This window comes from Lepidochelys olivacea (assembly GCF_965140295.1).
Source record: "Lepidochelys olivacea isolate rLepOli2 genome assembly, chromosome: 1".
In the NCBI taxonomy this organism is placed as follows: Eukaryota; Metazoa; Chordata; order Testudines; family Cheloniidae; genus Lepidochelys; species Lepidochelys olivacea.
This window is the reverse complement of record NC_140411.1, coordinates 156,748,396-156,862,311: the sequence shown is the minus strand read 5'-3', so window position 1 is coordinate 156,862,311 and position 113,916 is coordinate 156,748,396. Positions and strand designations below refer to the sequence as shown.

Below are 113,916 nucleotides of genomic sequence, written 5' to 3'. Positions count from 1 at the left end.
TTGTGGATGGTGTTGTCAGTTGCCACAGGTGTGGTGTGCTCTTGCTCGATATTGATATCAGTTAGCTGCATGCGTATGGTCCCTCTGTGTGCTGCCCCGGCTCTGCAGATTGCTATCACAGCAGACTCTGACAGAGCCCCCAATGACCACAAACTCTAGTAAGGTACAAAGGCACGTTGGCCAGGTTTATTATCGAAGAGAAACACAATCTCTAACTCCCCGATTCATATAACTTATATACAGTTTGTTGCTTGTCCCTATGTGCTCCCTGACAATGGACACAGCTTAGTCAGTGGCAGGATTTTCCACTGCCCCCTAGGCCGGACAAAAGACACTGCCCCAGGGATGTATTCTTATACACAGGTAGAACCAAGTTACATAACACTCCTGACGTATTGAGGTGCAACCCCTTTATGTAACAATGCACCACCCTTCTACGCAGTAAGGTGCTGCCTCTCACCTTGTACATGGTGGGTCGAACAAAACAACTCTATCCATCATACTAGCCTTTTGTCCCTGTCCTTGTTATCTATGTGGACGGTAGAAGAATGTTCTTGTACCATTTGTGTACGGCTCTGATATCTAATCCACTTTAGGCATTTGTTTGTGCAATAGCATATGTTTATGGAACATCAGCCCTTTCCTTGCCAGCTTCCGTGAGCAGGGCCTGCCTCTGGCTCACAGCTTAACTTTGCTTTATGTTAGCAACGTCTTGACCATTACTTTAGCTCAGGCCTTAGGTCCCATAGCGGGGCTTTGATATCAAGGGTTTATGTTTCAGGGCCTCATCTTACTACAGATGGCTTTGCACAAATGGGCTTCCCTAACTGCAGAGGGGCGATAGATGGCACGCATATTCCAATTCTGGCACCAGACCACATAGCCACCAAGTACATTAATTGGAAGGGGTATTTCTCTATGGTTCTCCAGGTGCTTGTGGATCACTGTGGGTGTTTCACTGACATTAACGCAGACTGGCCAGGAAAGATGCATGACGCATGCATCTTTCGGAACACTGGCCTGTTCAAGAAGCTGCAAGCTGGGACTTTCTTCCTGGACCAGAAGATCACTATAGGGGAAGTTGAAATGCCCATTGTGATCGCGGGAGACCCTGCCTACCCCTTAATGTTGTGGCTTATGAAGCCACACACAAGGCACCTTGACAGCAGCAAAGAGCTGTTCAACAACAGGCTGAGCAAGTGCAGAATGGCTGTTGAGTGTGCTTTTGGCTGTTTAAAGGCCCACAGGTACTGCCTATATAGGAGGTGGGACCTGGCCCATGACAATACTCCTATACTTACAGCCACATGCTGTACGCTCCATGATATTTGTGAAGGGAAGGGTGAAAGCTTCACTCAGGGCTGGACCGCTGAGGCTCAGCACCTGGAGGTTGAATTTGAACAGTCGGAGACCAGGGCTATTCAAGGGGTGCAACGTGGGGCCATAAGGATCAGGGATGCCTTGAGGCAGCAATTTGAAGCTGAAAGCCACTAATATTTGTGGCTATGCTTGGGAGTGCAGTGCTTGTAATGCTGGGAGGTGATTGTGATTGGTGCAGACGATGCACTGTGAAGGTTTAAGAAAATTGCCTGTTGCTTTGCTGGGCTCTGTTTGCTTTCAGTTAATGGAATAGAGTGCTTTAGAACCAACACAATTCTTTTGTTAAAAAACAACAACCAGAGGAGCGAGACAAACAAAAAACACACCAGCACTGAGAGGGATGGGGGAAGGTTGGGTCCCATGAAGAGGGAAGGTCCCGGGATGATTAAAAATTTCTGTATGTCCAGGTATCATATCCAGCTTTCTCCTTTGGAGTACAGGGCAGCGGGTACTGTACTTCAGCAGGGCTAAACTGCAGAGGGACGGGTGTTGAGTGCAGTGGCTACTGGGAGTCTATGGTGGGGGAGGAGCGGAATGCAGCGGGTACAGACTGGAGCCAGGAGGTTGTTAAGAGTGTGTTGGCGGGGTCTGGGGGGCACATGGGAAAGAGGTTTGCAACAGCAGCTGCAGAGAAAGGCTTAACTTTCCTTGCTTGGTTTCAGTGCTAGTAGCTAGTAGTAGTACCTGGAATGTGACCTCTTGGAGCTCCATAAAGTTTAAAAGCTGCTCTGTGACTTCGTTCTGGCATGCCCCGTTCTCCTTTCGGTCCCTCTTCTCGCTGTCCCGCCACTCCTTCAATTCCTGTTTCTCGGCGGCGGCGTGCATCATGACCTCACACAGAAAGTCCTCGTTAGTTCTTCACGGCCATTTTCTAATTCTGTGCAGCCGTTCAGCCGGCGATAACGAAGAGGGAGGCTGGGCTCCCAAGGTCACATCTGTGAAGCCAAAATGCAACATTTTACAGAAGCAGTATTGTTTGCAACACACAGACCACTGATTCAGTGATTTAACACACAGCCACTCTTCACATACCTGTCACTAACTGGCTGACCCCAGGCAAGCACACATGAGCCACAAGACTCCCAAAATGGTGAGTAGCCGCAGGAGATGGGGAAATCAGTGTTCCAGGACCCGACTGTACGCTGGGCACATGGCTCTTGGGGAGAGCCAGTACTGTAGGAGGGGGCCTTATAATCATTCCTGTCCCCACATTTTCCACAGGCTGTGTTCATTATGGAAGATATCTCACTGCTGAGGGTGAGCAGAGAATCAAGGGAGGGTCTTCTCCAAGACCTCAGCTTCCACCTTGGCCCTTATGCGGCTCACCTGTGTGCAACAATGATTCCCCCCTCCCCCCGCAGTGATGGCAGAGTGGCATGGGAAAGTTACCCTTAATGAGGCAAGAATCTGCACCAGCGGATTGCCCAATATCTCCATGAGAGTTTCCTGGAGATCTCTGAGGCAGATTCCCATTAAATGAGGGAGTCAATCAACACCCTGTTCTGCTGCTCAGATAGGCATGTGGTGTAATGACCACATATCATACAGACACAAGCCTGCTTTCTGCAACCCTCCTGCCCTCAACAACTCGCTTCAGCGATTCCCAAAATCAAAGCCACTTACCAGGGGCCTCCTCTCCTGTTTGTGCTTTGCCAAGCTCTGACCGCTGTTATTTTATTAATAAAGCTTTAAAATTTAGTCACTTGGTGTGTTCCTTCGTCTCCTCCCCTAACGATCCTGCTGCCTCAGCCTGATCACCTGACACCTCAGGCAGATTGGTAACAGCAATCTGTCACACTCTCCGAGCTTTTGAAAATCCCTCTCTTGGGGCCCAATCCTGAGATGGGTCTAGTCCAGGGGTGGGTCAGCCCTCAAGTTCCCACCGGGGAGCAGGGTTGGGAGCTTTCCGTGCTTCAGCTGGGGAGCGGGGTCAGAGGCTTGCCTTGCTTTGCTCTGCTCTGTGCATGCAGCAGCTCTGCATGGCTCCTGGAAGCAGGGGCAGCCCAGAGGCTCCGCACACTGCCCCTGCCCCAAGCACTTGCTCTGCAGCTCCCATTGGCCAGGAACCACCAGGAGATGCTTCAGGTAAACGCCACCTGGATCCTGCACCCCTGAGCCCCCCTGCGCCCCCCAACCCCAGCCCTGATTGCCCTCCACACCCTTTGATCCCAGCCTGGAGCACCCTCCTGTACCCCAAACCCCTCATCCCCAGCCCCACCCCAGAGTCTGCACCTCCAGCTGGAGCCCTCATCCCCCCCATGTGCCCCAATCCCCTGCCCCAGCTGGCCCTCCATACAATTTCCATACTGACATGTGGCCCTCAGGCCAAAAAGTGTGCCCACCCCGGTCTAGTCATATTAATAATGGTTATTCAAAGGGGTAGATGGCTGTAGTCCTCAGCATTTTAAGTTCAAAATTCAGTTAACATTAATTTAGGTAAGTTCAGACTTTAGTTCATTCAGCTTTTCTTCCTCTCTGTTTTTCTGCCCCCTCACTCCTACCACATCAGCCCTATTCAGGTTTTGAGAGAGAGTTGCTAATACTTCACACATCTGGGGGCCTTCACATATAAAACTGTGGCTGAAAATGCAGTTTGGGAAATGAGGGGGGTCCTGTAAGATGTTGCCGCAAACATATGAGGACTGAAATTTGACTCTAGTTTTGCATTAAATCTTTGAGCTCAAATATTAAATATCCATGAATAATGCCAGTGCTGGCTTCACACATTTAGGACTGGTCTACACTAAAGCTGTAACTCGACCGAAGTTACTCTTCTTCAGTTATGTAAGTGAAGTCGACGAAACGTAGGTTGACTTACTGTGGTGTCTACACCATGCTATGTCAATGGAAGATGCTCTCCTGCCAACTTACCTTATGCTTCTTGGGGAGCTGGAGTACAGACATTGATGGGAGAGCACTCTGCCATCGACTTAGCGGGTCTTCACCAGGCCCATTAAATCGACATTGCTGCATCGATCGCAGCAGTGCCGATTTAGCCATAAACGTAGACAAGCTGTTAGTTCCCTTTGAAGAAATACAGTGAGATTCTCCACAATGGGCAGGGGATATTAAATCCCAGTGAGCTGCCATCTAAGCACATCAGTATTGCAACCATGCTGTTTTTTTGTTTGAGTTTCCCTTGTTTCTTTCTCTCCTGTCCTGTGCTGGGGAGATTGCTGCCCAGCCTTCCGCTTATAAAATGTGCAGATGACATCAAGCTGGGAGGAGCTGCAAGCACTTCAGAGGACAGGATTAAAATTCAAAAGGATTTTGAGAAAGCAGAGAATTAGTCTGAAATTGACAAGATGAAATTCAATAAAGACAAGTGCAAAGTATGTCACTTAAGAAGGAAAAAAAATCAATGCATAGCTACAAAATGGGGAATAACTGGCTAGGCAGTAATTCTGCAGAAAAGGATATGGGGGTTGTAGTGGATCATAAATTGAATATGAGGCCAACAATGTAATGCAGTTGTAATATCATTTTGGGACGTATTAACAGGACTGTCATTTGTAAGGCAAGGGAGGTAATTGTCCCACTCCACTCAGCACTTGTGAGAACTCAGCTGGAGTACTTGGCTCAGTTTTGGGTGAGAAAAATGTGAACAAATTAGACAGTGTCCAAGGGAGAGAAACAAAAATGACAGAAAATTTAGAAAAAAGTGGGTATATTTTGGCTTGAGAAAAAGATGACTCAAAAAGGGGGCCCTAATAATAGTCTCCAAATACATTAAGGGCTGTTAAAAAGAGGACAGTGATCAATTGTTCTCCCTGACTGTTGAAGTTAGGACAAGAAGTTATTGGAGATTTAGATTAGATATCAGGAACAACTTTCTAGCTGTAAAGATAGGTAAGTACTGGAATAGGTCACCAAGGGATGTTATAGAATTCCCATCACTGGATATTTTTACGAGCAGATTAGACAAACACCTGTCAGGGATGGCATAGGTATGTTTGGTCCTGCCCCAGCACAGGGGGCCATAGGTACTGGAACTAGGGGTGCTGTGGGTGCGACAGCAACCCCTGGCTTGAAGTGGTTTCCATCGTATACAAGATTTACAGTTTGGCTCAATGGCTCCCAGCACCCCCCCTACACAAATTGTTCCAGTGGCCCTGCAGGCGGCTGGACTAAATGATCACTTGAGGTCCCTTCCAGCCCTATATTTTTATGATTCTGTGATTCATTATAACCCTGTCAGTTTTAAGATAGATACAAGAGAAAAAAAGACTTGTATATCCTCTTAATTTATTCTTGACAATACTTTCAAGCACTGAATAATAATGCTGTAATTCAGACTTTATATTCACAGGTATTACAGAGTTTTGGATCCTCTGGATAATCTGGCTTCTGCTGAAACATTTAGAAAACACTGTCTGTTTTTTCCCTCTTACGGTTAGGCTTGCATTTTAAATTTAGAGCAACAGAAAAATATCCTGTTTATTGTCAAATGCTGGTTTCCAGCCATGACTTGAGTAACAGCAGCTTGAAGGAAATGGTTTGCAACCTTTCAGCAAGAGGTTAAAAATTTACAGAGGGGTTTTAAACTTTATTATTACTACTATTGCTTACAGATAAAATAGCTGCATGAATGATAGCCTGACCTTGAGCAATTCAGAGTTTAAAAAAAGAAAGCAGTAAGGCAAACACAAAAATCCTTTTGATCTGAGATGCTTTCTGGGATGACGGAGTACAGAAATTCCACATCTGCTTATTTCTGTCTGCATGTAATATGCCCTTCTCCAGGGAATCGGCACATAATCGCAGCCACAGACAATGACATTCCTACTGTTTGTTCATCCATTTCTGATGAGAACTGAAGAGAACTGGAGTTAAGTATGTAGCCTGTAGGTGGTGCTCCTATATCAGTGTACTCTGGGAATAGCAGTGCTTCAGTCCTGCTGGACACAGCTCACTTTCTTATCCTCTGCACACAGAGACATCTGGGAATATAGAACCACTGTCCTTATTTTCACACTTTGCGTTAACTGGAGCACTCCTCATAAACTGAAATATTGTCTCTGTGGAAGACAATGTTAATGAGACTTTTGTTCTGAGTTGTAGCATTGACTGTGTGGGGCTTGTGGCATAAATTTGCTTGTGAATTCATCCTGATTAGGCTTTACTGCCCCTAGAGCAGGGGTCAGCAACCTATGGCATGCGTGCCAAAGACGGCACGGGAGCCGATTTTTAATGGCATGCTGCTGCCTGCCGGGTCCCAGCTGCCAGCCCCGCTCAGCCTGCTGCCGAACCCAGGCCTCTGCCCTGATCCCTGCACCCCTCCCACACACCCCAGCCCCCTGCCCTGATCCCTGCACCCCTCCCACACACCCCAGCCCCCTGCCCTGACTCCTGCACCCTCCTCACACTCCCCCAGCCCCCTGCCCTGACTCCTGCACCCTCCTCACACTCCCCCAGCCCCCTGCCCTGACTCCTGCACCCTCCTCACACTCCCCCAGCCCCCTGCCCTGACTCCTGCACCCTCCTCACACACCCCCAGCCCCCCCACACCCCTGCACCCCCCACACATACCCAGCCCCCCCATACCCCATGTCCTGACTTTTGCACCCCCCACATTCCCATCCCCACCCCTTGCACCAAATGGGAGCTGCCCAGGTAAGCACTCCACCCCCAAACCTCCTGCCCCAACCCTGAGCCCCCTCCCTCATTCTAGCTCCTGGCCAGACCTTACACCCCAACCCCCAGCCTGCTCCTTCACCCCCAGCCCTGTGTTCAGTGCATTCCCACCCTCAGCTCAGTGCAGAGAGAGAGAGAGAGAGAGGAAGAGAATGGGCTAGAACCAGGCAGAAGGTAGGTACCCACTCTATGTGGGCAGGGCTGGGATCCCAGACCGGCAGCGGGCTGAGTGGGGCCAACAGCTGGGATCCTGGCTGGCAGGAGCCGGCGGATGGAATCCCAGACCGGCAGCGGGCTGAGCCGCTCAGCTCACTGCTGGTCTGGGGTTCTGGCTGCCAGACTCTTGCCAGCCGGGGTCCCAGCCGCAGGCCCTGCTCAGCCCACTGCCGGCCTAGGTAACACTGGAATGCGTTACCTAGGAAGGTGGTAGAATCTCCTTCCTTAGAAGTTTTTAAGGTCAGGCTTGACAAAGCCCTGGCTGGGATGATTTAATTGGGGGTTGGTCCTGCTTTGAGCAGGGGGTTGGACTAGATGACCTTCTGGGGTCCCTTCCAACCCGATATTCTATGATTCTATGATTCTAACGGAACCCCAGGCTGGCAGCAGGCTGAACGGGCCGGCGACATAAGTTCAGCATTTTAATTTAATTTTAAATGAAGCTTCTTAAACATTTTGAAAACCTTGTTTACTTTACATATGACAATAGTTTAGTTATATAATATATAGACTTCTAGAGAGAGACCTTCTAAAACATGTTAAAATGTATTACTGGTACGCGAAACCTTAAATTAAAGTGAATAAATGGAGACTCGGCACACCACTTCTGAAAGGTTGCTGACCCCTGCCCTAGAGGGTGATACATACTTTGTAGCTTCTATAGGCAGAGCTCATAGGACATACCCAGAACTCCTTGTGTCCCTCCATTCCTCCCACACGCTCCCTGCGTGCTACCCTCCCATCCCCCTCTATTTCAGGGACTCCCGGCAAGCCCCTCACCTTCTCCCTCCTTTGCCAAGGGCTCTGTGTGCTCCCTATTTCCTCCTTCTACTTCATACCAGAGGTGCTCCATACCCACTACCACCCATAGCAGGCTGTCCCTTCTCCCTCTAGGCCAGGGGCTCTTTGTGCCCTCCCATTCTCACGTCACACACCCCACCAGAGTCTCCCACTCTTCCCCTCAGGGGCTATGTGTTTCCCCCTCTTTTTCCCTCTGTACCAGGGGTGCCTATTGCCTCCATGCCAGGGTCCCCCATTTTTCTCCTCATGCCAGGGGCTCTGTATGCCCCCCGTCCCACTTTACCCACCATTTTAAATTCTATTGGGAGGATAAACTCAACTGGGCAGGAAATGCTCTGCAGGGCACAGGGGTCAGAGGACAGGGGACTACAGTATACAAGTAGAAACTCACTGTTCAAACCCTGGCATGTTGTTATTACTAAATAAAACACCCAGTAAAAAAAATACCAGGCTAAGTCAGCACTGATCTCTTTGAGACTGGATTCCCAATAGGTTTGGACAAGAATGAAGAATGTTATTGGGCTTTTTTATTCCTAGATAGCACCTATAATGAGAAGTAGCCAAGAGTTGTACTACGGTATTCAAACCTATAGAATCCAACTGTCAATGAGCAAAATCAATAGTGTCCCACCCTCTTATGCCAACTGATTTAAAACAGCCAACAACAATTCAGCAGTGTCCAGGGAAAAGCTTGAGCATGGTCTGACACTTGTCATTCTCTGGCTCAGCTGAACAGTCAGGAGAGCAAGTTTCAAAAGCAGGAGCCTTACACTGAAAATATCATGCTGCCAGCCATGGACAGTTGAGACGCATGAAATGACAGCAGAGAAGCCTCAGCAGATGTCACACAGCATGGCAGGACGCATGTGAGGCTTTAGTGATTGTCACTAGCACCTTGACCTGTACCTGAACTGAGAAGCCAGTCATGCGAGACACCATAGCACCAAAGTTATTTTCTGGAATACCCCATGTAACGGAGGCACCAGGGCGATGCTCTGGAACTACTCCATATGAAGCCAGTCAGGACTCTGGGGGAGCCTCCTCTCTTTGAGCATACTGTCTCCAGGGTAAGAAGCTTACACAGCTTCAACCTTCCTGGGTCTGACCTCAGAGCATTCAGCATCCCCTTCCACACCGTGCGTTCCTGGGGAAGCCAGAGGGCCCTGCACCCCAACTCTGCAGTCAGCAGTGACTCTCAGCCAGCCGGTAAAACAGAAGGTTTATTAGTTGACAGGAACACAGCATAGAACAGAACTTGTTAGCACAGAAATCAGTGACTTTCAGCCAAGTCCATCTTGGGGGGAGGGGAGCCCAGAGCCAGAGCTCTGGTCGTCCCCCTGCAGCCCAAGCCAGAGGAGATTGACTCACTTCCAGCTGCCTGGCCCCTGCCCTACCCGTTGCTCCTCCTCCAGCCTTTGTCTCGCTTCCCGGGCCAAAAGTCACCTGGTCGTATCCCTCTCCTGGGTCTCAGGTTACGAGGGGGCAGCCATAGCATCCGTGCAGGCAGCTAGAGCAGCCCCAAAAAAGTCACACATCCTTATTCCCACCACCTAGACATTGGTGCAATACTCAGGGAAACTGAGGCACACACAGCATTCATGCAAAACCGTAAGACTCACATGCCACAAAACAAAGGAAAATACCCACTTTGTCACACTTCACTACAATCTGCTTCCATAGCGGTGAAACGTGTCAATGAAGTGATTGTCATAATGCTGTTGTTATAATTTAATATAATGAATATATAAATTATCATGTCTTTAAGCTATTGCACTTACTGTAACCTGATATGAAATCTTGTTCTGGGCCAAATGACACTGTGATTGTGACAGCTGTCAGTCAAGGAGACTTCTATTCACAACAGCCTTATTTACATGACTGGACAACTCTAGTGGGGAGCAGAGTTCAAATAAGCAATTGGCAGCAAATATTTATAAAGAACAAATCTCGCCGGACAGATTTGATTGTTTTTTACGATAGAATTAGAAAATGAGTGACAGAAGGCAATGGAACAGATGTAATAGACCCGGTTTGTAGTCAAGTATTTGACAGAGTGTCTCATGAAGTCTGACTTGGGAAAATAACTCAAAATGGCTTGGAAATGAACGCTGCCTTCTGAACTGATAATGGGTGGAAAGACCAAAGATAAAGAGTTACAATATAGAGCAATGCATTGACTTTTTTGCAGGGGGTGGGAATTTGTTCAGTGTAATATCTCCATGACTGACCTGGAAAAGGACTAAATGTTCACAAATGACTGTAAACAAGGTGTGTACCCCACTGAGGACAGAGAAATAATAAAAAGACACCAAAGGAGAGCAGAATAATAGCAGGGATTCTGAACCACCAGCTGTTTCCATAAGGGGGAAGAAGGGGACTGGAAAAGGGCTTACAGTATCAATACAGTGCTCAAGTGAAAGTCTTCACTTACAGATGTGGTAGCCTAAAGAAGGAATTACAACAGCATTATGTAGTTCCTAGACACTGTTTAGCTGTGAATATCCATGCATAAAGTAAACAGTTGCTTCTGAGGGAGAGAGCTGCCATTTTACAAAATACTGTCCTAGCCCTTTAAAATTCCTTCTGACGTGATGGAAGTGTGTTTTTTTTTTCCAAACAGGAACTCAGCATTGTTCCATGAAGTTCATACAACAGCCCAGGGCAGGAAATGCTTTGCAGGGCAGGAGGAATTTTAAAGAGCTAAGACAGGACTACATTATATAACTAGAAACATGCTATTCAGACCCTACACATTTATTATTACTAATTAAAAAATAAAATAAAAAAAATTAGAAGTCTAATTCAACATTGACCACTTTGGGAATGGAATGAGTTTCCTCTGTTGCGGAAACTCATATGAGCTTCCTGAAAATTAGCCATGACTCACAGAACGTTGGAATGGTACACCACCCACACCTGTAAAGTAAGGGGCATGCATAGGAATTGACATTCCACAGCTTTTGGAGGGGCATGTTTTGTGGCCCCGGGACGGAGCTGACTCTCCCCATAGCAGCCCTAGGCTGGAGGAGTTCTGTGCCCCTGCCGATTATTTGGGGGGACGTGCCCCTACTTGCCCCACCTTTCGCATGCCCCTGTGTAAAGTAAAAACTTTCTCTGCCACAAGACACCATAAGAATGGTTTGCTTATTCATATTATTCTTTCTTAGACAAACATCAGGGTTAATTGTGCTCATCTCAGTGCTGCATGGCTCCCAGACTATGAATTCTATTTTTTTCATATGTAAAATGTATCCTCTTAGGTTACCCAGGATGGATTTTCTTTATGATGCATTTTGCCTGTTCCTTTCCAGAACAGTCATGATGTAACACAGTTTCTACAACATATATATATATATATATATATATATATATATATATATGGTGAAAGCACACATATCTTTGTGCAATTTAGATGGGATGTTTTATTCACAGAACTATGCATATGGAGCCAAGGGTAGCATTTTCAAAGGTGCCTAAGGCATTGTCTACACTGGGTGTGGCGTGTAGGGTAGATGTAGCTACACACCACAGGCTGCCTCAATGCTGTGCGGTGTAGCTAAAAGCGTTAGCGAAAGGCTCTGAGAGCTCCCCTCTGCCAGAGCCTTTTCCCACTGCTGTAGTCTTTCCCTGTGGCGGGGAAAGGCTACAGCAGTAGGGAGCTAAGATGTCCTAATATTCTGGCATGTCTTTCCTCAACTCACCTAAGCAATGCCTCACCACCTACACGGCTATTTATACCCATGCTAAGAAGGGCGTGTGCAGTGCATGTACTCACACCCCGCCATCAGTGAATGTGCGGTATAGACACCAAAAGGGGGATTTGGGAGATTGTTGCTTTTGAAAATGACCTTAGGCTTCTAAATCTTAAGGGCTTGTCAACATGGTACCGTAGTGTTCTCTACAGGGGTGTTAACTGTATGTGTTGCACTCTAACTGCCCTGTGGAGACCCTGCTGGCATGACCCTAAAGGTACCCAGTTTGCGCTGATGTCGTCCCTTTTCAAGCAGGACTACATTAACATGCACCAGGTGCCTCTTGGTTTGTGCCAGCAGAGTCTAAACGGGGCAGTTAGAGTGCAACATGTTAGAGCACTCTACGCCCCTGTAGAGTTACCTGCAGTGCTGTGTAGACAAGCCCTAAGGTGCTTTGGAAATGGTACCAAAAGATTCTTTGCAAGTTTCTATATCAGACAGAACCCTCCTCCCAATGGCTTCTATTTTAAACCATCATGGTAGAACTTATTTCCTCAGAAAGTCTACATAGGCCTCCGAAGGAAGGACCTGGGTTTGTCCCCTGGCTCCCTAGCCCACTTTATCCATAGCTACTTGGTCCCTCTGGGCCCCACACTTCCCCCGTACGTAAGAGAGATCCAAGCCTTTAACTCTACCCTGACACTGTTCTTATCATCCCACTATTTTCCATATGCCCCAACACAGCTCTAGTTTTGTTGCTCTTCTCCCCTATTTGAGAAAGCTCTGGGCCCCCCGCATCCCTTCCAACCCCCCTCCCCCAGCTCCACTTTTTTTAAATCTCCCAAACACAAGTGAATTTATCTATACAATAACTCTGAGAAATAAGGAACTAGAGTTATCACCATTTTATAGAGAGGAGATTGAGACACAGAGGTGAAAGCCAAAGATAGCGACCACATCAAAAGTTCTAGTTAAAGTGACATACCCAAGATCACACAGGAGAGCTGCAGCAAAGCCAAGGATAGAACCCAGTTCTCCTTGCTCCTAGTCCTTTATATTAATCATGTGACTATTCTTTGTTTTCCCCTTATAGTGACTTCCTCATTCAACTATTTTCAGGGGGATCCTGGACCTTGCTTTTTCTCTGCCTGTAGGCAAAAAAGCATTGTAAGAATATTGATTTTTTAAAATTAGGACATACTTTGAAGAGTCATATCTCAAATAAACCTTGATCAAATAGAATAAAATATGCACCACAAATTCTACTCCAATCCCTGAACTGACACACCAATTTCCAAGCCTACCTGACCACACAGATTGATTTTAAAGAGGGTGCAAAATTCATATTTAAATAAAAACCATCCTGCAAACTTAACTGTGGTACATCTGTTGCTGGCCAATAATTAAAGACCATGCTTTTTCATGCCATTTTTTCTTATTATTTTCCTTTCCACATTTTCCCCTTAATTTGAGTAAAACTCAGTAATTATACAAATAAGGAGCAATATTAAATAAAGATGTCACAGGAATGTTAGCAAAAAGCTAAACTTCATTTTCTGGTACCACTCATCATACATGAGTCAGGACTACAACAGTTAATGCCCTTTCACATGAGAGGGGTCACTGACAGTATTTATCATTACAGTAAATAATGACAGATTCTGTTGTTACCATATTATTCCTATTTGCATTAAATCATATTTATTGCTTTCAGCTGCTCTCTCCCAATCTCTAAAAACATGTGTCAAGCATGAATAAAATAGTGAACACAGCACATTAACCTTGCCATTGGCTTGTGATCTGTTACTATACATTGAGTATAATGAGATATTACATTAGTGATTATTATTTGTATTGCAGTAGCACCTAGCACCCCCAGTCATGGACCAGGACCCCATTGTGCTAGGCGCTGTAGAGAAACAGGCTGAAAAGGCAGTGTCCGCCCCAAAGAGCTTACAATCATAATATAACATGACCCAGATCTTCTGAGGTATGTAGGTGCTTAAGTCCCATGAGAGTTAGCAGCTTCAATTCTTTCAGGGCCTGGGGTCATATGCATAACACCACATCATGATAGTTTCTTAATCTGTATCACAAGTAGTGCAGGCTGAGCAGTGAAAGGGTCAGATAAACATTCAGACAGAAGCATGCTTTGTTATAGGGTGTATAGACCATGGCTCAGCTTTGATGAGGAGAGGGTCAGAGAAACCAGTCCTTGAGCACAAGGGAGTTACAGGTGTCTTGCTTCACTGCAGGGATTGCAGAAAAACTACTACTGAATGGGGATGAGCCCAGGTGATGATGATTCCTGTATCAGGAAGCAGGAATCTGTATAAGAAGGGAGATCCAGTAATGAATCAGTTTCTGATTAAGCTGAGCTAAAAGGATGGTAGAGACTTGCTTTGTAGATACCTTGCACCTTTTGCTTGTTTGCTTTGCTAGTAAATGGACACTGAGAAGCTGTCTATTTGGAATTATATTTTGGCCACAGGAGGCCTGATTTGAGCCTGCAGCTTCTGGGCAGTGAGCATGAGCCCTCCGTTTCTGCTGTAGCTAGACAGCGGGTTGCCTAGCCTATAATATGCTTAATGCATACTCTTTCAGGATCTTTAATCATGTCTTCTTGCACCTGCTCTTACTTGATTTTCCTTCTATCTTCTGACAGATGCTTGATTCTGTTCCAACTGACCTACATTTCCTTCTTCAGGCCTTTGGCTGTGTCCTGCACATTTTTCAAAGGTCTACAACACTCCCATCACATGCTGAGCAGGCTTAGGAGTCTCTGAAGGCTTGACATAAGGGTTTCCAATTGCCCCAGAAGTTCTTGCTGCAATCAGTCACAATGATAGCACGTTTTTACAACAGGGCCTAAGTATAACATAGGCCATCTGTTTACTACGGTAACAATGCAGGAGGGAAAAAATAAGACTGGTAACTGTGTTCCTGAAGAAAGGTATCCATGCTAATAGCTGAATAATAGCTGAAAATACTTTGCACCCTCAGAAACAGAATAAATAATGTTTTGAGGTTGTAAGGCACAGGCCAGGCCTGTGACTCGTAACCACACAATTCAAAGAAGAGGGAATGCTGGTTCAGTGGAGGATAGATAAATGGAATTACATGCAAAGTCAGGTTGCTTGTTTTCTGGGGGTCTAGTGAAAAAGAGTCTTGGATAAATAAAGCAGTATTATGGAGCATTACCTCCTTCAAGACTGGCCCCTTAGTGGAATTTTGGTCGAAGTACATGTTTACAAAAATATTATAGCTATGAGATTGTGGTTGCATAATCCTCTGAGGAACACAAATACCATCCTAAGGGCTTGTCTACATGTACACAGGTGTAGCTTCACCGCTGTAGTGCTTTAGTGCAGACGCTACTACACCGATGGGAGAGCTTCTCCTGTGAGCATAGTTAATCCACCTCTGCAAGAGGCGGCAGCTATGTCAACGGGAGAAGTGTTTTTACAATTATTAATACGATATTGGGATCTGAACAAATCATGACAAAGGGTTAGGATGAGATCACAAAGTCACTTTCACTTACAACCTAATTTAGGATTTGAACCTGCCAACTTTGTTTTTTATGCAGTTTTTTTTAAAAAGATGCACCAGGCAATGAAATACATTTGCCTTATTTCTTTTAATTCCTATGTTGTACCTTTTAAATCCTATACTGAAGATTACTGTGTACTGAGACCTAACTGTTGGACACCTATATAAACACTGTAGCTTCCTGGGCCTGCAATTACAATCTGAGCTTCAGTTTTGATTACAGTCTTAGGTGTCTGATTTCACTCAGGTGAAAATTATTGTTGAATAATATTACCAGACAACACTACTACCACTAGAATTGTGCGGAAAAAATATCTCTCTTTGGGCAAAGCTGCTGAGATTTACCCTATTGTTTCTTTTTGAAGTACGGTGAACAATTCACTTAATCCAGCTGGTTGCATCAGTTTAATTATAAGTAATAATCAGTCTGTCAGCAATTATAACATGTGTGCATCTCACCAGGGGAATTTTACTTCAATGGAAGAAGGATTAGACATTGGCAGAGGAACAGAAGTCTTGATTACCTATAACTAAAGTCAAGAGAATATAATAGAAGACTGGCCCAGTCAGAATGAGGAAAAGGAGCAGGTGTTAATACAGATGAGATTAATCCACTTTTTACTATTCTGCCAGAAAACAAAATGAAAATACTATGTCTCACAATGAATGCAGATTAAAATAATTTGATAACACAATAAGATAACCAGATCAGGCAATCAAATAATAAAAGCTATCATAAAATATTTTGCAGTGTTTCTAAATCTTTTAAAATTCTAGTTAATGTTAATTTTTCAACTGTTAGGTAATTCTAAATTGAAAAATCCATTTTATAGCCCTAATGCTATTAATTAAAGCATAACTAAATAATACCATTAATTAGTAATAAATACTGTTAGTAATATTACACAATTTTATGTAGGTATATGCATAATTACATCTGTGACCCTTTGAAATAGACCCATTAACATGGTGTGAGGGCACGTGGGTAAAGATCTGTGGAAAGACAATGAAAGCAAGCTCCCATCCAGATGTGCTGATAAGATCTCATGGCAAGATATGCAAGCTAAGCTCCTCATTAAAATCAGCGGAAGCAGGGCCAGCTCTAGGTTTTTTGCCGCCCCAAGCAAAAAAATTTTTGGCTCCCACCTTCCCCCCTTTTTTTTTTGGCTTTTACACACGTTTTCACTTTGCAATGTTTTTTTTTTTTTTGACTGTTTAAAATAAAAAAAAAATGAAAACAGAGAATTTGTAGTTAGTGAAATAAAACAAATTTCCTACTAGTGTACTCATTTAATTTTAACAAAATCACAATTACAATTTGGGTTCAACTACACACTGTAATGAAAAACGTTAGTGTCTTCCAGTGCACCCAGTTTCTCATAAATTAAAAGAACTATAATTGAGTAATATTTGACATGTTTCAAATCCGATAAAATTTCATTACGCACTCCATTAGAAATTAATTGTATTATCATGTTTTGATAATGAGATTTTTACCCAAATAATGGGTGTAAATCTCTCCATCTTTCACACTTTATACATGCTTAGCCATAACACTATCAAATTTTGCCAATAACTCAACCAATTTCAAGAAATTTCCATTGTTATTCTCATATAAAATATCCGAGGATCCACAGAATGCGAGGCACTGTTCAGCTAGGAAATTAATGATTGCCAGTAAACGTTCCAACACAGCTTGACAATGTAGAATTTCTGAATTTAGTAGACATTGCTGTACTGCATTGATTGTTGTACTGGAACATAATCTGTATGACAGCTCAATCCAATTTGTCAACAAGCGTAAATGATTTTTTGACGTTTCGTGTTCTTTCAAATGCTGATGCAAATTTCGCCAGTCATTAAAACCTGCAGTTGCCAGAAGAATGTCCGAGTTACAGAACAGTTTGCAACAAAACCAAAAACTACATCTTTGGTCTGTGAATACACTAACTACGATCTATTAATTTGTTCCCCATTTTTCATTTTTTCTTCATACTGGATGGCATAAATCGACAATTCGACTCATTAAGTAGATATTCAAATGTAGGATCTAGTTTTGAAGGACCTTTTTTCACAATAATCATTAGCATTGCATCAGTAATGATTGTCGGCCATGTACTTGGATCCGATCCTATGTCAGTCTCTCCACCTTCCAATAATTGTTCTTCAGTTTTAGATTTGGATAACAGTTCTTCATTTCTGGACTCTTCAGCTGAAGAAGTAAATCTTTGGATGGATTGTGATTGTCCGTCTTTATCAGTTAGCGAAGATAATCTTTGGTCGGATTGTTGTTCATCTTTATCAGTTGATAAAGATAATCTTTGGTTCGATTGGTCTTCATCAGTTGATGAATAATCACTTTCAATGCATTGCTTAGAGCTTTCTCCTTGAGTGTCCACTTTTTAAAAATACTTATTTGAAGTATGAGATAGTTTTTCTAATTCTTTTTGCCGTTTCTCTCTTTGTTGCCGGTAGGCAGCACCGGAAAGTCATTTTCATTTTTGTCCCAGCATTTTAGCCCTATAACCACTGGCACTGACGTGACACAGAAATTGGCATGAATGGTGCCGATAGGGCGGCACAAGTAATCGTGATTCCTGATTTAATTAATCAATAACTGTTAACGTTTACACATTTATGCACATTCACATTATGAGTGACCGTGTCACAACATGACATGATATTTTTCACTTCATGCTCCTATCGCACTACTGGAGATTGTTTTGATCTTCATGTATTATTTTTTTTTGTACATTGGTGGATTTTTCCGAAAAAAAAAGGATGGCCGGAATGCCGCCCCTGGAAATGGGCCACCCCAAGCATGTGCTTGCTTTGCTGGTGCCTAGAGCCAGTCCTGAGTGGGAGTGATGCACCTAAATAGGGTTAAGGGTCTGAGGCACAAACCTTGTGCTGTCTCTGTACTGAGATAAAACTGAAAAATGCTGAGATAAAACATTCGTGGCCAGAAAATCCTCTCTCACCTGTAAACATGTCTGACCATATCACAGGGTGGCACTGGCCTGTTAAGAGGGCAGAGGCTAGTGAACTTGTGACTCATCATCTCACTTAGTCCAAGTGGTCTTAAAAGAGGGCACCCGAGCCCTAGAAGGGAGGGAGCTCTGGTGCCCAATCAGGAAAAGAGCAGGTGAGAGCTGCCTGAGTGAGACAAGATTTTGGCAGGTGAGTGCTGCCAGAGATCAGAGGACTGTGGGAGGTCCCTGCTGGAAGCTGTAGGCGGTTCCTGGGAGAAGGCTAAAGGCAAGAGCGCACCAAGAGAAGTTTGCTGCTCCCCAAGCTTAACCTTCCCCAGCAGAGAGCCAGGGCTGGAGAGGGTTGAAGGCTCAGAGCAGTAAAGGAAGATGTCTGCTGGCTCTCTGAGCAGGAGGCAGAGGGCTGGAGAGGCTAACAGAGAGATGGCTGCTCCCCTGGTGGTGATGCCCTCCCAGCAGAGGAACTGTAGGGATTCCTGCTAGAAAGAGGGGGTTACACTCCAGCTGTCCTGGCAATAGGGCAGGAGAGGAATGAAGAACTACCCAGGTGTGGAAGAAGTTGCTGGAGTGTGGCATATGCTATGTCAATCGGCTAGACGAGGGAGGGTTTTAAGGACATTATATGTGAGAAATGGGCTCTGACTGGGACTTCTGTTATGGATTATTTGAACTATATTATGGTAATAAATTGGCCCCCAAGGAGGGTTTAGAGAGTCAAGAACACATGTGTGGAATTAGGGGGATACTGAAGGAGGACCTGATCCATTACGGCTGTCTTATGACAGCCCATAATCAAAACAATCAGCCTAATAAAGAATGTTACTCTGAGCCCTAAAAATTATGGCATCACATAGAAGGATAATTGTACCATCTACCATGATACATTACACAAACACAAATATTAATCCTTACTCTCCAAACCCTACAAAAGGACATAATATGATCCCATGTGTCCTTTGGCACTCCAAACATTTACAAGACACTCAGGGACATTTTTCTACTCAAAATGATGTTAATGGGTGTTTAATAAGTACCTACAATGACCATGGTACAGGTGCTTGTTTAGGATGTACTTCATAATAGTGTCTCCCGACATAGCCAGGCAGATGGTGAAAGCGGCATGGCTGTACTGCAGTTGGGAGAGACCTCTCAGTCTGGTTAGATGTCAGAGTAGCAGTCGCGTTAGTCTGTATTCGCAAAAAGAAAAGGAGGACTTGTGGCACCTTAGAGACTAACCAATTTATCTAAGCATGAGCTTTCGTGAGCTACAGCTCACTTCATCGGATGCATCGGATGCTTATGCTCAAATAAATTTGGCAGTCTGGTTAGAAAGACTCATCTGGCAGGGCTTGAGCTAGCACATGAAAAATAGTGGTGTAGACGTTGCAGCTCTGGCAGAGACTCGGGCTAGCTGCCCCAGCTCAGATGCAGAGAGTCAGGTGAGCTTGAGAGCCCGAGCTGCCACTCTAACTGCAACATCCACACTGCTATTTTTAGTGCGCTAGCTTGAGATGAGCAAGTGAGAGTCTGTTTGACTGGACAGGGAGGCACCCTCACAGTTGCAGTGTAGACATTATTTTACAAAGATTATTACGTTGCTTCCCATAGGGCCTTACCACCCAACTTTCATTTCTAGAGGCAGAGATGATTCCAATGAACTGTGCACAGAGTTGCACACTTTTCCTTGTCAGGATCTTCCCGAATAGTATGCTATACTGGCCAGCAAATGGGGTAGCATAACCTGATTTATAACCTGTTTCTATGGTTATAAGTCAACCCTAGTTTGTTTGCAGCTCAGGAGATCCCTATATGGGCCACTGACCATTAATACTTATTAGAAGTGGGTATAGTCATGAACATGACTGAGAACACATTCATCATACAACATACAGCTACCACAACAACATGCTACATCCAGATCAATGTAATATTCTTCCACTAGCTCTCCTCAGACATCACAGATCCTCATCTCCCATATGTCTAGGTCTTCTCTTCCACCTCACTGTGTGGGGTTTTATTGATATTATCTCTTGTAACAGTAAGCCAGTAGTTACTTTTAGACATAGCAAGCCACGACATTATTAGAGATTACAACAATGACAGGAGACTGGAGTAGCAGGAGATGATACACCAGGACAGCAGGTCACTACATTGTATGATTTCGCCAATTTATCATATGAGATTTACTTTTCTTTACCTACAGTACATTACTTTTACTGGGCAATCAATCCCAGATATATTAGAGGCAAACAATAATTACTGTTCTAATGAGTTCAGGGTATTTGAAATCACTAGATAATATTCAAAAGGCCATTTCTTCCTGCCATGGTCTCTAATTTAAATAAGTTTACAGAGCTACTTTTGAGCACAAAACTTCACATATCATAAGGGAAAAATAAAAGCTTCCAAAACATGAAACGGCACAAACATAGTGTTTTTTTTAAATACTGTAAAAACTTAGATAAATGCTAAGGCTTGTATAGCTGTGAATTCAGAAGACTCGACTGCTCATGTGAAATGTATATAATGGAAATATAGCAAGAGTTACAACATTTCTTTGCTAGAAACCCAGATGGTTCAGATTAGTCACGCGCATGTTTATTCTACCTTGTAGTACTTAACTACCCATCCAGTTCTGGACTCCTGCAGTTTTTTGCCCAAAAGAAAATGTAAGTGTCTATTCCAGTAAATTCTTCCACTGCATTACACCTGTTGTGACCTAACAAATCAGCTTATCAAAACAGTGATTTCAAAACAACAGTTAAGAACACACAGTCTGAACCTGACAACCAAAATTACACTGCACAGTATGAGCAGAATTACTGGACTTATCAATGAGCGATGTGACAAAATCAGTCCACTGAATACTCCGCCTTCTAAGGGTAACTTCTGACACGTTGGTTGTATGACTCCCATTGAAGTCCATGAGAGATGTTTTATTCCAGAGAACCTCAGACATCTAGCTGAAATCTCACTGTAATGGGAGACTAAAGGGACAACAGCAAAACCACCACACTTAGACAGTGAGGGTCCATAGCGCCGAATGTCCTTGGCACGTTGTACAGCTGTACTCACGGTATCATTGTAAGGAGAGTGATCACTTTACATAAGCTATTACCAGCAGGAGAGTGGGGTGGGGGGAGAAAAACCTTTTGTAGTGATAATCACCCATTTTTTCATGGTTTGTGTGTATAAAAACATCTTCTGTACTTTCCACAGTATGCATCCGATGAAGTGAGCTGTAGCTCACGAAAGCTTATGCTCAAATAAATTGGTTAGTCTCTAAGGTGCCACAAGTACTCCTTTTCTTTTTGCAAATACAGACTAACATGGCTGTTACTCTGACACCTGTCACGGTATCAGAGGCTCCACAGGTTTATTACAGGTCAGGTGCAACTAGATTAATCATGCATGATTGTGTTGCTGTTGCCAGTCCGTAGCTGGGCAATGTCCCCTCCTGACAACAAGTCCAATCTTCAGGGCTCCACATGCAAGGACTTTGTCTCCAAGGTGGGCTATCTGACCAAAAAGTGCCAGCCCAAGGTGACCAGTGATTTGATTTCAATCTTCTCAAGGCCAGTTCTCAATAATACACAGAGGTGAAAGTAAGCCGGGCAAGAGCCCGTGAGCTGTACCTGGGTGGATCGGCTTCCCCAGGTGGCAATTTAAAGGGCCTGGGGCTCCCAGGAGCACCCCGAACCCTTTAAATTGCCGTCCGAAGCCTGGGGAAGCGGCGGCGGGGCTCAGGTGGTGATTTAAAGGGCCCGGGGCTCCTGCTGCAGCTACCGACCCGGGCTCTTTCAATAGCCGCCAGAGTGGCAGCAGGGCTCCGGGGACAATTTAAAGAGTCTGGGGCTCTGGAAGCTGCTACCATCCTGGGTCCTTTAAATCGTTCCCGAAGAGCTCCAGAGTACCGGTAAGTCCTTTAAGTAACTTTCACCCCTGATAATATATCTGTATTACTGATAAAATCAAACCAATTTATGCCCAGTAGTCACTATGACCAATGCATATGAAATGCCTCCAGTCTTCTGATGTCTTGTTCAAGCAACATTCATATTTCAGATCCATATAAGAGGATTCGAAGTACACAGGTTTGATAAATCCATACTTTTATATATCATTTCCTTTTTTTTTTCTCTCCGGACACTATGCAGATCCTTCATAGCTGATGTTGCTAAATGATTCTCCTTAGGATGTCTGTCTGGCTGTACCTATTGGATAGATGAAATCACCCACTACTCCCACCATTTGTCTGGCAGCATAGATGTCTTCTATCACAACTTTTGTGCCAACATTCTGGATCTTTGTTCTTGCCCAAGAAACCCTTAGCCCAAGGGCAGCTGCCATGTGCTTCTAGTGTGTCTTCAAGGTTGTTTGTCTCATCACTGAAGAGGACAACATCATCCACATAATGCAGGTCAAGTAAATGAAATTGAACTGATACTTACACCAGTATTTGTGGAAATATGTTCAAGAAGCCAATCCTTTCCAGGGCAGAATAAGACTGGGGGAAGGACGCAAACCTACTTTACTCTGGATCTAGTGTAAAACCTGCCAGACCTGTGTCCCCTCCCCACAATTGCACCCATGCCCCTGACATCTTGAATTAATCTTATGAGGGATGTCGGAAACAGAACATACTTTCACTTGAGTCTTATTGGTCAATGTCTGTATGCAATGGCAAGTGGTGCTTTAGCAATACCTAAGTTAAATATGTTGATTTTTATTGAAGATAGGGAGAAGATCTGATTTAAGATCTGATTTTAAATGTAAACTCTGCAACATAATTTTGCAGTAAGCAAGGAGACAGATGGCTGATCCTGCCTGCACTGTAGAAAAATGTTAAGAAAAAAACAACAAAAACACGTTGCAAGTTAGGGTTATATTGTTTCAAGAAAAGCAGGATTTAAAAATTAAGGACAGTAATGTGAAGGCAAAATTATATGTTTGGAAAGAGCAGATCTCATCATAAAGGTAAGACAAAGAAAAGGCCCTAATGGACTTTGAAATCCGGGTCCTGAATTTTTAAGCTACAGTACAGCCAGTAAATAAAAACATGCTTATTTGGTTTCAGCTTTATTTTTTTCAGATGAGGGTTCTCTTTATTACAGCTCAGTTTAAGGGAGGGTACAAAGAAAAGTCAACAAGAAGACTAATTTGTGAGTGTAGAGGGTAATTAAAGACTATAAAGAAAGACTAGCTCTTAAAAGGAAGGTAAACAGAGTATTCAATGGAAAGAAGTCGCCCCACCCCTCCCCGCTCTTTAGAGGTTGGAGCCCCGGCGGTGGCGGCGGCTCGCGGGCGAAGCGGTGCGGGGTCTGCGGGCGGGCGCGCGCTCACCTGCCCTTTGCAGCCTGACTCAGCTCCCCAGCCCCGTCGCGCCCCCGCGCTGCCATCGGCGGGCGGGGCCGGGAGCGCCGCGGTCAGACTCCGGCCGGCAGCGAGGCAGGCGCGAGCGGCAGCTGCTCCGGGAGCCGAGGCTGAGCCATGAGCGAGAAATGCGACGTGATCGTTGTTGGGGGCGGCATCTCAGGTCAGTGCGGCCCCCCGCTCCGGACACGCACCGCGGGGGGGTCCCAGCCTGCCCCCTTTGCGCGCCTGGGGTAGCTGGGGAGCAGGGCGGCTAAACCCGTCCCTGTCTGCCCTGGCCGCGGGGGAGGCAGGTGCCGTTTGCAGCAGCCTGTGGCTGGGAGTCTGCTCTCCCCGGGGCCAGCCCTGCAGGGAGAGCTGGGGCAGGGGGCAGGAAACTCTGCTTCCGTCGGTGTCTGGACACTGCCTCTTCCAGCCGCTCCTCTCGGTCGAGCTGACATTTGTCAGCTGGAGGAGCCGCTGCCTTCATCCCCACGGCTCTGGCCTAGCGCCGCTCCACAAGTGCGGGGGGTGGGGTGGGTTTTCAATGCTTGGTAGTAGGACCCCTTGTTTAATGGCCCAACACACCCCTTAGTACACACAAGCTCATTACCCAAACGAATGCTCTCCAACTTAGCTGGTTATATGCACATCATCTGAGCACCCAAACCAGCGACAAGCCCTTTCTTCATAGCTCAGCTCTTTCCATGGACTAAATAGTGCCCTTTGCACAGAAACAAACCCCACTGTGTAGGAATTGCATTTCTGACACTGGAAAGGCTTATTATTCAGGTAGGCTAGGAAAAAAAACAAGCAGGGAAATCTGTCACCAAATGTTTTCTTGTCACAGGTGCATGCTGCAGCAGTGCATTCTGTCAGCAAACCGAGAATACTTCTTACAGTTTATCACTGATTATTAGCTCACTAGAGCTGAGTTAATGGAAATAATACTTTTTGCAAGAACTAATACCGGTGTAACTAAGAGTATGCTCACTTTCTTCATGAAAGAAGTAGAAGATTCACTGCCCCTGAAATGTGGCTTGGGTTGAGGGTGAAGCATGGGTGAAGGGAGGGGATTGCTTCTAGGTTTGCTCTGTTTCAGAGTAACAGCTGTGTTAGTCTGTATTCGCAAAAAGAAAAGGAGTACTTGTGACACCTTAGAGACTAACCAATTTATTTGAGCATAAGGTTTGCTCTGTTACTGAATTTCAGTTAATACTGCATTAAAAAGGAAATGAAGCATCCATGAGTGAGATGATGATGATGTCTAATATAGGGGCTAATCTGGTATTTATGCAGCTTTTAGTCAAGCACACTCTCACTGCAGTTGATGTAAGAGTAAAGTCCTAGCAAGGCCAGAAGGATTGAGAGATCTGCTCTGCCACCGGTTTCATAATCAAATTGTTTCTTAACCCTATTATCAAGTTCTGGTTACATTTTGAATCAAAATAGCACTCTCCTGTGGTCGCACTCTGTAGAACTCAATAAATACTTGAGAGCTGCCCTGAAAACCACATAACACTTATTTCTACAAGCTGTCTAGGGATGGTGACCATCAACTATTCTACCCTCTACCTTCCCACCCCTTCCAGGACTGCATGCTAGTGCTTCCTCATGGATCTCTAATGTGCTACATACATTTTATTTCAGACATTACCTATGCATTTTTCTAAAAGCAGCTGATGGATGCCCCTATTATCAAGTTGATTGAAGAGGATTGGAGAGCTGTAGGCATGGATCTTATGGATTAATGAAAAATCCATGAAAAAAAACTGAAGTTGAAAGTAGAGATGGACAAACTAGCTCTTATGAAATACAGAGCTGGCTCAAAGCTTCTCGTGTTTTCTGAGTCAGACACTTCAGACGTTAATATGTGGCTCGTTGTATAGGCACCAGCTACAGGCGCCAACTTTCCAGTGTGCCGGGGGTTGCTCACTGCTCAACCCCTGGCTCTGCCACAGGCCCTGCCCCCAGTCCACCCCTTCCCGCCCCCTCCCCTGAGCCGGCCCTGCCCTCGCTTACCTTCCCCTGAGCCTCCTGCATGCCACGAAACAACTGATCAGGTGCGGGGAGGGAGGAGGAGGCACTGATCTGTGGGGCTGCTGGTGGGCGGGAGATGCGGGGCGGGGGGAGCTGATGGGGGGACTGCTGACATATTACTGTGGCTCTTTGGCAATGTACATTGGTAAATTCTGGCTCCTTCTCAGGTTCAGGTTGACCACCCCTGACATACGCTATTGCTGCCTTCTTTGTTTGTTTTACTACCCAATCATGCTTTTGTTGCACATGCAAAACTCCCATGTTGTCCATGGAAGTTTTACCTACACAAGGAACGCAGGATTTGTCTCTCATCCACTGATTTCAGTATTGTTGTGAGGGAGCGCAAGTCAGACAGTGCTAATTTTGAAACTTCTGGGATTTTACCTGTTTGGAGGAGGAAGAGGGGTGGGAGGAGTGAAAGGGAAAGTGAAAATGTGAATTGAAAGCGCTGAAAATGGGCTAAATTATTTTAAGATATTCTAAGCATTTGTCCAGAAAAGCCACTCATAGTCCCATTAAAATCAATCGGCTTCCTCGTGCTGAAAGTTAAGCCCATGCTTAAGTCCTCAAATCAACCAGGAACTTATTCCATAACTAGGAACAAATAAATAAATCCATGCACTTTTCACAAAACAAATGACAAAATCTAACTTTTTGCATGACATTTTTATTTCTACTATTTGCTTTTTATATTTTACCCACTTAGGATTTTTTTAACCATCATATTTAAGGGGTGTAATTTACAAATTGGGCTTCTTCCATATGCAGTGTCAGTTTCAGAGGCCTTCCTAAGTAGTGTTCAATTAACTTAAAAGTATCTATTTGTGCAGACTAGTTTTTTATGGCACTTGATACTAGATTCACTGACAAAATTATCCAAAACCAGTTCTGTGATGACTAAATTTTATTAATTATTAAAAGTTCCAAATACTTGATATGTCTGCAGTTTTGTTAGTTGATTTTTTTAAACTGTCAGCAAAAAAGAAACCACTAGTATTTTGTAAACTAAGAATGATTCTGAGAATTTGGCTAATTTTTAACTCATACATTATTTCACACTGAAAGGCTATTATAGTAAATGTTACTGTAGTTTCCGATCATGTCTTCTAAATGAAACAGATTTCAGTTGCATGTTTTTAGACAGCATCAGTACTATGGGTCCCTTCTGCTTAATGAGTGGAGTCAGAGAGTCCGGCACGACATAAATAGGTATTTTTTGTATAACCTTGTTTTTTCATTGTTGCCATGGGAACATTTGTGTGGAATTCCTGTACAGCTTCTGTAATAAATTCTGAAAAAATGGCCAAAACCCAGGCAGAGACGAGGTGGTTTATGCTGTTCAAGCAATGGCTTCATTCTTTGCTACCTGCAGATGGAAGTGAATAACGGGGGTTGCAAGGAATCACTTTGCTTTGTCATTGTAAGGATTAAGTCAGCACCTGTCCAAAACACTTTACCTTCTGTTGGCCTAGTAATGCTAGTCCTGTGCTCCAAGAGATGTTAGCAAAATAACACATCCACAAAGAAAGTGGAACCAAGCAAGATATTAAACACCTCCACTTGCTCATTTATCTTCAGTTATTTCCTACCAGCCATCCTCCACCTGGGAGTTGTCTGTCTAGTTTTTAAAATCCTTGGGGCAGTGACCTTGTATTTATACTTGTTTGGGAAGCACCGACCGTACGTTTGAATGATAAAATAATAGTTACGTCTCCATGCTCCTGGTGAGAACACCAAGTAGAGTGTAGGTGACAGTTGCTGTGTGGTTGTGTTGGTTCCACTGGGAAACGGAACAGATCAACTTTAATGCAACTCATATTACTGAGTCCAGATTTGTCCCCAGTCCAGACTGGATGGGTCATTCCTCCACAAAGCGTCATGCCTTCACGCTACAGGAATATCAGTCAAGTCTCTTGTGCTTCAGTTTTTTCATGTCTTCTGGCATAGGGCGACCAGATAGCAACTGTGAAAAATCGGGACGGGGGTGGGGAGTAATAGGAGTCTATATAAGAAAAAGACCCCAAAATTGGGATTATCCCTATAAAATCAGGACATCTGGTCACCCTATTCTGTGAGACAGGCATCGTTAGACCCCCTGAGGCAAAATGCTCAGGAAATGGTCAGTAAAAGTTTGAACTATCCTTGATTTAGCAGTTACAGAAACCAGCAAAAAAGAAGGCAAAATACAGGTGGAAATGCATCATTTGCAGTGCTAATCTAGCAATATGAGCAAACATACAAAACAGATTCCTTCCAACGATGTTTGTTATTTAGATGCATACAAATGCTTTAAAAGTATGCCTATCCATAGTGCTCTGGCCACCCTTGACAAGCAGCTCCATCCATTGTAGCCTCTTTACATCCAGATTTAGATAGGAGATTTTCAACCTTTAGGGATGGAAAGGATCTATTAGATCTTTGCCAGTTTCTTTGCCAGTTTCTTATCATTCAGAGCCATCACAGTCAGTGTCCTCTTAGTAAGGTGAGGAGACTCCAACCCAAGCTGCTACTCCCCCAGTTTAATCATTTTTAGGCTCTTTTAGTATAGAAGTTTGTTGAAAAACAAAGAATAAAATTTAACAGTTTGATTCAGCTCCTAACTCAGTAATGAAAATCTGCTCTTCTCCATATCCTTCAGGTATAAGTACAGTGCAGTGGGGAGCAACCCTCCCAGCCAGGGTAGACAGACTTGCACTAGCTCTGCCTGAGCTACTGCATTACAAAGAACAGCACGATGTGGTGGCACAGGTGGTGGCTTGGGCTAGCCACCCAAGTCCAAGCCTGCCTGACACCCTGGGTCTGAGTTTGGGTGGCTAGCCTGGGCCACCGCCTGTGCCACAATGTCCACGCTGCTATTTTTAGTGTGCTAGTTTGAGCGAAACTAGCCTGAGTCTGTCTTCCTGAGCTGGGAGGCTCGTTCCCAACTGTAGTGTGGACATACCCTTAGAGGCTAAAGAACCTATTGTTGTGGCTTGTTTGAAGATTTCAGGTCATCTCTTAATGCAATTATTAAGCCAACTAAGGAAGCAGAGGAACAGGAAGCATTAGCTCTCTTCCTGTGGGAAGAAGTAACAACCAAAATGCTATGGTTGTTCATCTTGTAGTTTTTAAGGGTCAGATTCTATTCTGAGGGTAGAACTTCTGCCGAAGTCACTGGAGTTTCTGTGCATGGAGTGACTGAAGAAATGGGCTCTATTCAGGAAGAAACTCTCCTGATTTAAAAATGTCCTTGTGAAAGCACCAGGCCGTACATTATATAATGCCATTTGATGCTAAACAAAAATTTAGCACGGGATGTGTAAGAAAGCTTAAAATCTCTTGGTGATAGATTTGTCTTTTACTTTAGAATCAGCTGTTTGCTCCTGAAGAGATTCCTAGACAGAAAGATGGAGACAACTATGAAAAAAGAGGGGGAGGGATAGCTCAGTGGTTTAAGCATTGGCCTGCTAAATCCAGGCTTGTGAGTTCAATCCTTGAGGGGGCCATTTGGGATCTGGGGCAAAAATTGGGGATTGGTCCTGCTTTGAGCAGGGGGTTGGACTAGATGACCTCCTGAGGTCCCTTCCAACCCTGATATTCTATGAAAAGCAATGGGGCTCCCACCATACCAGCTGAGAGCCTTAATTTATGTGATACCAGTGGCAATAGCTACTTTACATGGATTTTTTGGAATCCCTTCAGAGTGTAACAGTTTCTCTAAATTTCCCAGTTGTGTTTTCAGAACAGCCTGCCTTTGCCATCTCTTGCTGTTCAGATTGGCTTTAAGAATGAAATGTAGGTGATTTCTTGGCTTTAAAAGAGGCTGTGTTAAAAGAGACAATAAATCTTTAAGCTAACGTCATGGCAGAGGCATCTTTTCTTTCTCAGCATGAGAAACCTGACATGTCCACTTTGTTTAAACCAAAATCTACTGGAAGAAAAAAAAAATCCAACCGAAATTTTGGCTCTATAAAATAATTCTAGATATTTAGAGCATGATGATACCATGAGACTATCCTCCTCTTTCTCCTAAGATTTGTTTACTGTTTATATGATGCTTGAATGCACTGCATACTTGCTATAGCTCTCACTATATCTATGAGCCAATAAAAATATACTTTATGAAAGCAGGTCAGATGTAGTAGAGGTAATATATGATGATGTTCATCCCATTTCTCAGAAGACCTCAGTAGAGGACAACCTGTCACTGTTCAAGGATAAACTGGTGTATGTTGCAGTGGGACTATAGGTGATCAAAGCTTATTTACCTCTTTTGTCCTGGAAGTAATTTAGACTTTCCTGATATCCCAGTTAGCGGGGGGCGGGACGATGACAATTTTTGTCATAATTAAATATCTTTGAGAGCAGTATTAACGTAAGTATCTCCAAAGTTTTTTAAATTATACGATATTTATGCCAGATATTTCACTGTTTAAAAATATTAGGGTGGATGAAACAACCTTAAATGGGTGAAGCAGTCCCTGTGAGTGTAGTCCTTCAGAATGTCAATTAGTCCCTCAGAATGCCAATTATGTCTGCTCTAATACCCATTGATCCAGGGAGTTTCTAGCATCATTAGATTTAATGGTCCTCTACATTCACATTCCCGCTGCTCTCTTTCATCAAAGGTGTTTTTTTTTTGTCCCCAATTACCTTCATTTTCACTATAAAGTAAAATGAGACTAAATATCTGGAACCTGACATTTGGCCTCTCGATGGTTCCTTGTATATTCACAAATATGATGATAGTAACCAGCAATAAACCTTGTATGGCAAACAGGTCTATTATGGTTTCAGAGTAACAGCCGTGTTAGTCTGTCTTTGCAAAAAGAAAAGGAGTACTTGTGGCACCTTAGAGACTAACCAATTTATTTGAGCATGAGCTTTCGTGAGCTACAGCTCACTTCATTGGATGCATGAAGTGAACTGTATGTTGTATCAGGATGGTTTGGTAACCAATGCACATGTCAAACAGGCAAAATGTCTGGGCCTGTTTTAATCAATGGGCCTGACAGTGGATTTTGAAAAAGTCTTCCACTATAATTGCAAAAGATGTAATGTCTGGAGGCTCAGATAGATGCATCAGCAGGAAAAGCTTTTACATTATCATGATCATGAGAAAGCATTCACAATATACAACATTATTAGCAAACAATGTTCATTGACTCTGCACATAGAAATAACTTCATTTATGATATATTTGGCTTCTATGTACTATGGTGATTGTCACTTTAAAAAAAAAAAGATAGAAGACCTACTCTTTGTATGAAGAATTCACTGGTGACTCTTTTGGATACACATACTGGAAGAATCCACATCTTTTGTCTATAGTGACTGATGCCAGTGTTATGGACTGCAAAAGTGCATAAAGGTAGAGAGATTACACATGTGAATTTCCCAAGAAGGCTTCACATCATCAGCCTGCCTAGGCTAAAAGCTATTAATCAGTCTCACTTCACTTTCAAGGATCAGATAATAGAACATTTTATTAAGAATGGACAGCTCATCAGTGGTGTCTAACATTTTATGAAATAGTGGATGAAGCACTATGTGGAATAATCATTCACTGACAGTGGGATAGATTAGATGACATAATAATTTTTAAATCTCTGTGGTTTTATGCTACTGTGTGGCAGAAAGACCTTGCATTTATCAGGTTTAAAGCACCTGTCTGCATTTTTACGTATGCTTGACTAGCCAAGTCAACATTACTAATCTGATCCAGATTTGCTAACAGAGCAGGATGGATGGATTTAAATCAATCACCAATTTTAATTGTGATTTAAATAAGCAAGCAGGAAACATTGATATCAACAGTTGCTTTTAATGTTGTTTTGCATCTGCACTTTTTACTAATGTTCCTAAAGAAAGGTTCATTCTCTTTGGTTGGTATAATCATTAAAACATGTTTAATTGCAACTCAATTTAGCCTTTACACTATATTTGGCACTTCTTTTTACTTACCAAGAAGTTACATTATATCTATACACATTTATTTAAGGAATTATATTGTCTAATATACATTTTATTCAGAGTCAGAATTTTTACATTTCTTACTAAGTTAGAAAATGGTGACTGTTACATTTCTTATTCATTAGATTTTTTTTAATTACTTTGGATTTTTGTCAAGCTGCATTTGGATGGAAATTGGTATTCAACTAAAAATGGAGAAAAACAGCATTTTAAAATTGTTTTCTATTAGTTAAATAAAGCTAGCTTAAATGTGTTGGATCATTGAGAAAAATGTTTATCATAATAGATTTTGCATTTAAAATTAATTGATTTATTAAACAAAGGAAGTATTAATTGTAGTTGGTGAATCGATGGATTGTTTCTGGTCACCATGGGCCAGATTTTTCAGAGGTTTTTGGGTGCCTAAAGATGTAGATGCCTAGTGGGATTTTTAAAAACACCTAGGCAGGGTAGGTGCCTAATTCTCATTGATTTCAGTGGGAGTAACTGATTTTTATCCACATTGAACAGAGGTCATGTGGGTTCAGTAAGACCTCTGGTGGGCCATGTGGTCTTTATATCCAATTTCTCCCTTTCCTTCATCCCAATATCTACTCACCACTACAAAGTTAGTATCTCAGTGTACCTATGGTTTTTATACCATATACTCAACTTGTTACCCTTTGGACAACAGTCTCATTCAAATCCAGTCAAGAACTAACCAGTAATATTTATTCACGAGGTTATAAGGACACTGATCACTAGACAGAGTTTAGTTTTAATATTTTCTGAAAGGACATTTTCCTTACGCAGCAAGATAGCTTGCAACATGGTACTCTAATATAATATTAAAGACACAGGGTGAAATCCTTACCATATTGAAGTCAATGAGAGCTTTGCCATTAGCTTCAATGGAAGAGGATTTCACCCACGGTGTTGAACAGTGGTCTCCAAACTTTTTTGATCGCGCACCCCTATCAGTAAAAATTTTTTAAGCATGCACCCCCAATATATGTATTTATGTATAAATTATAAACATGTACTACTGTACTACTATATTATGTACATTATAAAGCATACACAAAAAATAGAAATTAAAAAATGATGAGATAAAGATGAAATAAACAATATTTTAAAAAAATATTAACAGTACAAAAAACCTTTTTGCTCTCACTAAATATTATTGTTAATAATAGTATTTTTAGTGAGAGCAGTGTGATTGACTATGGTTTATTATTTTTGAAAATCTTGGTTGAACACTCTGTGATACAGCCGGCGCTCAGGGTGGGGTGCGGGGTCTGGGAGGGTGCTCAGGGCTGGGGCAGGCAGGAGGTGCAGAGCACTTACCTGGGGCAGCTCCTGTTTGGTGCAGGGGGTGTGCAGGGGGCTCTGCTCAGCGCAGCACCACCCCGATGGCCACGATTCTGGGATCTGCCCCCCCCCCCCCCCGCAGGCAGGGCCACCCGGAATGCAGGGGCTTGAGGGACTTCAGGGCCCCGGCCTGCAGCTCTAAAGCCCTGCGAGCCCGGGCCGGAGGACTCAGGGGGAGCCGCGCAGCCAGCGGCCGGAGAGAAGCGGCTTTGAAGGGAAAGCGCCGCTTCTTTCCGGCCGCTGGCTGCGCGGCTGCCCCTGCTCCTCCGCGGGCTGGAGGACTCAGGGCCACCCCTCTTTCTCGTCCCCCCGCGTCCCTCCGGCGGTGCTCCTCCTGCCGCGCCGCCCAATCCATCGTCTTGTGCGCCCCCCACTTTGGAGACCACTGGTGTAGAAGCATAAACGTCTGCATCTTTCTAATGACCTACACTGTTTTAAATAACACTTTTAACTGGGTCTCTGCTCTGCAGTAGGCAACTATGTATTAAAAATGTGTATGTATACATACACTGAGCATGTGCTGCAAAACTGGGGAAAGCTAAAACCCACTTATTGGGAAAGTTATCAGTTAGCCTTCAGACTATAAAAGGGCAAAGGTAAGCAAGATGCTTTCCAAATTCTAGAGCTGAGTTTTCTTAGGGTATGTCTACACTACGGAATAAGGTCGAATTTATAGAAGTCGGTTTTTTAGAAATCGGTTTTATATATTCGAGTGTGTGTCCCCACAGAAAATGCTCTAAGTGCATTAACTCGGCAGAGTGCTTCCACAGTACCGAGGCTAGAGTCGACTTCCGGAGCGTTGCACTGTGGGTAGCTATCCCACAGTTCCCGCAGTCTCCGCTGCCCATTGGAATTCTGGGTTGAGATCCCAATGCCTGATGGGGCTAAAACATTGTCGCGGGTGGTTCTGGGTACATATCGTCAGGCCCCCGTTCCCTCCCTCCCTCCGTGAAAGCAAAAGCAGATTTCGCGCCTTTTTTCCTGAGTTACCTGTGCAGACGCCATACCACGGCAAGCATGGAGCCCGCTCAGGTAACTGTCACCCTATGTCTCCTGGGTGCTGGCAGACGCAGTACGGCATTGCTGCACAGTAGCAGCAACCCATTGCCTTCTGGCAGCAGATGGTGCAATACGACTGGTAGTCGTCCTCGTCGTGTCCGAGGTGCTCCTGGCCACGTCGGCTGGGAGCGCCTGGGCAGACATGGGCGCAGGGACTAAATTTGGAGTGACTTGATCAGGTCATTCTCTTTAGTCCTGCAGTCAGTCCTATTGAACCGTCTTATGGTGAGCGGGCAGGCGATACGGACTGCTAGTAGTCGTATTGTACCATCTTCTGCCAGGCAGGCAAGAGATGAGGATGGCTAGCAGTCGTACTGTACCATCTTCTGCCAGGCAGGCAAGAGATGAGGATGGCTAGCAGTCGTACTGTACCATCTGCTGCCAGCCAAAGATGTAAAAGATAGATGGAGTGGGTCAAAACAAGAAATAGACCAGATTTGTTTTGTACTCATTTGCCTCCTCCCCTGTCTAGGGGACTCATTCCTCTAGGTCACACTGCAGTCACTCACAGAGAAGGTGCAGTGAGGTAAATATAGCCATGTATCAATCAGAGGCCAGGCTAACCTCCTTGTTCCAATGAGAACGATAACTTAGGTGCACCATTTCTTATTGGAACCCTCCGTGAAGTCCTGCCTGAAATACTCCTTGATGTACAGGCACCCCCTTTGTTGATTTTAGCTCCCTGAAGCCAACCCTGTAAGCCGTGTCGTCAGTCGCCCCTCCCTCCGTCAGAGCAACGGCAGACAATCGTTCCGCGCCTTTTTTCTGTGCGGACGCCATACCAAGGCAAGCATGGAGGCCGCTCAGCTCACTTTGGCAATTAGGAGCACATTAACCACCACACGCATTATCCAGCAGTATATGCAGCACCAGAACCTGGCAAAGCGATACCGGGCGAGGAGGCGACGTCAGCGCGGTCCCGTGAGTGATCAGGACATGGACACAGATTTCTCTGAAAGCATGGGCCCTGCCAATGCATGCATCATGGTGCTAATGGGGCAGGTTCATGCTGTGGAACGCCGATTCTGGGCTCGGGAAACAAGCACAGACTGGTGGGACCGCATAGTGTTGCAGGTCTGGGACGTTCCGCAGCCACTGGGAATCTTTCGCATGCGTAAGGGCACTTTCATGGAACTTTGTGACTTGCTTTCCCCTGCCCTGAGGCGCATGAATACCAAGATGAGAGCAGCCCTCACAGTTGAGAAGCGAGTGACGATAGCCCTGTGGAAGCTTGCAATGCCAGACAGCTACCGGTCAGTTGGGAATCAATTTGGAGTGGGCAAATCTACTGTGGGGGCTGCTGTGATGCAAGTAGCCCACGCAATCAAAGATCTGCTGATATCAAGGGTAGTGACCCTGGGAAATGTGCAGGTCATAGTGGATGGCTTTGCTGCAATGGGATTCCCTAACTGTGGTGGGGCTATAGACGGAACCCATATCCCTATCTTGGCACCGGAGCACCAAGCCACCGAGTACATAAACCGCAAGGGGTACTTTTCGATAGTGCTGCAAGCTCTGGTGGATCACAAGGGACGTTTCACCAACATCAACGTGGGATGGCCGGGAAAGGTGCATGATGCTCGCATCTTCAGGAACTCTGCTCTGTTTCAAAAGCTGCAGGAAGGGACTTTATTCCCAGACCAGAAAATAACTGTTGGGGATGTTGAAATGCCTATATGTATCCTTGGGGACCCAGCCTACCCCTTAATGCCATGGCTCATGAAGCCGTACACAGGCAGCCTGGACAGTAGTCAGGAGCTGTTCAACTACAGGCTGAGCAAGTGCGGAATGGTGGTAGAATGTGCATTTGGACGTTTAAAGGCGCGCTGGCGCAGTTTACTGACTCGCTTAGACCTCAGCGAAACCAATATTCCCACTGTTATTACTGCTTGCTGTGTGCTCCACAATATCTGTGAGAGTAAGGGGGAGACGTTTATGGCGGGGTGGGAGGTTGAGGCAAATCGCCTGGCTGCTGGTTACGCGCAGCCAGACACCAGGACGGTTAGAAGAGCACAGGAGGGCGTGGTACGCATCAGAGAAGCTTTGAAAACCAGTTTCATGACTGGCCAGGCTATGGTGTGAAAGTTCTGTTTGTTTCTCCTTGATGAAACCCCCTGCCCCTTGGTTCACTCTACTTCCCTGTAAACTAACCACCCGCCCCTCCTCCCTTCAATCACCGCTTGCAGAGGCAATAAAGTCATTGTTGCTTCACATTCATGCATTCTTTATTCATTCATCACACAAATAGGGGGATGACTACCAAGGTAGCCCAGGAGGGGTGGTGGAGGAGGGAAGGAAAATGCCACACAGCACTTTAAGCACAGCACTTTAAAAGTTTACAACTTTAAAATTTATTGAATGACAGCCTTCTTTTTTTTGGGCAATCCTCTGTGGTGGAGTGGCTGGTTGGCCAGAGGCCCCCCCACCGCGTTCTTGGGCGTCTGGGTGTGGAGGCTATGGAACTTGGGGAGGAGGGCGGTTGGTTACAGAGGGGCTGCAGTGGCAGTCTGTGCTCCAGCTGCCTTTGCTGCAGCTCAACCATACACTGGAGCATACTGGCTTGGTCCTGCAGCAGCCTCAGCATTGAATCCTGCCTCCTCTCATCACGCTGCCGCCACATTTGAGCTTCAGCCCTGTCTTCAGCCCGCCACCTCTCCTCCCGGTCATTTTGTGCTTTCCTGCACTCTGACATTATTTGCCTCCACGCATTCGTCTGTGCTCTGTCAGTGTGGGAGGACAGCATGAGCTCGGAGAACATTTCATCGCGAGTGCGTTTTTTTTTCTTTCTAAGCTTCACTAGCCTCTGGGAAGGAGAAGATCCTGTGATCATTGAAACACATGCAGCTGGTGGAGAAAAAAAAAGGGACAGCGGTATTTAAAAAGACACATTTTATAAAACAGTGGCTACACTCTTTCAGGGTAAACCTTGCTGTTAACATTACATACATAGCACATGTGCTTTCGTTACAAGGTCGCATTTTGCCTCCTCCCACCGCGTGACTACCCCCTCAACCTTCCCCCCTCCCTGTGGCTAACAGCGGGGAACATTTCTGTTTAGCCACAGGCAAACAGCCCAGCAGGAATGGGCTCCTCTGAGTGTCCCCTGAAGAAAAGCACTGTATTTCAACCAGGTGACCATGAATTATATCTCACTCTCCTGAGGATAACACAGAGAGATAAAGAACGGATGTTGTTTGAATGCCAGCAAACATACACTGCAATGCTTTGTTCTACAATGATTCCCGAGTACGTGTTACTGGCCTGGAGTGGTAAAGTGTCCTACCATGAAGGACACAATAAGGCTGCCCTCCCCAGAAACCTTTTGCAAAGGCTTTAGGACTACATCTAGGAGAACCGCAAATGCCAGGGCAAAGTAATCCTTTCACATGCTTGCTTTTAAACCATGTATAGTATTTTAAAAGGTACACTCACCAGAGGTCCCTTCTCCGCCTGCTGGGTCCAGGAGGCAGCCTTGGGTGGGTTCGGGGGGTACTGGCTCCAGGTCTAGGGTGAGAAACAGTTCCTGGCTGTCGGGAAAACCGGTTTCTCCGCTCGCTTGCTGTGAGCTATCTACAACCTCCTCCTCATCATCATCATCTTCGTCCCCAAAACCTGCTTCCGTATTGCCTCCATCTCCATTGAAGGAGTCAAACAACACGGCTGGGGTAGTGGTGGCTGAACCCCCTAAAATGGCATGCAGCTCATCATAGAAGCTGCATGTTTGGGGCTCTGACCCAGAGCGGCTGTTCGCCTCTCTGGTTTTCTGGTAGGCTTGCCTCAGCTCCTTCAGTTTCACGTGGCACTGCTTCGGGTCCCTGTTATGGCCTCTGTCCTTCATGCCCTGGGAGATTTTGACAAAGGTTTTGGCATTTCGAAAACTGGAACGGAGTTCTGATAGCACGGATTCCTCTCCCCAAACAGCGATCAGATCCCGTACCTCCCGTTCGGTCCATGCTGGAGCTCTTTTGCGATTCTGGGACTCCATCATGGTCACCTGTGCTGATGAGCTCTGCATGGTCACCTGCAGCTTGCCACGCTGGCCAAACAGGAAATGAGATTCAAAAGTTCGCGGTTCTTTTCCTGTCTACCTGGCCAGTGCGTCTGAGTTGAGAGTGCTGTCCAGAGCGGTCATAATGGAGCACTCTGGGATAGCTCCCGGAGGCCAATACCATCGAATTGTGTCCACAGTACCCCAAATTCGAGCCGGCAACGTCGATTTAAGCGCTAATCCACTTGTCAGGGGTGGAGTAAGGAAATCGATTTTAAGAGCCCTTTAAGTCGAAATAAAGGGCTTCATTGTGTGGACGGGTGCAGGTTTACATCGATTTAACGCTGCTAAATTCGACCTAAAGTCCTAGTGTAGACCAGGGCTTAGAAAGTCAGGTTGGGCAGAGGAAAGGCTGTCTCAACTTTGTCTTAAAGTTCAGCTCGTTATTTATTTAAGACACAAATTGCAAACCTAATTTTATTTCAGTAGATTTTTCAGACTCTCTGATTCAGCTCTAATTCTGGGATTTGATATTGAAGGTCTCCATTTGATCAAATGGTCAGCAAGTTTGGATTCTCAGTAAAACTGCCTTTATTATGGCATGTCTGTGCACAAACATCTTGCATATTTGCAGCTAGTCATTCGAAATTCTAATTGTATCAGAGCTGACACTATTCTAAACGTTTTGGGGATTTTTTTGGGGGGGGTTTTTCAGAGATAGAGGTAAATAGTAACAAATCTGAATGCTATGTTTCCAGTGAGGTACATGTAAAGGCAGTTTACTTTGCCATCTTGGGCACAATTGAGTTGCAACATGGTCCTGTTTCCCTTTCAACTTTCTTTCTCCTCTCTGTTTTCTCTTTTTCTCTTCTCTTAGTTATTATCAAAACTGCAAAAGTCAAGAGGTCACCAACAGATCCAATTCTGTGCCTCTGGGAACACTGATCTCTCTTTAATTTCTGGTTACAGCAAAAGCAACAATAATGCTAGGGACATACTTTTCCCTGTGCAGCTATCAACCCCACTCTTAGCTCCCAGCCACTTAAGCACTGTGGTTCTTTATGATGTCTTCTCGTTGCGTACAGTTTTAAGGGATTGCCTTGTTGTTATGACAGCTGCAGACACCAAGTGCCATATTTTATGATTATTATTTATATCTGGATTGTAGTAAAGTCTAGAGTTCCTAGTCGAGGTAAGGGCTCCATTTTGCTAGGCACTGTACAAACACATAGTAAAAGGTTCTATTCTACCCTTGCTAGGATTGCCAAAACAGATCTTGTTAGTTTGATAGTCCCCAAGATACAGCTGGTAAGTGGATAGGATGCAGTCCAAAGAGTGGAATTGTGGCCAGAAGCTGAAATGGCTTGTTTGTTGTGCACATATAGAAAAGAAAACCTGAGCACTGCAGGTTCATACTGCAATGATGTCGCAGCAGAAATAAGCTGACAATACTTTTGGTACAATAAACCATTCAGGAGTTAGCTAAGGATGTGTTTGCATAATTTCAAGCATGAGGTAATGATGGACTTGTCACATCTTCAGGGTAACTGCACCTCTCCCTTGCTCCATGATACCCACTTAGGTCTCAGGCCTCCAGCCATCATCACCTCTCTATAGGCAGAGTCCTGTGACTCTTCTTCCAAGTGGGAGGTTTGCAGCCTCCCTTTTATTCACTCTGATTATCCCAACAGATCTGAACTAGCTCAGCACTTGCAGTATCATTCTCTCTCTCAAAGGTTAAGACAGTGGTTTACCAGAGACCAAATATCCTTACACAGGGCACAGTAGATTTATTTTGGGACAAAAGCATTATGCAGAAAAACATACGATAAAACAATAAAACGTCTAACTGCATGCTAAGCTTACCAAAGGTCCTCCCCTCTTCCGCATGGAAACACTAGCAAATTCAGTCCTTCACACCCCTCAGCAGGGTTTGCTTCCTCTCCCCTTTGGTCAAAGGGGAATGTCAGTTGGATGAAAATGAGGGCCTCTTGGTGAGTTTAAGCTGATACTTTATACCAAAAATCTTTCTGTGGTCCCTGTGTCTCTTGAACCAGTCTGAAGTAGCATATGCAGTTCATCCCAGGGGCTAGTATTTCTTTGGAGTTGGCTACCTGTCCTATGGTCTGCAGTAATTACCCCTCTCCTCCACTGATTTTAGTTCCTGGAAGGAGCTTGGTAACCTTCCCCAAGCAGACAGCATACAACACCTGGCAAACAGAGATACAGATAATATTTACAAAATTTTTATATTAGTCCCAAAGCTAAGCCTGTGTTCATCATATCTGGCTTAGGATTTGCGAGTGGTTTCATCATAAGGTCAAAGTTTCTTCTTATAAAACTGTCAGAGTTTAGTTAAGCTGGGTGGTATTGGTCAAATTCCCATTGTCTGTTGTAGTAAAGCTGATAGCTGTAATTTAATATCTCTATTACTTAAAGATAAGGTAGTGGTATTGTTCTTGTTGCCGGTTCTCTGTGTTATAAGAATACATTTGTCCTAGTATTTCATCATAGTTTTATAGTAGTTACTGTACTGAACTTTGATTTTAATGGCAAAATTCCATGTTGTGTACAAAACCATTACTCAGTAACGTTACAGAACTTAAAAGTGGGCTTGACAGATGTGAGACATTGGAAGCATGGAAATTTCAAAGACTATTATTTTGAGATGTGCCAGACACTAGGGGCACATGCAATATTCATGGACTCTTGTATCAGTAAGTATTATACATGTCTTTGTTTTCCCGGCTCATCAGGTGGGTTTCCCGTGGAATCTGGAATAAATAGGGGGTGACTAATGAAAAGTCCCATTGCTGATTATGCAGCTACCCAGCCTTTGAAGTTTTATCCCTGGGGAAAGGGGCATTGACTGGTTTTACCTGTTTTAAGAGCCTGGGGATCAAAGGCCCAAAAGTTTATAAAAGTCCAAGATGGGTCTTCATTTGATCCACAAATTGACACGAAACTTTAACAAAGAGGGTAAAACCCTGTTGGAGGGGGTTAAAGGATTTCAGAAACTTGCCAGGGTCTCCCTGTGGAAGATGGGTGACACCTGATAGGCTTAGCATTTGTGTAGACTGTTTATTTTATTATTGTAATGTTTTTGTCCAAAAAGCTAGCTGGTCGCTGGTAACCCTGTCATAGCCCCTGGGTGTTGGAGGTGGGGGCAGAACTGCAGGCACTGGACTCAGGTCCGATCTCAGTGGGATACGCACAGTGAATCGCACAGGGACTGCAACCCTAAAATTCTGGTATGGAGCGGGAGGGAGAGGAATGCAGGTACCTGCCCACAGAAAGGTGAAGTCTGGAGGCCTGAGGCCTAAAGGGGCACCTTTGAGCAGACCATGGAAGGGGCAGAGGTGTAGTTAACTCCAGAACTGTTGACAGTATGTGAAAAGTTTCCTTCAAATTTACGTTGCACAGAATGTATCCTGGTGCACTCACAAGCACACAGTTAAGTTATTTGTATTGTCAGTGAGGATGTGCAGTGTGTGCTGATAATGATCTAGCTGTGCTGCTAAACTGATAATACAGTGTATTGTGCTTCCTTTGGAGTAAAGTGGATTTTCATGTGGTGTAGACTTTTGTGCAAAACCAATAAAAAGCCAAATAGCCCTGAGGCCAGTGGGATTGTTGAGTAAGGACTGAAGGATTTAGACCTTTGTGATTTAAACTGTGAACATAAAGGATTCTTTTAAATAAATTGTCCAAATTTTTGTACTTCAGTGGTCACAGACCATGTTGCCCCAGATCTGAATCATTTGTGTGGAAATTCTGCATGTGGCTCAGTGGAATGTAGCAGATTTAGCTGGGCCACTTGTAAAGACATCCTAATGTCTAGAAGTTATGGTTGAGATTTTAAAAGAGCCTAAGGGAGTTAGGGCCCAAATCTTATTCACTGGAATTTTGGTGCCTTAATCTCTTAGCCCATGTCTCGATTAGGAGTGCTTTACTGGTATAAGAATGCTATTATACGATACCTGCAGAGCGCTCCTAGTGTGCATGCAGGTACACTGGCAAAGCTGTGCTTTGTAATGCTTTAGTAAAACTACCCCCCACAAGAGAGACAAAGTACACTGGTAAAAGAACAGCATTGCTAATTTAACTGTGTGTGCCCTAGGGGCCTCTGCTGGCACAACTATATCAGTTGGGGATCACATCTCTTCCCATCCCTGACTAAGGTAGCTATGCTTGCAGGTGGCTGCAGTGTAGACATAGGATGTGGTTCTTTTGACAAATTGAAAACATTTAGCAAGACAGCTCAGGTAGTCCCATATATCTTCACAAAGGCAGTACAAGCCTTTTTTGTGCTGTCCGTTCAGACAGCTTGCTTGATAATAACGTTAGTGTGTAGTCCCTGCAAAAATTGTGTTTGCTCAACAAAATTGTATCATGACTGTTTGGCACAGAATGCATTGAAGGGCAGGAAAAAAAAGACATGGCCTCAATAGTACTTGGTTGTCCAGAACCTGAAATCTAGCTGAGTAACCAGAAAAGGAACTTCTGAAGCCATGAAGGACCATTGTAAAGAAACAGACATGTTATCACTGGTGAAATAGAGGCAAAGAATGACAAACCACTTCATCATTATCCAGTTACTATTTGTAACTGTTGCATGTGGCTACCCACACCTTTGATGTTCTGACCTTCAACTTTGGCATGTATAAGGATGTTGCTTCTCAGGGTATGTCTACGCTGCAGGTAAAGGTGTGACTGTAGCATGGTGTTAGCTTTGATCTAGAAAGCACAGGTAACTGTAGCAGTGATGACATGGTGGTGCGAGTCAGCAACTTGAGTACATTCCCAAGGTACCCAATGGGCTTGTATTCAGGCAGCTAGCCTGTGTTGAAACCCATGCCGCCATGTCTTCACTATTGTTGTTACCCATGCTTGTAAGATTAAAGCTAGCATAAGTATGTCTACCCATGCGAGAATTGCATCTCCACTTGGACTGTAGATCATAGAAATCATAGAATCATAGAGTTGGAAGGGACCTCGAGAGTCCAGTCCCCTGCACTCAAGGCAGGACTAAGTATTATCTGGACCATCCCTGACAAATGTTTGTCCAACCTGCTCTTCAAAATTCCCAATGATGGAGATTCCACAACCTCCCTAGACAATTTGATCCAGTGCTTAACCACCCTCACAGTTAGGACGTTTTTCCTAATGTCCAACCTAAACTGCCGTTGCTGCAATTTAAGCCCATTGCTTCTTGTCCTATCCTCAGAGGTTAAGAAGAACAATTTTTCTCCCTCCTCCTTGTAACAACCTTTTATGTACTTGACATGTACCCATAGAGGCTGCAGTAGAGGCCAGCAGCAAAGGGCTTAAGAAACCTGCAGTGCATTTGACCCCCAGCTCTCTTCTTGAGAGAAGGGGAGTGATCTAGTAGTTTGAGCTCAGAAATGGGGGACAGCAATTCCTGATTTTCTAATCATAGCTGGACACTGCTTGCCTCTGTGGCTTTGGGCAACTTATTGATCCTGTCTACCTCAGCCACCTGATTTGAAAAACAGACATGAGATGGAGCTTGAGCCAGCACTCTGGTCACTTTTAGCACCAATTAGGTCCTGTCCAGTTCATTCCCCTCCCACCCCCCGCACCTCACAGAAAAGGCCTAAGCAATCAGGGGTGTGCCTGATTACTAGGACAGCCTTGGGTTAGGAAGTTAATGTGCTAATTATCCCATTAACAGGCAAGTGATTTTAAAAGAGCACTGGAAGGAAGGGCTCAGGGAGGGAAAGAAGGAGTGAGAAAGGCTAGGGTAAAGGAAGATCTTTGTACGGAGGGCTCTCTTTCCACTCTTCTTTCTGGCAAAAGGGGATGATGATTGTATGAGACTGTAATAGAATTGCTGCATGGGAGTGTAAGAGAGTCGTGGTTGGTAATAACACTAATACACACCAGTGGTTACAAACCGGAGGCATCAGAGCCATTTGTTCAGGATGTCAGGAGTGGAGGGCCAACACCCTGTCACAAGGTATAACTTTGGTGAATATTTTTGATGTCTGATTCTCCCCTGCCTTTTGCCACGTGTGATATTTAATACTTGGGCAAAGTGGCTGGAAAAATCAAACATTCTGATGAGGGAATACTTTGCACCCACTTTGCACAGTATAACAATGATTATGAATGATTGATTGCTATTTGATGATTCATGTTCTTATAATTGGGCAAAAAGTTCTGATAAGTTTTAACCAACTCGAACCCTTCTGCTCATAATACAAATAATGTATTTCTTCCTCTGCTAGACAAACTTCTTCCGTTATGTTGTTTAGCTCCTACCTTGTAATTCAGTTGGGAGAGAGAAAAAAGATGTCTTTGTAACCTCCTTGTCAGCCGGATGCTCTTTATATGCTGTTTAGACCATTGAGATCAAACATTGAATGCAGTCTGTTTAGTCCACCACACACTGTGACAGCTGATCAAACAGGTAGTTCATGCTGTACATTCTGACTACATAGCTTGCATATAAACCATATGTTATGTTTGGTTTGGGGTAGGTAGTTGGTTGGAACACATTAAATATTGAAGCAAGATACCTCTTTTGTACATTGGACTCATTTTGTAAAGCAGAATAAACTAACAATTTAACTGGTGACTTAATCAGTGGGGTATGGTACATATTGGATGTAAATGAAGCGGGAAAGGTGTATAAATAGTGTTGGTTTACACGTTTCTGTTAGTTGCTTCTCCTGCTACATCCTATCTACTCCCTTGCTTTTGCACACCAATACCAAATTGATGCAAACTATGCTGTAACAGGTTTGATTCCATCTTTTATCCGGGGGCTCCACCTGAGCTTTGCTGGCTGACAGGTCTGTTTTTGGAATGATCAGTTTTAAGACACAAAGCCCTATCTCAGCTAGGGAGCAACTCATCCCCACTTCTACATCAAAAACCTCTCCTCTTCTGAAGTAAACACTGTTTAATTGTGTAAATGCATTCCCCACCCAAAACACCTCTATGTTTTTCCCCATGATCCTGTGTGAGAGTGGGAAAAACTCACCAACAAAATTAATCAAACCGTAACTTTATCTACCTTTAAATCCCTCTTTAAAATTAATCTCATAGGTGATGCTTTCAGAAAACTACTCTCTGACAATGACATGGCAGGTGGCAAGCTACAACTAATGCTAGCACATGCCTGTGGAACTCCTTGGCAGAGGATGTTGTGAAGGCGAAGACCATAACAGGGTTCAAAAAAGAACTAGATAAATTAATGGAGGACAGGTGCATCAATGGCTATTAGCCAGGATGGGCAGGGATGGTGTCCGTAGCCTCTGTTTGCCAGAAGCTGGGAATGGGCGACAGGGGATGGATCACTTGATAATTACCTGTTCTGTTCATTCCCTTTAGGGCACCTGGCATTGGCCGGTGTCGGAAGACAGGATACTGGGCTAGATGGACCTTTGGTCTGACCCAGTATGGCTGTTCTTATGTAATGCTCATTGTGCTAAAATATGCTTGTTTTACTGACACCTCATCTGCCACTTCTCTTCCCTCCACCCTCTCATTTGTTTGTTTCATCCACCTGTTCTGTTCTGATGCATCCTAGATTGTGAGCTATTAGGAGGAGGGATTGTCTCTCTTTTTTAAATAGGTGCTTGTAGGGTTCCTAGCAAAACAGGGTCCTGGTTGGAGCCCTCAGGCAGTACTACTGCTAGTACAAATGCATCTTGTTTTCCCAATAGATCCTTGGGGCTCTGTTCATGAGATCTAAATAGAGAGCATTCAAACCCCATTGGTGTTGTGTTTTTTTTTTTTTTTTTTACCCCAGTAGAACCTACAACCGATTGTGTTTGAAAAAACTGAAAATAAAAATATTCTCCTGACGCCTTGAAGGCCCAGTTTTAGCCATTGAAAATTTGCACCTGAAAATAGAAAACACAGTGGAACCAATAGGAAGCCTTTACTTCACTATGGGGCACTCCCAGAGTAACTAGATGGTCCAGTTCTGCCCTCAGCTACCACCGCCTTGATTTTGAGGGGAATTGTACCCATGTAACTGGAATGAAACTGTACCCTAAGCCCTGATCTGGACATGTGTGCATGGTTGCATCATGTAGAGACTCACTGAAGTTAATGGAGCTCCTCACAGGTGTAGTGAACTGCTTGCACACCACAATTTGCAGGATTAGGGCCTAAGATACTATAGCTGTACTTAAAACTGTCCAGGTTCCATATAACCTAGCAGATATCGTGCTTGGAACAAATTCAACTGGAATAAGTTCAATGACAGCTCTTATCTTTTCTTTTCAATACTGCAGTCTGTGCAGTATATGAATTGCATAAAAAGTATTGCACTAGGAGAAAGGTCATTGATAACTATGGGCCAGATTCTATAACCCTGTCTCATGTTAAGCAATATTAACTCATAGAAGTACTCCCATTGAGGTCAATGGAAGGGTTATAGGATCAGGTCTGCTCTGGAGCAGACTCAGTATATGCACTAGTCTGAAATGTCAGGAAAAAACAAATTGCGCTTGCATATCCCAAGAAGAAATTCTTTATCCCTGTACAAATATTTTAAACAAACAAGCATATTGACAGTCTACGCACCTTAGAGTTTCTGAAATTGTCACTTCTTGGAAGCGTTCATGTTGTTACACAGTGATATTCATCTTAATGGCATTCAAAACTGCATCCAGTGCATGCACCATAGCGATCAAAAGTATTGCTCTACTTCTACAAAGCTATTTCCTGCAGAGAAGTTTGTCTGCCCTAACATTTTCTCGGGTGACTTTGACTGTAGTAACCGCCTGCTAAAGCCATTGCACTGCGCCTGCGGGAGGTTGCCGTGAACTGCGCCATCCCCAGTACTGACAGCCAGTTGCGACCTGATGTGGTAGTCCCCAACGAGGCCCAGAAAAAGATCACCTTGTCGATGTCACGGTCTCCTTTGAGAACAGGACCCTGGCCTTCCGTGAAGCCCAAGCTTGTAAGCTGGAAAAATATGCCCCCCCTGGCCGACACCCTGAGAGTGAAGGGCTACGAGGTGCAGATGGATGCCCTGATTGTCGGAGCCCTGGGCGCCTGGGACCCTTGCAACGAGTGTGTGCTGTGGACCTGAGGGATCGGTCGATGCTATGCACGGCTCATACGGCACCTCATGGTCTCGGACACCATCTGATGGTCCAGGGACATCTACATCGAACATATCACCGGCCACCGACAGTACCAGGAGGTGTCAGCGGAATGACATTGTGCATCAACTATGAGAAAGGGACCGAGAGACTTTTTCCATTGGACCATATGAACTGGAACCATAAACTCAGTGAACATTAAATCTCCCCAAATGAGCGTAAATCCATCCTCATCATCGTATCCACTCATTATACTCCACACCTGAACATAGCCATTATATGAACAACATACCCTCATATCTCAATGTCTGTTCTTTGACCCGTTAACCTTTTACCCCCAATCGGGGATATTGCAGATTATGTATTCCTTACACCACCTGATCCTAAACTGAACTTTGCACCCCTTGATAATCTATATGTTATTCCCTGATAACAGGAAACTTCTATGCTTAAACTCTGTACTGTTTTCTTTTTATTTTATCATCTTAATAAAATTATTAAATCTAACCGCTAACCTCTAAGGTATTTAATATAATGCAGATTTCCTGAAGAATTAAGGCTAACAAGCTAGCTAACATGGACCTCTTCTATTTAATTGAACCATCATATAAAATGCCATGGTGAAAGGACTATCCTCTTCCTGAAAGCTTATGTATTATGTATGTGTTAGTTCAATAAATGGCATCAGATAGTTCATGGCTTCTCAGCCTCATAAGTATCCAGGCCATGCTGTAGCACATCATAGAAGTTCTCAATAGCATCCTGGCTGAGAGCGTACCTCCATGATTGCACTTTTGAGCAATACTGTCACCTAGAAATGCAGGAGCAACTTGGATGTTGAAACGTCCCCAAGATGCAAGCCTCTCTCTTCAGGGGTAAAAGGTGGGACTATCTATTATGTCCTCATTTGCCTTAGCCACATCACTGTCGTGTGAACCGATTTTCAGCCAGTTAACTCTCCTCCATCACTGTTGCTTGTGTACAGATCACAGTGTGTCTACTGAAAACATAATGCACACTTGTCATCTTCTTTGAAAGAGCAAAAAACCTCAACCTTTCAGTAAAGTCAATAAAAATTAAAAAATGCCTGCATAACCCACCTCTCCCATCAAATTGAAACTGGGCCAAGGTTAGGGCTTTAAAAACGAATATATGATCTTGCCAGTGATGGTGTCACAAGCCATTATTTCCATGAAAACATTTCTGTTGACTAACAGCGAGCAAGCACAGAGGTAAAGGTGGTCAGTGCCAGGTTCAATCTCTCAGTTGCTGAGTGGTAATCAGGTTGTGTTCATTAGAGCAGTCAGCAACATAAAAACAATGTTATTAAATACCAGTTTCTAGCACAGTAATGCAATAAAGACCATCTGGGGCATTGCAAAGAAAAACAAAACATGGGAAATTGCTGCTTAGCTGTGAACAAAAGATGAGTGTCCTCTCCACTTCTCTGCCCTAAGGTCTGTTGCTTTCAGTCTTGTAGTCAGCTGCACCATATATCATGCTTCTGAGATTAAACTTGGAGGGTGTTTTAAAAAAAATGCTAAAAAGTAGGTCAGGGAGCCAAAAGTGTAACCAGACAGGCTTTGTATTTTAATTTTAGAGTAATGAGGTCTGAAAAAAAGCTAACATATTGTCCATTAACAGAGCTAGTTTTTGTAGCCTGTGAAATTGGCACAGGGGGTTGGTTCCCCTGATTCATGGAGCCATGACTGTTTTTCCCACCACCCCCACTTCGCCTCTTTGGGGTATGTTCTTCTTTCTTTCCCTCTGTGCTTTCCATAGAACCTTGTAATTGTCTCAACCAAAAATACATGGATTCTCCTTGGAAGTTCTTCTGAAGTGTTAAGATAGCTGTATTGCATTATGCTCTGCAACTTCAATTTTAATCAAATTAATGTATTCATATTGCATTTATTGACTCTGTTGTCTGCTGTTAGCTCCAGACTGAGAAGTAGAGCATCAGAGATTATAGATAGTGACTATTGTGGTGAAGAAGTGTAGTCCTCATTGCAGTTTATTTCCCCGCGTGCTCTCCTCCCTCTCCCCAGCAGTGTTGACAACCCCAAATATGAGATTTACCATAAAATTAGGATTTTTTTCTGAAAGCTTCAGCTCTTGAAGTCGGTTGATTTTGTGGGAATGTCAGCTTTCATTTGAAAAAAGAAAGTAAATTTCTAGCCCTCTTGACTATAGAAAATAACATGAAAATGTGACTGCTACAGCTCAGAAACCACAAGGCGAACAAAAAGAGCCCCAAATGTATTATTTTAAAATCTCATGCTTTTAAGTGAGTCTCGTGGTTTAGTGGGGCTTGACTTGTGATTTTTTTTTAATACTTGGGGTAGGCAATGCCTCTCTACTTTTCTTAGCCATCTCAGTTAATCTCCCTGGATTTAACCAGTAATTGTATGAAGGAGATGCATTCATTATGCCATTTCTCCGCTCTTCCTCCCCCAAGTTTTGTGAAGCTTTCAGTTACATTACTCAAATTCTCTCCTACTCTTGAAAGGATGTACAGGTCCAATAGACTGAGTTTGTCATGCCACTTTCTAAGTGTGTTTTGTGCTAAAGGCTCATACTAAGTTTGTTTCATGGCATGGAGCGCACCTGAAATTCTGAGCCTCAAAGTATTTGTTTTTTTCAGTACTGATTTAATTCTGGCTACTCTGTCAGCAGCCTCCAAAGTAAGTGAGAATCTGTTATCTCACATCCTAGCATATAGTAGATTAGAAATAGTTTGAGAATGAAGGAAGAATCCACAGGTAACATGGCAGATGTTTCTTGGTTTCAAGTAGACTGATGTTATTCCTCTCTCCTTCTCCAACAAGTGGTAATGGTTCTAACATAATCAAACTTGTTTTTCCTTGTGTAGTTGCCTGGCAAATGCATTGCATAACAAAATAAAGAGAAGTGAAATGATGCGGGTAAAATTGAACATAATAAAGCAGGCATTACCTGTAGTTTTCCATTTTAAAGTTTAAGAGAATTATGAAACAGAATTCTCACAGGTGTGTTGCCTGAGATTGTAGCAATAATCCTCTGATTATTGTAGTTCTTTATAATGACTGGATTAAGCAGCAGATATTCAATTCTTGTAATTATATTTGTTTTACTTGAAAATACTTCAGTGAAAGGCTTCTCTAGTCTTGGACCCTAAGATATGTCCAGATCAACTATTTTCCTCTCACAACAGAGAGAGGGGAGAGGGAAAGAGAAAGCCAGACCTCCTCACTTTTTATTGTACGATACGTTGAACTGTTTTTTACTTGTTTTAAGGTATACTGAGGTAGATCATGGAGATTAGTTATAGGCTCCTTGGGGTAGCTCAGGGAAGACATGTCATGTAGGGAGCTGTAATTTTCTTTAGCCAGCTTTGTTGTATTCTTGGGGGCAGCAGCTTTAGGAAGAAATCACTTGAGACACAGAGAGCTGTGAGCCATGAAAGCAGCCATTTATTTTCCACACACTGAACTAACCAACCAGCCAAAACTGGCTGGGCTATCCCCTAATAATCGAACTCAGTTGCCATAGCAACAAGGTGCTATTACCATGACAACCAATTACACAACATATTCCTCCCCCTTTAATAAGAACATCCCCTAAATAAAACAAACACTAAACTAGAGAAGGATGGTAGACTGCCTCCATTCCTGGATAACCCCTGGGGACTATGTTGCCCCATAATCATGGGTTTGCCTTAGCTAAAGATCCAGCCATTGAGGAGGTCTTCTGTCTCTAGGTGGATTATGGCGAACTTCTGGTGTTGCTGCACCCGAAAGTACCTTGGGCGCAGGCCTGACAACGGGCTCAGGGTTCATAGCGCAAACAGGTGAGGAGGTGGTATCAGCTTGTTCCGGGCAAGGGCGTATCTCAGCTGCCGGCAGTAATGGAGGAGAACAGTCAGGAACAGGCGATTCTTGATTCAATGTCTCACCAGAAGAGGTGAAGTCAGACAACTCAACTGAAGACGTGTCCTGAGGACTGGCGTGACCTGGCAACAGCTGATCTACGTGTCGCTGCCAGATGACATTCTCTGCAGTCTGGACTGTGTAGGAAACAGGTCTTGTTTGAGCGATGATCGTGGCAGGGACCCATTTAGTTCCAGAAGTATAATTCCGAGCCAAAACTGGCTGTCCCGAGCTAAAGGTTTGGTCTTTTGCTCTGGGTGCACGTCTGATGACTTGCTATTGCTGCTGACATTGCACAGTTTGTCTGCATTCAGAAGGTTTCAGCAGATCAAAGCAAGTGCGCAGCTGTCATCCCATCATTAGAAAGGCCAGGGATGCCTTGGTTGTTGCATGAGGTGTGTTTCTGTAGGAAAATAAGAAGGTGTCCAGACGCTTTTGAATGAAGTGGTGTTCCCTTGCTGATTTCAAAGCTTGTTTCATTGTCTGTACAAATCTTTCAGCTAATCCATTGGTGGATGGATGATATGGTGCTGAAGTGATTTGGTGTATCCCATTTGCCTTCATAAAATTTTGAAACTCCTGAGAGATGAACTGCAGTCCGTTGTCGCTCACAGGTTGTTCTGGCAGACCGAAACGACTAAAGAGTCCCCGTAGTTGTTGGATAGTACTCTCTGCAGTAGTGGACTGCATTATAGAGACTTCTGGCCATTTAGAATGGGCATCCACCACCACCAAGAACATGCTTCCTTCAAGGGGGCCAGCAAAGTCAACATGAATACGTTGCCACGGGTTTTCAGGCCAGTCCCATGGGTGTAGGGGCACGCACGGGGGTGCATTCCTGACACCCTGACATGACATACAAGCTCTTGCTTTCTCTTCAATAGCACTGTCCAATCCAGGCCACCAAAAATAGCTTCATGCAATTTCCTTCATGCGCACTATTCCACAGTGACCAGAATGTAGCTGTTCTAACATCTGTGATCTCAGTGGTGGTGGGATAATGACATATCTCCCCCACAACAAACAACCAGATCGGATCAATAACTCCGTCCTCCTGGACATGTAGGTAACAAGGTCGGGTGAGACTGGAGAAGTTCATCGAGATTTTCCATGCATCACCAGGTCCATGACTTGGGACAATACTGGGTCAACGTGAGTTGCCTTCTTTATCTGAGTAGCAGTGATGGGTGTATTCTCTGTGTTCAAAGTAGAAGATTTCCTTTTGGGCAGTATCTTGATGTTTGACTGGCAAAGGCAACCTTGAGAGACCATCTGCATTGCCGTGCAGAGTGGATTTCCGATATTTGATTTCATATGTGTGCACTGAAAGTAACAATGCCCAACATTGCATACAACTAGCAGCTAATGGGGGAATGCCTGCGTAGGGTCCAAAAATTGACGTCAGAGGTCGATGGTCTGTAAGAAGAGTAAACTTCCGCCCAAACAGGTACTGATGAAACTTCCGAATTCCAAAAATGATTCCCAATGCCTCACGTTTGATTTGGGCATAGTTAGTTTCTGCTTTGCTTAGAGTGTGTGAAGCAAAAGCAATAGGTCTCTCTTCTCCCGAAGGCATAATGTGTGATACGACTGCACCCACTCCATAAGGGGAGGCATCACAGGCCAATTGTAAGGGTAAGGATGGATCAAAGTGCGTTAGAACTTCAGAATTTAGCAATGCATCTTTAGCTTTGTTAAATGCAACATTACAGGCTTCAGTCCACTTCCAGGTCTTGTTCTACTCAAGGAGTTCGTGAAGTGGTTTTAGCAGTGCGGCTAACTGTGAGATGAACTTTCCATGGAGACTGCAATATCAACAGCCTTCTGTAAGGTAAGCTGAGCCTCTGTCAATAGGCGCTTCCGTATAGCTTCACTGTACAGGCCACACACTAACCTGTCACACAGGGCATCATTTAACATCTCCTTAAATTCACAGTGTTCTGCTAGCCTTTATAAAGTTGCTACAAATTGTACAACTGTTTCATCATCTTTTCGGTCTCTTTTGTGGAACCTATATCTTTCAGCAATTACCAGTGGTCTTGGGGGGAAATGGGACCCCAGGATTTCCACAATGTCACTGTAAGATTTGGTCTCTGGCTTAACAGGGTGTAGTAAGGTGCGTAGCAGGGAGTAGGTTTTAGCCCCCACAACAGTTAGGAATATTGGCACCTTCTTCTCTGCTGTAATGTCATTTGCAATAACAAAAAGCTCAAAATGCTCAGTATACACATGCCATTGCACTATTTTCTCTTCAAAAGGTTCCAGTGGCCCTGTAAGTGTAGCCATGGTTTTAGTTTCAGGTTTCACAGTCAGTGCCAACAAGCCAGTTCTCACCCCCCTTCCAACAGCTAAAAGATTTTGGTAGGTTTTTTTTTTTTTTCTACCTTGACTTCTACTTCCTTCTGTTGCTGGGGCAGCACAGGGATCCCACCCTCGTCGCCACTTTGTTGTATCCTTGGGGGCAGCAGTTTAGGAAGAAATCACTTGAGACACAGAGAGCTCTGAGCCATGAAAGCAGTCATTTATTTTCCACACACTGAACTGACCAAACCAGCCAAAACTGGCTGGGCTATCCCCTAATAATCGAACTCAGTTGCCATAGCAACAACAAGGTGCTATTACTATGACAACCAAATACACAACCAGCTTGTTCCCCTGCCCAGAGATCAGCGGTAAATAGAGTAGCTCTGCTGCACGGGTTTTACCATCTTCACCAGTAGAACCCTAGCCTGTGCATCAGTGGGAGTGATATCTGGGGTGAGGTCTTTGAAAGCACTAGCTCCTTTGAGAGGATTTCCTCAATTTACCTTTACAAACATTATGATGGGTTTTTGGTTTTACTGTTATCAATACCTGTTGTGTGTACAGTACCGGGACTAGCCCTTGGAAGCAGTGTGAAAACTGTCAGGGTTTTCCTTGCTGGATTCCTAGATTTTTTTTCTTTTTCCCAATTGTAATCTTTGCTGTTTATTCATTAAAATCCATACTTCTTTTTTATTTAGGGGAGGAAAAGATCTAGGGAGATCCAACTGCAGAGATCTATGCATCTATGTATGATGAGCTTCCGGTGATTTCAGGGAATAGTACAGGACAAGTATGACCAGTGCATTTTCCTCACTCTCAACATGCCATTTTAGATTGGCCTGGGAAGTTGTTAAAGATGCATTTGATGTTTATTACCTTTGGCTGGTATTTATGAGGCAATAAGAACATCTGATTGACTGGCATTTATTCTTTCTCCTGTTATTGTGGTTCTTATTTATTAATCATAAAGAAGTACGGGCTGGATGAATGCACTATAAGGTGGGTAGAAAGTTGGCTAGATTGTCGGGCTCAACGGCTAGTGATCAATGGCTCCATGTCTAGTTGGCAGCCGGTGTCAAGTGGAGTGCCCCAGGGGTCGGTCCTGGGGCCGGTTTTGTTCAATATCTTCATAAATGATCTGGAGGATGGTTTGGATTGCACTCTCAGCAAATTTGCGGATGATACTAAATTGGGAGGAGTGGTAGATACGCTGGAGGGCAGGGATAGAATACAGAGGGACCTAGACAAATTGGAGGATTGGGCCAAAAGAAATCTGATGAGGTTCAATAAGGATAAGTGCAGGGTCCTGCACTTAGGACGGAAGAACCCAATGCACAACTACAGACTAGGGACCGAATGGCTAGGCAACAGTTCTGCGGAAAAGGACCTAGGGGTGACAGTGGACGAGAAGCTGGATATGGGTCAGCAGTGTGCCCTTGTTGCCAAGAAGGCCAATGGCATTTTGGGATGTATAAGTAGGGGCATAGTGAGCAGATCGAGGGACGTGATCGTCCCCCTCTATTCGACATTGGTGAGGCCTCATCTGGAGTACTGTGTCCAGTTTTGGTCCCCACACTACAAGAAGGATGTGGATAAATTGGAAAGAGTCCAGCGAAGGGCAACAAAAATGATTAGGGGTCTGGAGCACATGACTTATGAGGAGAGGCTGAGGGAACTGGGATTGTTTAGTCTGCAGAAGAGAAGAATGAGGGGGGATTTGATAGCTGCTTTCAACTACCTGAGAGGTGGTTCCAGAGAGGATGGTTCTAGACTATTCTCAGTGGTAGAAGAGGACAGGACAAGGAGTAATGGTCTCAAGTTGCAGTGGGGGAGGTTTAGGTTGGATATTAGGAAAACCTTTTTCACTAGAAGGGTGGTGAAACACTGGAATGCATTGCCTAGGGAGGTGGTGGAATCTCCTTCCTTAGAAGTTTTTAAGGTCAGGCTTGACAAAGGCCTGGCTGGGATGATTTAATTGGGGATTGGTCCTGCTTTTGAGCAGGGGGTTGGACTAGATGACCTCCTGAGGTCCCTTCCAGCCCTGATATTCTATGATTCATGTTTATTACAGTTGTGCTTGAGGGTCAACCAAGAACAGGATCTCATTGTGCGAGGCACTGTACAAACTCAGAGTAGCAGACAGTTCCTGCCCCAAAGAGCTTCAAATCTAAATAGACAAGACAGAACACAAGGTGGGGGAAGGGGTAGAACATACAAGCAGAGTAAACTCTGTGGTGGCAGCAAATGACATGCTAGTTCCTCTTTTGGGCGGCGGGGTTACTTAAGGCTGGGTCAGCTAAAGGGAAGGAAGAGGGGACATTCAAGGGAAAGGAGTGAGGGGACAAGAAGGAAGAGAGGCATGTGTGGAGTGAAGCTGAATTGAAGAGACTTTGGGGGAGGGTTGAAGTAAGGACAGAGAAAGTCCAATCATAACTGTAGAAAGTTCTCCAAATGTCCAGAGTTCCAGAGAGTCCTCCTTTGGCTGCTTCTGCTCCTACTGGCTGGAATCTCTGGCTGGCTTCTTGCTGCAGATTTCCCCCCAGCACCTATGGCAGGAAGCAGGGGCAGCACTACTTAGGTCCCAGAAGAATTAAAACTGAGGAATTTGTTGATAATTTTCAAGTTACAGACATTAGAGATTGTTTACCTTAGAAAGGAGACTGATGATAGGACATGATAAAATAAAGAAAGGTATAAAGAAGATAGATCAGGAACGCTAAATATTAGAGATCAGGGTGAGACCTAATGTGGGAGCCAGATTATCCTACATTCTCTGAAGCATCTTGTACTGGCCACAGCCAGAGACAGAACAGTGGATTAGATGGACCACTGGTATGATCCAGTCTTGCAGTTCCTGTGTTCCTATTAATTAACAACCATGAAAATGCTAAATCTTTAGAAGACTGTGTGAGAGACAGAAGGGAAAGATGATCTTGTGGCTAAGGTATTGGACTGGAATTTGAGAAATGTGGCTTCTGTTGCCACCTCTAATAGGCACACTTTGCATGGTGAACGGCAAATCACTTAATCTTTCTTTGCCTTACTTCCCCATCTATGACATGGGGATGATAATCCGTCATCATTTTGTCTGTTTAGATTGTAAAATCTTCAAGGGAGGGCCTGTCTCTGTGTAGTGCCTAGCACAACGGGGCCCTGATCTTGGGTGTGGCCTCTAGGTGTTACTGTTTGTGTGTGTGTGTGTGTGTGTGTGTGTGTGTGTGTGTGTGTGTGGCCTTCACGCCATGAAAAGATTACTGATTCCAGAAAACACACTTACCTGGAAGAATTGACTGTTGAAAAAACAACTCTCACATTAAAAACTTGTGGTATGGATATTACTGGAAGGAATGGAAGGAGATTATCATATTCCTGAAATCCTTGTGCTGTTGGAAGAAGAGGAGAGCCAAGGGAAGGACTGTGGGGTTGATGTCCCAAACCTCAAAGGTCTGTCAAGTATCAGAGAAGAAGGATGGGCAAGTGGTTAAGGCAGTAGTCTGGGACTCTGGAGACAGGGGTTCAAGTTTCTGCTCTGTGACTGTGGGCTAGTCACTTAGGCTCTGTGTGCTTTAGTTCCCCATCTTACAGATAGAGATACTAACACTTCCTTACCTCGCAAGGGATTTGTGAGGATAAATACCTTACAGCTTGTGCCATGCTCAGGTAATATGACAATGGGGGCCATCAAAGAGCTTAAAATAGAATCCATGGTCCTCCTCCATGTTTCAGAACTCCCCCATCTTGTGGGCTGCTATGGCAAATGAAATCTTGGTAGCCGAAGAGCTGATGTTGATGGACACAAGGGCTTCATGCAGGTGGCCTTGTTTTCCTGTGGATTCCCTGATAATCCTCAGGATCTGAAGAGATAATCCACTGTTTGGTTTGTGGGGGAAGAATGTGTGCATGTTGACCCCTCTTCAAATTATTTGTCAAAGTGTCCCTGTAGGAAGATATTTTTGCTTCCCCCAGGAACCCATTTCCATGTGATTTTCTGCAGAAAGAGATAAATGAACCTGAAGAGAGATTTTAAAAAATGATCCATTTACTCCTTCATAGACAATGGTAGTATTGGAGACTTAGTATGCTGCAGAGTTGTTGAGCTTAGTTTGAGGAAGAAGGAAAGTCATGACTGACCTGTTGTATGCAGCTTTAACAATCCAAGGAACAACAATAGGCTTTCCTCAATACACAGAAACTATACGGAAATGCCGTAAATATCATTTAGAAAGTACTGGAGGTTCAACTTATCCTGTGTTTTGCAATACAATTCTCATAGGAGTACTAAGGTTTAAAATTGAAAGAGTTTTACAATCCTAATGAAATGTATACTGGCTCTGGATAGAGTTGGATCTGAGCTCTAAAATTTGGATCCACTTTAGAACACCCCAAAGTTCAGGTGTGCTTGTCTCTGGGGCTTCTTTTTATCTCAGACAGAGTGGGGGGCAGTGGAAAAATTTGAATCAGATCTGAGTTTGGATTCTGCATTGGACAAAGTTTGAACCTATCTCTATGCTTTGAACAACTGACAAAAGATCACCACTTTTGTTGTCTCACTTGTCAGTCTTATTTGTCTTATTTTAAGGAAGCTGGTAGGAGGAGTCTGAGGCTTCAGATAAGACCTGTCCTCTTTGCTTCTTTATTGTGTGTATTAATTTTCTAGGTATTGATCCTCATGGAGGAATCAGAGTTAAGGCTACTGCATTACCATGGCAGCACTCAGTATGTCTTTTTCATTATGTGAATTGGATGTAGAAAAACTTTTCTTTTGAACTAAGCAAGTCTGTAATGGAAGCTGCACTAAATTATTGTCCTCTGAATTGGTGAAAAAAGATAGCTGGTGCTTTTTTTCTTAGGTGAAATCTGCACTATTCCTTACATAACAATGAGTGTGTAGAAATCTCTCTGGAAAAAATACCATTTTAATATAAAATATCCTGCAGAAGAAATCTGAACAATAAGGGCATTAGTCATATTTTTAGACACGTTCCTTTATGTTGATCTGTTTGTCTAACCTCTAAAATCTTAGGTAAAGTTAAAGGGATGGCGTTTTGTTTGCACTCCAAGAAAAAATGACAGGTAAACCAGCAGCTGTGCTGAAATGTGTATAGTTCTGAACAGCTAACAAGATTTCACACCACATAAGAGATTTTTTCCTGGACTTTGCTTTATGGAGTCAATACTTGCTCACTCTGTTCATAGGAGTTTAAAAAATAACCCCTGAGTCCACACAAAAGGTAAAATTCTGAATTTGGTCCAGAAACAGGGTTACCGTTTGTATGTTTTCCCCATTGCAACTCTTATTGCATTTTAAAACAGCTTTCTCACATCTCAAAAAAAAAATGTAGCTAACTAAATGATGTCATGTTAATTTATTTCGAAGTTATATCATTGTCCCCAACCCTTTGGCTGTATGTGTATCGTTTAGGTTCTAAGTTCTCTGGGCAAAAGATTGTCTCTTCATTCAGCATTATCATTATTAATAAAATCTGGGTAATTATATTTACCTTCTTTTGTAAAGTGCTTTGAAATCTATTAATGAAAAGTGATATATAAGAGCTAGGTATAATTATTATTTATTACAGTGGCATCTAGTGGCTCCCATCATGGATTTGGGTCGTGTTGTGCTAGGTGCTGTACAGACACATGACAAAAAGATGATTCCTGCCCCAAAGAACTTAGAATCTATGTATGAGATGAGAGACAACAGGGTGGATGCAACAAGTAGCTGGGGAGAGAGCAGAAGACAACAACAGACAATACTGACACTACATCAGCATGATAAGCAGATTAAGCCCCATTCCTAATTGGAGCCTTTGGATGCTATTGTAATATAAATGATTAATAATATCATTGATTCTTGTTTTGGCAGATTTAATAATGGTCTGTTATGATGAACACTGCATTTTTCAGAGCTCCAATCTGTTTGTTTCCAGAAGGATCTTTAGACCGTAAAAACAACGAGGTGTCTGGTGGCACCAGACCCACCGCGTTGTTTTTGTGGATACAGACTAACCCGTCTGCCCCTCTGATACTAGGCCTGTATAAACTTGACTCCGTCCATTTTACCTGGCGGGTTTAAAAAAAAAGACAACACTTTCAGAAATTAAAGAACAGAATTAGAGAATAAAATGCTTTCCCCCCCTGCAGAGAACTGCACATGTATGTGTGTTCCGTGTACAACAAAATGACTGTTTCTCTCATTTTCACCCAGCTAGAGCTGCCTTTCAGAGGGGCTAAGCTCACTCTGCCCCAGTTGAAGCCACTGGGAGCTGAAGGTGCTTGGAACATGTGAAAATGTGACCACTATCTTATTTTATATACACCTTTAGTTGCCTTTTGGGATTTTTCCCCCCCTTACAAGCTCTTTATAGTCAAAATTCATGACACCTCTTACTAAATGGCTGGGGGTGCTGACTACTGACTGTCTAGAAGCCATGCAGGCTACAGAATCCACTGTGCGGAGTTGTTCAGTGTTGTTTCTCATTTGTCCTTTAGGTCTGTCAGCAGCCAAGTTGCTGACTGAGTCAGGGCTGAGTGTTGTGGTGTTGGAAGCCCGTGACAGAGTTGGAGGAAGAACTTTCACTGCAAGGGTAATTATCCCCACACATATTATCTAAATTATTGCACTGATTATTTGAGCAGAGCCTCCTGCATACTGAAGAACCCCTCATGAGGGTAGAATTACAGGGCAGTGGCAGGTAGGAAAGTCCTTGACAGTGCAGAACCAGGGGCGAGAAAAAGTATGGGGTTTCTGTGGCGACAGAATTTTCCAGGATATTTGCAGGTTCTGGGGTTATCACACCTCCCCTCCCACCTGTTCTGCATGGAAGGAAAAGATGACTATGTATGTAGCAAAATATCCCCTTGGAGAGATGCTCTGGAGAAATGTCTCTGAAGAGAACCAATGCAGAGTTTTCACCTCTGTGGCTTCCTCTTGCAGGTTTTTTCCTGGTCAGGGGCAGAGGGCAGGGAATCTGGCCTCAAATACTCAATTAACATAAATAGTTCCTCTGGATTACATTGTTTATCTCATGATTGATTGCAAAGGGCTTATCTTCCTTCTTTTGTTTTTTTTGGGAAACCAGAATAAGCAAGTCCAGTATGTGGACCTTGGAGGAGCATACGTGGGGCCAACACAAAATCGCATCCTGCGGTTGTCTAAGGAGCTAGGAATAGAGACATATAAAGTGAATGAAGTAGAACATCTTATTCACCATGTCAAGGTAAGATAGAATGCATCTCTAAACCACACCAACGTTGATTGGTGTAGATTGTTGTAAGTTGCTTTTTTTTTATTTCTGTGGGGATGTCACCAGTTTAGAAGTAGGTTTCAGAGTAACAGCCGTGTTAGTCTGTATTCGCAAAAAGAAAAGGAGTACTTGTGGCATCTTAGAGACTAACCAATTTATTTGAGCATAAGCTTTCGTGAGCTACAGCTCACTTCATCGGATGCATACTGTGGAAACTGCAGAAGACATTATATACACAGAGACCATGAAACAATACCTCCTCCCACCCCACTCTCCTGCTGGTAATATCTTATCTAAAGTGATCACTCTCCTTACAATGTGTATGATAACCAAGTTGGGCCATTTCCAGCACAAATCCAGGTTTTCTCACCCTCCGCGCCCCCCCCCCCACACAAACTCACTCTCCTGCTGGTAATAGCCCATCCAAAGTGACCACTCTCCCTACAATGTGCATGATAATCAAGGTGGGCCATTTCCAGCATAAATCCAAGTTTAACCAGAACGTCTGGGGAGGGGGGGGGTAGGAAAAAACAAGGGGAAATAGGCTACCTTGCGTAATGACTTAGCCACTCCCAGTCTCTATTTAAGCCTAAATTAATAGTATCCAATTTGCAAATGAATTCCAATTCAGCAGTTTCTCGCTGGAGTCTGGATTTGAAGTTTTTTTTGTTGTAAGATAGTGACCTTCATGTCTGTAATTGTGTGACCAGAGAGATTGAAGCGTTCTCCAACTGGTTTATGAATGTTATAATTCTTGACATCTGATTTTTGTCCATTTATTCTTTTACGTAGAGACTGTACAGTTTGACCAATGTACATGGCAGAGGGGCATTGCTGGCACATGATGGCATATATCACATTGGTGGATGTGCAGGTGAACGAGCCTCTGATAGTGTGGCTGATGTTATTAGGCCCTGTGATGGTGTCCCCTGAATAGATATGTGGGCACAGTTGGCAACGGGCTTTGTTGCAAGGATAGGTTCCTGAGTTAGTGGTTCTGTTGTGTGGTATGTGATTGTTGGTGAGTATTTGCTTCAGGTTGGGGGGCTGTCTGTAGGCAAGGACTGACCTGTCTCCCAAGATTTGTGAGAGTGTTGGGTCATCCTTCAGAATAGGTTGTAGATCTTTAATAATGCGTTGGAGGGGTTTTAGTTGGGGGCTGAAGGTGACGGCTAGTGGCATTCTGTTATTTTCTTTGTTAGGCCTGTCCTGTAGTAGGTGACTTCTGGGAACTCTTCTGGCTCTATCAATCTGTTTCTTCACTTCCGCAGGTGGGTATTGTAGTTGTAAGAATGCTTGATAGAGATCTTGTAGGTGTTTGTCTCTGTCTGAGGGGTTGGAGCAAATGCGGTTGTATTGCAGAGCTTGGCTGTAGACGATGGATCGTGTGGTGTGGTCAGGGTGAAAGCTGGAGGCATGTAGGTAGGAATAGCGGTCAGTAGGTTTCCGGTATAGGGTGGTGGTTATGTGACCATTGTTTATTAGCACTGTAGTGTCCAGGAAGTGGATCTCTTGTGTGGACTGGACCAGGCTGAGGTTGATGGTGGGATGGAAATTGTTGAAATCATGGTGGAATTCCTCAAGGGCTTCTTTTCCATAGGTCCAGATGATGAAGATGTCATCAATATAGTGCAAGTAGAGTAGGGGCGTTAGGGGACGGTAGCTGAGGAAGCGTTGTTCTAAATCAGCCATAAAAATGTTGGCATACTGTGGGGCCATGCGGGTACCCATAGCAGTGCCGCTGATTTGAAGGTATACATTGTCCCCAAATGTAAAATAGTTATGGGTAAGGACAAACTCACAAAGTTCAGCCACCAGGTTAGCTGTGACATTATCGGGGATATTGTTCTTGACGGCTTGTAGTCCATCTTTGTGTGGAATGTTGGTGTAGAGGGCTTCTACATCCATAGTGGCCAGTATGGTGTTATCAGGAAGATCACCGATGGATTGTAGTTTCCTCAGGAAGTCAGTGGTGTCTCGAAGGTAGCTGGGAGTGCTGGTAGCGTAGGGCCTGAGGAGGGAGTCTACATAGCCAGACGATCCTGCTGTCAGGGTGCCAATGCCTGAGATGATGGGGCGCCCAGGATTTCCAGGTTTATGGATCTTGGGTAGTAGATAGAATATCCCAGGTCGGGGTTCCAGGGGTGTGTCTGTGCGGATTTGATCTTGTGCTTTTTCAGGAAGTTTGTTGAGCAAATGCTGTAGTTGCTTTTGGTAACTCTCAGTGGGATCATAGGGTAATGGCTTGTAGAAAGTGGTGTTGGAGAGCTGCCGAGCAGCCTCTTGTTCATATTCCTACCTATTCATGATGACAACAGCACCTCCTTTGTCAGCCTTTTTGATTATGATGTCAGAGTTGTTTCTGAGGCTGTGGATGGCATTGTGTTCTCCACGGCTGAGCTTATGGGGCAAGTGATGCTGCTTTTCCACAATTTCAGCCCGTGCACATTGGCGGACGCACTCTATGTAGAAGTCCAGTCTGCTGTTTTGACCTTCAGGAGGAGTCCACCTAGAATCCTTCTTTTTGTAATGTTGGAAGGGAGGCCTCTGTGGATTAGTATGTTGTTCAGAGGTATTTTGGAAATATTCTTTGAGTCGGAGACGTCGAAAATAGGATTCTAGGTCACCACAGAACTGTATCATGTTCGTGGGGGTGGAGGGGCAGAAGGAGAGGCCCCGAGATAGGACAGCTGCTTCTGCTGGGCTGAGAGTATAGTTGGACAGGTAAACAATATTGCTGGGTGGGTTGAGGGAACCATTGCTGTGGCCCCTTGTAGCATGTAGTAGTTTAGAAGTACTATCTCCTGTATTGCCTCTTAAAAAAAAAAAAAAATTGGTAGCAAAGTACTATAAACATGTCCTGCTAATTAACCCACTTACGAAGTTTTAAGTAACGATTTGTGCTTACATATCGTGCCTTCAATTAAAAGATCTCAAAATGGGTCAAACTCTAAAGTCAACTTTTTTGACAGTGATCACTGACTCCAGGTGACTTTTTTTTTTTTTTTTTTTTTGGTGCACTGCTTGAGCTGCCTGGGGCCTGACTTTCAGAAGTGCTGAACACTCACAACTGCCGCTGAAGTTAAGAGAAGCTGTGGATGCTCAGCACTCATGAAAATCAGGCCCAAGGTGTCTCAAGTTGGGCACAACTAAGACAGTGGCCACTTCAGAAAATTTTGGACTAAGAATTAAACTTTACGAGTCAAATATTAGGCCAGTTTTACCAATGGGGGAACTATAATACAGAGTAGGTAATGCTCTGATCTCACGAGGTGCTGAGTGCCCTGGGACTTGAGGGTGCTCAAAAGCTTGTGCAACCAGGTTCCAAATGACTTGTCCAAGATCTGAAACAAGACATCTGTGTGGCAGATCTGGTAAAAGCACAGATTTTCTGAGTCCTTGTCCTATGCTCTGACCCAAAAGAGCATCCTTCCACCTGTTAAACATGGAACCATGGTGCATCTTCCCAGAGGAGAGACTTTCCAAGTTTTGCAGCTGCTCCTGTGGAAATGAGCTTCAAATTTAATGTTACGCACATGAGTAAAACACTGTGAAAAGCTATTGTTATATGCTCTTGTGAACAGGTGAAATGTGTCAGCCAGTCAAGTTTCAGGATTTCTGATGCTAATCAAAGTTTAAACAAAAATTCAAGGGACTTAAGCAGTAACTGCAACAAAAGATCTGCACTCATAGATTTTTCTCAACTGTTTTTCCTCCTTGATACTTATGAAAAATAAGCCTGTTCTCAAAGCCAGTGATGCAGCTTTTTATGCTGACGCTGAACAGTTGTTACTGCTGAATTAGCATCCATGAGACCATAGGACAGAATGTACATAATGAATCTTTTATATTATAAGAAGAATAAAATTGATGAGATATCAAATGCTGTATTGGGTTAAATAATTTTTTCTTTAAAAGTAAATGTTTTTATTTCACCATGATTATTTTTTTCCATTCACCTCTACATTTATCCAGCAATGGGAAAATATTGTTATAATATTATTGTCACAGAGCCACAGGGCTGCACCTGCCGCTGGTCTTTAAACAGTTTTTCTGGAAGTGTCTCTCTCTTGGTGATAGGCCCCGGGCTTCCACTTTTCTCAAGGAAGGGCCCTGTGATTCTGCTACTTTGAGATTGGGTCTGTGGCTTCAGCACCTCTGTGTCTCACTGGCTTTTTCAGCAGATCTAAAGTAGCTTGGAACCCTGTGGGAGACTTTCCCTCCCTTGGAGGTATGCAACCAGCAGATATTTTCGGTGACACAGGACGACCTTTTCAAAACAAGCCATTATTAATTAGAAAACAGGAGTATGATATTTAGGTGCGTTGGATCAAGAAAGTAAATCAAAGCCAAAATGACAGGTTTCAGAGTAACAGCCATGTTAGTCTATATTCGCAAAAAGAAAAGGAGTACTTGTGGCACCTTAGAGACTAACCAATTTATTTGACACAAGTACTCCTTTTCTTTTTGCAAAGCCAAAATGTATAAGTGTTGCCTGACTTGGTGGTTGATCGTTGTTTAGTGTGGAGGTCCCTCTTTGCCCTTGCAGCTAACCTCCCTCTGTCTCTGTGATTGCCAACCTGTCATCTTTTCACTGACACCCTGGGAAGTCCCTTGCAGCTCACCCAGACCCCCTCCTTTTTCTAAGGTCTTTGAGGTTTTCTAGTGTTATAGTGTTCCTTTTGATTTTTCTGTTCTCAGCTTTGGCATAACAGCTATGTTTCCAGGATTCAGCAGAGGAGTTGCCTCTTCAAAGCTTTGAACCTGGCTGTTGTGTTTGAATTTTTGCTGGGATGTTACTTATTTAGACCATTGTTGTACATCTTCTGCTCAGTTTCTGTAACAACTCCTCTTGATCTGACTCCATAGCAAGTAACCCAGCATAAACACACACAGAGGCATGCATCATACTCATAAAAATAAAACCGTTTGTCACAGTGTATTATAAATAAACACCTTATTACAATTAAATAGGTTGGATCTTGTACGTGAGACAGAAAGCACATGCACTGGCCAGTAGCTTCTCTGGTGCAGCTAAATCTATTTCATAATCTTGGCTTCCTGCAATTGGATTTCTTGGTTCTTATTTATACAGTGCCTAAGTATACTTCTCACAGATCTCTTGTCTTTTACCATACAACCTCCCAAAGCTTTTTCCCGCATTATTCCAGAAGCAATGCAAGCATTGGAGGCCAGTCTAGATGGTGACAAATGGAAAATATACTCGTCTGCACCCTGGAATCTAGGTGATACTGAAACTTTTTTGATTGAAGTTCTGTCCTGTAAGCTGAACTCCAAAAGTTCAAAATGTCCAAAAGTCTGTCAGCTCTAAGTGGGTTCAGATCCAAATACTAACCCAAACTTTGTAGTGCAAGCCAAACCTACTCAAATTCTGGAAGATTTGAGAAATGGAAGAAATCTAATTTTTTCCATTCCCTTTCCAGTATTCTAGCAAGGATCCCTGTGCATGTTTTAAAATCAGCTACTGCCTTTACATGTGCCCAAGAGCAAAATCAAGCCTTTTAAAGTCAATTTAATTCATTTCAGAGGCTTTTTAAATTCGAATAATGTATGGGTCTTCCTTTGTACTTCAAAACTAAAAGACTAGGTTTTGTTTATCTCTGAGTGAGTCCCTCCTCATTAGGCTTTGCCATCTAGATTGGGTTCTGTGTTTATTTCTCTTTAATCTTTTTTAAGTGCCCAGTTCTACCGCAGGATTTTTTTTTCCACCTTACTTTTGCATTGCTTATGATACCTTCATAGAAGTTTGAAAATAATAATTCTTTCCCTGCATGTTTTGTTTTGGTGACAAGTGACCTCTCTCTTCGCTAGTCTTCTAAAGGACATTATATCAACATACTGAGAAAAATAATTACAGCTCTGGGACTAGTTTTTGTTAGTTTAACTGCTGCAAAAAGCCAGCAAAAGCAATGTGTACTTGTAGGCCAAAATTTTCAAACATGCATGCCTAATATTAGGCTCCTAAATACATGCTTTTTATTTAGTTGTTTAAATAACTGAATTTTCAAAGGTTCTAAGTGCATGCAGATCCCATTGACTTGAGTTGTGGGTGTTAAGCACTTCTTAAAATCAAACCATTTTTATTTAGGAGCCTAAATATGAATTCAAGAAAATTTTGTCCAAAGGTTTTACTTGCCTTACCAAAATGTTGGCTGTTGTGTTCTACTGGTGGTCAGTTGTTGGGTTTTTTTTAAACAAACAGAAAAGATATTTAAAATCCAGGTAATATTTGCCACCTGATTACATCACTGTTAATTTATATCAAATATGGGACCTAAACCATTTAAGTGTCCCTTTAAACAAATGTATTGAAATATGGGTGTGGGTTTACCATTTGTCAGGATCAAATTATCAACAGATCTGCCTATTTATTTAACTAATATTGTATCTCAAACTTGGTCTAATCCCATTATCGATGCCCATATGATCAGGAAGATTTGATGTTTAAAACACAGATCTGCAATTTTTTATCATGTACAAAATAGAAATTGTTTTGCCAAGTGTAATGACTGGAATTAGGAGGCTGGGCTACATAAAATCTGTGTATAGAAAAGTTTTGTGTGTTTGAAAGTAATGATCCTCCAACTTTGAATTTAAAAATGTGCTTCTTTCCTGTAGGAAGAGAACAGTCTACCCTTGCACCAACACATTTCACACCAGCTGCACTTGGTCATGTCTGTGGCCTTGTCTTTCCCATTCTCACCTGCAGTGAATTTCCAGATGTACTCACCAACAATCACAACATTCCATTTACACCCGGGTTTCAGCAGCCTGACAGAGCTCACTTCTCTAAGTCCATCCATGATACTGGGGTGGACTCACTAGTGCTATTTTTATGGTACATTTCTTCATTATATCTCAAACTCCTACTCCTTGCCACCATCAGAACTTTTCATAATATCGTGTTTCTCATGTTGCCCCAGACCAGGACATCATCAATATAAGTGGAACAACACATCTATTCCTTTTAAACTCCCTACTGTCTTATTTTGGTGCACTGAAAACAGCAAGCAGTAACCACTGAAAATGATATGTCTCTCTGTTCTGAAATATACTGTACCTGGAACTTTCCTCATGGAGTGACAATTGCCAAAATCCCACTAGATGTTTGCAAAACACTAAAGGCCAGACTGGCCAGGTCCTACACAGGTTCATGGAAGGCCATCAATGGAACAAGGAGCATCCCCATCACAGGGTTGGGACAGATTCTTGACAGCAAGTACAGTTCCTGTTCCCCCCTTAGTACCCTCACAGGAGCTATGTGCCTGACAGAGGAAGGTGGAGCTCTGTCCCCACCTATGTATTAGCCAACAGTGCTGTCCGGTTGTGGGTGAGGTTGTGTGTTGCACCCTATTCAAGACTGAGCCAGCAATAACACTAGTGTGCACAGCCTGGGAACTCCTAAGAGGAATTCCAGGTGAGCCAAATTATCTGGCATGTCACTGAAATTACTTTCTGTTGATAGATGTTGATAGAATCTTTACTCCTGTCTACATAAAATCTTTCACTGAAACTACCAATCTGCATTAATGAGAATGCTCTCTGTATCTGTGTAGAAAATCTTTGCAGTCCTCCTGGCTGTCCTTCATTTTTGATATTACCGTGGAACTGACAGTGTTATTAAAATGCAGTTTGCTATGGTCTTGTTTATGAATTATAGACATGATACCACTGTTGTATTGGGATTTAATTGGCAATGGGATAAGTGATTACTGTATCTCTAGCACATAGGTCAGTGGTGTTTGTGTATTTCTGTGGTATCCGTGAAATGTACGTACGTTAGAGTTGAGCAATATGATTTATTTAAGTCTGTGACCTGCTTTACAACAATTAATGGCAGGTTCTGGTAGCATAGCTTAGCATGTAATGGCTTAAATGGGTTTTAAATGACTAGATGAAATTGAAGCACTTTTCCTCAGTGCATATCTTCTTCCTCTGAATGCCACTGTCATCAACGTGTGTGAGACTCTTAGTTGCCGTCCATGATAGGTGACTCAAAATGTCGTCATCCCTCCTTTCCCCTTGCCTTAGTTACTGGGGATTATTTAATTGAAAACCTTATAGCTGTGTGCAAGTAGGAATTAGGCCACTGCGTAGAATCAATTTGCATCTTTTCAGAAGTTGAGCGTCTCGTGGTGCGAAAATGAAACCAAATAAATTTAAAGTCACTTTTCTAATTACATGATCACAGGGGGACGTGGAGGTTGAACGTGTTGGTAATGGGGTATGGAACTTTTTGACTTCTAGGTCATCAGCTCACATTTTCCCCAGCTATAAAATAACCTCAAGAGTGGGGAGAGGTAGCAGTCCACATCACGAAAAACATCCTTGTACAGTCCGCCTCATTGACACTCTCAAAAGAGAGGCCAAAGACTGCATGAGGAGAGAGATGAAAATATGGTCTGACCCCCAAGCTTGATTCTCTCCATGTTGTAGTTGAGGTAGCAATCATTGATGGGAATCAGAGTAGCAGCCGTGTTAGTCTGTATCCGCAAAAAGAAAAGGAGTACTTTTGGCACCTTAGAGACTAACCAATTTATTTGAGCATAAGCTTTCGTGAGCTACAGCTCACTTCATCGGATGCACTGAATGCATCCGATGAAGTGAGCTGTAGCTCACGAAAGCTTATGCTCAAATAAATTGGTTAGTCTCTAAGGTGCCAAAAGTACTCCTTTTCTTATTGATGGAAATGTGTAGGAAGCTTGCTCTTGTGCTGTCTGCTTTGGCCCTGCCCTGTGGATAAATGGACATCTTCACTTTCGAGTGCCGGCCATCTGGCAACGATTGCAAAGAGTGAATTTACAGTTAGATTTTTTTTTAACAAATAAAAGTATTATAGCAGGGGTAAAAGATGCTACATGATGTACAGACAAAATTGCAAAAGCAAAGTTGTAGCGTACGTGGTCGCTTCTCTCAGCGCTGTCTGTAGAGCAGGTCTGGTCAGAGATGCTAAATATCAGTGAAGTTCACTTGAACTCTGGCAACTGTGCCCTTATGGTTTGTGTGTGGCTGGAAGGAATAAGAAAAAATTACATGATCAAACAAGGCTTTTTGATTAATTAGAATTGGCAGATGAATGGAAGGAACCTTTCTGAGTCCTTTCCTTCTGTTTCCTAGGAGATCAGGATAAGCAGCCATAGTACCCACTCAGCTTGTTTAATCTAGGCTGCTTGGAGCAAAGCCTAAATTGCACTTTATTGTAATAACTGGTTTTTTCCTTATATTGCTGATTGAGCATCATCATAAAAACGGAGACGAGACAAATGCTTATTTCAAACAGGAGCTGCTGCTTGATTCCTGGGGGTTTCACACATGCCTGTTGGAGCCGATCTGGTGTCATGCATCGCTTTTAACCAACAAATTTCAGAGCCTGGAGCATCATAAGAATTTGACTGATCCCAACATTCTCTTCTGTTTTTAATAAACTGTATTATCTGGTTTTGCACAGGGGCCCTGTCTCTTTACCAGCAAGTCAACCGAGGGTGATATTTTTCCCAAACTGAAACTCCTCTCCCCCACATTTTTTTCTTTAAAAGAAAAGGAAAGAGAAAAAAAAATCCAGAAACACCCACAAAAGGGTTTTATGGAATGAAATAGGAAACATTTTCAATGGGTTTAATTTTGTAAGCATTTTTATTCAAGCATAGAAAGGTTTGCGATTCCAGATGCAGTGATTTCTAGTAACACTTCTTCCACTGATTGGTATTAATTCTGTGCACTTCAAAAAGCTTATTATAAAGCAAGGCCCCATAATCCTACTGTAGGAGGCAGGCAAGTATCCTTTCCCCTACTCTACCTTTTGTAGATGAGATAACCAAGGATCTGAGAGCTTGTACAAGGTCATTTGTTGGCAGAACAGGGAATGGAACTCAGGTCTATAATATGACAGACCCCAGTTTTAGCCACTTAGCTCCACTGCCTTTCAGAATGATTGTTCCAAGTGTATGTGCTTGGTTATGTTGCATGTAAAATGGAGATACTCCTGCATATCACCATTTACAAAACACTGACAATCATAGTGGACTAGAATTAATATCATTTGATCAAGTAATTAAAAGCTGTTCTAATGCATATGTGCAAGAGGGCCAAGTTAAGGTTGCATAGACAACCATATTTCCAAACTGAATTCTTGACTTTGCAACTTCAGTGGTCTTTTTGGTTCATATTTTTATATGGAATTAATATATATATAATAGATTGATTACTCCAGCTGTATATTTATAGCATACAGATGACTATGGTAACTAATTATCTCAACATATGGAGTCCTGAACAACAAGAAGAGATAGAGAATGGAGCTTGTAGGTCAAACTGGCCTTTTTCTAATTAGAAATAAAATTCTTTGACAACTCTAATACAATTTTATGTGTAGGTCTAGTTGTTCATCACAGCGGCAGGAGTGTTGCTTGGCTTGGTTTGCTAGCCAGCATGCTTTAATAAGAGTTATGTTTGCACAGGAATTAAGTGACAAATTCTGCACAGTTTTAGGTGTCTTACTCACTGTGTGAGTGAAAATTTCCAGATATATTCTGTAGAGCTGCAGCTGAGAAACAGTGTGGTTTCTACATAGATTGAATTTCGTACTGACCTGGCTCTTTACCATGTCTCTGTAGTATCTTGTTCCTTGCTGTATCAGACATCACTCATGGTATCACTCATTTTTAAGCAGGGAAGAAAACTGGTATGATTATGCACATGCTGTAAATCAGTACAGGGCACCACATACTTACAAACATACATAGCAATGAATCAATTTATAGGGTGACATTTGTGGTGGGATTAGCACCTATGTCTCCAGGGTTGAGACAGTTTAGCTAAAGGAATAACTATGGTAGCATGATGCAGAGAATGCTTTGCGCATTACATGCAATTTCTTAGAGCAGTGGTTTTCAACCTTTTTTCATTTGTGAACCCCTAAAAAATTCAAATGGAGGAACAGACCCCTTTGGAAATCTTAGAGATAGTCTGTGGACCCCCCAGGGTCCTCAGACCACAGGTTGAAAGCCACTGTCTTGAAATAAGAACAGATTATTTTTATTTAGGATAAATGGGTATGGTGTTTTACAGACAAATGGGACACAGTGCTTCCACGTCTAATATTTTACAGACAAAGGGCTGCTTCATCATTCTTCAACACTCTATTAATGGTAGGGGGTGGTGCATAAGCATCAGGAGGCATTGTGCCTCAGCGATGCATAGTTTCATTTGGGCTCCCCTAGGTGCTGGAAGGGAACAGTAATAGGCAACACCGCTTTGTGGAGGGCAGCAGAGAACCCTCCCATTACTCTCCCTTGTAACCAGCAAGCTCTACTGTGGGGGAAAGGGCAGAATTATGGCTTCCTTCTTCCTACTCCATGCTCACTCTCTGTCTGTTTGCTCCCCAAAGAAAGTACCTGGAGCACAACCTCCATCCCCAGTTCAGGCAATCCCTATTGTGGCTGTGCTACATTTCTATGATTCTCTCATGACTACACTTTTCTCTTTTTGTGCCACAGCACTGGCTTAATATAATCTAAGAATGGGTGTGCACAGGAGACTGGCACCCATAGCCCTTATATTAGCTAAGCAAGGCATTATTTGTAATGCTGTTTTCCAAAGCAGATGAATGGAATAATTTCCTTTTAGAGCCCCGGTTGGGGGTGTAATAGCCGGTGAGACTTTACCTTAAGTTCTTTGGTTCTCTTTTTGTTTGTGTCTAAGTTTGATGGTTTGCCTGGTTTTGTTACATTCGCCCTTTGTACTGTCAGCCTCTTCAACATCCTCTGTTACAGTATAACATGGCATCAACCTTTCAAAGCAGCTGAGAGTCCTATACTGAAGCAGGTCCAGCTTCCGCTGTTCTCACCGAGGCTCTATTTTTGGCAAAATCACAAGTTTATGAATAAAATGCCTTTGAAAATCCATGCCTTTGGGCATTGGGTACTGATGTTGAGAAGTGAAATTAAATATGCAGTTGGAGTAACATTTATAGTTATATTTCCGAGGCCAGTCTGACTTGATCACATGGTTATATATAAAGAAATGAAAAGAGGTAAAAAGTTTGCACATCCTGGCACATTATTTTCATCTGTGGGCCTGGCCTTTCTTTGGAAAGCTTTTGGCATCAGTAGTCATGGCCCTACATGGTAAGCTAAAACTAGAATGATTATAGCAGTGCATATGTAATGCTGACACCCCTGGGTGAGTTGTTGGCAGCAGGAGTCAAACCTAGGACCTCTTGATATGAATGCATAAGCCTCTACTGCCAGAGTAAAAGATGCATTTCTCTTAGCCAGGGCTGTAACGGGCTCATCAGTTCCTCTAGCTGGCCTCGCCACTACTAGATGGGGACAGAGTGCCACACTGAGCAGGCATGGCTTACACATACTTGTACATAGCTTGCATCCAAGGCATCTTTAGTTCTAGAATTGTTGTTCTTTATCCAGACTGAAATACCCTTGTGCTATATGAGAAATCAGGCATCACAGTTTTCTGCACAGGAGACACGTCTGAGTTCTCCCTTTCTGCAGTTCAAATGCCATAAAAGAGTAAGAAGAATACCAAAACAAGAATATTTTAAGTGTAGTGTTAGTCAGCAGAAGCATAGGGAACTCATGAGACTTGAGTTAATTCAGAGGGGATAACTCAGACAGAAGTGCCTCAGGTGGAGAAGGAAGCGCAGAACAAAATCAATAATTAGAATAAAGAGAATGCTGTCTGCTTCTGTCTTGGTTTTTCTTGAGCACAGCATGCATGTGTGTTTCATGCTTGTAGGCCTGGAAAATGTAAGGTACTTGAAACAGAACAGTTTTACACTTTCTTAGGGAAGACTGGTACAAGATTTACACTTCTGAAATGTAGTTCCACCATTCCAAAATCGTTTAGGCTCACAGTCAAGTTTGTCTTCACTGCTGTAAAAATTATTTATTAATAGCCATAATGCTTGGCATTAGCCTTTCCTGAGAGGCTAAAAGAAATTGCCAACATGTTTCAAATGCAGCTTCTTTGGATGAAAAGTGTTATTTAGTGTCACTGGGCACCCCTCCTGGAACGCCCTCCTGCTGCAGGCTGCGGCATAAATGCACCTGCCTCAGTTTCTCTCCTTCAGATTCCCCAGAAATAATACAAAGCATCTTCCCAAGTATAAATATAGTCCTTGTTGCAAGTTCATTTGTTACAAGAGTCCTGTGCACACAAGTCGTAACAAAAGTCCCACAGTCCAGAATTCCCCCAGCATAAGCCAAACAATACATGCAACATATCGCCTTGGCATCTCTCACCATGCCCTGGCTCTTCAGTACACTCCTCTCCTGTCCTTGTCCCATAACAACTACCCCAGCCATCCAGCTGGAGTGCAGCCCTGCTCTTTCCAGCAGGAACTTGCCAGGGGAGCATCCCTTACTCCCCCAGATCCTCTTACGGTTCCTATGGGTCCCGCTCTCCAAACCTGGCGATATCAGCGGGTGAGCGCCTCTGCTGCTCCCCTGCCTTCAGAACTCTCTGGCCCTTGGCTCTGGGTTAGAGCCAGCGGGCAGTTCCCGTCCCTCTTCCTGCCTTCATTCCTCTGGCCCTGGCTCAGGGATGCCAGCCAGCAAACCCCTCTTGCTGCCTTCAGCCTTCTCCCAGCAACCGCCTTCTGCTTCTTTCTGGGACTCCTCCAGTCCCCTACTCTCTGGCAACTCTCACCTGCCCCTGACTGAACCAGTCTGTTCTGAGTCACTGGGATGTCCTCTTGTTGCATCTCTTCCTCATCCTTCATAGCCCACAGCGGCTGCCCCACCCTCTCAATTGGCCAAACGGGGAATACTTGTTCTGGCACAAGGGAGCTGGACCTACTTCATTTACAGGGGCCAGCCACCCTGTGACACCTAGTCTATGTAATAGTGCAACTTTCTTGTAGTTATGCTAATTTTCCGGCAAAACTTGGAGATATATCCCACCTCAGAGGAACAGTTAACAATTGTAGCAATTTAGACTAAAGGTCCATCTAATCCAGGATCTTGTGTCTGGCCAATGTTGGATTTTTTAAAGAAATGCAGAAACTTACTGTGATGCTCTGTACAAGGGCGGGGAACACCCTACACCCCCATGTTCATCTTTATAAAATGATTGTGTGGTATCCAATGCAAAGTTTGTCATGTTGGGTGTCTTCAGAAGGCTCATAATGCACTGAGCATGGTTGTTTTAGTAATGTTATAGTAATTGTTACGGTAATGTTATAGTAAGGTTATAGATTATAATTTCAGGTATATAGTTAGGAGGCTGAAAATGTATCCTCGTGGCTTAAAGCAAGCCCATGCAAAAAAACCCAAAACAACACTTTCTGGAGAACATACTTCTCAGCAGTCTCCTCTGTTAAATTTGCAGGAGGACTGATTGCAACTGCAACATTTTACAATGGGATAGGAGCCTCCCTAAATCATGGAAAGATTTGATAATCTAAGGGCAGACTCCTTCAATGAAGGGCAAGGTGATAGTAGGAGTTAGATCTTCCAAGTGTTTCCCTCTTGAGCATCATCTCACTCTTGCCCAGGTTCATCTTCAGCCAATTACAGTGCAGAAAGAAAACAAATGTTGAAACCTCAAAGGTTTCCACACAATGGAATTGTTGTTCTCCAGTCACCATCAAAAATTTGTATTTTGTTCCCCTTTGGAATAAAATCAAAACCTTTCAAATGTTTTCATGAAACAAAACGGTGTTGAAACAGCAGTTTTCAGGTTGAAAAGATCAAGTTTTCCATCAGAGTCTCTCTCTTTCTCTCTGGAAGTGACTGGACAGTCCACCCTGGAGCTCGGAAAACTTTTTAACAAAAAATTCATCAAAATTGACATGTCTTTGCAAAAGGCTTTGGCTTTGATGAAACACCATATTTTGACGACAAATTCCCCACATGGCAAGTTACTGTGAAAGGACATGTTGTTCTCAGGCATCCCTAGTAATAACTGTTATGTCTGTATGTAAAATAAAATAAAAAAACCCCAAACTCCTTCCACTGTTTTCCTCCTATTTGTACTGCTTTGGTTTTACTTACAGGCCTTCCCAGCTGCCTTCCACTAGGCTCCCTGTGTCCTTACAAACAGTGTACCGAAAACAGTCTTTCTTTCATTTTGTCCAAAATGGCATTGTATGTTTTGTTGGTCTATCTCATTACAAATTGATTTGCAATTTGCTATTACTATCATCCTTCAGTTTGTTTTTGACATTACTGCTTTCTAAGTAGTTCCCTCCCTTTGAATTAGATTTCCTCAAATGTTGTTAGCTTGGGTTTTTCAAGGTTGTATTTCACTTTATTTCTGTCCCACTTTTCTAATCTCTCAGGGTCCCGTTGTGTAGTGTTGCTGCACTCTCTGGTGTCTGCAACACCTGCAGATTTAACTAATGTTCACCTTATCCCCTCTTCTGGATTGCTGATAAAGAGGTTAAATAAAACCAGGCCTAACATTGCTGCATACAACAGTCCAATAGACACTTCTCAACATGATATATTGTTGTTTATTGTTATCCATTTCTTAACATTTTAATTGTGTTATAATGCTTATATACAAGTCCATTTGAATTTGTTTCCAGTCATCATTTTGTGGGACACTGTATGAAATGTTTATTAAAATTTAATATTATATCCATTGTATTCCTATTGCTGCAATACCATCTTAAATGCATGTGTGATTTTTTTTTCACCAAGGCTGTGTATTCCTTGCAACATTAAATAACCTGTAGTGTTCTTACCAGAGAATATTCTCAGTAGGCCCTGGAATGTGTTTTTTGGGAAAGGGATAACTAAGGTCAGTGACTTTTAGTAGCGTCACAAAACTATCCAGTCAGCCATCCACAAAAACAACTAGGTAAATCCCCTACAAACAAAATAGTATCTACAAATTAGCCATCTTCCCACTCCTTCCATGAAGCCAGACTTCCTTAATTCATAGTAATAACTATATGTAAAATCTAATTATTAAATATTTATGCAGCCAATGTAATAATGACTTCCATACTTGTTACCGTATCTCAATGAAACTTATATACCAACTGTGGCAAATAATGAATGGCTAATAAAGATTAATGATTCACAAACGCTAACTTTTTATTTAGTCTTTTTGAAACTATAAATTTTCAAATAAATAGATGTTTGTTTCAGGAAAACCCCTGGGCTATGGCCAAGATAGTCTTCGTATCACAGTCACTCTGCTTTGATTTTGAAGGAAACTAATATTGTACCTTTAAAATGAATAACATAATATTTTTCAATCTCATTTAGGAAAGAAAATGTAATCAAACATAAATATACAGTACAAAACTGATCACCCCAAATAAATGCCAACACTCCAAAGCTGCCTGCTTTTTGTGCTGGGCTTAACAACCTTACTTTTTGTCTTGGTTGGAGGGGTCAGTCTAAAACCTACTGACTCAGCCTTTAAAGATACAAGGTTAGAGCATTCTTATCGTTTGTTCTTCCTGTTAATTCTACTCTGATGTGCAGCAGATTAACTAACCTGTCAAATGATTACTACTATGTATACTGGTTGGAGCTGTTTGGTGACTGTTTAAGTCTTCGGTACTAACTTATGTACATTGAGGTTGTGGTCATTCAAGTGAATTAAAAATTGTATTCTGATTATGCTTTTTTTTTTCTTTTAGGGTAAAAGTTATCCCTTTAAGGGTGCATTTCCTACTATGTGGAACCCTTTTGTCATCTTAGATTTCAACAATCTGTGGAGGACGATGGATGAAATGGGAAAGGAGGTGTGTAGAGGCTCAGCTATCCAATGCAGTTAGCCCTTGTATGGGATTCAAAGATGTGATGTTAGCACATGTTAAATGACACATACTAACTAGCATGTCCTGATAGCCTAGTGTAGGCAAGGCACACTGCCTTTAACATATGCTAAACTCCTTCCTCAGAGTCTTTATCCTAACTTGATCAGCTAAGTACATATTAAAGGTGATGTACACTGGTTCTCACTATACTGTTGAGCTAGGAGTGTTTAAAAAGGAAAGCGCAGGTGCTTTGAAACATAAACAGGGGAGCTATAGAATTGCATACTTCTCTCCAGCACAGCATTTTACCTCACTAGGCAACATTTTAGTCTATTTTTTTTTTAAATCTTCTGCTAAGTCCACTTTATTTCTGTTTAGAACTTGTGCAAATTTCCAGCAAGAACATTTAACAGAATTCTGTAGTGCAGGTGAGCTTGTGACTGTGGTCTTGCATTGTTATGATTGAAACTGAATTAGTGCGCCCAAAATAATACATTTTCTATTACTCAGCTTCTGATACTGACTCTCTTCTCAGATATTTTTCTATCCATAAGAGTTGCTCTCTTGCCTTTGAAAACCGCCTCAATTTTTATAGAATAAATAATACTAAAAATAATAGCAAAAATATATACTGATCAGAGAAAACTATTCAACTATGTCTTTTCTTTAAAGAGTTTGTTTGAAAAAAAAAAGTCTTAAATCACAGTCTGTATCTTCTAATTTAAATGTGAAATCAATTGACTCAGTTAAAAATTAGTCTGTGTTAAGAGACAAGTTTACTATTGTAAAAGGGAGAAAGGCTGGTGTTTTTCAGAAAAGCAGAATTTTGTGCTAAGTGTTTTCACTGAAAATGTACCTAAGAATTCTGCCTATAAAGTAAAAATAGAAAGAGTCTTATCTGGAATAGAAAGCTAAGGTAAATGCTGAGAAAAAACCTTTTGTCCCCCAAAAAAATGATTGGTATAAATCTGGGAAAGCATAATTTCTGGATCACTTTTCTAGTCCCATCCTTTATACCATTAAGCCAATTCCTGAAAACAAATTAGAGTGTGTTGATGGAAGAATGCTTCCGTTGACCTAGCTAACTAGGTTCAGGAAGGTGGTGTTCCTGCACAAACAGAAAAATCCTTTCTGTCTGTGTATGCTGTGTCTACCCTATCGGGTTGTGCCAGCATAGCTGCACAATGTAGCTGTGCCAGTCCACTGTATGTAGTGAAGACAGATCCACAGTGTGCAATGTTGTTACTGAACATTCGCTGTTCTTCTGTTGTCCTAGATTCCTAATGAAGCCCCATGGAAGGCACCACATGCAGAAGAATGGGACAAAATGTCTATGCAAGATTTCATAGACAAAGTTTGTTGGACAAAGTAAGAATCACTTTAATTTTAAAATGTATAACAGGTTATAGTTGGATAGTGCTGCAGGCCAACTGTGAAGAGCAACATCTAAGCACAGGAAGTGAGGAGTACAATGTCCCATTGAAAGTGCCCGGAGTAATTGGAGTGGGCAGATTCTAATTATCCTCACTGAAATTTGATCACAGCTAACACTACTTTTGCTGAAATACGCTAAGAGGTTTAATGACCACAAATGAACAGGATATTGGTTTTACATCTTAATCTGAAAGACAAAACTTCCAGACATACAGTGTTCACTGACATTATGATGGGGCACTGAATCACCTACCAAATCACCAACAGCACTTCTTGCAGCACTTGATTTTTTTCTCTGGAGGCGTCCCATCCAAATACTGCCTTGGCTTGACGCTGATGCTTGAACATCCATGGCTCATCCTCATTAATATGACCTTCACTTCAGAAGGTCATATTAATGACCTTCTGAAGAGCAGAGGGTTCTAAATGGAGATCAGGTTTGATAACTATAATAACTGAGCAAATACACAGGGCATCCCGTTATTTTCCATGTTATTTTAACTCAAATAAAGATCAGACGAAAATGTCATGTTTGCTAGCATTGAAACCATGGGTAACATCTCTGCTTGTTATACACTCTTTTATTTCATTTGCTGATGATCTGCTTATAACTGGATTTAGCTGGCTCTGTATCAGGCCTGTTTGGATGAACTGAAAAATATCTGCTTGCCTCATGCACTAAACTTGGAAATTTATGTTGTATGTATCTTGGGCATTCCAGAAATCAGAGAGAGTTAAGTTTTCAGATACGTAGTTTTTAGACATCTGTTGATAGCTAGCAGCACCCTTAAATCCTGGAATTTAATCTGACAGCATAGCATTAAGGGATACTGTAGTTTTAAGAGCAAACAAACAGCACAAAGCAATTACAGACTTGAATCTTCATAGTGGTATTGCTTCATGGTGGCAAATTTGCAGCTTTTCTGTTTTTGTAAATATTTTTTATGCACAAAAAGATTATTTTCTTTTGCTTTTTGGTTAGTCTAGTGTAATGCTTCCAGGTCAGATGACAGGAGATTTAACAAGACTCCGATTTTGTAATTAGTTTAATCAGAAGTTCTGAATGTTTGGCAATAAAAGAGAGTTGCTCTGGTGTAGCCAGGTTCCTGTATAGAACTTTGGATGAGATATTGCTTTCAATTATTTAGTGTTAGGAGAGCTGATTTTCTACAATCGCTGTAAGAATTCAGTATACAGTCCTGAGACTGAATTACCTTAACACCCAAGTGTCCCCTTTTGTTACCACTGTACAGCACTGTATAGCACGGAGATACTGACAGTACTGCTTGTTGTTATGCAAACATCACATTAATTTTTATTTCACCTGTAACTCAAGAACAGTTTGACTAGACTTTGTCATACATAAGAAAATTATAGCATGGTGTTGCTCTAAAGCAGACCCATTTCTAGAAGTACACTATCAGAATTACTAAATAAACTACACCCAGGAGCTAGAACCAGGATAAGCCTACAGCTCTAGAAACACAGACCTGTGCCTGCTTAAGCTAAAGGAAGTTATTTGCTATCTTTCAGCTAGAAAATGCACACTTACTATTATTTCTAAGCTTCAACCAGCCACTAGTGGCCACATGCTCACTGTGAATGGGTGTCCTCCACACAATACAGTTGCAACAGGCATTTGTCCAAAACCTTCCTATGGTTTTTGCCTTTATTTGTGCCTTTGGAAATGTAACATAAATAACAAAATCCTAAGGCATCTAATTGTACTGCAATCAGTTATCCATAGACCTTGCCGAAGGAAGTCCCGAAGGGGAAGATCCCTGGGAATAAACCATTTTAGACAAATTCTCAGGAGAACAAGTTTGAGCAACAATAGTAAATGCTATTGACTTAAGTAAGTGTATGTACTGTCTGTAAGAAAACCATTCAGGTATCCACTAGAGTATACTATGACATAAAGGCCTTCAGAGAGTTTCTCATTGGTATCATTATCCATGACAACTGAAACAGAATAAGAATGAATGAAATGTTTCTTGAATTGGGCAATGTGCATTTTCAAAATCTTTGGTAGGTAACTTCAGCATAGTGTTTGTTAATGCATGGTGTAGCTCAGCCATCTTTCATATACATGGTTACAGGTGATCCAGCCTCTTAAATTGGAAAAGAGGCCCTGTACAATCTTGCACAATATCGTACAGCACCAGGCAAGGAGAGTCACATCTTTCTAATCTGTGATGGACTATGACTTGACATTTTACCTGAATTTTGACGTAATTGTCCGCCTGTTTTAATTCCAAGATGCTTTTCAGATTTTATATGTACATCTAAACTTGATCTGCCATGTGCAATCAAAAGTTAGGTTACATGCCATAGCAGTTTTTCTATCCCTAGAATGCAATCGTCCAGAAGGGTAATCCTCCATTCTTTCCTTTTGTCTGACAGATTATGCAGATTTGCTTCAGTTTGACATTTCATGCTGAAATAGCATTGTGTGCTAATGATTGAAACCAAACAGCCACTTCCATGTGAAATAATAGATGAAATTGTGGAGCTAAAATACCAAAAATAATGGGAAAGTGGCAAAATATTATGGAAAAATTAGATCATTGTCTAAAAGTATTATATGTCTGTAAAATATTAATACATGTATTTATTCCTCCACTAAATATAATAAAACATCTTTCAGAGCTGATCATATTTACAATATATGTAAATAAGAACTAAATAAATGCCTGTTTAATCATAACCTTTTTATGGTGCTAAAGGAAGAGAGGTAGAATCTTTATAGACACAGATTGCATGCAATTTCTCAGTGACTAACAGAGAGGAAATAGCATGAAGCCACTAAACATGCACACATGTGGAAGTATCACATTAGCATTGGTGATCAATCACTACTTCAAAGAGCTTCAGAGCCCAGCACTCCCAGTTTACACCTAATCTTCTCAAAGGTATATAGTTACTGATTATAATAAAGGATTATAAGAAAACTGGCACAAGGAATCTTTCTACTAAACTGAAATGCTGGGTTTCATCTTTGTTGAATTGCTGCCTCCAGAAATGCTTTTCTTCTCAATGACATGGATATATCATGGACAAGTATCTAATCACTACCTTAAAATATCACCTAGCACTAAAAAAAATCCCCCACTAGTCCCTACAGGATTACTTCTTTTATTGCTTATTTTATTGGTGAGCGCTGGGCATCTAGTTAAGATGCTGATGAATAGCTGAAATATGGTGGTCAAAACATGCAAACGATCCTGCTTATCAAATTGTAGTGTTGCTATTGCGGTTGCCCATAGACAAATATTCCCGGGCTGTCAAGGACATTCATAAAAGCAGATCAAAGGTCAAGCCTTCTTGGAGGGCAACTCCGCTCTTGGCCTTTTGCTTCAGTGGAAATGTCTGTTCATTAAGCAGACAAAGAAGATGCTGTTACTGTGAAGAATTGAATTTAAACGTGCTTAAATGCATTAATTTTTTTTAAAAGCCTTTTTGCTTTAAAAAATGTTTGACTAAACAAAAGACAAAATAGTTTAAAACCAGGATTTTTGACTGGCTTTGGAGGTTATTTGCTGGGTTGCAGTTGACAAAGGCAGTAACTGCAGAGCCCCATGTGGTGTTACACGGCTGAAATGAGCATCTTCTGCTCAGAAGACATAGGACTTCCTTCACATGGCTTTAATACACCTATACAAATGTGCAATGTGAGGAGAGAGCAAGTAACTGAAGTTCAGTGAAAGAATGTTTACTCCTGCCTGTATTCACACATCTTTTAACCCATCCTGAAAACTTGTACAGATCTTTCATCTGTAATAATTCTCAGTAGATTTGTCATCTCTTAAATCAAAGCACAAACAGTAAGAGAGAAAACAAAGATCAAATTTCACAGCCCACTTTTTTCTACATGTATGGTCATCGGCAGAGGCCATTGCACATGCCCAGGGTCCAATGCACAACATAGTTACATGGCTGTGCAAATAGCATCACGATTTCTCCTTTATTGTCAGTCTGCCTCATAAATCTGTAACGATTCCACTCAAGGCCTACTCGCCATTCTGCTTTTTTCCTGACTCCCCCAAGGCTGTTTCTTTGTTCTGTGTGTCCCCACAAAGGGGAATTCTGACTGATTACCTGCACGCTACTACTCTTAAAAGGACAGAGGAGGAGGCAGCTGGATGGCAATCCATCCAAAATGTGGACAGAACAAGGATGAGAATGATCACTACCCACCTGGAGCTTCTCTCAGTCTCTGCTGAGCTTTACTGTCCTCGTAGACTCCCATATTCCTGAAGGGTTCAGGAGGTTATACAGCGGAGGAGACTGTGGCTGGCTGAAGGAGTGGGGAGACAGGTACAATCAGCAGCAGAAAGGACTGCAGGTCTCATGGGTGACATGGGGGGATTGGAGGGGTAGGTAGCTGACGTGCAGAGCTTCAAAGCCCATTAGAGCTGTCTGGCCTTGCTTCATTGTTCCCTGAATCTTGAATGACTGACAATTGTCTCCAGATGTAGGCAGAAGACAATATAATCTCCCACGGAGTGTGTCACCCAGTAAAGGTCACTTAGCCACTTTAAAACAGGGATAATACTTACTAACCTCACTGGAATGTTGTAGGGCTTAATTAATTTTTGGCAAGCTCTTTTGAAATTCTCCTGTGTAAAGCACTATATAAGAACAATTATTTTAATTACCACGGGCCATTCCTGGTCCCATTGACGTTGAGGGCAAAATACCTGTTAACATCACTGGCAGAGGAGGGTTGCGAGGCTCCTTTCTTTCATTGTTGCTAGAGAATAGGACTAGGCGATGGATATCATCTTACTGCTTTTATAGTAACATACCAACTTTACTTTGATTCCATGTGCAGTGCTAGCAAGAGGTTTGCAACGCTGTTTGTGAATGTGGATGTCACCTCTGAGCCTCATGAGGTCTCTGCTCTCTGGTTCCTGTGGTACGTGAAGCAGTGCGGGGGGACAGGCAGGATATTCTCAACCACCAATGGTGGGCAGGTACAGTAAACCGTCCACTCTTATCTTTGGAAGAACACCGCATGCCTCTTGGCAGAAGCCCTTTAAACTTGTTTGTTTTGTTTGTTTTTAAAAGGAAGGACAAGAATGACGAAGACTGTTCACTGCTGCATTAGCAGGGCAGCCAAACTCCCATAGTTTTTACTTTACATAGAGACAATAGCTGCCATTGATTTCAGTATTAATAGGGTTCAGGTTGTATCAATGTGGAAGGCCATTCTTGTGGTTCAGGCACTGGACTGGGGATCAGGAGATTTGGGTTCAATTCCTGATTCCAACTTTGGGCAGATCACCCGCTTTCTCTTGGCTCATCCTCTTTGAAAAATGAGAATATTAGTAATACTTCCTGTCCTCACAGGCTAAATATATGAGAGGTACTTAAGTAGTGTAAGGTGATGGGAACTGCAAAAGTGCCTAGATAGATACAGACTAATATTTGAATCACAACCACCAATAGCTAGGTAACTAAAATCAAATCTTTCCAATGTTCATAGTTCATAAGACTGTCAGACCAATCTGATGAAGATAAATGCCTGTATTTATGTATTATATAACCCTAAAATGTGTGCGAAGCGGTGTATTTAATGCAAGTAACACACATGAAGAAAGGGAAGAATCGGCTAATGTTCTTGCACGAAATGAATGTATGTTTAATTGCACTCTACTATATTGAAATGAACCTATTTGGCTCACCTCTGATATATGTGAGAGAAGGTTTTTAAAAAAATTCTAGTTATAATTAATACTACTGGACAGATTTTGGGAGCATGCTACTTGCTTTTTGTAGCCTGTTTATGTATAATTATGGCAATCATTGTTACTATTACTGATGGGCAGACCTCCAACAAGGATGACTGACTTCAGCTGAGCATTCACAAGTTTGAATGCTTATCCAAACCTTAGCTGGACCTCTGGGATCTCCAGAATTGGTTCGGAAGTCACATGAGAACAGCTTTGTCATGAGATTTCTGGCACTTTCAGTCCCATTGGTGAACAGACCCAGCAAGCTCAGAGGTGTACACAAAAGGGTAAAATAATAGCCATAAGCTTTCCAAACTAAGTCACCTGACTTTCCAAAAGGTCAAAAAGGAGTTGGGTTTATTTTGAGGGTTGAGAACAAATGTTCTGTATGATTCTTATTTTATCCAAATCGGTTTGTCCATCTCACATTATTGTTGAACTGTCTCTTTTTCTCTTCCAGGAGAGGAAGTTTGTTGGTGGCTCTGGTCAGATTAGTGAGAAGCTAATGGAACGCCTGGGAGGCCGAGTGAAGCTAGAGAAACCTGTAGTCCGCATTGATCAGTCAGGTGAAAATGTCATTGTGGAGACCTTAGACCATGAATTATACGAGGTAATTCATTACCTTACATTAGAGCAAATATTTGTAGGGATTTAAAATCTTTCATTGCTCCACTTGTCTTCTCAATAAGCCTGTAACACAGGGGCACAGTGTAGCAAAGAAGAAAGTCACAATAACCAGGAGTCACATTTTCTGGTATTCCCTAAGAAATACCAATAACACAGCTTGGGATGGGCACCGGAGAAGCAGAGAATTCTAGAATGTGTGTTTGTGCCATTCCTTTACTATTTCTACTCCTTTGCATTCAGTTAGCTTCAGAATAAAAGAATATCTCCAGGATGATAATAGCAATGCAGTGCAAGAGAAACATTCTCCAGAAACATTTCAGAGTTAGCTTCCAAGCCAGAAAATGAAAGGTCAATTGAAAAGGACCCAGTGAACCTTTTGTAAGAGGAATAGTCTTTCAACCAGTTAGAAAGGAATAGCTGCCCAATTGGATAGTCATTTGTACAGTACTTGTTATCATTTTAGAGTTTCTATAACCAAGACATCCTGAGTGGTCTATTTTATAACTTGCATGCTGTGGGGCAAACTTTCTTTTGCTTTGGAAGATATTACCGTCAACAAACATACTGTAAAGCTTCCCCAGCTGTAATAGAGAGAGGCTCAAACATTGGATAATGTGTTTCGTTTACTTACTATTTCTTTTCCAGGCCAAGTATGTTATTAGTGCCATTCCCCCAATTCTTGATTTGAAGATTCATTTCAACCCACCATTACCACCAATGAGAAACCAGCTGATCAGCCGGGTTCCCATGGGCTCAGTCATCAAGTGCATGATATACTACAAAGAACCTTTCTGGAGGAAACAGGGTATTACATTTTAATCAGGGGGTTTCTTTTGTATTATATTATGCTAATACAAGAGTCCACATTAGAAGGGGATTTCATCTCTCTTCAGCTACTTCTCTGAGTCCTAAAAAGAGACGGGGGGAGAGAGTATAAAGGACATGAGGGAAGAAGTTGGGATAACTAACTCTTGTTCCTTGTTGTTCTCCTTACCCCCATCCCACATTTTTCTTCAGTGACATCTTGGAGTGAGACATCTCTCTGCCATTAGTTACCTAAACATAATCGTGCAGTTGGGGCATAATGGAGAGCGATTTCATGCCATATACTGCATGACTGCGACAATTTTGTCTTGAGAATAGTTTGTAGCTAAAAACGTATAGCCATATGTCTTGGCCAGCTAGAGATCCTAAGAGTGTGGAAGTTGAAATATTGCCCAAACCATTTAAAGTGACAGCGCTGAGCACAATGCCTCTTTAATTCTTGTAGGAATACACCATACAGTCTTCGTTTGCCTTTAAGCTTTTGGGTAGATTTACAATAGGTGTCTGTAAAGATGTCCATAGTGCTCTGGAAAACTGGTGCTTTGAGAGCCATGTTTTTAATAACAATTATATTCTGTATTTCCAGAACATTTAGTACAAGCATCCTGAAATCTCTTGTATCTGGCATATGCCAGTCAGAAAAACCTAGTGTGCTAGCCAAATTGTTGGACACAAACACCGGCAATGCTCGAGAACAGTGTGTTTCTGTGCAATTAATTGGTACCCCAGTCATGTTGGTTATAACACCATCTTTTTGGTCATAAATTCAGTTATATGAATATCCTTATGTTGTCCCTGCTTTTTAAAGATGTCCGGAACTGGTTCCTAAGAGTCTCAGGATCCCATATCTAAAATATCTCACCTAGGTAGAAAATAGTACTTCTCAGAGCCCCAGGAACAGCACACAATCTCTGGCAGAACAATCCTGTGGAGCCAGACATATTCTTTGTCACACCACACTGGTGGTTTCACCTCCTTCTCTGTCATAGTTCTCCAGATTACCTGGATTAATAAAATCCGTTTTTTTCTCCTCTCTGGTTTCTAGACTACTGTGGCACCATGCTCATTGAAGATGAGGAAGCTGTGATTGGAATGACACTTGATGATACCAAACCCAATTGCAGTGTTCCTGCCATAATGGGGTAAAAGAGAAGAGGGCCATTACCTGTTAATTTTTGTGGGCCTGGGGTTTGAGGAGACGTGGAAACCTACCATTGGAGGAAAATATCTGAAAATATTAACAAAAAAGTAGAGCTGGTTGAAAAGTGGTGAATTATTTTATTTCACAAAATATATTCAGTATTTTGCTCCCAAAATTTTGTCTTTAAAAATTTTTCACTTTTTTTTTTTTTAATTTTCAATTTTTTTGGTGGGGAAAAAACTGGAAAAAGATGTTTGTTTTATTTCTGTTTCCCTCCCTGCCCCTGTTCCTTTTGCCTCTGGCCTCCCCACTATCAAAATGGAAAAAGGATAAGGAGAGAGAAAGGAGGCAAAAAAGTAAAGCGAGTTGGTGGTGGCAGGGGGAAAACCTCCAAAATCAAACATTAAAAAAAAAAAACAGCCCTAAAATTTTCTACAATCCTTTCCCCCCCCCACCCCGTTTTTTTATGAAAATTTTCAGCCAACCCTATTAAAAGGGATTTCTTTCCAATAAATGTGGTTTTCCTCCCTGACCCCAATAATCAAAAATGAAATGGAACATTTCCTTATATAAGGCTATTGAACTATACCACCTAATTCTACTCTAGCCTTCGTAATTTGCCATTACCATATCAAAATCCTACAGCTGTCATGAGTGGGTTTACTATGCCATGAAACCGCTCCTATGGATCGTCTGACCCTGACCAGAGTGTGGTTCCCTGCAGGCAGGGGCCAAAGCAAGAGGTCTGTACATCGCCAATGCCGTGGCACACACCTGTGGAGGAGGTGTTTGGGGCTGAGCCTGGAGTTGTGCTTAATTTATAATGAAAGAGGTGCTGGGGCTCAACCAAATAGATGCTGGGGGCTAAAGCAATTTTTTTACATTCATAACTGATATAGAAAGCCCAGAGGTGCTGGGGCTATGAACTGCCAAGCTAGAGGTGCCAGGGCTCAGCCCTGGCAAGCCCCAGCACAAATTAAGCCTTGGCCTGGAGAAATATGACTTCATAGATCCACCAGCCAGTCTGTCCCCCATGTCCTCCCCACAGGAGGAAGAGTGCACCAGATGCACTGGCTACTGTTGCCCTGTGGTTACTTTCTCCTCTGCTGCCTGGGGAAGGACGTTTCCTCTCTTCCCATTACTGTAGCCCTAGTAAATTTCTCCAGCAGACAGCCTGAGATAAAGATTTGACCTTTAGAAACTTTCTGAAAGCTGAGCTTAAATCCTGCAGAACTGAAGAAAAGTTTATAGCCACATTTCTCAGTAAGAATTGAAAGGGTTGGGAAGTGGCCACCAGGTAAAGACTAAAGACCTAAAGATAAAAGACAAATGTTGGAAGCCTGCATCATCAAGCCACCAGCTGATAGCATTTTAAAGGGCACTGTGTAGATAATGGATGCCATCATTCCTTTTTTGTGTGTGTGGTTTTCTTTTTTTAGTTTTATTCTCGCTCGAAAGTGTAGAAGATTGGCACATCTCACAAAGGAAGAAAGGTAAGAACAAAGTGCCATAGTTTTACACAGGATCTGATTTAAGTTTTTGTTTTAAATTTTCAGAGTCTCTCTCCTCCCCACACCCCTATAGCAGACAAAACATTTTCTGCATGCAATAATTACAGGGATGTTGGCTATTAACTAAGCACAGTTCGCAGTGCTGTCACTTCAAAAGTGCAACACTTAAATTTTGTTCCCTTAGGAGCCATGTGAAGTCTTTATCCAAAATGGCAGTAAGCATGGCAGCGTCTACCTGTCCTTTGTTAAAGCCAAGTCTTCAGGCTCCCATTTGACTGCTTTGAGCTGTTTGGGCAGTGGAAAGAGGCCAGAAAGCTTCACTTAGTGGCCAACTGGGGATTCCTCTTGTATTCGGGAGTGCCTGGGTAGCATAAAGCCAGAATAGCCAGCTCCATGCCCCCACTGCTGCTCTTCTGTCCCCACACAGAGGAGTGGGTGTGCCAGGAGTGGGAAGGGCTGAGCCAGAGTGCTCAGCGCTCTAGTGATCTTGGATCAGACTCTAGAGGGCCATTTCAGCCTTTGTAAGTTAGCGCAGCCTTGAGGCTGCTCCAGTTTGTCATGGGATGAACCAGCTCTAAGGATTAGGGGGTAGAAAGGTGACAGAAAGCTACCGTTGACCCTCTGTCTTCAGGTGTGCCAGGCAGAGCTCAACACACTTGAAGATCTAGTCCACTGTCTTGTTACAGCAGTCTCCTCCCTGCTATTGTTTAAAAATAAATAAAAATAGGTTTTAAAGGGTAGCAGTTTTTTGCCCTCAAAAATATCCCTAGCATTTCACTGGACTAATCAACAAAGCTAAAGTTATATGGCAGGGTTGCGGGGGAGACCTTTATTTAAGCGTGGACAGGGTATGTTCAAACTTAAAAACGTGGGATGTTCTGTGTCCAAGTACACATTTTAACAGTAAAGGTCAGCCCAATTAGAGACAATATTGGTGTCCTCAAATCAGCAATATGTGAACTCTCGCAGCTTTTGTAAAGTGGGATCATGTGGAGCATTATTCCACCAGCTCTTAGAGCAATAGCACTGTTCCACTGAGCCTCGTTCATTTTTTCAGGAATAGACCAGATATTCTCCATCTACATTTCAGCTTTGGGCTGGAACTACAATAGGTGATTGTCAGAACAAAAGCTGGGCAAGCACCTTGAAATCCATTGTGTTCAGCATTTCAGGCTATCATTAACACCAAATGCCTGTTTCACCATGTGTCAGTATATTAAGTGCAATCGAACATATGCAGTACTTGATAACAGTTTACATTTCTATGCAATAAAAGGACACTTTTGTGATTTATAAGAGTGCCATGAAAGACAGACCAATTTATCAATTGGCGTCAAAAGAGTTCACATGTTTATCTGACTCTGAGATTAATTTTTAAACAATGGGACTTTGAATATTTACTGAGTGAACATTAAACTATTGATGACTCTCAGTGGTAAAGAATGGTTCTAACGTACACTGTGCTTAATGTAGTATATTACTTACAATGAGAAATCCATCCCATGCACACAATTTAAGCCTCACTTTAGTTCTACACAGGGAAAAGAGGCAGACTGAGTGGCTGGCCAGGAGGCATCTCCACACCCACCTGTAAACTATGTAGTGGGGCTCCCCCAAATGGAGTCACTGAAGTTGGGACTGGGTTTCCAAGGATCCAGAAACCATGTGTTCCAGGGGTTGCATGTAGGCTATGGCCACTACACTAGCCCATTGGCTGGAACAGGAGTCAGTGCAACAGTGCTGCAGCCTGCCCACCTGTTGTGGGAGTGAAACCCCTCTCCACCTACTACCCCGAGACTCCCCTAGACAAAGACCAGTCACTAATGACAGTGGGCTAGATTGTGGCCCAGCTTGCAGAGCCGCTCAAGAGGGCATCTGGTGCTCCCTTGTGCCAGCTGCCCAGACTGTGAGTATTAGTGCAGGGAGGAGAATAGCCGCCATTGGCTGCAACAGTGCCACCCCCATCTCCTGCGCAGTGCAACAGGGACAATACAATATCTGCTGGCTAGCAGAGCTACACAGGGCACTGGGGAAGTACCCTGCCCCAGGTACTTCCTCCACAGAGCAGAGGGAATCCAGGAGGTAGATTTCGATGCTTAGAGTCACCATATGCTTCCTCGGCTGCTTCTGGAGCAACGCAGTGACATGTTCCCTTTGCTCAAGGCTTGTGGGAAGCCGTGATTGAGCCCAGGGCCTGGAGATGAGGATTTTGCCCACAGCGCATGTAGATGTATGGTACGCTCTGGACAGAGTGTTAGCAATAGGCCATTTAAATAAAATACTAAACCATTCCAGGGGAAAAGGCACAGCTGTGTGAGCAGCAGGCACATCTGCAAAGATTCGCCCTCGCTGTGGGGACCACTCAGATAAGTCTCTTCGATAAAATGTTGTCACCGACCCCATTCAACCCTTTTGAAACACCTATTTGTTATTGAGAATTAAAGCTATATAATGCCCTCCTATGCATTTGTTTGCTTGGCTGTCTGAAAATGCCGTTTTCAGGTTAATATTTACTTTTGCTTTTGCAAAGTCATTTTGTCTTTGCAATTTAGTTGGCAAATAGCAGTGGAGCTTACAGCTTCTTGGAGCCTAGTTGCTCTCTTCCCACAAGGACCTCCATCTGCCCGCAGGAAAGTTGGTTACCTCTGCTATGCAGTTCACCTTCCTAGGACCCTGCAATGGGATCTTCTGGAGGTTCTGTGATCCACATCGGGGAAGAGGGCAGACCAGGGCTGGGTTTGGAGGGAGGCTAATTATTCCTGCCACAGCTCTGTGAGGAGGAGTCAGGACAGTTAATACAGCCTGAGATTGTATTAACTTTTCGGTGGCACTCCTGTGTGTGATGGAGCCACCCAGGATGACTCCAGGAACATCTGTAGGATGGGCTGTCAATGGCCATATGGCTCCAATGGACTGTGGTGTTAGAGAGCTGGGTGGGTGGCGGTGGGGGGAGAAGCAGAGTGTCCTAGGCGTGGTCCAGTGGCTGTGGCTTTGGGGGATTCCTGAGAACCCCGGGCTTTCAGGGCTGATCCCCTGCTGTTTTTGCAAGGTTGGAAACCCGGCCTCCAGTGGAAGAATGCAGAGTCCCCTGGCACTTTTCTGTTAATTGCCTTGCTAGAGCACCCAAGCTGGGCCTTTGTCTGAGATGGATAGAAGGGACTTCCTTTAGGGAGGATAAAGAAAGAGCTAGTGAAGAGGTCTTCTTCTAATCATTATCACTGGCTCCCTTTCCTTGCTGACTGCAGTGTGACTCCCTCATTGAGGTATTGCAGCTCTCTGAGCTCCCCCTAGTGTTACTTAGGGCTGCTCGGTATGTCTGTGGAATTGAATTGACAAGGGTTTGGAAGAGCTTGTGTTTTGGCTCATGGCAGGTGACAGCACGCTATTAAACTGTATCAGCACAGTCAGTGTGTCTGTGTCACACACACACACACACACACAGTGTAATGGGCACAGATCCAGCAAGTCTCCAGAAGCCCCATGCACTTACCTGAACCCATTGGCTCTGAAAATCCTGTGAGAACAGTGAATCTCGCAGTCTGTCACATTAAGCATTTCTGCTTCCAGAACAGGTGATTCCTCAAAGGGCAGAAAGGAGAGGAAATATAACAAAGGACCAAATCTTTCCTCCCTGTCAGAAGCCCTGGTAGCTGGGCTTGGCATGGGTCCTGCGAAGGTGGAGCGGGAAAGAAGTCCTCCTCTGGGCGCAGACCAATGGCCCAGTCACTCCATGGCTGCTACTGTAACTCTGAATGTGTAGTAGCCTCCACTCTTACTGTCTCCACATTATGCAGCGTGGAATAGGCTTTGGAGCTGCATAGTGGGGCATCCTCTATCTCCACTTTTCCCCAGCCCATTGCTGCACCACCCCTGAAACCTGCTGCACTGGGAAGTAGCTGAACCGCCACAAAGCTGGGCTCCCTAATACATGGGGGATGCGGATCCCACTTGTGTAGATTCCCTATATACTCTGCCCTCCTGTATTTGTGCTGTGTCTGGCAGCCTACATTTCTTCTATGAATGGGACAGGATTTGCATCAAAAATGGATTGAGCATGGGTCTGTTTTTCTTTTTTGGTTCTTAACTGGTGTACTTGTCTCATTTTGATCTTTTTCCTTTTGGGAAACGGTGGGCTATGTCTAGTACCAGACAACAAGGGCCAGAAAATGACTGGGAAGTGGGAACAGACTCCATTGCTATTGCTTTGTTACAGAAGGAAGTACAGCCCTATACAAATAAAGAAGTGAAAAAGGAAGAGGGATTTTTAAATTTCAAACTGGTTCCCTGAGATCACAAGCCAGCAGTGTCTTGTTTCCCTTATCAAAATTCAGCACAGGCTGTCAGCCAGGAGACAAAAGTACAAACCCTCACTTCTCTCTTTCTCTGGCAGATTAAATGACTTTTGGATAATATATAAATTTGAAAAAAGAAAAGGAGTACTTGTGGCACCTTAGAGACTAACCAATTTATTAGAGCAAAAGCTTTCCGAAAGCTTATGCTCTAATAAATTGGTTAGTCTCTAAGGTGCCACAAGTACTCCTTTTCTTTTTGCGAATACAGACTAACACGGCTGTTACTCTGAAACATATAAATTTGAGATGATTGGGATCAGGGTCTTAGGGAGTGATTTGCAAAACTGCTTGTTAAGTTGACTCATATAAAACAGAATGTCAGTACATCAGTCAACTTTATTGACTCATTTCTGAAGTACAACTCCCAGCCTCCAAACTCTCAGTAATCAGAATAAAACCAAAAGAATTGAAACCTCCAATTTAGACGCAGAATAATCTTTGTTCTCTCAAAGTAAGAACGTGTCAGCAGTGGATTATTTTCTTCCTTGTGTTTAAATCTTTGTTGCATTTCTCCCATAGGAAGAGGAGGATCTGCGAGCTCTATGCAAAGGTTTTGGGATCAGAGGAAGCCTTACATGTAAGAACAAAACACATCCTGTCGATCTCATTATTGTAGTTGGAAGGCACAGGGTGAAGTTGGAAAGTAGCAATAAAATCAGTATTCTTGGCACTGTATCCTACGTTTAATCAGGATTAGTGTTCTTCACCATGCTTATTAGTTTGTACAGAAGAGATGGAAAATACTGACAAACTTTACATCCCATTTGAGAGTGATTAACGTGTTCATGTGAAGCAGTTAAAAATACAGGAGCTCATTTTAAAATGAGCCACTAACGCCTCAGTGCGGAGTGTTAACTTCATTATTATTATTATATGCTAAATCTCAGCCGTTTTCAGCTGCTGCACCACGGCTTGCCTCCTCATCCAGCCCGTGCCCTGCATAGTGTTCCTTTTTGTCTCATGATTGCTCCCTCCCATAGCAACATCTGCTTTTGTTTCTTTCTGTTTTTCCCTTCCTAGTAAGGGAAACTAACTGTTAGGGTTTGTATGCTCTCCCAGTTTCTGAAAACTCATTTGCTTTATATTATAAACATCCTTTATTTTATTGAAGGCAATTTTAGGTGGTTGAAATGTTTAGATATGAATCACAATAGCATGCCATTTTACACATAACTCCCATATACTGTATTGCTACAAAAGTGGCACACTTTGCATAATCACTGTATAAGCGCATAAGAACGGCCATACGGGGTCAGACCAAAGGTCCATCTAGCCCAGGATCCTGTCTTCTGACAGTGGCCAATGCCAGGTGCCCCAGAGGGAATGAACAGAACAGAGCAATTATTGAGTAATGTATATAAGTAAGGATAGCTTACGGGGATCCTTTCCAGTCCTAAGAAATCTGTGATTTTGGGGCCTTAGGCAACCTGAGAGTAAGCAGGTGCAATTATACTGAATACAATGGGAATTACACCTGCTTACACCCAGGCTGAATTTGACTCCATGTTGCCTCTGCTGCTTGAAGCACAAGTCTACATAAACAAGAGAATTAGGAGGATCCAATTCTACAATGTCCAATTTAACCAGTAAAAAAGGCCTGCAGTGTCTGAAGTTAAGGCGTATGTCTCATCCACATTGCATTAAGAGACTTGTTAAATGGGCTCATCTCTAGTCAGGCATTGTAAGGTGATACAACAAATCATAAGCTATTCTTCACTGCTGCCTTCTCAGTTCTTGTAACAGCTTTGTCCTTACGGGTTTTTCCCCCTTCTGAGGTTTCATTAACTCTGTTTTACAGCCAGTGCATTATGAAGAGAAGAACTGGTGTGAGGAGCAGTATTCTGGCGGGTGCTACACCGCTTACTTCCCACCAGGGATAATGACACAGTTTGGAAGGTACAATGTCTCACTAAGGGACTCAAGAACAGAAAGATAAAAATGAACAGCTAAATATCCTCTGTAAGGCCCTTAAGTCCTCTGTGAACAAATTTTCTTTGTACCTGGAGTATTGCTTAGGGAATACTTCAAACAGCCTTGTAAAATTTTACTTCCCCACTTGCCTGGATTAGGTTTTTTTGATGGACGAGTCTCATTATTAGTATTTTCATGTTTATCATTGACTACAGGGAAGAGTAGATGAGTAGATTGTTGGAGGTGGGGGGGATTGGTTTTTGTGTGTGTGTGCACGTGCCCAAATTGGTAAATTTTCATGACAGTTTTGCTTTTCAGATTTGGGATTGGCTTTACCATTTCCTTTGTGTTTTTAATATATTTTATTGGTATTTTAAAAATAAAGTAAAAAGGCCTGGATCCTGTAAATATTTATGAACATGAGTGACTTCAGTGGACTGTTCCTATTAGCAGACAGAGTCTATTGCAGTAACTACTGTGCCACCATGTATTTTGTCCTCCCTGATTCAGGTTTTTGAATAAAAACAGGAGTGACCCCAAAAAGCAGCAGTGGCCAACCTGGCTGTTGCCATTCAGTTGTGCAGTTATGTTCAGTTAAGTGCTCTGGATCCTTTTTGAAATGTAAATTTCTGCAATTCTAAAGTAACTAAGAGCACTAAAGAAATCCTGATTTATGACCATATAGTGCCTTCAATTTTTAAAGTAGACTGAACTTAAAGTGCCTTAAAGTAGATGATTGCAGATCCCAGCAAAGCTATGTGACCCAGGAAAAACAAACCACTGTCTCTTTCTTCTTAAGTGTTATGGGGGCTACAGTATGCTATTCAGAGTGCTAGCAACTCCATCTTTCATCTCTAGAGTCTTGGCTATGATAACAAGTGACAACAAGCCTTGTCTCAGTCTAGTTCTCTTTTGGACTTCCATGAGCCCCAGAATCACACTCAAAAATAGCATTAGGAGGATTGCAGTAATACTTTCTGAGCCTTTAGAAAACATAAGGAGCACCAGGAAGCGTCTAATGTAAGAAATGAAATGAAAGGCTGACTAGCCAAATAGCGTGCTGCATTGCTAACTCTTAAGTGTTGATTGATATTTAAAGCACCCTTCTCCTGTTTTTTACCCAAGGAATTTTGTCATGCTTTCCTGATCTGGCTGATACAACCTATTTTTGTCCATTTTAAAGGATCATTCGCCAGCCAGTTGGTAGGATCTACTTTGCTGGCACAGAGACGGCTACAGAATGGAGTGGGTACATGGACGGGGCTGTGCAGGCTGGAGAGAGAGCAGCTAGAGAGGTACAGCTCCATACTTATGGCATGCTGCATGGGGAGAACTTTTAAGTGTGTTTTGCAAAATCAAGGCTGAGATTTTCAAAGCCATGTAAGGGATTGAGATGCCCAGTGGGAATTAATTTTAAGGAAAATTCAGCATTACCAGTCTCAAGCATTTAAAAATCATGAGATTGGATTAAAAATGAGATTTGAAAAAAAATTAAAATTGGGTTCTTTTTGTTTGCAAGTCCATTTCTGAGCCTTTCGGGGGCACCCACATCATACTTTCCTCTGCAACCATGAGGGCTAGACATTTAATTTTTTAAAGCTGAGATTCTTACCTAATCATGTGTCTCTAGGAACTGAAGCTGTAAGCTAGACATCAGATACTGTCAGACTTGCAATAAAAGGACAGGAATGGGCAACGATGGTGTCCAAATCCCATAGGCAGCTTTGAAAAGCTCAGCCCCAAAGTTTATTTTCAAGAACGATAGTTGTGCTGCAGTCCTGTAGAAGAAGTTTGGCCCTGTGCTTGGTTGATCCTGAATGATGATGATTTATAGGAACATACACACTTCATTGTATGTAAAAATGACATCTTCCCAGCTATTTTTGTAAACGTTGTGGTTTATGGGCAGATCCACTTCAACAAAAGAAATCTCCTATTTGTTTCATAAGAGGTTAAGGGGTCAGCTTTGGGATCTCATATGAGGGAGGTAATCAATAAAGTATCGTCATGTGTCGTGATGAAAGCATTAAAGCAGAACCTCTAAAGGCTCCTGCTCAGGATAAAGCTGAAGAGCTTAGATGTTGGGCAACAGGAAAGAACTGTATCCTGGGAGTGATGTATACTTAAGAACTAATCCCCATAACACTGTTAATTGTGCAAAACGATAGACCTGCCAATCATCTGATGTGTGTCTGAAATGGGACCACATCTCAGGAGACGTCAGATGTTGTTAACTCTGCAAAGGACTGGGATAGAATATCAAGAAATTAAGATATCCACATTATATTTTGGAAATGTGCGCATTAAAAAAATAATGTTCACCTTCCTGTCATACTCTCCTCCTTGTTTCATGTAATCCTAGCACTTTTTCATGCCCACCAATAGATACCAACTATTTTTTTTTTTTTTTTTTTTGGGAATAAATTTTGCTTTTCTGGCACTGAACCCTAGGCTCTCCCTCCCTCACATGACCTCAATCCTATTCCTGTGTTGGGTCAACGTTTTTCAAAATTAGCTTCCGATACATTTTGCATGTACCTGTTTTGCATCTACATGTCTTGCGTGCACTACTTCGATGTCAGTTTGATAGAATATGGGCCACAGATTTGTGGTTAATATGAGGCCCTAGTTCAACAAGATTTTTAAGCATGTGCTTAATTTTCAGCTTGGCTGACTTCAGCGGGACTACTCACATACTAAATTAGAGATGTGCTGCTGAAGTACCTTGCTGAATGAGGATCTGGATGAGTTAAGGAGGCTTCTTCTACTCCTTCATCCTGAACCAATATCTTTCTTTCCCAGAAAAACCACCACCACTCTCACTGGAGTGATTACACAGCTAGGAAAGAGGTGCTTCTCTGGGAGTATGTCAGTAAATAACAGCCCCTCCCAGCAATCTGATGTGCAAATATCAGATTTTCTGTTAAATCTGAATACATACAATCTTATTTGCTAAACCCTTATCTTGATTATAGCAGCATCAGCTTAGAGCAAAAACTGAAAGCCAAATGTTTTGCCCTTTAAAAGAACGAATGGAACTGATCAGTTCTTTATTTTCAGATACTGTGTTCGATGGGGAAAATCTCAGAAGGTGAAATTTGGAAGTCAGAACCAGAATCAGTTGTAAGTTTTCCTTCAGTTCCTGTGAACTTTCCTTTGATATTAATGATGAGATAAAATATGTTTCAGAGTAGCAGCCATGTTACTCTTTATTCGCAAAAAGAAGGAGTACTAGTGGCACCTTAGAGACTAACCAATACCTTCATAGGCTAGAGCTACAATTACTATTCTGCTGGCTGCCAAAACTGTCCCTGGATAACTGGGAACATGACAGGTACCCAGCAAGGGGTGGAGGTGTCTAAATACTCTGTAAACATGGTACAGGAAAGAGTATTCAACTTTTAATAAGGCAAAAAATCCATACAGGTATCTTTTACAATGCTTACCTTAAATTGACGAGAATGCTTTGGGCCTCATATTTCTTCACAACCTATTGTTGTCGTTTCGGAAGCTTTTCAAGCTCAGACATATTCATTGCTCACAGCCACCTTTAATACCGCTGGTTGATTTTTTTTTTTTTAAATTTGGATAAAACATTTTGCTAAGAAAAGCAAGGAACAATTTTGAGTAAATTTTGGCAAAAAATGTTTCCTGCCTTTTAAACAGCTCTTCTTTTTATTGAAGTGAGTACAAGGGAATGCAAATGGCCAGTCTTGGGCTCTTTCTTTAAAATATGTTAATTTCAGATTTTAGGGGCCCTCAACAAACATGTTGTGTTTAATTCCTTTTCTCAAGTAGATGCTATCTACCCTGTTCTGGTTGTTTCCTGATTCATCAGCAGGGCATGGGATAAGCATTAATAGCAACAGAGTGCCAGATCTTGCCTGAATATAATATACTTCTGTTTAAAAGAGAAAGTACACCTAAACAGATCCAACCTATCTCTGTTTCTGCTGTGATATACTTGATATTTATACTCTCCCTTTCATAGCAGAGGTGATCCTGCACTAATACTGAATGTTCTCCCATGCAGGATGTCCCAGCCCGGCCAATCACTACTACTTTTTGGGAGAGAAACTTGCCGTCTGTACCAGGACTGCTGAGGCTGGTTGGATTTTCCACTTTCTTCACTTCAGTGGCTGCTGTTGGGCTATTTGCCTACAAAAAGGGGCTGCTAGTTCGAAACTGAGAAAGGTGCCAGCACAAAGCTGCATACTTGCTGTGTTCTTTGTCCAAAGGTTTTTTTGACGTGCACTTATCTGTCTTCAAAAGCAGATCAGGACTGGTAAGGGGAGTGGGGGGAAGTAGAGATGCAACTTTAGAGTGAGGATGAGTGAAGGAGTTCAGATAAAGTAAGGACCCCTTGAACAGTGACCTATTTTTTAGCACCATCATTTGAGGTTCTGAGACAGTGGTGGGCAACCTGTGACACGCGGCCCATCAGGGTAATCCGCTGGTGGGCCGCCAGACAGTTTGTTTACATTTGCACAGCTGCCCACAGCTCCTAGTGGCTGCAGTTCACCATTCCCGGCCAATGGGAGCTGTGGGAAGCAGTGGCCAGTACGTCCCTGCAGCCCACGCCACTTCCTGCAGCTCCCATTGGCCGGGAACGGCGAACCGCGGCCACTGGAGCTGCAGGTGGCTGTGCAAATGTAAACAAACTGTCTGGCGGCCCACCAGCGGATTACCCTGATGGGCCCACGTGTGGCCCACAGTCTGCAGGTTGTCCACCACTATTCTGAGATGTTCCACTATGTGGAACTTTGAATTTCTATTCAGGTCTGCAAATGAAAATGCCAAGATACCGTGAGAAGGCTGTTCTTATATTTTCAGCCTTTTGCACACTTGTATCTGACCCAACCTGAACTCTGAACATTTAAAGGCCACGCCCATCCCTAGTTATAGGGGGAGTATTGCCACACTCGTGTTCCGGAGATCTAGAAGACTTCAGTTGTAGCTTAAAATAACTTTTGAATACATGCAAATTGCAGGTGAGGGTCTTTTAATGTATTTTTTCCCAAAACACCTTGAGCCCAAACAGCACTTACAAAAAAATGTAAGGCTAAATTTTGAAATTGTTGTTCCAAACTATGCAAGTGCTCATGAGTTTGTCAAGGGTATAATTCCTCACTTTACGTTTTCAATCGCATGTTATGGACTATGGACCCAGTGGCACAAAAGAGGCTATAAAGCTGGCTTAAGTGGCCTCCTGAGCATTCCCCCAGTCTAGTGGCTCTACAGCACTCCTATCCTATCTGGGTTCCATGGGGCTGCTAGAGGTAGTGCCAGGGGTCAGATTAACCCCCCCTGTTCACCCCACGGAGCCATGAAGTAACTTTTACAGTACTTACTTTTCTGCACCCTTGTCTAAGCTTTTTGGGGTAGGGACTCTCTCTCACCTTGTGTTTTTAGAGTACAGTGGGCCCTAGATCTCAGCTGGAGCCTACAGGCACTGCCGTAATAAGTAATAACTTTGTCTAGTGTTGAACACAGCTTATCTGGGCCAGAGAATCTGAGCTAACATCTACACATTTTTCCAACAATTAGTCCTTGAAATATAAATGGAAATCTCTAAACAACATTTCCATTTGTATTTCTTAGAATTTATGTTGTGTTGAGGGGTGCACCTGGAATTGCGAGGGTGATTTCTCTTATGTTCTTCTGCTCTACAAAAATAAAAAAAATTCCCTGCTCAGCTTTGCTTCTTGATTCATATCACTCTAAATTGGACTCTTTTATATACACAGTTAATAGTTTTCTCCATCACACATATAGTCATCCAAGATGTGACCTGCTTTCCAGTCCTCTGTATTTCACTTAGGAGGAAAGGTTATTGCGGTTCTGCTCTTTCTAATATAATTTCCAGAAGAAAGGAATCTTACTACTTTACCTTAGTATCCTCAGACTTCATTATTTTTTGTAAAAAAGCAAGACCAGGCAAGAGAAGAGCTTGAAAATCCTTCCAAAACACTATAAAGCTCTGTATTAGTGAAAAGTACCCAATCTTTGTATGTACCAAAGGCCCAGGACAATGGAATTCAGTGTGAGTGACAGCAGCATGGTTTGCAGGGCTGAGATCATCATCTTCTCCCTCAGTTCATTTCTGGACTGTAATTGCTTCCAAGGAGAAGTAGTTTCTACTTCCTGAGAGTGAGAGCAGCCAAACTGTGCTTGTTAGTCACCATTCTTTGACGAGATCTTGTCTTAAGCTTTCGGGTCTGTGATTCCCTGAGTTTCAGCCTGCTAGCAAAATGGAGTGCAATTGTTTTTCCAGCACATCTCTAGTCAGATCTAGTTTTCACCTTCTGTGTACTTTTGAAAACTATATTATTAAGAAACGTACAGTCCTGTAGTGGGAGTTTTGGAAATCCTATGAGCAAATTCTCTGCTGGTGTAAACGGACACAGCACTACTGACATAAGTGAAACACTGAGCTACCAACATTGCAATATTTTCAATTGTCCTTTTCTATTCAACCTTCAGTTAAAGGCTTTCTGGCATTACATTAATTAATATGAAGCTATTATTCCATGCTACATTGAATGCCATTCTAACTACGCTCCATAAAATCTTCTCTTGATGACATTTCACACTGCTTGGCTCGCAGTTTTATGAGAAGGTGTGAATGATTAAGCACAAGATCATTGCTTGCCCTACATGCTTGCACAAGGGAATGAGGGGGCATAAAATGTCTTGCACAGCTACCTGCATCGCAGCTCTCAGTGCAGAAAGGAGAGCAGCCTCTGAGGAGTCACTCCTTCTCCTCCCGCTCAGATGTGCAGCATGGGGTTGCAAAAGGTGGAGCCTTGACTAAGCCCCACAGCAAACCAGTCAGCATAGCTGAGGCAACATGAAGAGAGGGAAGAAATCTGTGTGTGGTAAAGGACTGGGGACCTTCCCACTGGAGTAAGGGAGAGCAGGGGCCTGAATTGTGACTTTCAACGTCTGCTCCTGGGGCAGTGCAGCTATGCTCTGCTCCTGGGGCAGTGCAGCTATGCACTGCCCCTTGCGCAGGGTAGACTGCTAAGCAACTACCTAGTCCTGTGGTATCGGCTCCAAATCCATATGTCTGGTGGGAGACTTCATGATCTAGATAGTCAAGATTTTGTAGGATCTTTAAAACAACCCCCCTGAAATCAAGATTAGGAGGACAGTTCATCAGCAGGGTGTTAACTGTAAAAGGATCAATTGCTAAACTATGCAAAATGCAATAAGCACTTCCACATCAGTAGTTAGAAATGCAGTACAAGTCCGACTGACGTTCCCAAGCTCTTAGTAACTATTCAGGGGGTTGAATCCTGAAGAGATCAAATGGAGCCCTGGAAAGCTTAAGCATGTACCGGTGTTTCTGTCCTCCCTGCATGGGGGCCTTTGAAACAACGTACACAAGAATAAAAAAATTAGCTGTCCACTATATGCGGAGTGTCACAGTTTGGGTCCGCTGCACCTCTGTTTCCTCTTATTGGTTCAGTAAGTCAACCCACTCTTAGCAATGGCTAGGGGGAAGGAAGCTATGTCTCTCTCCATCCTGACTGGGGTATTTCCAGGTTGAACTGTTCCCTGCCTTCACTGATATTCCCAGCAAAAGGCAGTCTGCCCAAATAGGCCTGCTTGCTTTCTCTTCAGAGACTAATAATAGAGTGATTGCCAACAGCTATAAGTAACTACACAGAACGTCCTATGCAAGCCTCTTTTACTCTTAAGGTAAAAGCACTTCAGAAAAAACACATTAAAACAATACTAATCTCCATGCATGCTACATGATCTTACCAGAGATCCCCTCCTCCAGTTGTCTCCAGCATGTTTTCTGGCAAGTGAATCCTTCAAACCCCTCAAAGGAGTCTCTTCTGTGGGCACAAATTCACAACAGCCTCAGCTCAGAACTAGCACACTCATGAAAAGTTTAGTCCCTCCTTTATGCAGGTTGGAGGTCTTTGAACTGGAGTTTTCAGAAGCAGGTAATCAGTATACAATTGGTTTCTCTCCCCAGGGCATAGTTTCAAAAGGATGGATTTGAGGTGGATCATTTGCATTCCCCTCGCCCCCCAAGTATTTCCTAGGAAATCCACTTCACACGTATTGTCCCCAAAATCATTTGAAGTTCCTCCTGATATCTCCAAGAGATTACATTAATCACGTTTTCCTGCTAAAGAAGTTCCATACAACTCACAATAGTACACAAACATTTTCATTTTTAATAGAATGAACTCCAGAAGTGTTGAATTTAATTCAGTAGGGTTTAGCTTAATTCAGTTAAGTTTGTCCAGGACATCGCCAAAAGTGTCCCACAGAGTACACTGCACCAAATTCTTCTCTCCTTCTACACTGGGGCAACCTCAATAGAAAGTTGTAGGTGTAATTGAGAGCACAATTTAGTCCAGCGCACATAGAATTCGAAGAGATCTAAACTGGTCAGCCAGCTGGAACTATTTTGAGCCTATTTGCACTTTTTGCTCCAGTTGACGATGTTTTAAACTAACTGCAATTGCACTGCAGTAAAACATGGAGTGAGGCAAGAAAACAATGACTCCAATCAGCAGCTGGGGCATACATAAGGCAGAGAAATTGTATAGTCCGCTTCATATAGATCTTCAAGGCCAGAGTCTGATGCTCCGGGCTCACGCTTAGTAGTACTTTATTCTGCTCATGGTCCCATTGAATTACTCGTGGAGTTGTTGTCATTGTGAATAAGGGTGTCAGAATCTGGCTCTTAGATTTCATTCTGTGTCTTTGAATTGGATGCACCAGATAGTAAGCCTCTTGTGATAAAATCCAAGCAGCTGCTACAAGTGTGTGTTCTCACATCAGCCTTTAAACTAAATAGAAGAATTCTTCAGATGTCAAGATCTTGAAGTCAGAGGAACAGGGTACAGTGTAGTAGATGTGACCTTTCTCACCTTGTCACACAGAGAAGCAGTTAGACAGGGTACTTCTAAGACCTATTCTTGATTGATTTGTAATCTATCCCATGACTCCCATTCTTTGACCACTTCGTGTCTCTGGGAATTGATGGGGGTATCATCTACCAAAATGAAATGATGTTGATTGGCCTTTGGCTTGATAGCTTTTTCTGGCTCCTCCTGCTTTAGTTTCTAATCTGCTTTACCTGGGCACCCTGGCCTGGTTTTTCATTCTTGACAGTCAGACTCCCTGGAAAGCACAGCAGAGAGCAAGATTGTTTTTGTTTTTTCTTCTTGGCTTTTAACATCTATCTAGTCACAAGTCTGTCCTGGCAACCAGTGACCTTTCAATACCTCTTACGCGTTTACTCATATCACAGTCTCTCTCTTTCTCCCCACCCTAAAGTTGGCAGTCCTCTCAGGCTCACAGGCAGCTCACTGGAAGATTTTTTTCCCTAAAAAGGACAGGACTGTAAGAGGAGCTGAGCAATGTGAGCCTTGCAGACACAGCAAGCAGAAGAGAAAATTACATCAATGAGAGCAGTTTGCTGTAAATAGCTTCTCTTCCGTGTTATACAATGTGAATGAGGCTCAACCCAGTTGTACTTTGTTTACTAAACTTTTTAGTAACTGATGGCTTAGATTTGTTTTTCCAAAGGGAGTAGTGGGATGCTCAGCACTTGTGAAAATCAGACTTCTTATGTAGGAGCCTAAATACAGACAGACAAGCTTTACTTTAGGCACCCAGTTTTAAAAATCTTGGCCTGATACTTATAAGTTTGACAGTGAAAACATATTTAACACACAGTGTACTGCTACATTTGTGGAATAATAACAACAGTGCCCCATTCTTTCCATCAGTAGATCTCAAAGTGCTTTACAAAGGTCAGTAATCAGTAGGTCTGAATGATTTTGTTGACAAAGGTGTTTGGGTTATGAGTGTTGGTGCTGTCCTAGAAACATTTGGAAGGCCTGGATAGGGGAACTACTGGTGAGGCTCATAAAGGCAAATAGCTTTTCTTCATGTCCAAAAGTTATCCAGCTTTTTCTCATGTGCCAGCTAGAAATTTTCCAGTCAAACCAGCATGTGTTGTGTGTCTCATAGAACCATAGCAGTCAAGTGAGGGAGAACTGACTTGGATAAAATTAGAACTGGTCTGAACCATCACCAACACTTCAACCCAGTTCTGACTTTTCATGAGCGTGATTAACTTTTTATAAAGAATTCTTTTTCACTGCTCTTAAATTCTGGGTTTCAATGGTGAGTAGAAAGTGAAATACTAGAAGAAAGGCAACTCTCCTGATCCTTCTGGCCCAATCAGAAATGGGAAGCACTTGATATCTCATGATAAAACTGGATCTCATGAGATTTCCTCCCCCATTTTGCAGACTTATGATGTTTAAAAAGAAATGTTTGTATAAACACTTGAAGTTTTTGAGTGGTTTTTTTTCATACTCAAACCTCTCAGGCTTTTGAAATATACTAATTGCTGCTCCAAATTATTCTTGTTGTAAATAAGTTGTGAATCCTAAGAACACAATGTGATTTAAGATAAGTGCAGTCAGTTGTTCTTTTGTTTATTAAATATTTTATGAAAAAACTTAGAAGTGACATTGTGTATGTATGTACATCATGATGTTGTCAATAAATTGATCAGATGTGGTTACAGAATCCATCCCCCTTTGCACACATGGAAGGAACTTAGCACTAATTTACCTCTTTACACTCATTCTAACTGATTGGTAAAGGAAAGAAGTTTGAAAATCAGGTTTCAAATGTGATTTCAGTATAGTATTCTTAACTGATTGATTGAAGTCTAATGGGAAATATGCCCCCATGAGAAATCCTTCACTGTACTGATCTAGTCAAATGTATTGTGTAAACTGTGATGGTCATAATTTGTATTCTCACATATATTTTTGATGATCTGAGGGTCTGTTTTTAAAGACAGTGTACTTGTTTGTATACTGTATCTATAACTATGTATTAATGTGACTGATGTCAAAACATGATATGTAAATTTGTTCATGGCAACAATAGTATTTGGTAGTGATAAAATTAAAAGCCAATCATACATGTTGTTCAACAGTACAGTAAAGTGAACAGTGAGAGAAAGCACAAGATGTCAGTTCTTTAACTGATTCATTACTTCTCAACACAGACCCCGATTCAAGAAAGCACCCTATTCAGGATAGCACTTAAGGTTAAGGAAGTGTTTTCCTGATTTACAGCCTAAAAGCTGGAGGATAAGCTAATTACTTTTATTACACTAATCATGGTATTTCCTAAATGGGACAGTGATGTTAATTAAGGCAGAAATTATAAAGGTCCAAAATTCTTACCATTTTGTTTTCTCAGATGAAAGTAAATATTTACATCTGATTTATGCTCAAAAGGGAATTGGAAAGAAATCGCAGCAGAAGTGCCAGTACCTCTAGGCAACAATCAACAATGCAGTTAAAATGTAGAGTACAATGCCCACAAAATAGACTGGGCCTGTGGCTAAACAGAATAGCATTCCCTCTAGCATCTCCACCTCAAGACCATCTTGATTCTGCAACCCTCTCTCCAATGAAGCTAAAAGTGAAATAGCCAAAGTAATTTTGTTTTGAGAGTATCCTCACAGTCAAATAGTTTGTCTCCCGTGGTCACATGCAGGACAGCATTAGTCGTGTCTGTCTCTGGTTTGAAAATAAAAATGACTTCTTTTTATAAGAATATGGATTCAGTGCGTGTGATTCATTTGTGCCTTAACTAATGGTAGCATTTTCTAAAGTGACTCTGTGTTGGCTAGCTCACTTGGTTCCCTTCTTAAGTTCCCTTTTCAGTAGGCTCTTCAGATATTTTTATCTATCAGCTGTGAACCTTTTTTTTAAACATAATCTAGAATCAATAAAGATTGTTCATGTCAAACTTGTGTGTGTGCGTTTCTTTTGTGAATCCAGAAACCTGCTTTTGATCTCTGTGTTATCTTGATTATTATTTTGTGATAACACAATATTTCATACTAATTTCATCTATGAGAACTTTGACATTTGAGAACTTTGTAACGCTTGGCAAAAAAAAGCAAACATCTGTCTGGGATGTATTAGCAGGAGTGCTGTAAGCAAGACACGAGAAGTAATTCTTCTGCTCTACTCAATGCTGATTAGGCCTCCACTGGAGTATTGTGTCCAATTCTGGGTGCCACATTTCAGGAGCAACAAAAATGATTAAAGGTCTCGAAAACATGACCTGTGAGGGACGATTGAAAAAAATTGGGTTTGTTTAGTTTGGAGGAGAGAAGACTGAGGGGACATAACCGTTTTCAGGTACATAAACGGTTCTTACAAGGAGGAGGGAGAAAAATTGTTCTTAACCTCCGATGATAGGACAAGAAGCAATGGCCTTAAATTGCAGCAAGGGCAGTTTAGGATGGACATTAGGAAAAAACTTCCCAACTGTCAGGGTGGTTAAGCTCTGGAATAAATTGCCTAGGGAGGTTGTAGAATCTCCGTCATTGGGGATTTTTAAGAGCAGGTTGGACAAACACCTGTCAAGGATGGTCTAGATCAGTCTCTCTTACCATGTGCAAAACAGAGTCCTGATATCAGTAGGCCCCTCTAAACACAGCCATAATAAAAATAAATAAATATTAATAATACTAAAATAATGAATACAAATATTTGAAATATTCCTAGGAATTTTGACCATTTCTTAATTTTTTAAAAATAGGTCACCTCCTTTTTCAGAGCAAGTCTTCCCACATGCTATTTTCTGCCCTACACTGCTGCATTTTGTTAGAAATCATAGAATCATAGAATGGGAAGGGATCTCGAGAGGTCATCTAGTCCAGTCCCCTGCACTCAAGGCAGGACTAAGTTTTATGTAGACCAGGGATTGGCAACCTTTGGCACGCGGCCTGTCAAGGAAATCTGCTGGAGGGCCGGGATGGTTTGTTTACCTGCAGCGTCCGCAAGTTCAGCCAATCGCAGCTCCCACTGGCTGCGGTTCACCATTCCAGGTCAATGGGGGCTGCAGGAAGTGGCGCAGGCTGAGGGATGTGTTGGCTGCCACTTCCTGCGGCTCCCATTGGCCTGAAACAGCGAACCGCGGCCAGTGGGAGTTGCGATTGGCAGTCAGTAAATATATAATGAATTCAGACACAATTTTTACCAAATAATAAAACAAATCTTGCTTTAACCATGTAAAAATACTTCAACTTGTCATAATAGACATCAATTCTCTTTCTATCCCCTGCTTTAATTTAAGTATTAAAAACTTTATTTATAAAAAAAGAAACATTTGCTTTATCTTGCTGAAATTCCATTTATGACAAACTGACGAGAGCTTTAGTGTTTTCTCTCAAATTACTGCACTCTGGTTTTTTTGCCCTATCCCATCTGTAACAAAATACATTTTACCGGCTCTTGCTATCATGGCAGAGGGTCCTGTGGGTTCCCTGGGATCCCAGTCCTGCTGCAGGGCTTTACAGTAGAACTCTATTTTGTATAGTGTCAGTAGAAGGATAACTAATTAATAACAATCCATTTCCTGAGAAACCAATTAACGAGCCTTTGCAAGGTTGAGGGGGGGCTGGAACATCTGCATGTTTTGTAAAATATGCTAGTAAAGACCCCTATAAACCTATCTGGAGAGTGAGAATGAAGGTCATTCTCCACCTTGTTGGTCATACTTATCCCAAGTTTCCAAAGTTACACCTTTTAAGCAAATTCCTAAAACGTGTAGGGGGCTGATTCTGTTCTTAGGATTGATTCCCCTGAAGCAAGTGGAGTTAGACCAGTATAAAAGCTGGGTAAATGAGAAGGGAAATTGGCCCATAGTTTTAGAGAAAGCAGTGTAAACCAAAACGTTGGACAGAGACAGAACAAAGGCATAAGCAAAAGTCAATTGAAGTCAATGGGTGACTTTCCATGCATTTCAATTGCTTTTGAATCAACCACTTAGAGAGAGAGCCTAGTAAGAACATGGCGCCCAATCCTACAAACCCTTATTCGTCTGCTTAATGTTAATTATATGAGAAGTCCAGTTTTGAACTGGGACAAGAAGGAGAACTAGGCTCCTTTGGACCCCTAACAATTACTCAGTAGACCATGGTTTGAGAACAGTTGATTTAAGGAGGCATGGTCTTATTTTAAATTTATGATTTTTTACTTGATAGTGGCCCTTTAAAAAAATACCCCCAAATGCTTCTATAAGTGCCACAAAATTAATAGTAGAATAATTTCAGTAATTGACCTTCAAGTTGTGTTATGTAGTGTGCCTTCCATGAGGATATGCTAGTGTTGTACAGTGCATCTTCTCTGATGGAAGACATTTCTGTGCTATACATCGGGCCCTACCAAATTCACAGTCCATTTTGGTCAATTTCATGGTCATAGGATTTTTAAAATCATAAATTTCATGATTTCAGCTATTTAAACCTGAAATGTCACAGTGTTGTAACTGTAGGAGTTGTTGGGGGGGGGTGTCGCAAGTTTATTGTAGGGGGGTCGCGGTGCTGCTACCCTCATTTCTGCGCTGCTGCTGGCGGCGGTGCTGCCTTCAGAACTGGGCAGCCGGAGGGCGATGACTGCTGGCCAGGAGCCCAGCTCTAAAGGCAGAGCCCTGCCAGCAGCAACACAGAAGCAAGGATGGCATGGTATGGTATTGCCACCCTTGCTTCCATGCTGCTGCCTGCAGAGCCAGGCCATCAGGCAGCAGCCGCCACTCTTCAGCCACCCAGCTCTGAAGGCAGCACAGAAGTAAGGGGGACAATACCACAACCCCCCTAAAATAAATTTGCAACATCCCCACAACTCCCTTTTCGGTCAGGACCCCCAACTTGAGAAACACTGGTCTCCCCCGGTGAAATCTGGGTAAAAGCACACAAAAGACCAGATTTCACGGGGGAAGGCCAGATTTTATGGTCCATGAAGTGTTTTTTTATGGCTGGGAATTTGGTAGGGCCTTAGCTATATAGTGTATCTGCTCTGTGGGAGGATATCTCTGGACTATATACCATACCTGCTCTGAGGGAGGGCACGTCAGTGCTATATAAAATACTTGTTCTGATGGAGGATATGTCTGTGCTGCATAGCGTAACCGTGGGAGGCGGTGTCGGTGCTATTTAGTACATTTGCTGTGAGGATAAGTAGCTGTCTGTGAGCCCTTCAGTCTCCAGAGCTGTCATGCTGGAAGTTTTAGCCACTCTTAAAATCTTTCATTCTTTCTTTCGTTATTTTGTAAAGACCATGGGAAGATTTTCACACACTGTGTTTTATTAACTTCTTGTCCTCAAATATTTTAATAACAACTGGGATTTTCAAAGGGACCTGAGGAAGATAGCTACCCAATTCCCAGTGAATTTCACTGAGATTTAGCCCCTAAATCCCTTTGGTCATCAATGTCATTTCATTTTAGATGAGTAGACCCTTGTTTTTACAAAGAGTGACGCATTTGTCTGACCTATGCCAAGAAACAGTTTGAGTGAATAAATGTCAACTTCATTTGCTTAGAAACTTTATTTCATTGAACTTTAATATTAACTCTGTGTGTGGGCTGGTAAACACAATTTCCACACAGCAAATGAAAAGCTGTTAAAGAAATAATGGAGCCAGGGAATGGCTATGCAGCAGGATACACAACTTCCAGGTGATTAGGTGTGTCAAGTGGATCTGCAAGTCCCGTGTTCTGATACCATTAGGTGCTGCACCTTGGATGTAGTTTAATGGTAAGAGGGGAAAAAATCTAAGCATATTAATAATGCACTAAGACAATCCTGTCAGCTGTCATGCTGTTGGCTTTCAATTTTCATGGCTCTAATTTGTAAAGAAAACACTTTTCACAGCAGTGGTGCACTTAGCAGAAATGACATTATAATTTTAGATGTGGAAGCTAACATTGCAAAGCTGAAGCATTCAAATGTCCCAATGGATTGTACAGTCATTATTCTAAACACTTGAAATGCATGCTCATGCTTAAACAAAATCAAGTGTGACAGCTATTCTAGCTTATGCTTCCCAGTTCAGTCCAGAAGATAATGAAAATATTAAACCAAAATAGAAAGCATGTTATTTCCTACACATTTCTTTAATAAGTAGCACAGAGCGGAAGCTGGGAGAATCCCAGTTTTGTAAGAGGTGGTGTATTCAAGCAGAAACGTCTTTCTGTTCCTGTAACTCAAACATGACAGCAGAAGATTTTCCCCCTCTCCCCCCAAGGGTGCACTTAATACATATGAAGGGCCTGATGCTCACTTCCATTCTGGTTGTTTTACATTGCTCCAGTGGCCTAAAGCAGTTAGAGAACTAGCTTAATGTCTACAGGTGGATTCCTCTGATGTAAGGGGAATCCTTGAGTGGCATAGAGATGGCACAGCAGCCTTTGAGCTGCTCTAACTTGCACCAGAGACCAGCTGGTCCCAGAACTCAAAGGTTGCAAAAGTGGTGTACAGCTACCCTTTTCCTCCTCGATTTACCCAGGCTGTACTGAGTGCACCTTGGACACAGCTCTGATTTAGGGCCTGAGATGCCAGTCCAGCTCTCCTGCTTCCACCAATTTGCTGCTTTGCACTTACAGTTTCTGTTTGTTCTAATTTTATAGGTAGATATTTTAGGCACGCAGGAAGGCTGTGAGAACGAGCTTCCAAGAAGTCAGTGGGGGGGTCACTGTTCTGGTCATCTGAGCTCTCAGCCTTGCCGGGTTTTTGTGTGTGAGCTGGTGAGATGATATTGTCAATTAGCCAGGACATGGTACTTTTATTTCTGTGTTAGACTCAGCTGTGCTGTGTTTTTATAAAGAAGTGGGTCTGCAAGAACTGTTTAGTCACAGCTGCTGTAACTGTGACTAGCATATAAAGAACAGGCTCTTTTGAAGTTTAGGCGCTGCCTTTTATTATTCAGCTGGACAGCACAGGTTTAATCAATATTTGTGACCAGGCTGACTATGCCTGAGCTATCATCCAAGGAAATAGGCCCCAAGGTGAGGGTCTGACCGTCCAGGTCCAAGCCCAAGCAACAGCAATAATTAAATCCATTGCTCCACTTTCAATACTATTCTGAATGGAAGCCACAGTAACACATTATGAGTGAATCAGCTGGGGTCACCGTCTGTATTTTAAGAAAATAAAGGACAGCGGTGTGAAAACTACAGGCCAAAGCTTATATTTATGGGAGAGCATCCCACATGCTTTATGCTTGATAAAAATAATATAAAATGCAAAATTATACATCTGCATGCCAGTGTAGTCTCATTTGCACGCTTACTGCTGGAATACTAGACAGAGTGCATCCCATAGCACCAAATAAGGGAATCCCATTAAATCAGAGGATGGGTGGTCATTTTAAGACATGGATGACCTTGTCAATGACTCAGTAAGTTGGAGGTTGACCCTGCTTGAAGCTACCTGCCAGTATCATCATGTTCTCTTACTCATTAATAAAAAACTCCAGCTTTTGATGACCTTTCTCTCTTACTCTGCCTGTGTTAGATGTGGGTAGGAAAACATGAAGTAGAACAGAAACTAGAAGAGAGAAGTGCTATGAATAACAGAGCAGAATGGCGGATACAACCAAAGGCAGGAAAGCCAAGATAAATTGTGTAAAGTTGAGGAGCTGTGTGCAAAAAAACCCACCCACCCACACATCAACCAACCAACCAAAAAATCACAGGGGATCACATTCACGCGCCCTTCTTATTTTCCACTAAATTGAAACTTGGCTTTTGCAGGCAGAAGACAATCATTTTTGCATCAAGTATTTACAAAGTCAAAGCTCGTAATTCTGTACAGCTGAACAGAGGAGAAACAGGGGGGAAAAATGTCACCACAAAACCAAAGTTGATTCCTGTTGCCCTCACTTGTATATTTTTGCTGCTGTTATATAGCTTTATTTATTTTGTCTTCTCCTCCAGGATCCAGGTAATGGAAAATGACAGCAGCAATAGAAATACTCCAGGCCACACACGCTTTATTCTTGGCATGGTTTCCTGGCTGCTACTACTTACATGGTAGTGGCTCGAGCATAGGAATCAGGAGCCTTGAGTTCTAGCCTTAGGTCTGTCACTGACCTGCTGGGTGACTTAGGTCAAGTCCCTCCATCCTTGTTTCTTCTTTCCAAACGTGGGAACATCTCCACTGTGGCCAGAGGTGTGATTGCAGCTTGTGTGGCCCTGTGTGAGCTAGCGGTGATCTAGCTAGCGCAAGTACCAATAGCAGTGAAGCTGGAGTAGCATGGACTTCAGTGTGGGATAGCCACCCATGTAAGTATCCAGGGTCCTGGGTGGGTTTGTCTGAAGTGGAACAGAAACTAGAAGAGAGAAGTGCTATGAATAACAGAGCAGAATGGCAGATACAACCAAAGGCAGGAAAGCCAAGAAGCCCATGCTGAAGCAGCTTCTCTGCTATTGGTACTCATGCTACCTAGATTAAATTTAGTTCACATCTGGGCAACCCACACATCTGCATGTGTTGCAATCATGCCTCTGATGTACAGATATGCTCACTGGCATTTTTGAAAGCTCTCCAGGGCAGGGACTGTTTCTCTCAATGTATTCACACAGTGCCTAGCTCAATGGGGCTCTGAAGTAAATGGGTTTATGATAAGGATGAATTTGACCCTTTGGGAAGTGTCATCCACCCATCCCAGTTGTTATTATTAAAATATATCAAATAGTAAAGTGAAATTAAAAATTAGAGAGCATAACCTGGAAAACATTAATAAAGTTTGGAAAAAATAATAGATAAAAATACTTAAACACAAATAGTTAACAAGATGCTAATAAACAATTCAATATGTTTGTGTTAATCAGCCTATAGTATTTGGGGTGAACTTGGCCATATGTCTATATTGCGCAATGGAAATTAAACAATATAAGATGGATGTGATGATTTGGGGAAGCTATGTACAGTTTATGACGTCTGTTTGAGATTATGAACGCTCTGTATATGTCTTTATGAAGCTGCAAACTCCAATTTGATTGTAAGGCTGGTCTTTGTTTTCCTGCATCCTTTATCTCCATCTTGGACTAAAAATGCCAAGGTTTGGTGGCACAGGGCTAACAATGGAATGTCATTCAACTTTGATGATCATCCATTTAAATGGAGTACCTTGGACAAAAAGAGCTGGCTGCCATGCAGGGAAAAGCAATTTTTCAAGTCTCAAGTTGGCCAGGGGTGGTGACTAAGCAACAGG

At 42.7% G+C, this 113,916-nt stretch overlaps 1 protein-coding gene across 1 annotated transcript; it reads left to right on the top strand.

Annotated features, from left to right (window-relative positions):
- Positions 1-23,623: 23,623 nt before the first annotated feature.
- Positions 23,624-106,657, top strand: LOC311531657 (amine oxidase [flavin-containing] B-like). Its single transcript, XM_084649235.1, has 15 exons — positions 23,624-23,801; positions 59,797-59,891; positions 60,387-60,524; positions 77,188-77,292; positions 78,584-78,675; positions 83,576-83,717; positions 84,937-85,086; positions 85,749-85,908; positions 86,974-87,070; positions 88,509-88,562; positions 93,452-93,509; positions 94,731-94,828; positions 96,027-96,138; positions 97,904-97,966; positions 98,877-106,657. The coding sequence occupies exons 1-15, from the start codon at positions 23,756-23,758 to the stop codon at positions 99,030-99,032; spliced, it is 1,566 nt and encodes a 521-aa protein (XP_084505361.1). The 5' UTR covers positions 23,624-23,755; the 3' UTR covers positions 99,033-106,657.
- The last annotated feature ends 7,259 nt before the right edge of the window (positions 106,658-113,916 follow it).

Bases quoted from the DNA above. Each gene is read 5' to 3' on its own strand.
- LOC311531657 (XM_084649235.1), top strand. From the start codon at position 23,756: ATGAGCGAGAAATGCGACGTGATCGTTGTTGGGGGCGGCATCTCAG. The intron at 23,802-59,796 runs GTCAGTGCGGCC...TTTGTCCTTTAG, and splicing joins TGTTGGGGGCGGCATCTCAG to GTCTGTCAGCAGCCAAGTTG. The intron at 83,718-84,936 runs GTACAGTAAACC...TTTCTCTTCCAG, and splicing joins CAACCACCAATGGTGGGCAG to GAGAGGAAGTTTGTTGGTGG.